Source organism: Grus americana, chromosome 5 (genome assembly GCF_028858705.1).
Source record: "Grus americana isolate bGruAme1 chromosome 5, bGruAme1.mat, whole genome shotgun sequence".
Classification (NCBI taxonomy): Eukaryota; Metazoa; Chordata; class Aves; order Gruiformes; family Gruidae; genus Grus; species Grus americana.
Genome location: NC_072856.1, coordinates 56,969,299 through 57,084,876, shown reverse-complemented (window position 1 = coordinate 57,084,876; position 115,578 = coordinate 56,969,299). Strand labels below are relative to the sequence as shown.

General features: G+C 46.8%; 3 protein-coding genes across 4 annotated transcripts; all 3 read right to left on the bottom strand.

Annotated features, from left to right (window-relative positions):
- Positions 1 to 35,489: 35,489 nt before the first annotated feature.
- On the bottom strand, positions 35,490 to 44,005 carry LOC129207044 (extracellular tyrosine-protein kinase PKDCC-like). Of its 2 annotated transcripts, XM_054827348.1 has the most exons (7): positions 43,426 to 44,005; positions 43,089 to 43,211; positions 40,742 to 41,013; positions 39,546 to 39,625; positions 39,347 to 39,451; positions 37,671 to 37,847; positions 35,490 to 36,294 (listed from the first exon to the last, which is right to left on the bottom strand). In XM_054827348.1, exons 1-7 carry the CDS (start codon positions 43,942 to 43,944, stop codon positions 36,191 to 36,193), a joined length of 1,380 nt encoding a protein of 459 aa, XP_054683323.1. In that variant the 5' UTR covers positions 43,945 to 44,005; the 3' UTR covers positions 35,490 to 36,190. The 2 variants fall into 2 exon arrangements, with proteins under 2 accessions (XP_054683323.1, XP_054683325.1); XM_054827350.1 differs by lacking the exon at positions 43,089 to 43,211.
- Positions 44,006 to 50,282: 6,277 nt separating this feature from the next.
- Positions 50,283 to 66,301, bottom strand: LOC129207271 (cholesterol 24-hydroxylase). The gene is made up of 15 exons (XM_054827955.1): positions 66,149 to 66,301; positions 62,536 to 62,613; positions 62,149 to 62,230; positions 61,527 to 61,600; positions 60,761 to 60,847; positions 59,934 to 60,072; positions 59,219 to 59,329; positions 58,272 to 58,422; positions 57,681 to 57,743; positions 56,491 to 56,563; positions 55,960 to 56,044; positions 53,978 to 54,088; positions 53,628 to 53,716; positions 52,671 to 52,737; positions 50,283 to 51,785 (listed from the first exon to the last, which is right to left on the bottom strand). Exons 1-15 carry the CDS (start codon positions 66,274 to 66,276, stop codon positions 51,624 to 51,626), a joined length of 1,500 nt encoding a protein of 499 aa, XP_054683930.1. The 5' UTR covers positions 66,277 to 66,301; the 3' UTR covers positions 50,283 to 51,623.
- An 11,980-nt stretch (positions 66,302 to 78,281) lies between these two features.
- Positions 78,282 to 99,718, bottom strand: HHIPL1 (HHIP like 1). Its single transcript, XM_054828781.1, has 9 exons — positions 99,237 to 99,718; positions 93,824 to 94,470; positions 91,386 to 91,529; positions 90,776 to 91,104; positions 88,739 to 88,865; positions 87,601 to 87,746; positions 84,426 to 84,507; positions 82,529 to 82,611; positions 78,282 to 79,909 (listed from the first exon to the last, which is right to left on the bottom strand). Exons 1-9 carry the CDS (start codon positions 99,606 to 99,608, stop codon positions 79,314 to 79,316), a joined length of 2,526 nt encoding a protein of 841 aa, XP_054684756.1. The 5' UTR covers positions 99,609 to 99,718; the 3' UTR covers positions 78,282 to 79,313.
- Between the last annotated feature and the right edge of the window lie 15,860 nt (positions 99,719 to 115,578).

The following is a 115,578-nucleotide window of genomic DNA, read 5'->3' as shown; positions in this document are numbered from 1 at the left end:
TGCAGGTTAAACAAGGGTCCGAGCAGAAATACTCGTAGGTGAAGAGGGGGCAGGAGCCAGGGTGTATCTGTTTAAGGGAGCAGGGACAAAAAAATGTAGTAGTTTTTGTGACACTGTTATTAAAGGCTGTTTCATGGTATATAATATTATGAGTGCAAATTTCTTTGTAACTCCATGACTTTTGCTTGCTTAAAATATGCTGCTTTAATGCTGCCCTAGTGAAGCATTTTGTGGCTACACCTACAACTTTTAATCTTTGGAAGTGTTTACAAGGGATTTGCTTGGCATGAGATTTCCAGACAGGGTTGAGTCAGTAGAGAGTACCCCTGCACACTGGAGTGTTCATTAGGCACCTTAATGAAGTGCAAGCAAAGGCTCTGGCGGCGTTCAAGCCATGGCAGGCTTGGCAGAGAGATGTGCGGGACCTGGTGGGTGCCCACAACACCCCAGGGGGAGATGGTTTGCTGCCATTTTTTTCTCCCAGGAACAGTCAGGGACAGTCTGAGCTTTACCTGACACAGACCTTTAGTGTCTGAGCCCTTCACAAATGTCAGGGTTTCGAAGCCAGAGCCAGTGTGAGATCTGGGAGGAGGGGGAGGCAAGGGGGGCTCTATGGGGGGGCTCTGGGAAGCGCTTCCAGACCCTGTGGCCAGACACAGCCCCTCAGGGAAATGAGCCATTGGGGCCCCAGGGGACACCTTTCTTCAAAATGCCTTGATGAAAGAAAGGCTTAATTTACATGAAATATACTGAGAGCTCAGTGTGCTCAGCACCACTGAAAAATTTGGGCTGGTTTTACTTAGATGCTTCAGTCTAAGCACCCAAAGGCTGACGCTGCTGGCTCTACCTGCTTTCTCTCTGAAGAAAGGCCTTTTCATACCCAGCTGGTTACTCAGCAGCACAGCTAGCCACGGGTTCAATTCAGGATGTCAGGCCAGTGACTAAGAACCTGAAATAGCTGCAAATGTAGATAGCTACATGTTCCCAAAACCATCCCTCAGGTTGCCGGCATGGGGGTCGGGCAAGCAGGGCTGGGGATGTCCCATGGCCACTGGGGTTTGCCAGCATGAAGATCTGTTGGTATCACTCTGTCAGGGACAGCCATTTTCGGTGGCTGCTTCTGGGTCTGCTCATGCAGCAGCACGGGGATGTTCACTGGTGTGGGGCTCACCTGGATGGCGGCTCTAGGGAGAAAGAGAGCCTCAGGCTGTGCTCTTTGCCAGGGAGGCTGTACATGGAGATGAAGTGCAGGGCATCGTGCTTAGCGTCTCCATCCTGCTGCCACCCACAGACTCAAGGAGTGGCCTGGATGACAGGGAGACGTGGAGATGTCTGGTCTTAATCTCAGTAGGCATGTGGGAAGGGAAGAAGGCCTAAACTGTACCGGAGGACTTTTCTTCCAGTACAGTTTCACTGCAGAAACATATTGCTCCAACGTGTGTGAATTGAAGCTTTCTTAGCTCGACCCTGTGCAAACGCAGGCTTCCAGTTCTGCAAGCATTTACGTGCCAATTTAACTTCAAGCCCCACTGAAGTTCCTGGAACTACTCACAGTTATGAAGTTAAACACATGCATAAGTATTTGCAGGATCAAGGGCTCACCATTCTGACTTGTGTTCACGAAGCAAACAGCTGCAGCTGATTTTGAAGGTACCTCTCACAGCTGTGTGCTGGTGCTCCTCCGCTGAAGGTTAGAGCCCTCCAGCAAAGCTGGACAAATGCCTGCAGTGAAGGCACGCCAAATCACAGACTGGTGTCTTAGCTCTAACTCATCTTCAAGAGCAGTTTAAGAAAGGCCTCAGTCACCTCTGTCGTCCTTGGCCAAGTCTGCTACGGGAGGTCAACATTCTCTGGAAGATGGGCAGAGAAGCTAGAAGAGAAGATTGAGGGGGGAGGACAAATACATCTTAAACTATTACAGCAAAGTTGGCAAGAGCTTGTCTGCCAGAGCCATTATTAGGATTTGGCCTTTGGAGAGCTCTTCAGTGAAACACTACAGCATGAAGTTATCCACGGGCCAAAAGTTGAACAAATCAGACCTCATTCTTACAATGATACTCACAAACACCTTCCTTTGATGAGGACCACTCCAATTAAAAAATTAGCTTTGATCCTTGGATACTTTAGTTATAATGTTTTTTTGAGAGGTTATAAGACCTTTTTTTTTTTTAGTAGAACTGTACATTTCTTTTAACTTCCACTGTTTCTCAGCCTGAAAAGAGCCATGCTTGCTCCTGGAGAAAGGCCAAGCCTGGAAAATTTAAGTCTGAAAGGAGAAAGTTTTGGGAATTTATGAATAAGCCTGGTGTCTGTCATGGAAAAAAATGCAAAAGCCAAAAATTGAACTAAACAATAAAAGGTGAGAAGTAAAGCACATATTATTTTAGGAGGTATTAAACTAATCTGGGAAATGTGCTAAATATCTGTCAATAACTGCTCTCACTTGGGCTTTCCAAGGAACCTGAAGGATGCATATCCCTCAACACACAGTGGGAACCGGTCATGAATCTGTCTGCTTCATACTACTACCCAACCGATAGTCCTCTGCATGAAATCTGTGACAAATACCATGAGTGGGATGGTAAATATAATATATGGAAAGAAGTCACTAGAGTATTTCCTAAAGAAGGTTTGCGTGGACTCATTTGGTCTTCTGTGGAAGACATGTGCATCGCCCTGATGCATTTTGAAATACTTAAGCACTTGCTAGATGGCCATACGCCTCTCTGGAGCTTTCCAGGGAGAAATATAAATGTCTTGTTTGCTGTTTATGCCACAAATCCTGCAAAGAACCCACAGTCTGGACTGTGCAAAGGGCTTTTGAGGTACCGAGAACCTGGAGCTGAGCTGATATGCCTGGGGAAAGAGGACGCATGTGGGGAAACCTGGGTGCAGGGCACCTACAGCAGTACAAGTACACAGTCACCTCAGTGCCCAAATACTACCTGTCACCTACATGAGCAAGACACGTAGTGGGACTTAGTTTCTAACCTAGATGTTTACACATCACATTATGCTCCTGATCTAAGTGCCTAAATGCATTGCAAAATCTGGTCTTTAAGATTTTAAATCCCGTAGGAGGTCATAATTTTACCCACAACCTGCTGGGCTCAGCCATCTCACCATGCAAAGAAACAGATCCACCCGAAAGCTCCCAGCTGGACCAGGGCTTTTGCTGTTGCTGGCTCACCTCTCAGCCACGGATGGAGCCAGTCTCATCCAAACCTCTTAGGGAAAGCAGGGAGCCGTGCGCCTCACTGTGGGATCTCAGGCCCTGCCAGATGCTGACTGCCTGCTAACACCACTGGTGGAAGGGCTTTGCTAAGCTCATCACTGCTGTAGGAGCACGGGCAAATTGTTCTCCTTCCCTCTGCCTTTCTCTCTCCTGACAGAGGGAAATCATGAGAAGTGAGAATGATTTCTTTAGCTAACCAAGTCAGATCTGATTATTAAATCTGCAATTTTCCATGAGATTGAAGCAAGCGCCTTACTGCCCGCTTCGGCAGGCATTTATATCTCCCATCAGCTTGATTTCCACGCAGTTTAAATAGAGAATGGCTGAAATGCGCTTCTCCCTTCTAATTTATGCAAATTCCCTTGGTTTTTTTCCTGCCGTGTGAAGAGATTTCTGCCTGTTGGGTACGGGAGGATTCACAGCCTGGGCAGGGGGAGGGGAGGGATAGGGCTAGAAAAGAAACTGCAGGCTGATATAAGCAGGTTGGCATCAGGGCGTGGGTGACCTTCTCTCAGAGCACTGAAGAGCCCAAAACACAGTCCTGCAGGCGGGGACGGTCTCTGGGCACTGGGATGATTCTGGAGCAAGACCCACACTCAGACAAGCTAAACATTCCTGCCAGCACAGATGAGCTGAATAAATTCAGCACATGCTTTGAGTCTTCTGCTCCTAATGCTGTTTTCCTTGGGAGCTGTGGTTAGGAATTTCTTAGCAAAGACTGGTTTCCCCCCCTTAAAAAGCCCTTCAGCTGGTGAGGAGAGCACAGGCCTTTCTGTCCTCTAGTGTAAGAGGCAAAATTAACCACAGCTTTTGAATTGTACCCAGATCAAGTGCAGAGAAGCAAGAGGGACCATGCTGGCCGGCCACCACCCATCCCACTGCCAGCCCTGCATCTCCTGAGTCACTGGTGGGGCCTTGGTGAGGTCCCAGCTGTACCTATGGGACCAGTGGCCAAATCCAAGGTTCATGGGATGTTGTGCCATGTGCACATGCGGCAGAGAAATGATTCCAGAGCTGCCGGTCAGATGGACCTGAACCTCTGCACAGCAATCAGCAGATGCCTGCCCTGAGGAAAGCAACCAGGCATAGACCAGAAGTCAAGTGCCCAGCAAATCCCAATAATTGGGATTTTATTTCATTATTGTTTTCTGACACATTCTGTTCACATTTCAACTTGATGGACGGGGAGTGTAATAACGCAGTCACAAGAGAAGCTGATGCACTGACAGGATCTCATGTGAGTGCATCCAGTGAAGGGAAAGCAAGTGAAAAAAGGCAAGATACAGCTGACAGCTAAAATAGTCCTCTAGGAAACAACAAATACAAAAGTAACAGCAGTGCCCCAAAATAACTAGGTATATCATGATTTTGCATTAATTTGTATTTTTTTAATTTTTATTAACAAATTTTCACTAGTCACAGTTGAATCTGAGCTTTGTATTCAAGAAAGGAAACGTCTCCATCATCTCCTCTGATGTCACCCCAGAGAGAAGATTAGAAGATTAACTATGTCAGGTGACGCCAATCCAATGGCTGGGAAAATAATTTTGCACATTAAAAGAGAAAATGGGGGAGAAATTCCAGCTATCTCCAAGAAATGTGAACCTTACTGGTGATAATTGCTGGCTCACAGAGAAAACATTTTACGCAAACGTGCAGATATACGGTAAATAAAATAAGAAGATCAAAGACTTGGAAGAGGATTTGTCTTAAAGAAGAAATGAGTGGATAGTCTGAATCTCAGTGGCATTTTAGTCTCATCTTATTTATAAGCAGTTGCATTCTCTAGGGAGGAGTTATGAAAGGCCATTGAAATTATGTGAGGAAATAGAAAAACTACATCCAAAAGACAAAACTGGCTTCTTGAGCTGTTGCCGTTGTTGCTGGCAATGTCTCCTGACACACCGGGTACCAAAACGAGCCTGCCCAAGCGCTCAAGTGAAATGCATTTACACAAGGATGGAGAGAAGGTGAGCAGGACAGCGTGAGCCCAGCTTTCGGCATCTGCTGATCAATGCAAGCGGCTCTTTGCTGGTGGGCTCTGCAGGAGTCACCCGCACAGGGCGACCAAGGCTGAAGCTCTTTTCCCATCCGTACATGGTAGATTTTCATGCACAGCTGCAAAGTGTTCCAGGTGTTACTGAATAGTGTCCTGGTGAACATAAAAAGCCAAGAAAAATTATACGATTCAATCTGGTTTTAAAGGCATTATTGCTGTTTATTTCAGTGGGATTGAATCTTGCACAGGTGAGTGTAACTACATTTGCTCTGCACAAATCTGGTGAAAAAAAAAGAGTGTCGAGCCCTGAATGTAAATATTACAGTATCAGGTGGTGGGTTTGAGAAGAAGGTGAGAGGCTTGCAAACCTGATTTGGCAGCTGCAAAAATAACGCTCAGGCAAACAGATGGTCTCTGCAATGAGGGAAGCCTTTAAAAGATTCAGAAATTAATGACCTCTGCCAGATTTTTAGTGGGTCCTACCAAAATTCCTATAAATCAGCCTAACTGGGCAGGGAGGTGGGAGACGAGAGGAATCAATAACTTCCCTAGACAGCTTGTATATCCAAGGTTAGCTGACAAAGGCTTCAGAGCTGGAAAATCCCAAGAGGAATTATGGAGGTGCAGTATCATCCTTTCAGAAGGCAAAAGCCACAGTGTTCATCATGTACTATCAGTACTCTGGGGACTAATTGCAGCCATCCGTGATCAAGGATACCGGTTTGGTGATGAAGGAAGGTGAGCTGTCAGACACTCTGAATTATTGGCTTATCCTGGAAACACTGAAATGTGTTTTAAGGGAGTGAAAGTCTCTTCTTTCCACCGCAGGTCAGAGAGAGACCACACCTTCACCCACCTTCAGGCTTTATTAAAACCAGGCCCAGACAGCACATTACCAATGCAGAATATTTACAATAGCCAAACATAATCCCACCTTCAAATAAATGACACCTCATTTCCATTCTCATCTCCAAGACTTTCTCCCTGCTCAGTGCTATGTCAAGCATAGCAAGATGCTTTCACTGAGCTGAAAATATGTCATTAAAATTGTCACTGGCCAAGGTTAGCCACAACAGGTAACCAAAAGATTGGGGTTTCATGCCAAACTTGGAAGAGGAGCAAACTATTCTTTTGGGAATGACCAGCAGCAGAAAGAGAGCACTAGAGAGATCCGACAATCTTTCAGCTGATCATCTGTCCAGCTGATCTTCTCTACCAAAGCAACTGCTGTCTCCACAACACTGAGCAAAGGTCTGCCATGCTAGGAGACAGAATTAATTAAGGAATTGCTAATGGAATCAGAGTTGAACAGCAGCGGAAATTATTCATTAGGGTATCTATGAAGTTTGTAACGTGGTGCACTTTACAACCCACTTTCATTTGCTTCTTTGCAAGCGTTCGTCACCAGTCTTTGACAGCGGGAATGATCTGGGAGGAGTTTTCATTCTTAGTCACTTGGAGCCGCCTCTGTCTTACAATAAACACAGTCACAATTAACGGAAGCAGTGACCTCGTTGGCAATTTCTGCAAAGAGGACAAGACTCCTTGGGAATAGTGAACAAAGCAGATTATTACCATGTAAGTGACTTCTGTAAGTCACGTTGGGGTGAGGCATGTTGCTGGGGCAAAAGGCAAGCTCTCTTGTGACTGCTTTAATAGCACTTAAGTAGTATTTTCAAGCAGTTTTCATTGAAAACAGGATTGGATTTGTTTCAGGTTCTCAGATATTGATGTTTTTCACTACACGCACCTCCAGCTGCCTCAAGGAGAAATTCAAGACCACCTCGGTGTGGTTAGCCTCTCGGCTGCAGGGGTGGGAAGCTCGGTGCTGAGCCAGGCAGTGCAGGGTGACAGGCACTCAGATCCCTGGGGGGGATAGAAGTATCCCCCCGCCAGCACAGAGAAGAGGAAATCCTGGAAGGGGGTGAAGAGACTTTCCTAGGGTCACCCGTGAGGCCGTGGCACAGTGGAATTGGAGCCTGGTCCTGGCTCCGCAGTGGGCAAGGAGCAAACGGGAGAGTTGACTAAATCAGGCTGTCAAATTGGAGTGCTGCTTGTGAACAGGGAAGTCTCAATAAAGCTAATTTGCTTATTATTAAAAAAGGGGAAGAGAAAAAAAGTCTGTGTTTCCATTCAATGCGCTTGAAAAATGTGAGAATCTTTATTTTTCTTTCTTATTGAAAGTGTCCATGAATGGAAAAACATTTTTGCATGGCAGGCTGACGGTGTGCCTGGCACTGATATCTTGGGAGTGTGGTTAGGAATAGCTGCTGCAGAACCGCTGGAAAAGGGACTTTAAGTATGTGACATCCTTTCACTCAACAGAAACCCGTGCCTCAGCGTACTGAAGTGATGCAGCTGGTCCAGGAGACCCCTTTGCAGACTCACCAGCCTGGCTGCAGCTGGCTGCATTGCCACAGAACTGGGGCACCTTTGTGACTTCCTTGGTGTCCACCTGCCTGGGGTCACTCTCTGGTATGCTGCAGTCACTTCCGCAACTGAAAGATCTTACAGCCATTCCTGAGATACTCAAGAGCCCGGCAGCAAGTGCTTCTTTCAATATGTGAGCAAATGTCCCAGCCTCCCCTCAGTGCTGGAGGCGTTCAGGAAGGGTCAAACGTTTTATGCTTTAAAATTATAGGGACAAGTTTTCTTGCAATTTCCTAATTTGATGCATGAAGCTGCTGCTTCTTTCTCACTCTCCAGTTCTCAGCCAGGGCTAATCTGGGGACTGAATTTCTCCCGCTGCCATTTCCACACACAGGCATTGTACCCTCCCTGAAGTGGAGCACTCAGGGGAAGCCCCGCATTCTCCCATGCAGTTAAACAAACCCGAGAGCTCCCGTCTCAGGGCAGAGCCAGGGCTGCTGCTGCCTCTCGACATCCCCCGGGGCTGCCTCTTGCAGGTCTCAGTGCTGCCTTGTCCACACTGTGCCTTTCCTCCCCTTCGCCACAAACCCGGGTCAGTATTCCTGCTGTATCCTGGATCCATTCCTCACCTACCACTTTATTAATACACAGTAATGACATGAATTAGTAGTAGCAGGTGAACACTTGTCTCTGAAGCCCTGGGATACAGGGGGGTGCACATAAAATCATCGTTATGTTGTGCAGAGCAGAGTCAGACGTGTCAAAGTGCCATCCTCAGGCCACCGCTGCAGCAGCTAACGTGGACTGATCAGGGATCCTGGCATTCTTGAAGTTCAGTATCAGTGTAGAGTTAGTTATATTTTACCACAAAATGATACTTAAAAGTTACAAAACCTTATTAATGATGAGATGTTAAACTTGCGTGGAATAGACCGGAGAAGCCCAAAGGCTGCAGAGCTGATAATTAAACCACCGTTGATATTTTTTTTCTTTTAATTTAGAAAGGAGCAGAAGCCTAAGAGAAATCTGCCTTACAGCAGAGCCCACATCTGAGGAAATTCCACGTATGGTCAAATGTCAAGTTGTTTCTTTTGCAAAGGGCAATGTGGCAATTGTATTTCCATTTGGAGAGGGCTTTTTTCCTTTGAGACGAGTTTTTCAGTGGGGGAAGAGGAGGGAGAGAAAGCAAAGTACTTTCGTTTCAGCACACATGTATTCAGAAAACCAGCTGCTCATTTTTAAAAGGTTACAGCTCCCTTCCCTGCTCCTCCCCGCGGGCACAGCCTGGCCAGCCACACCTTCACCGCCGGTCCTCCCTCCCTAAAGTCTCCCTCCTTCTTCTGGGAGGCTCCCTGGATTAAAGCGAGCCCTTGGAAAGGCACACGCTGCTGGCACTGAAATTACGGAGGCTCCCATCCACCCATCTACAGGCAGAATTTGGCCCGCTGCTTTCTTGCCAATTTAATGTTCCTTTTCATCACTGTTTCCTCAAGAAAATTTGCACAATCCCTTTGGTAATAAATCCTCAAGCCTCCAGCTAGTACCAAGCAAGGACAAGGTCCGAAAGGCGTTGAAGTTCCTGCAGTTTCCAGAAAACGTCTGGGACTCTGTTAAAGGGGAGAGACTGGCCTAGTTCAAGGCTGCCCGACTAGAGAGGCTGGCACTGTGACCCACAGTCAGAGCGTGCGGCCAGGCCAGCCATGCACACACGCACTGCCCCAAAGCTGGCCCGCGTGTGCCACCTCCATCCCTGCCAGTGGCACGAGCAGGAGTGTGGAGACACAGGAGGAAGGTGGGGATCCGAAAGGGGAGGCTGGGTATCAGCAGTGGGGGCTGCTGGAGAGGTGGGGGGAGACTGCAGTGATGTGGTGGAGATGCTACAGACAACCCAGGGGGAAAACAGGTGTCGCTGCAGCTAGAAAAATAGGAATGACAAAATAACTCATAGCAAGCCAGCGTTCATTAGCGCTGCAGGGGTGCAGGGGCTGTTCCCGTCCCAGCAGGCAGCCTGCCCAGGGCCCGCTGCCCACAGACTCCCTGCACCCAGCAGGGCCGTGCTTGGCCTCAAACCCGTCCCCCCGCTCTGCCCTTTTGGGGGGAAGCTGCAAACACGTCTCTTTGTTTCTGGAAATCACTTTCATCACCTTCACCTTCCTCCCTGACCTTCCTGCCTCCACTGCCCACTCCCCCTCGCCACTCAGAGGCGGGAGGCGCAGCTGTTCCAGCTGCAAACCCTCCTCCCTGGCCATTTCACTGCTTTACCAGGTCACCACCAACCTCAGTGGAGAGCCCCCAGCTCCCCGCTTTCCTTTCCGTTTCCCCCCGCTCGCTGCTATTTATTGCTCGGCAGTATTCAGGGGAGGAATGCAGCCTGTCCCAGGGAAAGGGCCGCTGCCACCGGGACTCGGCAGGCTAAGTTTAGTTCCTGGCTCAGCCAGAGATCGCCTCTGTGACACTAATCAAAGATTAAATTTCTCCCTGCCTCAGTTTCCCCCTGTAGATAGCAAAGTTTCCCCCTGTAATCTGTCTGGGGCAGGAGCTGGTTTATACTGCTTGTTTACACCCGTGCCTATCACTGGAGCTCCCGCCCTGGATGAGATCTCGGTGTACTTCTATAATTAGTACATTCGTGTTATGTTTTCATTAAAGGTCTTGTTATGCTTTTGAGATGAAATACAGAAATACTAACTAGAGCTGAATTAAAATTCTTCATATTATGCTTTTTTAATTTTTTATGGGGTTCCGTTTAAATTGTAATTCCCTAACAAATAAAATGACTCAGGGATTGCTCTCACAATTCTAGATACCGATGCGAGACCTGATGTGGCCACAGACAATCTGTCACTGTTAGACCCCTTCCTGTAGGTTCCCCAGGAAGAAGTCAGCCTTTGGAGATGTAGCTGGAGCTACTGTCTGTGGTTTGGGAATGAAATTACAAGAGTCTGTGAGCAACAAGAAAAGAAAACCCACTATGTATGAGCTGCAGACTGGGCTTGTTGCTGTCTCTTTAAAAAATCACTCGAACAATACATTAAAAAGCAAACCTCTTCTATCACATACATATTTCATCTGCACCTTGGAACTGTAATTAATGGCTCAGGAGGCTTCATTTGACAAGCTGTCCTCAGGGCAGACTTTTACTTCTATCTACATCGACAGTGCTTGCTGCTGCTGTTTCCCTTGGCAAAACTCCTCCTCAGCTTCGCCCCGCTCCTTAGCAGAGAGGCGAGCAGATGTGGCGCTAATCCACATTTCTCTCTCCATTGATGAATACTTCCCTTAGATACAATAGGACTAAAGAGAATAATTTTTCAAAGATGGAAGAAGATGCACTGGGACACACACAGCAGGAGGTGAAGAGAAAACTCCTGTTTGTAAAGCCTGCCTGCTGTGTAAAATAACCAATGATAATTCAAACTGAATACGAGCGAAATTAAACACCATGGGCCAAATTAGTCCCTGGTGCAGCACCAGTAACCCAAAGGCAGATGATTTGATTTCACTGAACGTACGCCAGGAGTGAATTTGACCCACAGTGTTACGTGGCATCTAACAGTACGGCCAGGAAACCTGAAATACATCACACACGTCCAAACACGGGTGTTCTGGTTGTGGCTGGTGCTCTAATGCATGTGGCTAGTTGTTAGCTCTTGAGCCCTTGTCACCCCCTATACATATTTTTGGTGGTCATTTACCTCCATCCTTTTCATGACAGTGATCATTTACCTTCATCTTTATGAAAAGGTTACAGAGGCTCTCTGAAAATATGAGGAACAATAAAGCAATTTGGTTTATGAACCTACTAAATATTCAATGAGCTGTATTTTTTCTAACCAGTTCAAATGGGAAAAAAAAAAAGGGAAAAAAGAAGTGGTAACCTTTATGTAAGATCTGCCTGATGTAACACATGCCTGTACAATGTGTACTGAATCCATCACAAAGCAAATCAGCTTGCAGCAGGATGGAGATGTACAGACATTAGCTCCAGGAAGAACTGAGGTGGTATGAACCATGGATCCCAAAGGCTTTCAGACATCGAGTTACGGATCTTAGGCTATGACCAGGAACACTTTTAGGTTTTGCTCCTTCCTTGGGCTTTGTAGCATGTAAAAGCTGAGGCTGCTGAGCCCGGTTTCTCTGTTTGAGGGGAGAAGCAGCACTGCGGTGTTACCCAGCAGCTCTCCGCAGGGACACGTGCCATCGTGGCAGGGACCATTTCCAGGCTTGGCGCAGACTGTTTGCACAGACTCCGCCGCTGCTCGTCCAGGGGCCGGGCAGCCGCACAGCGCCTGCTTCGGCAGCACTGAAGTCAGCGGGAGCTTTGCCATCAGCTCGCAGGGTACCGGGCCAATACCCAATAGTATGTAATACTTACAGCTTGGTTAGAGACCTTGTACATTCCCCTAAGCGCTTTTAATACCCAAAAGTAGAATTTTGTGTTTGGTGTTCTGGCTCTAAGATTTTTCCTGCTGATCATCTGCATTTGCTCTATATTGAATTATTTCATCTGGAATCTGGCAATAGCTAACACTGCTAGCTCTTCTTATCAGTGATCCAAATATATAAAATCTCAGAGATGGGATGGCTCTGCAAACTCAATCTATTGGATGAGGTTTTACAAAACCACAGCCAAAACTTGGCTTTTTGTCTGGCTCTGTTTCTGAATTGCATCTGGGTTTAATTTGGCTTTTGGATCTTCCAAACAAGGATTTCATTCTTTTGGGTAATTTATTTACAGCTTGTTATCCATTACCTACATCCCTCTTGCTATATAATATAATACTGCAACATACTGCTTCGTGCTTATATCTACAGCCCTAGAAATAGTCCTTTTATGAGCAGCATCATTGAATTTATCAGTATTAAATGTTGCAAGATTGGCAATACACAAGAATGGAGGAAACTATCAAATCTTGAAATTCTGAGACTCATGTAGATACCTGATGTTTCCAAAATGACTCCCAAAATGGGCACTAATACAACGCGATGGTGAGGTGGCGCAGGTTATTAAATCAGTGACGAAGAACACATAAAGGAGACTGACATGCCAATATTGGACATGAGGGTCTTAGAGGACAGAGAAGCAAAACAACAGAATCCCATGATTTCAAGATAGAAAAGGCCATTTGGGCCTGGTACTCAAAAGCTGCAAGAACTAACAGAGTTGTCATTCTCCCAGTTAACCACCTTGTGCTGGCGAGAAAGGAAGATGTAGGAAAATAATGAACTGGAGGCAGTTGCAAGTTAAAAATATTTTCTTAAGAATTCAAAGTCTCACATTTTTATAGATAAGTGGATGCTGGTTCTGGTCAGCCCAGGGATGCTGGCCTGGCAGCTGGAGAGGCAAGGAGGTTCCTTGCATGGTGTGCAGAGGGAAAGAGGCCCCTTGGGCTGGCTGGAGCCTCAAGAGAGCCCCAGCACTGCCATCACCTTCCCAGGGTTGGCACCATCGAGTGATTTAGGCACTGGGTGGCAGACTGGAGGTGCTCATACCCTGAGGAATGCTGCACACTGCAGGTCTGGAGGGAGCTGGAAAGGAGACCCAGCCAAAACAGGTCCTTTTGCCTTGATTGGCCCTTAGGAAGGCAAGTTATCAGTTCACAACCATGCATTAGGATCTGAGCATCTCTGGGATTGCAGCATCACGCATAAAGTCACCAAAGTCTTGCGAGGATGAAGTGGGAGAGGGAGGGCCAGGACCCACCTTCCTGGTGGCAGCATGGCCCCACACAACCTTCTGGAGCATGTTCACCGTTCAGCCCAACACCACTGCAGCACAGGCTGCTGAAACAGCAGGACAACAGCTGGATCTCCTTTTTGGTGGGTGCCAGTGATGGCGCCTGTGGATCTGGTGACAGGGCTCAGCTGTCTCCACATGGGCACAGACAGGGTTTCTCTCCCCTCTCACCATCTCCTTTCTGTGCTCACCCCACCTGCAACATATGCAGCCATGCACTCCTGCTACGTCCCTCTCTCACAGGCTCTGGAAAAGAACGGCAATGCCGATGTGATTAAAGATAATGAGCTGCTGATTAGCACTGGAGAACACAACTGAAAACATTTCATTTCAATTGCCTTTCTTGTTGAGTTAATTAAAATAAACCACAAAGCTTCTCAGCTGTATTACCGTGCCTGCTTGGCTCAAAGCACTTCGACTGAACAGGTTTGCAATTAATACTTGTGTTGACTTCCACCTGGCATTAGCATAACAAAAGAGACTAATAGCACCTTTCAGATGATTCCCAGTGATGTAGCTGCTGCTTCGACTATCACTGATTTGCTGCTGAGATGCTTGGGTTGCAGGGAAGGTGCAACGCAGTCCTTCCACAAGCAAAAGACTTCCCAAAGCAGCAATGCCAAGGGGAAATGTCCACTGACTACCAGCTCTACGGTATTTATATTGAGCTTTATACAGGGCTTTAATATCTGTCAGCTGCTTAATGAGACTGTTCAGGATGTCTGTGAAAACTTTGGCTGTAACATTATGAAAGTATGTTTGACCCCAGACTGATGGTTTGGAAAGTTCAGGGTCATGTCTTAGTCTGAGAGCAGCACTGCAGAGACTAAGGTCAAGAAAGCAGAAATAGATGTTCGTATTTTTTAGATAGAGAAACGGGTTATGTGTGCTCTGAGTTTATAAACCGCTTGTAAACCTTGTGGACATATATGACTGCCCTCTCCTGGAAGATGATGGAGTTGCTAGTGCATTCTTCCAACCAGCTGAACACTAGACCTATGGAAATCATACTTCTTGCTATTTTGGAGTTATATCATGTATATCATATGTACATAGCATGCATATATAATCTATATAGTATGTATATAACACATATATAATATATATGCTATTTCTCATAGGTATAACATAAAAAGGCACATATACCTGAATTTTCAGCAGTTCTAAGTGCATGGTTATAGTTGATTTACTTCTTCATGCAGTAGTTTATAAATAGACCTACTTTTTTTTTGGCTACTGATATTATCATCTTACTAGATTTACTGAAAAGCATTTCAGTAACTGGTGTAGGTACACACCTCTCTAAACTACATTCCCTCTCTCACCTATACAATAATCATAGCAATGACTGTACTGAGTTTAAATGATAGATTTCTTGTACTTATGCAAACTGCCACCTATTTTTTTAGCAGTTTCATCACAAAGCATAAATAGAATTTGACTGTCTCTAAAGAATTAAGTAATTAATACAAGGGGGTTTAACTAAACACAAATTTAATATTTTTATAAATGTTAACTGAGTGGAGAAAATGGTATTAGTTTCTTTTTAAATTCACTTTTAAAGAGTTCCTTATAGCCAGGTGGTAAGAAATCACCAAGATCAGCAAAATAATATGGTTATTACTAAGCATTTTGTGCAGATATGAGGGGGTTGGGTTTTTTTTTTCTGAGCAACTCAGAAAGCTCCCATCTGAAAATTTCTATTTACCAACGCGTATTTCAAAAGCAACCCATAGCACAAAGCTCCATCCTCGCTGAAGCGGCTGCCTGGGCTGCATGAACCTGACCCAGCGGAGAGCCCGTGGGGGCTGCCGCAGCTGGGACAGGCTGGCTGCAGGCTCAACCTCCCGCTCGCCGGTGACCGATGCTGCACTGACTGATGCTGCTGCTGGGCTGTGCATTACAGTGTCAAGGAACAGGCAGAACAGCTACCCACTTTAAAACAGGACTGGTATCGTCTGATGGAGGAGCAAGGTAAAAACCGGGGTGTAACATCTTACGGCAGCACAGTTCACTTACCCACAGCCGCGGAGCAGAAAGGTTGGGTTTATGCCTCAGATCAAAATGGCTGGCCTAGTTTTGACGACCCTATGAAAATGTCTGCCGTCGCTAATTAGTCTCCAGTGTGGGAAAGAGGATGTGTAGCTAATCATTTAGGAAGCTCATTAGGTTTGCCCCATATTCGGTATTACATTTGCTGACGTCTTTATGCATCTGAAAGTGTCTTGCAACATCTCTTACAAACAGGTTGGCATCTCTCAGTAGCACTGGGGGAAGTAATAAAACTAATCAAATTCATTACCTCTCCTTTACGTTGGTATTACTCCATTAATTTTAACAGCCTCCCTTGACACATACAGGTATAAAGGAATTCCAGGCACCTGCTTTGCTAATCTTGGAAGCTGACTTCAATCCAGAAAGGTCAAAAAAGCATCTGTGGGTTTATTCAAACATTCTTTTTTTTTTATACTTCCAAAATTATTTTGCAATAACTCATTTTAAGGCGTTTTACAGAAGAAAGAACCTAAAGCAGATTTGCTTTAATGGAAAAGTATCAAATTTTTAAATTCATACTAGAAAGCACTGAATTCAATGAAAATTAGAAGTCTGGCTGTGTCTTAGGTTTATGCATGGTTTTAAAAAATTGGCTTTGATTCTACAGGGACTACCACAAGGACAAATTCACTAGAAGAAGCAGGGATGAGCTGCAATCATTCATTCCCCGTTAATAGAGACAGGGATGCTGCAACCCATGGGATGGGAGAGCAGATGCAGCCCTTTCCCTGCTTCCCCCCGCACCGTGGCTGTGCTGGGAAAGCCCCCCTGGTGTCGGCTGATGGTGTGAACATCGGTGAGTTGGGAAGGGGCAGGTCACCGTGGTCATGCTCTGAGAACCTGATGGATGTGTTACACAGGACTTCTCCCCATTTTAGTCATCCTCACAGAAAAAAACCCAACTCCCAACTGTGTGGAAATGTTGTAAGCAGAATATTTTAAGCAAAGGAGCCTGTGTAACAGTGTCAGCTCGTGGGGTCACATCAGGGATGGTTGGTCAAGGTAACAGGGCACCATTTGCCATAGTCACCCATGCTGATGTCCAGCTTTTCCCTCTGCAGGCCCAGAAAGACTGAAAAACATCCCATGCTCTACCAAACTATGCTGAGTGATAAACATGCCAACTCATTCAAGACTTGCCAAATCAGGCTAATCTTTCATGTAGATGCAGATGGTCATCAAAAACCAGCATTCTTCCGTGGATGTGAGGAGCTACTCTGCAAAGAGACCCTGGAATGAGATGGGCAGTTGCCTCTTCTGGGCAATATCACTGGAATCAGTGGGGAAGAGAGTGAACAACAGGTAGTAATGCACTGCAAGAGCAAAACGGGAGAGCAGACATATGTAAGCTCCATTAGCTCATTAAGGGTGGAGATGTTGGCCTGCTGGGAAATTATTGTCCACTTTATGTCTTGATATTGGAAAGAAATTAACTAAAAGAGCCAAGACAGTTTTAGCACTTGAGCTACTTAATTATGCCTTTTAAAGTTGTCTTTGAAGCCACAGAGTGAAGGATGAATGAAACACTCTCTGAAGGTCCTTATTAGTCATTCCCTTCTCTGATGGCAATAATAATTACATCGTCCTACATCGGAAGGAGTGTTCCTAGTGAATCCCCATACTCCTTGATAACATTTCCAGCAGGGCAGGCTGAGATAATGATGTGGGTAATTAGAGCTCTGGCTGCAGGGTACAAGAGCCATGGAGGTCAGCCGTGAACATACCTCCTGGGCAGAGTATCCCAACCTCATCTCCAGAGGCCTAGGCCAGATGTGAAAATCCTGAGATTGAGGGAAAGTCCAGCTCAAATTATTTGACTCCTGCTCCTCTGTGTGTGGACTTCAAGAGAATTTCCTTCCTTATTGCTGGCTGCAGACAGAATGGTAGATGAGACCTTTGCTAGATTTTAACCACCAGAAAATATCATCATCCTTCAGTCTATCCTCCTGTGTAACGTGCTGCATGACCTACAGCTCAAGCTGATAATGCTGAATATCCTGACTCTATTAAACCTTGAAACCTATTCACTAATGGCCCATGGCAAAAAAGACCCATAAAAAGGCAGTGGTGTCTCAGCAGCACTTTTGTGCCACTGATGTTTTATCTGGCATTTGGCAAAGGAAAACTGCACAGAAATCGCATCCCGTGAGCACCTGCGCGTGTGGCAGCAGCAGCTCTGGCGAGGCAGTGCGCAGGCAATGGCAGATAGCAATGGGACTTTCCCTGGCAGCACCTGACACAGGCATGAATAATGAAGGGACTCATTAATCATTTACAGAATTGCTGTTCCTGTGGATTCGTCAGTATTAGAGACTCATGCTGAAATTTTTCTCTTTTGATCCCAGTGAGCACTTGATTTTTATGCTCGGCAAGGTCACACTGTCCCTAGGATGGGGAAAGTCTCATCGGGGAGAGGGAGGAGGTTTGGCAGCCCACAGCTCAGCCACTTTGGCATCCCTGCCTTAGCTCAAAAACCACAGCATTGGTCTGAGAATAGACTGGCTGTGAACCCAAAGGGACATGCACTCTTCAAATAACAGAATGAAATGTGAAAAGAACTAAAAAAAATATAAAACTCATGTTTAAAAATGTAACTGTCCCTCCATCCATCACCTCTCAGTGCTCTGTCTCCTCAGCACACCCCTCTCTACTGCCCTCCCAGCACCTCTTCTCCCTTTGATTCTCCATCCCCAGGGCAGGACCCCCCAGCTCCGCCTCAGCCCTCCCTCACGTACAGCCCCCTGTACTGCCCTGGGGCCCTGCGCTACCCCCAGCTCCCCTGCCTGCTCTGCCTCTGCTCCCTGCTTGTACTGCCCCGCCTGCGCTGCTCGGAGCAGCTCTGCCTGCCTGCCCTGCTTGCGGGTCCTACCCAGAGCTGCGCTTCCCCCGGCAGCAGGCAGGGCCCCTGTGCAGGCAGCTCTGCCTGCACCGGCCGATCCCGGCCACAGGAGGGGAACGCTGCAGCACGCAGGAGGCAGCTTCCCCAGCCGCTCCTTACGGACGGCACAGGCGGTGCCCCCGAGCCCTCCACCGCGGTGGGGGCACGGCAGGAGGCTGCGGCTGTACCCCCCGGCCCCGGGGCCGCCCCCGGGAAGGGCGCTGCAGGGCAGGAGGGGGTGCCCGGGGCCGCCCCGCATCGGAGGGCACCGGCCGGCCCGAGCTGGCCGGGTGCGGACTCCCCAGATGCGTAATAGCACACCGGTACGGATCCTAATAGCTTAATCATGTGTAAATGATTTGAATAAATGCAGGCAACCCGCCACTATTATTTCGAGCAAGAGAAGTGTGTGTAATCAGATCAGCGGTGTGTGTCATACATAGCATGAGACTGTTAGCGAGTTAAATGTTTCAGATGCCCAAACATGCAGCAAAGTCAATCTCGGCGTCTAGATCTTGCTGTGTTCGTGATAACGCATGCAGGACCGGGAAAGGGAAAATGTGCTGTGATATCATTCTCCTGGAGCATTTATCCAGCTAAGACTCTTCTCTGCAGTATCAAAAAAAAAAAAAAAAGTTTCCTCATTAATGTAAATAAAGATGTCTTTTTTTTTTTTTTGTAGGTATTTCTAGATGTGTGGTTTCCATCTACAGTTTTCCATCCATAGCTCAAGCACTGGCATAGTGTGTCTGCTCTGATTGCTGCCTGGCTGTAGGCACATATCTTTTGGTAGCCTAAACAAAGGTTGGGAAGCACTGCTTCAAGGCAAATATTGGGCTGGATCCGAAGCTTGCTGAAGTCAACAGGACTCCCACTGGGGTTTTTAGTCAGGCCTATCATTAATTCCCTAATGAAGTTAGCCATTTATCTTTATTAGATGGACTCTTCAATGAATTGATTTAATCTAGAAGACTTCTCCTCCATGACAGATTTTCAGACCCCCATGCACTCCTGCCTCTGCAAGGAGCCCAGTCTGCCCTGTGCCAAGCGTGCGCCGCTTCCCAAGGAGCTAATCAGCCGGCCCATCTCCTCTCAATCAATAAGCATTTATTCTAACTGAAACCAACATCGACTGGAATCCAACCAGGAATGTGAAATGCTCTATAAATAATGTGCATGAGCTGGAGCCCGAGAGCAGGCGGTGGCAGGACTGTCAATGGGAGCGCTAACGGGGGGAACATGCCACCCAGCACTCTGTCACTCTCCCAGTGCCCTATTTACAGCTCTCACCAGGGAGCTCCCTGTCTCACTTTGATGATGAATTAATTTCCTCTGATGGATCAACCTCCCAGTCTCCCATTGCAACACCTTGCAGAATGCATTGCCTAACGAGAATTGCTCATTAACATATAAATCATGATGTATTTCTTTTTGGCACTCCAGGCAAAACAATGGGCTGAGTGCTCGCCCCCCCCATCTAACTTTTCCCTGGAGGGAGAACTTTCATTGATTGCTAAATGGAAGGTGGAATGAATGAAATCATTTAATTGTACGACTCCTCTGATGTGCTGCTGCTTAGACTTTAAGTAAGCATATGACTTCCCCAGCGTGTATGCTGTCTTCCTATTTTATTGCAGGATAAGGTATGATGTTTCTCTATCATAACCAGTTACAATAGTACATGTTCAAGTGTTAGCTTACCAGCAATATCAGGGTCTTCTGAATACCTCATCTGCAATGGGGATAAAGCCTAAATTAACAGAGAAGGAGCAAGACCAGAAGTCTGTCATATCTGTCCAATCTTTTGTAGATGGATCTGTTTTCTCCATGCACGGGGGATATACCCAAGCTGTGTGGATACATGGTGGCTCCAAATCAGGAGCTGAGCAGCCACCACTAGTTAATAAACCCTTTTTATCATCAGCCTGGGAAACACCAGCAAAAATACCTTCAGGCATTTAGTATTTTATATCTGGCTCTGCTACAAACTCGGTGGGTGATGGTTGGTGGCTGCCTCAGTTTTTCTGCCTGGATAGACAAGGTAGGATCATCTGAACTAGTAAATTTTCAGCTCCTAGTATTTCATTCGCTGTAGCAATTAAATAAAGTGCTCCAAACTCTCCCTTTTCTCCTTGGTTGGACTACGCAGCAACTCATTTCTGATTCTGGATTTTCATATGGGTATGTCATGGGCTGATAGCAATACAGCAGCTGCATCTGCCAAATCTGACTGGAAAATAAGGATAGAAAGCACCACTTTGTCCACTGAATCAGCTGAGGCTTATCTTGGTGAGAGATACACATTGTAGCTCCACCTCAGGCCTTAATAAGGTGGCCAGGCAATGGACCATGATGGTGCCGCCCTCAGCAGCAGAAGGAAGGAGCTGTCAGGCACTGGGAGCCTGCAGAGCAGCCCTCTTGGAGCATCCCCTTCCTCCTCCGGAGCTGCACCAGACAGATGGCATGCAGGAGCTGGCAAGCCCAACATCAGCATAGCTTCAGTACCTGAAGAAGTAATGAGGACTATGAGTTAGTTCATTTTGATGAATGGCAAGGAAATCTGTTGACCAAACAGACTCAACCCATGCTGCCTGCTCCTCCAACTTCCACACCAATAGCACAGCCTGCATAGTCTGTCCCTCCCAGCCTGTCCTGCAGCCTCTCCCATTCCCCAGCACGTCTGGTTGATGAATCAAACTTCCATATGGTGCATTTGGCATGAGTAGCCTGTCTGGAGAGCACAGCAGATGGTCTTTGAGGAACAAGATGTGGTTGCTTCCCACAATGCCTCATCCCAGACAGTGCAGCAGAAAGTCTGTGAGTGTCCACTTTCCATTTCTGCATGCAGACTCTCCATGGTTTCAGGGAAGCTGCAGAGAGGCACCTCACATACCTGAAATATTCACCTAGCCCAGCACCTGTGGCCAAGATGAGAAGCATTTCCAAGAGTCTGACCAGCCTGGGGTGGATCTACAACAGCAATTCCCACCACATCCTTCCAGCCAGCAATACGCCATCCCCTGAGCTTAGGCAGCCCAGCCTCTCCCCAACGCATTGCCAGTGCTGCTGCCCCATCCCTGCCTCTCCTGCCTCCTCCCAGCCCCAGCTCCTGCTCCACAGCAGCTCTTCATCCGCGGGCTTCCTCCTACACCACCCTACCTGTGCTCCTCAGATTGAGGATAAATGCAGTTAAATCAGCACAGGTACTATCTTCTTTTCTTCTGCCACCTTTTCCAGGTAACTTTCTAATTTCATGCTAAAATCCATTAAGAATTTATTTCTTTGCCAATTTTAACAGGAATAATAAGAACAGTTTCACTATTGTAAATTTGCCTTTTTCCTGTCCTACTTTCTGTCAACACTAGGCAGCACCTTACTTTGCTTGCCTTTAAATTACACACTAAACGCAGCCTCTGAAGTTAAACATGCACCAGCCCGCTAACCCACCCTTCAACCTTCTGTTTACCATCCATTTGCAACCTTACGCAGGATTTAAAGCAGGGATACATTTTTTTCTTGTTTTGTGTTTACATTAGTGAGATTGGTATCAGTTTAATTAAATCGTCTTAAAATCAGTTCATAGCAGGCACTGTTTTCCTTGTGTAGACAACAGCAGAGTACGGAGCAAGCATAGCTCCATCCAGCTCCGCCACGGTGGGGCTGAGCCAACCAGGCAAGGAGGGGACCCCACAGCGATGCAGCTCGGGGTGATCACCTCCGCCAGCGGTGCCAGAAGGAGAGCTTGGAAATTCCAGCAAGTCTTCTTGGAAGTTGTCCTAAAAGGTGTCCTTTGTTAATATGAGGGACATTAAAATTTTTTGTCACCACTGAAAGCAAACCTGGTGCTGTTACTGCAAGGTGGGCTATAAAATAGGAATAGTTTGTTTCCTGAGGCACACAAGGCAAGTTCTTCCTAAACCCTGCTGCTTTTTTGCAATATTTGCATCACCAACACCTATTTCTCTCATTTGCATGGAGCGCTATTTTCAGTTTTACAGCTTTTTTGAGGTGCCGTTCACTTACCAGCCAAGTCTTAGCTGGTGCACCAGTATTAGTCTACAGCTGTCCTGGCACCACCCGATGAACTAGTCCTTTTTTTTTTTTCTTTTGTTTTTCAGAAAATACTAGAAGAACCTGGAGCTCTGCCTGTTTAAACTCCTGAATATTTCCTTCACATTTTTTAGCTATGGGCTTGAGTCATGACTGCAGATTCTCTTCTACTGACTCAGATGAGGGGAAGAATTCATCTCTGTTAGAAAGCTGGGTGATCAAAATGATTTACGCCCGTCATGCATTTATCCCTTTAAAATTTACTGTGCGTCACACAGACCCGAATTGTAACTGCCTTGCGAGGAAATTAAACCCACTGTGAGTGACTTTGAACACACCGGTTCTCTGGGGACCCTTACCCATCCTCAGCTGTGGGACCAGCTTTCTGAAGAAACCTCACAGTGACAAAGCTGCCCAACAGCCACCACCAGCAGAGGTGACCAAGGGGTGGAAAAAGTCCAAAGGAGGCCTGTGATCAGAGAAGCTGGATGCCTGGCTCTTTCCACCAAGCACAAGGATTGTGGAGAACCGTTGTAGTGTCACCCCACCAGGTAACTGACCACGACGCAGCTGCTGCCTCATGCCTCCTCCCTCAAAGGGATGGGGAGGAGAATGGAAAAAAAACCTCCAGGGTTGAGATAAAGACAGTTTAATAGGATAACAAAGGAAAATAATGATAATAATAATAATAATATAAACCCAAGTGATGCACAAATGCAATTGCTCATCATATGCAGAAGGAAAAAAACCCAACCTGATGCCCAGTCTGTTTCCGAGCAGCGATCCCACCTCCCGGCCAGCTTCCCCAGTTATATCCGGAGCATGATGTTCTATGGCAGGGAATATCCCTTTGGCCAGTCTGGGCCAGCTGTCCTGGCTGTGCTCTCCCAGCTTCTTGTGCACCTGGCAGGGTGTGGGAAGCTGGAAAGCCCTTGACTTAGTGTAGGCACTACAACTACCTAGCAACAACTAAAACAGCAGTGTGTTCTCAACATTATTCTCATCCTAAATCCAAAACAGAGCACCATACTGGCTACTAGAAAAAAATTTAACTCTATCTCAACCAAAACCAGGACAAGAATGTTAGCTCTTGCTCAGAAGAAAGCTCTTGGCAGCGCATAACAATGCAATAACTGGTGCATGAAGCATCCAAGGACACATGGGATCTCCTCCAGGGCCTCACCAAGGACAGTGCTCCTTCCCCAACAGCCATCACCTCTGTGCTTGGCAGAGCCCCTGCACAGCTGGGGGAGCTGAAGAAGAGCATCTCTGCCTCTGCCGCTGTTGTGAGAGACTGTTGTCATCATAACCAGGCCATGAGTTAATACAGAAAAGATGCATGCAACCTCTTGTAGCTGGGGCCATGCAAAATATTTAGCACTTCCATTATCTTGACCTTCCTCACCATGCTTTCAAAATACAAGTTAATGAGTCTAAGGAATCCCTTTGTGCAGTATTATATCTAGTGATTTGGGGTTTTCTGAGGCTGAGCGCTTTACTAGTAGTCACTTGAACAGCACAAGCTGTGGTTACACAATAGTTAAGCATCCCTAACTGGGTGTTTCATCTGGTGTGCTTTCCCAGTCCCTCCTGCATGCCTGGTTGCTGGCACTGATGCTTATCTGACCATGGGGTAAGTCAGCCCAGGAAACTGAACTGGCAGAAAACTGACCTGGCAAAAAAAGAGAATTGCTTTCTGCCAGGTAAGCTCCTGCGTTGGCTCATGGCAGGGTCAGGGAGATGGGAGTGCCCCTCAGGGCATGGAGGAGGTATCTTCATCTGGGGAGAGGGTGACCGTGCCAGCGCTGACTGAAGTAGTTTTAAAATGATGTGGCAGAGCAGGCTCTGTTGCCTCACCATATAAAGGGACAACCAGACACAGGAGTCCAGGCATCGTGATGAAATGGAGTATGCCACATGTTAAAATTTGAGGTCTTCCTTGAAATCCCTTGTAGAAGAGAGCTTGCATGTGCACTTGTGTTGTTCACGTTGTGTTTGCAAATAGGTTGTCTGGGGAGGTTGTGGAGTCTCCTTGGAGATATTAAAAAAACATCTGGACACAGTGCTTTGCAACTGGCTGTTGGTGGCCCTGTTGAGCATGGAGGTTGGACAAGATGACCTCCAGAGGTCCCTTCCAACCTCAACTGTTCTGTGATTCTGTGATTCTTTGTTAAAGTCCCATGAAATATAGTTCAGAAGCAGCTGTAAGCACAGGAGCCTCAGGAAGAAGGCTCCAGCCGCCGAGGTGGAGAGCCAGAGTGCAGTTTCTTAATTAACATGAGTCAGCCTCAGTCTGCACTGGTGACTGATGGAAAAGCGGGTTTTGTGGAGCTCTCTGGTTCTCAGCCATGTTCTCACTGCCTCCCTGGCCTCCTGACCACACTCATGCAACCACATGCTCCACATCAGGGATCTCCCCTGACTTAAAACTAATGTATTTTTCAGGTTAGTGTCTGGCTCTCTAAAGCCTTTTGATCTGGCTGGCTGTGGAGCAGCCCCATTGTAGGTGATGGTGGAAGGGAAGTGGTGGGAAAGCTTTTCCAGAAACACGGATTTGCATTTGCTTAAGTAGAGCATGAAACCATGCAGGCAATGGTGCTGTACCATGGTGCCCTGAGCCATCTGTGCCGCAGCTCTGCCCTTCTTCCTGTCCTTTCCATGTCCTCCTGCCCCTTCTCCAGCCTTTCTTTGCTAATAAATGCTAACTCCTCAGCAACCTCCCCACTCCTCTGGCACTTGTCCAACCAGCTTTTTCTCACTAACCTCGCATACTTATTTTCCTTTCTTTGCTTGGAAAGTTTGCTGCCATTTTAGTGGGTGAAATTGGTTTTCCAGGTAGCAGGAGCTCAAGGTACCTGGCAGAAGCACAGAGGAAGGGGCAGGGAAGGAGATTGTGAGACCCTTTGGCAGTGGTGAGATGCTGCTTTGGCTAGGCAGAGCCAGACTCAGATACTCCTATTTGTTCTCACTCTTTGATTTAATTTTTAATTTAATTTTCATTCTTTCCTGCACTTTACTGATAAAAATGGAGGTTCTAAATGTAGTAATTTATTTTTTTCCCAGCCGCTGAACCAATCCACTTAACAGCTCACTAGCCCCAAAGGAATGCTATTATATGGCCTGAGTGTGGATAAATAGTGAGTTGATAGCAGGGTTGAGATGCAAATCTACAGATAACATTTGACTTCAGGGGAGCTGGTTGCAGGGAAGAGGCTCTCAGAAGTTCTAACACCCTGCTGTACGGTTCCTCAGGAGCAACCCTGGAGGAGCAGAGAGAAGAGCCAGCAGGCTGACAGGCAGCCCCTTCCCATCCCTGTCCTCATGTTTAAATGCAAACAAATGCTGAGAACAAAAACCAGAGAATTATTAAAATAGATATATATATATTCCCACCGTTCCCTGCATGTGATTAATCCTCTTTTCCTCTACCGGAGAATATATTAGTGAGAGTGCACTTATAATACAGAGGCATCTGGCTGAGACTAGAAAGAGCAGCATGCTTATGCATTATTAATGCTTTAGAAAAAACAGACTTCCGTGGCCTGACTGTATATATTGGATCAGTATGGAATAGCCTTTATAGGATAATTAGCACTGATAACTGGCCCATTTTGCTTATCTTTTGCAATAGAATAATCTCCAGGATTAGGCATGTTTATTTTGTCGAACAGTGAGAGAGATTATGTTTTGAAATAGCTTTTAATGAGCAGCTAGTGCGCAACACTATTCTTAAAAGAGAAAACGTGATCTGGGAAGCAGTGCACGGGGACCGTAATAGGGAAAATGCAAATCTCCACCTTAGCAAACCTGTAATCATAAAACGGGTCTTTAGGGATCCTTGGTTATCTGGGAACAACAGCGGTGCTGCAGTCTTGCCAGCGAAACAGGAAATATTTGAGGGGAACAAAAAATTATAGTGGGGCTTCCTAAGGCATAACTTTGGCACAGAGGAGTTGCATTTCTTTAAATGGTTTATGTCTTGACAAATATAATATGACATAAGAAGGCTAAAAACCCAAAGCCAGCGCAGTAGGGCAGGGGGCTATGGGGGCTGCCCGGATATGAGACATAATAGGTTTATCTTCCAGCTTTGTCTCCCATCAATTTATCTGTTGGAAGATGGTTAAATCAGTAAGAAACTGGAGGAGGCCCTAATCTTGGGAAAATAGAGCTACATTCATTTGTGCACTGCTCCTTTTCAAAGGATGAAGTGACTCTGTGAGTATCTAGCTCATAAATCAGGGTGGCAAGGAGACGGCCCGGCTCCCCTCTCCCTAGCCTCTGACATGAAGACCTCGGCTTAGCAGAAGGATAGAGTCACATTTCCAGCAGAACACGGAGTGCACCAGCCGTACCTCTTAGCTTACACAGCTGAATATTGGCACCAGGCTCCTTGAGTAGGATCCATTTCACATGTCTGTGTCTGAGCTGGTCACCCTGGGCTGCTTTTATAATCGATAGGTGCCCTGAGGATGTAATTCATCCCATGCAGGAGTAGATATCTAACAGAGGTCAAATGCATTGCCCCAGAAAGGGCCTGTTTCTCTCTGTTGATTACAAAGAGAGCCGAGACTGCTGTCTCTGTTGTCTCTGCCGTAGCCATCCACAAAACGCTGGACAAGACCTCAGCCCTGTGGCAGAGGTGGCTGGGCACGGCATCCTGCGTGCCGGCGGCTTGGCACTGCTGCAGCACGGGGCCACGGCCACGTGGCTGTGGACAACCGCAGCTCTGTGGCAGAGGTGGCAGCTCCCCAGGGCATGGTGTGGTGGCATGCCAGCAAATATCCCTTGCCAAGTAGGCTTGTGGGAGCACCACGGTGGGCTGCTCCGGAGCCAGGGCACACGTGGTGCCTTGGGGCAGGGTGTTTCTTCAGGGAACCTGCTGTCTGGGTGCACAGGTAGTCAATGCATATCCGAGGTATCCTGAAATCCCAGGTGAAACCAGGGCCCTACTGAAACAATAGGAGAATACCCGTGAAATCGGATTTCTTGACTAGGCTGCAGCAAGATGCACCCTTCCAGCGCAAATTGCACCGATCTGCCATGCAGAGCCCCGGCATGTCGAGGCAGTGCGGAGGTGCTGTGCTTACCCAAGGGATGCACGGGCGTGCAGTGACTCCAGCTGGGCTGGGGACAGGCTGGGGTGGTTGTGCAGGCACCGACTCACTCCCAGGACCATATGTGGTAGCTGTGCCACAGCTCTGTCGTGGAGCTAAAAAACAGCCAAATCTTGGTCTTTTGGAAAGATATGCTGTTCTGGAAAGCCATGAAACCACAGTAAAACAAGTCATTCAGAAGCCTGCCACTTTTCAAGCCCCCGGACAAGGTGCAGCCTGACAGTAGCTCCCAGAGCCAAGCAGTTGCATCCACCGTGCTGAGCCCTGGGACAGGGGAGAGGCTTGGGGAAAGCACAAGACCTTGCTGAAGCTGCGGGAAGCACTGAGGCAAAAACCCACGGTGTGAGATTCACACCCAACGTGTGAGACTTGACGGGTCTGTCACTTCGCAGAGCCAGGCTCTGTCTGCTGGTGAATACAGATGACAAAAGGATAGATGCTGCCAGACTGTTTGGCCTTGCTCTTACTGCAACGGCAATGACACTTGGCTCAAAACCCGGCAGCTCTGGAAGAGGAGTCCCAGCTCTTTGTCCTGCCCGCAGGACTGCAGCTCTCCCCCAAACGCATGAGACCAGCTGGGTTTCTCAGTGATATTTCCTGTCCCAAGGGAAAGGAGAAGCCCCAAAAATCCTGTTTTCACAACGTGTTTGAGACAAGTTAGCACCTCTCTGATTGGAAGAGTTCGAATATTCATGTCACGCTTGTGAAGTGTTTTGACCCCCCTCTCAGCTACTGTGGTCCTACCTGCCTCCTCTCCCCCCCCCTTCAGAGACCTCTTTTTCTCAGAGAGGGGAGTTTGCCTTGGCAAGTAGTTTGCTATGAAGATGATGAATTCAAGAGCACGTGGAGCTTGTGGTTGAAAAGAAACCGTCTGATCAGCAGAACTCTTCTCCCTCAGCTTGTAAGGGCAGATTCAGTCTCAAGGCCAAGCTGCCATGTGGCTATAGAATAGAAGCAGGCCTTGTAAGAACCGATCTAACTTTCTTCAATTGTCTGTGCATCTTTAATCATGTTCACCACTTAAAAAGCAGTGGAGCTGGCAGCTGATAATTAGGCCGAGCCTGCAGCAGCATGGCCAGTGGCCAGATCACATGGCTCCTTTCATCTGCATATTTATGCATTTAGAGGAAAGGAAAACTTTCATAATATTTTAATAACTACGTTCTTCTGAATCCATAAATCCAGTCCTCCGGGCTTAGCCTACACTCTCTTTCTGATCTTACATTAAGTGGAAGAGGGTGGGGTGCTTTGTTTGTTCTCCCTATTCTTTTCCTGTGCATGAACGTGCAAAGCCCATCCTCTCAAGTTCATGGTCCTCTGGAGGATGGGAGGGTCAAGCAAGGTAAAACTGCACTTCTAAGGATGAAGGTACAACTTTGATTTGGTTCCTGGCATGGGAACAATTTCCCTTTCCCAAGATAGCTCATCTACAGACTGGCAGGACTGAAGCTCCTTTGCTAAACAATGGCTCCAAACAAAGAATCCGTGATATCTGTGTTTAAAAGAGAAGCTAGAGTACACATTGGCCATTGCACTTCTTAGGAAATCACCGTCAGATCCAGCCCTAGGACAGGCAATGACGGGCTGAAAAACATCAAAATGCAAGGAGCTGGTCCCGGTGTGGGTCTGTGGGTGCTGGAGCTCTGCCTTCATGCACGCTGCCGGAGACAGCGATGGGTGGACAACCTCCCTCTGCATGGTGCCTCCAACCTCCTCCCACGGGCAGATGCAGCCTGGCAGTGCCCAGCCATGGCCAGCCCGTTGCACAGCTCTCCACCAGCCACCAGCCACTGCCCCAGCCACCACCTTACCTCCTGGTGGGGCAGTGTCAGGGGGATGCGGGCAAGGGGGTCCCAATGTCCATCTCCCCCACCTGTCGGTGGCAGCTCCCTTGGCAGCCTTGGTGACATCCTGCAGGGTCCTTCGCAGTGAGGCCTTGCAGACCGTCCTCGCTCTCCCTGGCAGCATCACCCAGCATGTGCACATGGGCTTTTCCATTAGCACTGAATGGCAGCCGCTATCAGCAGGAAAACAGAGAAGGTGAGGAGGAGAGACTAATTATCATGCTCCCGTGTTATCCTAGTAAGATGGAGGAAGCACTGTTAAAAATAACATGTCACTGATTTCTTTCAAAGATGAAGCACTCAGTTAAAATAAAATAAAAACTATTTAATGAAATGTGTTTCTTAAACACTATTACTTTTTTTTTAAAGGAAAACTTAGCTATAAGTTAGCCATTCTGTGCTGGAAGCAGCTTCTACCTAAGATTGCCTGTGTGGAGCGAAGAATATCTTGCTGATTTGTAAGGGTCTTGGCAGAGGCTTTAATTGTTGTTACCATACAGGAAGTGAACAAACAGGCCAATGGCAATGATTCGGCAATTTCCAGAGTACGTCTTGAACTGGGCTTTAGTTGGGGTTTAACACTGCTCTAGAGTACGAGTGAATTTAGGCTAGTGCAACTGCTTTGTTTCAGAGGCAATGTCAAGTAACAATAGTTTTGCTAGACAAAGTGAAATAGTCAAGCCCTGAAAAATGCAAACTATGGCATTAACTTCACTGGGAGGGACAGTGAATTGTTTCTTGTGTATTTAAAGAATCAGAAGAAACAAACAAGGGTGAGATTAATTAGGAGTGGGAGTTCACGACTCCCTCTCCAAGCAAATGAGGAACAGTTCTGAACGAGACACAGCAGCGAGTTTGCCGAAATGTTCCTCGGCATTTTCCATCTGAGGTCTAAGAAAATTTCCTTTGCACCCCAGTGTCCCCAAGACATTCATAAACCACCTCTCTGGCTACCCAATGTGATGATTAACTTGTGTCCCCAGGTTTCATTATCAAGCTTTTAATCTAAGCCTGAACTCTCTGATCTGTCATCTGAAGCAGTGAGGGAATTTGCAGCAGGGTTTTTTCCCAGCAGAGTAAAACAGTTCACTTACTAAAGACATTATGTGGGAGATATAACTTACAGATATAAGAATTTGGAAATTTGGGCGTTTATTTTGTAGCTTTGGGGTGGCTGATGTTTTACTTCGAGGCTGGATCTTACATTTCCAGTACTGTAAGTAGGGCAACAGATTTCAGTCCAAAAGTCCATGAGAGACTCCCATTGATTTTGATGGGATTTGGGGATAAATACTGATAAATGTAACATGATGTAGGAATTTGCATTTTCTTAAGCCTTGTCTAGACTTGGATTTGGAAGGTGTGTTGCACCATGTGAATAACACAATGTAGTTAAGGCCCCGTGGTTTTAATGCACAGCTTTACCTCTGGTCCTTTGCAGGAGGCTATTACTACATTGTATTTAGCACTTGCTCATCCAGGAATCATCAATGGTAAATTAAAAGAGAGGATAAAAATCAAAGGCAGGCTAATCTTGTGGTTACACCTTTCAGATGTGGCGTTCTGCTGTGCGTAGGACTATTGGACCTCTGACAGTACAGAAACAAGGGCTCCCCAGCCGTACTACCACATAGGTGTTGAGAGTAAGAGGCTGTGGGGCCGTGCATCAATGGTGAGGGGGGGTCTGCACGGGGATATGGAGTAGGCAGCCTGGGATGGCACATGGGGAGTTGGGGGGCTGAGTAAATGACAGGAGGGAGAGACCTGAGGGTGCAGCTGTCCGGTACAGATTTGGAGGTGGGGAAGGATAATGGTTGTGGTGGTTGGGAGTGGGTGAGGATAGGGCTGTAGTGATAGCGGGTGCAGTGCAGGACACCTTTCTGGTGCCCAGAAAGGCCAAGCGTATATTTCTTAAGAAGCCATCACCACCTCAGTCTTCTCCACAGCTACATTGAGAAGTCTCCCCTACCAGTAAACCCGGCACAGTTGCCATCTGGGTTGGCCAGCCAGGAGTGCTGAGGGTCCAAAAGCTCCAAATCACAAGCTGTTGCCCGGAGCTCTCACACAGAGCTAGGAGCTGAATTTGAAGCAGAGGAGTTTGGCAGCCATTCCCTCCAGCTATCACTCCTCCTTGGTGCACCCAGACCTGTTTGATGTGATCTGATACATTTTCCCATTAGCCAAGAACTATCACTCAGGGCAAATCCATCATCGTGGATGACGCACGTGCTACATACAGAGGAGGCAGAGCGGCTCATGGTTGCCTCATATAAAATTACCTTCTTTGAATTTTCCTTCACCACCACCATCTTCACACTGCTGTTGGTGGCATTTTGGTACACTGGGACAATGGAACCAAGGAGAAAGATTGCTGCATGTGCTATAGTTAGGGGGTGAATAAAAGAATCATAGAGTCATTTAGGTTGGAAAAGACCTTTAAGATCATCAAGTCCAACTGTAAACCTAGCACTGCCTAGTCCACCAATGTCCCTAAGTGCCACGTCTACACATCTTTTAAATACCTGCAGGGATGGTGACTCAACTGCTTCCCTGGGCAGCCTGTTCCAGTGATTGACAACCCTTTTGGTGAAGAAATTTTTCCTAATATCCAGTCAAACCCCCCCTGGCACAACTTGAGGTCACTTCCTCTTGTCCTATTGCTTGTTACTTGGGAGAACAGACCAACCCCCACCTGGCTACAACCTCCTTCCAGGTAGTTGTGTAGAGAGCGATCAGGTCTCCTCCCCTCAGCCTCCTCTTCTCCAGGCTGAACAACCCCAGTTCCCTCAGCCTCTCCTCATAAGACTTGTGCCCCAGACCCTTCACCAGCATCGTTGCCCTTCTCTGGACACACTCCAGCACCTCAATGTCTTTCTTGTACCGAGGGGCCCAAAACTGAACACAGTTCTACCAAGCTATTGTGATGGGCTATGTACTGGAGTTAGTTACACTTCACTAATTTCTCAAACCGGACCCCAAACCAGCTCTTTCAACCCAGTAGGACCAAAGTGCTCTGACTTCTAGCGATGAAGATCAGTGCTTTGTACGTGAATTTACAGGACAACTTACAGAAATTAATGTTAACCCAGATGTGTGATTTTGGCCTACAGCTGCCTGTGATGAATTCCTGGTTTTATCAAGTGCTCCAAAACAACTTGAAAGTTCATCTATTTGAGCATTCCTTAGAGCATCATTGAAGTTTGCAAAATATGTCATATAAGAACACAGGTATGACTTTCATTGTTATTTGAACCTTGTCTGATGCACCAGGAGTTGCTTCTTCTTTATTGGGTTCTGTCCCCCTTGCTCCGCTCCTCAATCCATCATGAAGTCACCAGTCATGTAAACGCCTACGCAAACATTCTGAACATGAGTCATGCGGCATCTGTTACTATTCATTAAACTGTGGTTTCTATCTTTGGAGTACACGGTATTAACCTTCATGGATGTGGCTTTATCTCTGTTACTACAATATGGAATTAATTAGGAATATTAAAGTTTGTGTTTAAAAAAATTATATTCCTAACTTTTATCTATGGAGGCAACATTTTCATATCCATTCTCCCCTCATGGCAGCATCCTGTGGGAAGATGTGATAGACCCATTTAGGTAAATATTATTCCCCCAGCACACATGGTTTCCATTGCAATCTATCCCCTGCTGTTTCCTTCCAAGCACTTTCCTCTGTTACATATTCTACAATGGTGGCTGAAATACTGATCAGCGATAGCAGAGACAAATTGACTCCAGCAACTGGGAGTTTTAAGGGCAACAAATGTTTATATCTTGGTTTGCATGTACCGTAGTTACAGTTTTTAGGCGTGCACTGAAATTTTCACTGGCATTGAAAGTCTAAAGCTGCTTGAGGCAGTTACAATTCAATAAAAGGACAGAATGAATAAAGGGCTGACTGAGAGAGATGGGACATACAGATAGTGAACTACAAAACAGCCACACGGGCCCAAAAGCTGTAGAGAAGATGCTTGCTCCTGTAGCCTCCCCTTCAGACTGTGAGTAGCCTGGGTGCTCCACACAGACCTGGTGCAGAAGCTGCACCTGAGCTGCTCCTGAGCTGCCTGGAGCTTAGGGGTGACAAGCTGCCCACTGCAGGCTAGCAGAGAATTAATTTCATGTTTTTAAATTGGCATGGCCACTGGAAAAGGTTTCTTAGCAGATGATAACAGCAAGAAGCTGGGAAAAAGCAGGGTGGGAACAGCTCTTTCCAGTGACTGTATTTCCTCAAATGCATGTCAAGCTACAGCTCTAGATGCAGTGAGTCAGTAAAACATTTTCCCTCCCTGTGCCTCACCCAGCATTCGCTGGGCACCGCTGAACTGCAGTGGGATGTCACTCCAAATCATGCCCACCAGGTCAGGAGCTGCACGGAGGTATGAGGAGAATCCATGCGCACACTTTTACCAGCCTATTTGCAGCACCTTCTAAGTCTCTAGTGCATGAACAAAATTGAACACAAATGCGTGCCTGTGCCCTAGCTATTTGGCTGTGCTAGTGTCATGAATGTGCTCACGGGGGCCCAAGCTCTAAGCACGCACCTACTCGTTTGCAGGGGATGGTCCGAATGTCCTACAAAACCATTCACCGTGGCAACAGCATATTGAGCATTGGGATTCTTTGAAGCCTGGCTGCCATTATAATTATTTATCATCATCATCATTATTATTATTAATGTTATTAATATTAATATTGTTGTTATTATTATTTGTTAAGTATCATGTGCTCAAAACTTTCAAGGCAGGATGATATGGTCTCTGCTCCCAGGGTCTAACCGCAGGTTTGATACTGGAACCTACATTTAGAGAAGCGACACTGCCATACCCTGTACTATCTGCTGAGGGGCTGGACCTGCTACCTGGCAAGCAATCACACAATGAAAGCTTCATGGAAAAATCTGCAACATGAAAGGAGCATCGTATGACTAAACCAATTTTTTTTACCTGGAGAGACTTTTAGGATGGGAAGATCTTTCTAACACAAACTGGAACCACTTCAACTTTTACATTCTCTCTCTGAAATGACCCCAGGCTGGCCCTTGCCCTTGCTTTGGGGAATGTACTTCTGATTTGTATCTCAGGAGGCTGAGAGATATGGAATAAACTCTCATTACTTCTTGCTAATGTAAAGCACCACACAGCAGATGCCTGAAGCCCTGCTCAGTGGGGTCGATGTAAAACAATAGCGGACCCCTGGCAGGACCTTTCCTTCAACTTCCACAGGACCCACTGTAATGGAGAGAGCGGTCTGTGGCTGTCCATTTAAAAAGCCTTGCCTTCACAAAGCCTGCAGCAATGTGGCCATCGCTAAGAAGAGCCTTCTTGTTGTGCTAACTAGGAATCCTCATTAATTGATATCACTATCAGAGTCCCCGAGCCCCACTGTAAGCAGCAGGGGTTATAGCGCATGAGAAAGCCCCCATGCGATGACATTGCTGTGGGTTAATAGAGTACTAATGGGTTGAAAGGCAAGAACCTGCATTAGGGAAGACAGGACCAGATCATGAAAAACACAGCACAACCCCAGGCAAGAGCACAGGCATCTTTAGTCAGGGAGGGTGGGGGGTGGTACCCCAGCTGCTACAGGGGCCCACATAGAAATGGCCACACCGTCAATGGCAATGTCCTGAGAGCCGCTGTGTCCACCCAGCAGCGTGGGCCAAGTGGAAAACTCGATGCAGCACCACACAGAGGCTGCAGTGTGGCTCTCCTGCACAAGGCCAGGGACCTCCCCTTGCAGGGCATGAGGTCAGCGATGATTTGGGCTTTCCCCAAGCGTGCTACGGAAGAGGCACTGTATGGTCACTGCTTCCAGGAGCTCCCAGGAGTGGCACATCATGTTGCCATCTTTTACAGCCTGAAATTATGCTAACCCCCCACCTATTTTTCAGAGGTCACATCTACATTTTTAGTAAAGGGCAGATGCAGGAGGTTCTTGAGACCAGATTGTCTGTTTTATGCCTGTGAGCCTCCAAGATCTAAGTGTCCAAGGGGCTTTGGCGCATTCGTACACTGCTGAGCACACTCACAGGCTGTCCTCAGGAACAGGTGATGACACTCGGTGAGCTGAAGATGGGGAACACTTGCATTTGTTCATTTGGTTGCAGTAAAGTTGGACAATTAAAGAGAAAAACTTCACAGCATGCTTAGAATAAACATAGTCATTCTTTATCATACAGAGTAACGCCTTATACATAAATAATTTGAATGTCTCGTTCTTTCACGGAAAGTAACAGAGAAAAACCTTCAAGGTTGATACATGGGAGCTGGCATTACAAATCACATAGGGTCAAACCCAAATCCTGTGTTCAAACAAGAGTTGACCTATACACCACGTCACTCCCCTGCCCTGGAAAGAACTGAATCAGGTCACTCCTTGGAAGACCATCCCCATCATCAACCTCTGGTTACGGATCCCAACCCTGCAATCTCAACCCATTGCTGAAATCCAGTCCTTTACATTTGCAGTGGTATGAAATCCTAGTCAGCAGCTGCAGAAGGAGCCGTTGCCTTCTCCAAGGTACATTATCCATAGGTTTTTGGAGGTAACTGAACTAAGCCTACCCAAGCCAGATCCCTTGCAGCTATTTCTATTTCTTGGCTGACAAGCTGGTTACTGAAGCAGCAAGGCTAGGCATTGCACAGTCTAGCAACATTTGACTAAAATTGGGAGGGCTCATGCAGAACAGCAGTGTGGGAACAGAAAAAGAAGCTAGTGGGGCTGCAATGAGAAATCTGAGCTTTGATCAAAGAGACAGCAGCATTTGACTCTATCTGAGCTGGCAAGGAGATCCCATCCCAAAAGCAAAATAAAATATGTCATTCTTTTCAGCAGATGAAATTCTCCCCAGTGGTTTGTTCCTCCCAGGATCATTTTACGTGATCTCCTTTTCTTTAAAGTCTTTCCCCCGAGGAAGCCGATCGTTTAATATAGACTACAGAGTTAGCATCCGGTATTAAATCAGTCAGGCTACTCTGAAATGAGGCGAGCGGGCGTCCTGGAAAGGAAATAAAAATGCAAGTTTAATAGAGGAGATAGGTTCACCCTGACCCATGCTATTTATTGCAGAAGACACAGGAACACGCTGCTCATTCAACGGAAGGTCACTCCACCCTGCCATAGATGTGGTTTACACTCCCAGTAAACTCCAGATGCTCACTGTGTGTGCACAAGGAATGCACAATCGGGCCCCAGCGGCTTTTACGTCTTGCTTCGCTTTACCGAGCTGCCCTAAGAGGGACTAGCATGTTCCCACAGCTCTCATTAATCCGACTGGCAAAGTTAGGCGCTCGGCATTTCAGCCACACACTTTTGGCATCTTTGGCTGCAAAGATGAGCTGTAAAAATGCGGGGAAGAAACATGTCAGGAGCGTTAACAGACCACAGGCACAGTGCAGGATGGCACGGATCAGCATCTGAGCCAGGCGCTGCAGAAAGGCTCTTCTGTCCCACGTGCTGCTTCTTCTGCACCCCCACCGCTGTTTTAAGCGGGGTTCCTTCCAGCCAGGCACCGAACACAGCAACTAACAGCCGCCCCGTGAGGAAGCCAGATGCGATGCGTTAGGCACAACTCACACAATCCACTGCTGGTGTGAAACCCGCTCAGAGAGATTTACGTTGCATCGCTGTAAGCGCTTTTATGTCACTACTTAGCCACATGCCAATTGCACACGAACCCTCGGAAAAGCTGCGGGTTTGGTAGTTTTGGGTTGGTTTTTTTAAATATCATGTGAGCCGACAAGACGTGATTCTTCAGCACCGTTGTGAATGAAAACACTCATTTACCTCATTTAGCATTTCACTTTATAAGTAACAATTTACCCCATGATTGAAATGTCAGCTAAATGAGTTAATTTATAATAATTCTGAAAGCATGCTAACTGTAGGAGGCTATAATCAGGGCTAATTACAGGGACATTTTGGAAGTCCATTGGTTTGGGGCTTTAGTTTTGATAAAGGGGATAACAACTTGTAAGCTATGATTCTTTTAATTATAACAATAGTAACCACCTTCTTTCACATAGCTTCTTTCATCTCTACAAACCTCACAGCTTTTTGCAAACTATACATACCACAGGAATTATTTAGCCTAATACCAAAGTGAAGCCATCTCTGCGTGAAATAAGTAACTGTTCAACAATACCTAGCAGTCCTGTGCAAAATTTGTAGAGGAAAGAAAGTGCAGAAAGAGAATATAATCTCTCTTGTGTCTCCTTACAAATACTCAGGATCCTTGGATGCCCACCGCAGTAGCTATCTGATCTTGAGAGTAAGGAAGGCACTACAGAGGAGGGCAGCAGCAGCATCCCCACTCGCGACTGAGGAAGCAGGGGCACCACGCGGCAGCAGCCTGTCACATCTGGCCAAGCTCACCTGTCCACGTCCTCTGCTGGGTAACGATAAAGCTTTGACACTGCGATTGGGAGTTACAAATTGCGGCAGCTTCCTCAGCGCTGTGAACGGAGAGCAGGCACCCCAGGTGGCTGTAGGAGGGCCAGCACTTGTAGTCTTCTCCTTCCACCGTTCGGAAGCCCTTTAGGGAGATGTAGTCTGGGAACAGAAAGAGGGTGCTTAGGGAAATTCTTTAAGGGCACTTTCAGAGACTAGTTACACTAGACAGTATGCTGCACTTCAGTGAAACTCTTCAAGGAAATGTGACGGTGATAGATTGAACTGACCTGCTTAGATGGAGTGGGTGCAGCTGCAAAGATAAAAGAAACCCAAATCCTAACTTTTAGTTCTGCTATGGAGCACAGGACAGCAATTCCCCCACGGATGTAAGAGAGGGGGCAGAGCTGTCAAGGGTGAAGGGACAGGGGAGCAACCATGGCAGGGGGGAAAGGGGGGTAGAGGCTCCTCTTCTTCTCCAGAGAAGCCACCCTCACCATGGCCTCTCCTACACCTCAGCCCCAACAGCAGAACCAGCTCATTACAGATCCAGCATCGAGCTACGTGGGGGACGCTCTGACCCACCCATCATGGTGCCACCCACAGGTACAGGAGATTTAGGGACCCCAGTGGGGGAAAGGGAGCCCAGATCCTGCCCCAGTGGGATACAAAAGACCTGACAAGCCTGAGCATGCGACATTCAGCCTATTGTTCATCGACTGCTAAGAGTCTCTTCCCACCCTCCCACACCTCTAGGATGGTGATCATTTTGGCACATTGCTACTGAGCCAGTTGCAAAGCCAACAAGTAGGTGTTGTTGGAAAATACTAGTAATTCCTGCTAAAGCTGCTGGTCCTTCAGTGCAAATGACCGGGTAGATTTGTTCGTAATGGTGCAAACTCCAGTTCTTTCACACGTAAAGAGATTTCCTTCCGCAAGCCACCATCATCACCCCACCATCTCAAGTGAACACTCAGGAAAATGTAAGCCTCGGTAACCACAGGACTTTTGAAGCCTACCTTTTGATTAGCCTCATCTCTACCACCAAACGGGTCGTTTTCAGAGGAATGCACCTCATAAAGGCTCATTTATCCATCCAGAGGTCCAATAGGATGGTCTTCAGAAAAAAGAAATTTAGAGGGCACCAAGGTCCCAGCTACCCTGCCACACTCATCTCGGTGTTGTCACCTCCCCACTGTAAATTCCAAAAATAATCTGTGCTCAGCAGTCAGAAGCCACCAAGTGAAACGGGAAGTTTCAATATCAGCCTGGAAAACTGACCCACTGGTCTACAGGATAAGATGACCCCGAAGAGAGACAGGAGACACTCAGTTTGCTACTCTGGTCTAATTGCTTAAGCTAGCCCAAATATATTCACTTGAAACACCGATGCACATTATGAGAAGAGTATTTAGAAGCAGTGCAAACATATGTCCATGTGTAGGCCAGATTGTCTGCATTGCATTTATTTTGTGAAACAATGCAATCATGCATAGCTCCCATGAAAAAACAACAAAAGGCTGCTCAAAGAAAAGATACTGTTGGTGCTTTTCCCAGTGACTGTACACTGCCTGAACGTATGGAAGATCAGAATTTGACCAGTTACCAAGTTCCTCGCTCTCTCAGTAGTTATGTTACGTAAAGCATTCAAAATGATGTACCTTTTAAAAGAAGAGGTCTTTTCTGCAGATAGAGCCCAGACTTGTACAGATGTAAAACCTTTTCAAAAGCTTTCAGGGTTTCATTTATTCCATATCGTAAATCACCTACATTTAAAGAAAAAGATGACAAAGATGAGTAATTCCATCAAATACCATTTAGAGACTTCTAATAAAGAAGTTTACAATTATTAGCTGGTACCTGTTGCATTCAGAATATCGGTCAAAAAGGGCCGCAGAGCCGGTGGTGCAGAGTGCGGCAAAAGGTAGGTGAAAAAATACCTGCAAAAAATCCCACAGACTGATTAGAATACAGTTGCTTAATTTCCCTAGTGATGACGTTGTCTACATTTTCCCGTGACTCGATTATCCAAATGCAACTAGTAAGCCTGCTTTGGTTATTAAGTTATGTTTGAGCACTTCATTGGCATGTCACAGACCATTCCTGTGAGTTGGGCTGAAAGCTTGGTCCTTGCAGCACAGCACGTAGCCAAGCACTGCGTGAAATCTACCTTGCCAAAGCTCACACAACGGAGCTTTCCCTCATTCCCCGGGGCTGTATTTTTGCACTAAGCAATGCATTTCCCATCAAAAAAAAGACCTGTATAAAAGAAGACTCACACAAGACCTTTCCCTTGCCCTCAGAAGGTTTGACCTTCTTACCACTGGAAAGGCAGGACTCATTCCCTGAACCTCCTAGAAAACTCCTGTTCTGCAAGACTGCAATAATCTGTGCAGGGATTTGCCCTTTAACACCAAGTCCTGCAAATTCAGGCTCCCTTACCAAGTCCTTCTGTGTAAGTGTCCAGCTGCCAAGACTTCCACCAGTAGAAGACTTCCACCTGCCAAGCATCAACGGTGAGTGGAAGTCACCGTGCTTTCAGCTGGCGGACTACACGAGGTGCTGCAGCAGTCTCAGCCCCTTGCCTGTTACCTGTTTCGTCGATCTTCCCTAGGTGCCCATAGTCTCCATGGGGAGGCTCGGAGTTCAAGGGAAGAGTTAGCCACCCTGATCCCAACAACGCGGGCTCAAAGCTGGTGGGCTTTGGCAGGTAGCCCACGCTGCCGCTGCTTTCAGCAAACACAGCCCGTGGATGTCAAGCGCCAGGGCTTGTTTGGCAAACACTACGTTCACAGGTGCAACCTTTGGGGCAAGCTTCTAGAAGGCGTTGGGGAAAGGGAGCAGCAGCAGAAAGATGCCTGCATTCTCACCAGACAACAACTACACTGTTTTCCTGCCTTATAAGGAAAATAAAATGGCTTCAAAGCAAGCCTTAACTACCCTTTGACAGAGGTGAGGGGCAATCACTGCACGGAAGAAACGCAAGATGCTAGAGGCTACATGGCACTATGTGAGCTCAGCCACCCCAGATCTTTCCCCCATTCCACTGGACATACCGATATGCATTAAAAAGATTCTTCTTTTCATTTATTCCTTCGCATTTCCCAACCGCGGAGCATTTGAGATGAAAGCTTTTTGTAGGGAAGTCAAGTGTGCAGTCATTATCTTCCTTGCATGACAGTTCCTCAGTGCTGGCATCATCCATGTCTGTCACTTTTAGGTTTCCATCCACCATAACAAACTGCCTCGGCTGGAAATCCAAGAGGACTATTGAACCCAGGGGCGAATGTGCCAAGTAAAACAGCAGTTTCACAAGACTCAGGCAAATCTGAGAAAGAGAAAATGAATATGCATGGGAAAAACAGATGAAAAACAGCTATTAAATTGGAAGTAGAACAAAGGGGAGGGCATTCAATGAAATTAAAGGGGAAAAAAAAGCATATAATACTTAAAAGGTAATTATATGTATGCTACAAAATTTATTATCAACATTGCCACAGGATTTGACTGGTAAGTAGTTTAGCAACATTTTTTAAAAACGTGTGTATACAAAAAGAGACATTTGCAGTTAGAAGAACCAGAGGAGAAAGCTGTGAGGAAAACAATAGCAGCCTTCATGTTTCAGGGGCTATATTGATTTGCTAGCTGAAATCAGAAGGGTTTTTTCCCACTCTGGCATAGAATTAATACATTCCCCTCCCTTCCCCCATGCTGTTCCATACAGACTGAGGCTCCATGGTCATTAATACCAGATTCATGCCTTGCTGCATCACTCAGCGGTATGAATTTGGGCACACAATCGTGCTTCTGAAGAATTAGCCAAAGCATGCAATGTATTTATTGCCAAATTTTTTGCTTTTATGTCAACTTTCTGGCAGCAGGGGAAGGCCAGACAATACCTGATCCAGCAGAAACCTCAGTAAACTATTTCTGAACAAACTAGAGCTAGAAGAGTGCATTTATACTGCACCGTCACTTTGTTCAAGTAGCTTTTTGCAGCAGTTTTCATTCAGTCTCGGCAGCCCTGGCGTCAGACGAACTGTATCATCAGCTAGGTGTGCCAGGCAGACCCGCGCCACCCCTCGCTGCCTCCGATAGCGATCTGTGCAGGCGCGAGACTTTGTTCACTTGGAACAGCTCACAGAATCGCTTGTATCTGATGTGGCTCATCAGAGGGGAATCCCATCCGTTTAGACACCCTAATTAGGAAACAGGACTAGACAGTGCCAGCATAAGTTCTGAATTAGTGTCTCCATCAGTCAAAAGATTATGAAAATCTTAATGCCACCACACCAGACTTCACCACCAGCTAATCCAGCATCATGGGTTTCTAGCTCTACAGAGACTTTGGCACATTTGAGAAGATGAGGTGCTGGGAAAGCTATGTAGAAGCCAGCATGAAATAGTTTGTAAGCAAAAGTGGAACTCCACAGGCTAAGAGAAATTACTCTGGAAGCTCTGACGCTATTTTAACTTGATTAGCGAAGCAATCATAAGAATCCCAGCTTCACATCCGGCTTGGATGGCTAGGCTCCTTTTCAACATTGCGGACCACATGCAGGCAGGGATTTTATTTTGGGACTTTCGTTGTGTTTCTATTTTGCCCAAAGCATTTCTTATTGACATTAAGGTACCCGCACTTCTACCTGATGCTCTCTTTCCTCCTGGGAACCAAACAAGTAGTAGTGAACCCCCAACTGAGATCTTGAGGGAAACTGTAATACAAGCTATAACCAAAATAATTGCCGTGTCGTAAGTCATTTATGTTCCTGAGGAGCTGAAGAGTCCCTATGTGGGATGCTTATGAGACAAGGCAGTTCTCACTACCAGGCATGCGATCCTAGCACCTACAGCAGGAGGAAAGCGATTTAGTAGTGTTTGTAGTACAGTAATACCTAAAGGGCTAAGATCAGAAACATCATACAAACACATGGTGAGAGGCAGGCTGCTCAGCTTGCTGCCTGAAGTAGATAATCCACAGAAAACACCAGACTCATAGCGTGGCGAGGAGGTTTTCCCAAGGCAGACCCAGCTTGCTGAGGGGCCTCGCAAGGAAAGCCCCTCTGTGGAGTGGAACAATATAGAGGGAAAACTAGCAACATAGTGTAATACTGAGTGTTAAACACCACCCCAGCCCTGCGCAAGATTTCGTGGCCGTTTCCTCCCAGATGTAGCTCTTCTAACATCGCTTAGAGAGAAGGAATATAGCTGTGAGACTGCAGGCGAGGGCTATTTTAATGTGATTTAAAAGGAGTGAAAACAAAACGATTTAAGGACAATTTGCGGGAGCAAACAGAGTGTCAGCATGACAGTCCCTTTTGCCCCAGCAGTCACCACGGGCTCTTCGCATTTACCCAGTTTGCGGTCTAAAAACGACTGATAAAACTCCCTTTGTTTTCTTACTTTAAATCTCTCCTCCCAGGGGGTCTGCAGAAGCTGAATCATCTCCAGGGGGGATCCCAGCTCCAGCATAGCTGTGACCCGTATTTCAGGATCTCCGCTATTATCATAGCATTGACCGTGCAGCTGCCGGGGAGGGAAGGAACGATTGTCAGAGCGATGCCGCTGCCAGTGCCAGCGGGTCCGGGACGCCCGGGGACGGGGAGCGGGGGAGGAGGTGGGGGCAACACACGGATCGATGCTGCACCGAGCCGGACACCCCTCCTCCCTCCCAAAAATTCCCGTACCGAGGCAGCGCATCCCGCAGCCCACCCTCCCGCCTCGGCGCGCCCCGCCGTACCTGGACGATGCCGGGATGCTGCAGGCGCTGCAGCAGCGTCACCTCCTTCAGCAGCTTGTAGGCGGCCAGGCGGCGGCAGCCCGCCGGCGCCCCGTAGCGCTGCACGCACTGCCGCACCTCCCGGCCCGCCCCGTGCACCGACTTGAGGGCGACGGCGCCGCCGCCCGCCAGCGCCGCCCGCGCCACCACCTTGGTGAAGCCCCAGCCCAGCACGCTGACGCCCGTCGCCAGGCTCAGGTCGCCGCAGCCCAGCCCGCCCGTCGCCGCCTCCCCGCCGCCACCCGCCGCCAGGCGCCGCAGGTCGCGCCGCCTCTGCCGCAGCTCCTCCCGCAAGCCCGGCGGCAGCGGGAGCGGCGGCGGCGGCGGGGAGCCCGGCTGCCTCTCACCGCCGCCGCCGCCGCCGCCACCGCCGCCGCGGCCGGCCGGCAGTGCCAGCAGCGCCAGGGCCAGCAGCGCCAGCAGCGCCGCCGCGCTCAGCCGGGCGCCCCGCCGCGCCACCGCCGCCACCGCCGCCGCCATGGGGAGCGGGGCTGCACCGCAGCGGGCTCCGGCCGCTCTGCCGCCCGCGCTCCGCGGCGCTGGGGAAGGCGAGCGCCGCCGAGGGGGCGGGGCGGGCGGGCGGCCTCCCCCGGCGCCGGGCTCCCCCACCCCCGCCGGCCCGGCCCGGCCCGGCCCTGCGGGGCAGCCGCTGCCCGAAGGGGTCCGCGGGCGCCCGGGACAGCGGCGGCACCGGCCGCCCGGAGAGGGTGCCGCCGCAGCGGTTCTGGGAGAGGTGGCCCGGGGTGGATATCGGAGCTGCCGGCAATGAGCGGTACGTCCCCCCGTTCCAACGGAGGCTGTGTATAGTAAAACACGCCGATTTGACGGGCGTGAATTCCGTCAGTCCCGCTAAAGTACCGCAGAACGCAGCCGAGGGATGTAAACCGAATTAAAATTAGTTTGAACTGCAATATCACGTTCCCGTGCCTTTGAAAAGTGTCAGGTTAGGTTTCTAAGAAAAGCAAACACTGGCGGTCTCTCTTACTAGAAGGATAAGCCCTGTTAGGTTGAAACAGCAATACACTGGCTAAAGCACAGAACTCTTAAGTGTTTCCAGGAAAAAACCCACCACAACCCTCCTCCATTAAAACCAGCCAATCCAGGCAGAAAACGCAACTTTATTTGTGAGCAAACCGATCAGCCTGGTGACACACAGCCAGCTCAGGGCTGCCTCCTCTCACACGTGTACCTGCTCGGAAGAGGAGAGCCCAGCGGGACGGCCTGCCGTGCTCTGTCCCTGGTGTCACACTCGTGTGTGCACCGGGCGCTGCTCTGCAGAAAGCCAGTCGCGTTAGCTTAGGGCAAAGGCAGATGCGGTTTATCTGCTTCTGATTTAGGTGACATGCAGTTAACTCTCCTCACTGAGTGGCCTGAAACACCAGCCCAGTGGGCTGATTCACTTTTCTATTTACCATTATGCTGCTGGGTTACAAATTAAAATAACACTCTGCCTCTACCCGCTTTGCTTCAGTTTCTGCTGTAATTTCTTCAGTGGCATCACTTGCCCGGGAGACCCTCCCCAGAAAGGGAGCAGGGTGATGCACAGCCCAGTGTGGTAACCTCCTCCGCGGTGCGGTAACCGCACACCTGGGTTTGGAGGATGCATGTCTTGCTTTTGCTCTGCTAGCCGGGGTGGCTGCTGTTTCCCAACCACTGTCCTGTCCCTGAGGGACCCAGCTCTGCTGAGAGTCTACAGCTTCTGCCTGCACCAGGAGGAGATTGGTGGGACATGGTGGGTGAGATTTCACGGGGTTTGTCCTGGCCGTGAGAAAGCAGTGGGACCACTCGCTCCTGCAGTGCTGCTGCTGTCCTTGGACATGTCTGTGCCTCCTTGCCTCCCTCCGTGTGCAGCAGTGCCACTGCCTCTCCAGACACAGAACACGCACTGCTCAGGTCGCTTTCTCAAGCCACTCCTGCAAAGGAACCTTTGTGAAACCTGAGAAACTCGACTTTAATATCACGGCCTGTGGGATGGAGATTTTCAGAGATTACAGCAGAGCAGCTACCATGACTGGTGATTCCCAAGACTATTTTAATGGAAATAATTAATATATGTCATTGATTATAAATAGCTTCCTTCCCAAAAGCCTACAGAAATTTTCCCTTCCACTTCTCGTCAGTTCAGCGTCACCAGAGCAGTGTGTGAGATAGGGTACAAGTGGCAGCACTGCAGCGGAGCAGCAGGAAAAATGAACTCAGAATTCATCAGGACATTTCCAGATGACAAAATTTGGGGAGGGAAGGCAGAGCCCTCAGTCTGTCGATATGTAAAATAATGTAGAAAATCTCAGGCCGCCTGTGCTTATCCATGCACGTATAGGTTAGGGGCTGATCCCAGAACAGCTCTTTCAGTAGCTGAATTTCCTTTGTTGCTTTTTAACCTTAATAGCTCTTTAATTACTGTCCTTATTTTCAAATCAAATATACATCTGTGTCATATTAATGAATATTCATTGTCACTGGAGAGCTATTAAATGTATTTTTACCTGTGTTTCCAAGGGAATAGATGCCAGCTGAGTGTAGTATTATCTAATTTCAGCCTGTCCTCAGCACCGTAATAATATCAAGACCTATTAGAGAAGACTCACAGATATATAAAAATAATAATGATTGATTATTTATTTGCTTTATAGTAGCACTTAAGGATTCCTGCCAAGATCATGGCTCTGCTGTGCAAGGCTTCTTGCAGACAACGGCACAAGAGGTGGCCTCGCTTGATGGAGCTGACACCTTAAATGGGAAACACAGCAAAGTGCTGCAGCAAGGATGTAGCAGAGGAGTACCTGGTCATTTGGGTGTCTTAGCTCTTTGGAGGATTTGTGCAAACAAAAGGGGGGAGGAGGTAATGAGGGAAGAGATGGTGAGGGTGGGTGAGACAAGGATCAACCTTTATCAGAACAGCTGAAAAGACCCCATGGAACTGGACTCTACCCCGGTGCTCAACACCAGTATCCCCTGCTAGGATCCTCGGGGTGGATCCAGTGTAATCTCTTACTGGATGCTGCTGGTGCCTCAGGCACTGGAGATGCTCCAGCGTCTGCTTGTAGCTTACAGTGCTGTGATCTTCTGAGGAAATGGAGTGAGAGTGAAGCTAATTGAGTAAAATCCATTTGAAAAGAAGGAAGCAGTTCTTTAATATCTTTACAATGAGTCTGTACTGGAGGAACAACTTCTCCTGCACCAGTCCAGTGAAGATGCTGGCATGGGGTAAAGAGTCCAAGACCCTCAGCTGGCCCTCAGTGTGGGGGCACTATAGATAGGAAGCAAATCCTATAGATGGACCAAAGAGAAGGACAGCTGGAGCCTGTGTGATGATCAGCGCGGTGATGTTTCCAGAGCAAAAGAGAGATGTGTGGAAAGCAGCATTGCTGAGAGAAGGAGGGCATGGAGCTAAAGGGGAAGAATGAGAGGGGAGAAGTTCAGTATTAGCAGGGTTAGCCTACCAGTACAGACTGGGTCTAAAGATGAACGGTCTTCAGACTAGTACAGACTGGAAAAGTTAAAGTGCCAGGTACATTGCTAAGTCACTGGCACTCGATCTTCCCTGTAGCCACATTGTTAGAGCAGCCCCTGGCCACTAGCACTCTCCTGCCAATTCCTGTTATGATCTGGGAGTCAAGGAGTGCCAGAGACCATTCCTGATACACAGGTTGCACATAACCACCATATTTTGAAGGATAAGAGAGCTCGATTGACACGGCTGTTCTGTGCCAGTCTGCCTCAGTGCCAGGGAAAGGTCCAGGGCATATTTCCTTCATTAATATAGATATCACCTAATTGTTTTAAAGAGAGGAGGGAAACAGTACTGATCCTTGAGAAGGGGTGGAGGTCCTGCTCCTGAGCACTGTCTCACTTCCAGGAGCTCTGGGGACCTTTGCTGGCTGAACCAGGAGGATCAGAAGATGGTTTGTTCTGAGGGTGCAAAACCATTGGAGAAGTTCAGAGCAGAGCTTGTGTGTGTTGCAGGCTCTGGGAGGGAGGAAAGAAGTGCACATTGCTGGGTTGTGTTGAGCTTCTCATTAACCAACACCACCAAGTCGTACTGGGATGCTGGCAGGACTGCAGTGTCCCATTGTGGGCAGGCCCCCCACTCTGCTGCTGCCTCCATTGTCCCCAGTATCACTGAAGGAGTGAAGAAGAGCATGCCCACTGCCTCAGCAAGGAAATGTTATTCCTCCTCTAAAAGTGTTTCTTTTGTCTCTAAATCCAGGAGAACACAGGATGTTGCAATTTGTGGGAACACTGAGAGGTGGTGCAACAGCCCTGCCCATCCCGTCCCGTCCCTCTCCTGTAATACAGCAGAAGGAAGTTTCTGACTTTATTGCCTTTACCAGCGTGTGAGCCCTGTGTGGAGCAGATGGGTTGGGTACGTGTTATGGACACCTGCTTTGTGATTGTCTTGTCTCAATAGCAGATGTTGCTTAGATCCAGGAAAGGCCTCCCGTTGCAGCTCTCATCATATAACCACACCAAGTGCAAATGCATGTATGGTTTTCTTGTGTGCTTGCACTGGGTCCATCATGTCCTAGGAGCACCAGTTTTTCTGAAGATATGGTAATTAAATGTGCTGCACACCCCTAGCGCAGCGCTTTAAAGCTGCTATGGTAAAGAAAACAACTAGGAGCCATGGCTGGATAAATGGATAAATGATCCTGACAGGGAATAAAATATCCTGATTCCTGCTCTGCATACCTGGCTCCACCAGTGAAGGACAGTATCTTATGCTTTCTTATCTACATCTGTTGCCCCAGAGGCTAGATGGAGCAGAAGGCCGTCCACTGTTCAGAAAACGTGCTATAATTGCAATGACTGCAATTGAATCCTGTGCTTCTGAGCTTTTCCTGGCTTCCTGCAAGGGCTAGGGCGATATTCCTCTCATGCAACCTTGTGATGATTCTTCCCACTCCCATCCTGGGCTCCTCCCAGGAAACATAGCTGAGTCTGTACACGAGGTGTACTCCAGACTAGCTGGGGTGAGAAGGGGTCCCCATCTCCCACGCTAGCGATGAAAGGGTTTGCCTTCCTCTGAAAGACAGAGGCTTCTCTGGGTGTATGTCCCCTAACTGGTTCCCTCCTCTCCCAAGAAGTCCAGGCAGCAGCATTTTCCCTGTTTCTTGTCTATGACACCGATAGCAAAGGGATAAGATCAAGCTCTCAGGTTAGCACAAAAAAACTGGGGAGAAATCCTGGGGGGGAAGTCCTTGCTCTGAGCACATACCTGAAAGTCCTGGGCATCGATCCAGAAGAGGGAGGCAAAGAGGTTATAGGTGTGGGAGGGGGATCAAAGAAACCTGCAGCAGCCTTCCATCAGAACAGGAGGAAGACAGACACCTCTGATAAAGACTCTTAGGCGCGAGTGTCACCACTAGTGCCCTCAGCTTTGGGGGCAGCTGCTTACCTTGACTCCTGCCAGCTGAGCTTCTGGCTGCCTCCAGAGTTCTTGTCCATCTGCAGGTGTGGACATCTGGGGAGGGTGAAAGCAAGAGGAGCTGCTGGAGGGCAGGCTCCTACCTGCAGGGTGCAGGGACAGGAGCTGTCCTGAGCAGCCTGGCTTTGCAGTTCATGTCAACTGAGAAACCCTTTTGAATCCAGGCACGCCACACAGGGCTGCACCGGGCCCCACCTGGGTGGAATCCAGAGAAAAAATCACCCCACCAGCCATCTCCAGATTTTTCTTTGTTTTGCCCAACAGCCAGTAAAAGGATAATAAGAAAAGGAACTGCTCCTACAAGCAGCTGGGGAGACAGACCTTGCTCTGCTTTTTTTCCTTCCTGGCCATGATCCCAAGCAGAGGGCTTGGTGCAGATAATGATTGCTTGCCCCAGAAGCAAAATAATGTTTGTCTTCCCCAGAATAAGGAAAAACTGTCCTTCTGTGTGCTTTCCATGAAAGCTGCAGCCCCCAGCTTCTTCATACCTATGGCTGTCACAGCTGGGTCTGCCTGAAGCTTCCTAACAGGGTTTGGCAGAGCCTGTGCCAGCGCCCAGCTGGCGTGCAGGGCCCCAAAGAGCAGCTTTCCTGATCCTGCCCCCTTTTTTTTTTTTTTTTTGGCAGACAGGGTATCACCTCCCCGCTGGGAGTGCAGGACAAAACACTGCAGGGTGTTTGCACAACATCACAGGACATCATCTGCTCCTGCCTTATGATGCCCTGGAGGAGCCCAGGACAGGTGATCTTCCAAGAGAAGGAGCTGTCAAAGCTGAGGAGCACTGATCCCGTTGGGTGCATCGACAAGGAGAGCTTGCCATCTGCTGGAAAGCGATCAGCATTGCCAGGCAACAGTCTGATAAGAGCTCTTGGGTGTAAGAGGAGAAAGGCCTGTGTCAGCAGTCCCTGGGGAGCTGGATGGCATTCGGGCTTGCAGAGAGAGCAGGAAGAGCATCATCTGAGGGGGGAAGCACAGAGCAGGAAGCACTGGTCTTGGGCAGATGAGGTCAGACCAAACTCACTGCGGGGTTTTAACATGCTACCACTCCCCTCGAGCCCTCCTTGGAGGTACCTGTCCCCACTGCAGAGGTAGCAGAAGAGAGCGTTTGTGAGACTAATGCATCTTGACTCATTCATTAGTAGGGCAGAGTGGAGAGCTGGCATGGTGGCGTCTTGCATCTCCACAGCAAGATTTGCCAGCATGTCTGTCAAGCTGTCTGTGTGATGTTCACAGCTTTCCCTACCACTCCCTACACCCCTGAGATACTTCCCTCCCTCTGACATATTCTCAGGCTTCAACCTTTCATTACACCACTAGCACATCTAGCAGGACTGGCATCAAGCATCCCACTCCCAACCGCCTCGGGAACACACATCCAGCTGGAGAGCCCTCAGTTTTCCAATGAGATTTTATTGATGTCGAGGAGGATATAAGCAGATCTCCAGCACAAGGGACTGGAGAGCTTACCTACTGATAGCTGGACTAAACTCTCCCTAGCAGTACAGGTATTGGTACCTCTATGTATGTTAGTACATACAGAGTTAGTATGACATTGCTTATGATATCAAAAACCACATCAACCTTATCGGCCTGCTGTCCCACTGCTGCACTGAATGAGACTCTGCACAACAGGGGCAGAGCCAGGGAAAGCTCCTGGTATGGAAACCACCATGGGAACTTGACGGCGTACAGACTGGGTTCTTGCCCCTTTAATTCAAAAAGGTAAGAAATAACAGTGGCAGCACCAATTGTCTTGAATTCCCTGTGTTTCATGACAGAGAAGGCCCAAACTCATGTTAGGTATCCATGTATTTCCAGAAGGTGGCATTTTCACACGATGGTTGTTTTTTTTTTTTCCCTAGCAGAGCCAGGCTGCAAGCCTGCATGCAGTGAGCAATTCTGGTCCATCTGTGGAAGAAGGGGGTACAGGATCTCCTCCTGCCGCTGCCTCAAGTTGCAGATGCATTTCTTCAGCGGCAGTATCATTTTAAGCAGCATTTGGTTGCAGGCGCTTACTTCCAACCCTGCTGTACCTACTAGACCATCTAGCCCAAGTGTTGGTATAGCTTTGTGGTAAACCAGATGGGGAAAATGATCCAAGTTAAAATAAACCCAGCAAGATACCCTCCCCCTCAAAAGAAGAGCATCTCAGGAAAAGGCACGGGCTGTGGAGAGGGGTAGCAGGAAGCAGGAGAGCCCCTTTCAACAGCATGGACTGGGCATCTGTGCTCTGAATAATACTGTAAGAAAAGTAGGAGAAACTGAATAAAAATGAGGCAGAAGAAACCGGGAAAAGTAGTGGCCTCAGTCTCTGATTTTTGTGTCATTGTGTAAACAGGAAACTCCCCGAACAAGGGCTTACTTAGACCATGTTGTGTTGGAAGTAAACTTAGTAGAAACTATCAGCTGGGATTTGAGTGTAGGTTCGTGTGGAGCTCCAGGGATACTCCAGTGAAAGGACATTCTTTTCCAAGTCTGGTCAGAACCAAACAGTCCCCCAGGAAAATACAGGCTTTGCAATTCCAGGTACGCTTCCACATCAGAGATGCTCAAACATATCTAGAGTGACTCTCCTAAGGTTTTCTTCAGTGAATGATGAGGAAGGCTAGGAAAAAATTCAGTCTAGTAACACTCTAAAGGGGCCTGCAAAATCTAATCTTTGATTAGTGTGAAGATCTTCAAAATCAGAAGAAACGCTACCACTACCGTGTCACGCTCCTTTCCTGAGCAGTCACTCCTGGCAGCCTCTTGCAGTGCTCCTTGGCTTTAATTTACACATTACTCCATCTAGCGGCCTAACGGTTCCAGCATCCAAGAGTTTAAAACTCTGCCCTGGTACCAGCTGGAATTCAAACCTCTGCAGCAGTTTTGCCATCACCACTTTCGCCTCCATCTGTTAAGAAAAAAAACCCCAAACTTATCAGTGACAGCAAATACAGCTTGGACTGCACCTGCTTAAAGCCCGTGTATTACACCATGCTGCTTTGTCAATAGAGAGATTTAAGATTCCAATGTTACTCTTAACGTAGCTGAGTTTGGGCAGAAAGAAGAGTCGCCTGGGGCTTCCTGGATTTGAAGACAACCGACAGGCACAAAGATCTGTCCCTGTGTTCATGTGTTAACCCCATTTTGGAAATCAGAGGTAAAACCAAGCACTTTAACTTGAAGATTTTCAGCACTGATGCTTAGATGAACTCAACAGCACAGACCCAAAGAGCAGGTCTCCTACTGTCCTTCCAAAATGCTCTTTGCCACACTCAAGTAATCACAGACTTCACTAAATTGTTCCTCCCATCCATGCAGCCCCCTCTCCACCTTCTCAGTGCCAGTCCTGGCTTGTGCCCTTCTGCCAGCTGATGTTTTTCCTGCCTTGTCTCTGCCAGCTGCAACCACAGGATGGTCCCCAAGAGCCCCTGCACACCCCCCACCACGTGTCTGACCTCAGCTGGCAAAGGGATGTTGACTGCAATTCCCATCAAGGGGGTTGGATTCAAGCAGGGTGACCCAGGACAGTTCAGAGGGAGAGCAGCCTGCACCCCTCCCCTGCAGGCACCTTGGCTGCATGTGGGCACAGGTGATGCAGGACCAGTTTGGTACACGTATGTCTGCTCACATGACAGCACTTTAGAGACATGCCCTGTCATGAGTACGGTGGGGATCTTTGCTCTGGAGAGAGGAGGGTCAGTGCACCATCAGTGTGGCCTTTGGTCCCCCCACCAGCCACGGCCAGCACACCCCAAGTGCTCACTACGAAGCATTGTTCCAGGCCTCCGCTTACCTGTGCAAACGCCTGCCCGATGCAGGATCGGGGGCCCAGAGAGAATGGAAAATAGCAGTAATACGGCCTGCAAAGAAGAACGTTCAAATCTGTCATTCTGACGGCTTGGTTGTAAAGAAACAAGCACACATTTCATCACAGCAGCAAGGAAATGGTCTAAATACCACCTCACCTAGCTGACTTGTTAAGACAATCTCCAAATTAACATTATTTTTTTTTTGCTTCAGAGCAGCAATACAGCTCTGCAGCAAGTTTCCTTGTCATCTCCACTTACTGTACTGCTCAGCTCACAGAGGTGTTTTGATGTGTGCAAAGCTGAATGTCAAGCATACTCTAAATGCTCTCTAGCCCTTCACAGGGACGTAATGATCCACCCAATTATTGCTCCTTTGGACAGCTCTGAACCGTGCGAGTGAGGGGGCATTTGGTTGAGGACCCCAGACTAACTCTAGGCTGAAGTAAAACCCCCTGACTCATGAAGTAGTGAGATGCAGGGATCAGCACCACCTGTTTAGGTCACTGGTCCCTCCTATTGCACTCCCGCCTACTGGTTAGGCTTAGGCTGCCTGCCCACGTGGCTGAACAGCATCTTCTGTCCCTTGTCCCCTTCCTAATATAGAGACACTTCACAGCATCCTTGGGCCAGGGCTGCCACACGTTAAATGTCTGTGTTGCATTAAGGCAAATATTCAACCTAGTTTGGGCCCAAACCTTGTTTATTTACCTCAATGTAAACATTAAGTAACATTGGTATTGATTTTTTTTGTAAGGTATCATGTGGTATAAAGAACTTCTGAACAGAAGCTGCACATTATTGCTCTCTATTTGCATTTGGATAAGGCTTTAGCATTACTTATACTGGAATGGAAAAATAGCTGTATTCTACTTTCTTCAAAACTCTTCCTGTAATGGTTCCTTATTACATATTTAATAACCTGAGAGCAAAAAGAAACTCACTTAGGTGCATCTTTGCTAAATCGGTCTGGATCGAAAGTGAGTGGATCCTTGAAATACTTTTCCATCCTCCCCATTACATAAGTGCTGAACTGTCAAGAAAGAGTTTATTTGCATTAGTCAGGAGCAGACTGAAAATGCCTCTCTGCTTTCACAGGTACAAAACCATAACTGCCTTCCACTCCCCAGGCAAAACCGATCCAGAGGCCCAATTCATACCTCAGTTTTGGCCAAAGTTTCAGAGAGGGCAGTAGAAATATGCCCAGGGAGGATTTTGGCCCTCTGATACACAGATCCATTACATTTGGATTGACTGCAGCAGGTAAAAGGTGCTGCTGGTGGATGGGACTCACAACGAGCGATGTGTTTGCAGGAATTCTGACACCGTTGATGACACACTCCTTCTCCATCCGGCGTACCGTCCCTGGGACGGGTGGGTACAGGCGCAGCGATTCCTTCAAAACCTGAATCAGCAAAAAGCACAAAAGGTCAGTTAGTTAATACAGTGTAGGAAGCAGAAATACCATTAATTATCTCCCTATGGCCTTTCGCTTTGGCTAAATGGGAGCTTCTGACTTGTGGAACAGATGCTGGTGTATCTGCCTTGGACTCCTGTGGGCAAAATATATGGCTAAGTCAGCTCCTTCAGGCCTGGTACTTTCTTATGACTGGTTAAAATACAGAGAAAAAGCAGCCAAATCCCACAGGACATACCACGCATTGAACAGATCTAACACCTCAAGGCAGGTCAACAACTAAGCGAAAAATTACTGGGAGGCAAATTCAAAGGGAAAAATTCTAAAAGTGGAGTCTCGTGGCCCCAGTGAGCCGTTCTCAGCGCCAGCTGCCATGAGGACAGGTGGTTGCTCCCACCTCCTTCCCACTCTCAGCACTATGCTCCCCCCTCCTGCCTTTGTCCTGCTTCTGCTGCTCGGGGAGCTGAGCCAGGTCAGAGCACCAAAATGACAAAAACACAGCCTGGCAAAGGAAAATGTACAGGGAACAGTGAGAAAAAAATGGAACGAGATCATTTCTTTTGGTGGTAGTGAACTGTAAGAATGGCTTATTTCATCAAAGTGAAACCTAATTAACAGTGCACATTAGCATCGCACTGCAAATGCAATTAACAGTGTGTATGCACGAGTGGATTAATGAAAAAGAAGCATGGACAAAAGGATTCAGAACTGCCTGAGCAATAGGAGAGGAATCCCATGGTCTCTGATACTCCAGTGATGGACTGGCTCTGACCAAGGGTGACTGTGATTTTGGCTGTACAGATCCAAGTTTGTTCTGTTAAATTAACGGTTGTCTTTGAGAGGCTCTCATGTGATCTGTCTTAAAACTGAAAGGATTAGATACCTCATCCTAATTGGAGTGGTAATTGTGATGGTGTTTGAAGAAGCCTAAAGAAATCTGATGATTTCTGTAATGACACAGAGATGTGTTTTCCTTATGAGAAATGCACCTCTGAAATCCATCCGTTGTCGAAGCACAGTGATTTGTGGGATGGGATATAGTAAATGGTAAAACACCATCACACACCTCGACAGGGCAGTTTAACAGAAGAGCCATCATGGCAGATTACTAAAATCACATGGAATTTAAGCAGGGAGAATAGGTGCCAGGACTGTGATTCAGCCTCTCCTGAGGGCTACTGGTGTCCCTCATCTTGTAAAAAAGGATATGCAACACAAAGGCTGGCGAGTAACCAAGCCCTGGCTTTGCAGTTCATTACCAAGCAGTATTTCTACACACAGGACCTTTTTTAGGACCAAACTTCCCTCCCCCCGCCCCGAGTGACTGAAGAGAGTTTCAAGACTGCATAATAAAAAATTGGAATCACAAAAAGATAGCCATTATTTTTTGATGTCCTCAAATCCTGCTGAGTTTATGGCACATGGTGAGATCATAGCTGAAAACGCTTTAACAATAATCAAGCAAGAGTTGTGAGTTTGGAAAGGGCCTGGGACTCATGCACAGGTTGGGCTTGAAGTTGCAAGCCCTTCTTAAAATACAGCTATGGTTTCAGCTTACACAGGTAGGGATCAAGCAACTCTGGTCTAGCTCCCAGATTGGTAATAATTAAAGCAAGCAGTGAAAGAATCATGTGGGATTTTGGAAAGAAATTCTAGGAGCATCCTTCCCAACAAGGCTGGGCTGCTGCAAATGGCACATGGCACCTGCTCGCTGACTCTCTGGGAGGGTCAGCTATCAGGATTAAATATTGGCATTGCTCTTAAAATTTTACGTGTGTGGCTCCTCTTGGCAGTCCCATGAGATGGCAGGAGTGCTAACCAACAGCTCTGACTGGTATTTTATCTCACTCCTACTGTACCTGCGATAAGTACGTGAGTTTGCTAAGATCCTCGTGGTTAATGTCTCTCTTGGCACAAAGAACTTCATCCACTTCAGCATAAAGCCTACAGTTAAATTAAAAAAAAAAAAAAAAGTTAGTTGCAGACACCTATTTCTTGCTAGGCAAGGTGACAAATTACATTTTTTACTTTCCAGACACTGAGCTGGACTTCGATTCCCATCCTCAGGCACAATGCCTACTGATTCCCAGCCAGCCTACCTGAACTTGCGCCTCCTATCAGGCTGGAGCAATGTGCGTATGGCGCAGCCAAATCAGGCAGGATTCAGGACCAGCTTTGTGTAAAGGCTTTGAAAAAAATCTTAGATGGAACTGAAGTAATTAATCATAACTTTCTTCAAAATTTTGAATATATTGGGACCATGAAACTGTTTATTTTGGAAGGGAGGCTAGAATTTATTGGGAATTAATCCTAGCTTTTTAATAATCCTTATAATTAAGTTCACCTTGAAATTAACAGCAAGCTGGGTTTGCAAATTGGAGCACACGTACCTTTCCAGGATTTCAGGATGCTGACCCAGTGCCATTACTGTAAATGACAACTGATTGGCAAGGGTTTCATGACCTAACGACACAAAAAATTGGTTTAAAGGTTAGTATGAAATAACATGATACAAAGATGGTCTACTAGTGTGACTGTGAACAGGAAACTTTAAACATCGGGCCTTGGATGTTTAATTTCAAGTATGCTAGAAATTAAAGGACACACTAAAAGGGATGTAAATTCTACGTAAGGAGCTTTCAAGAATGACAAGAACAAGACCTAGCTGGTAAAGGTATAAGTCATCTTGCTCAACGCAAAGCTGCAACGGCTGCATACGGCACCTACTGGTTATGAGCTCCCTAACAGGAGTGCCAGCGAGGTTCGGTATTTGCCTTGTCATATTATGGGACACATGGGCCTGCGAGAAGCAAGGATTTACTGGTTTTGAGGGGAAACAGAGCTTCTAAACAGCTTTCTTTGAAAGACTGGCTTTATGTGGATAGTTTTCATTTTTCCATGGGTAGGCATATGTATTATTGTGAAGCATCACAGAAAACAAGACTTCTGCAAAGATGTATTTGTTGCAATAACATCTTTCTTGTTAAAGAACAGTGTTTTGACCTCACCTTCTTAGGAACCTAAATCCTACTGACTTGCAAGACTGTTTTTTCTACGTTATTCACCTCACATATCATCTCGGACCCTGATTTTTCTGATAGTCAGCAGTTGATGGGAGAGGGCACTGTCAAGCCTAACACTCTTAACGCAAGAATGGCATTTAGTCTGGTGGGTAAGGTGATGCAAAGACATGTGGAATATATTAAAGATGCTTTCAGTGGGGTTCAGCAGGATCTGGGAGGAAGGGTCAGAACCCCGTGAGGAACAGCCTTGCACCCCAGTGAGCAGCGCTGCCCTCTGCACTGCAGGTTGGAAGCCATCGGCCTGGCATTATTTGCTGTGTTGATATGCCCAAAGGAGGATAACGCATCATTTGCCTATGAGAAAACCAGGAGTTCTCTTCAGACCTCACCCAGCTGGTCCTACACCAGTGTAATACTGCTGTCTTCCAGCCAAGTGACTCCTGGTTACAGCAGCATCACACAGAGTGAACAAGGACATTAGTCGTGACCCTACAGATGGCCCAAAAATGAGTACAGCTTCCCACGTGACATAGCTAAACATTACAACAGCTACCAACCCGCAACAAAGAAAGTGATAAAGTTATCCAGAATGTTTTCGTCATCTCTAGTTTCCTCCAGAGCTGTCAAGAAAGAAAAGCAAACAGATTAGAAAACATTCTTGTGCCCCGGTTGGAACAGCCAGAATGCTCTGCCCCATTTTGCACATTTTGTCTGAGGTGGCATCAGGAGGGGATGATGAGTGGGCAACTCAGTGGTGACTTGCAACCAATATTTGACACAACACAAAGAAATGGGGAATTTTCAAAGCAACTCTCACTATCTTCAGTGTGAAAAAAATCCTTCTGAAGACATTAGAGGATCGAAGTTCAGATCCCCAAAATAAGCATCCCCAATTCTTCCCCAGGAGGGTGGTGAGGCACTGGAACAGGTTGCCCAGAGAAGCTGTGGATGCCCCATCCCTGGAAGTGTTCAAGGCCAGGTTGGATGGGGCTTTGGGCAACCTGGTCTGGTGGAGGGTGTCCCTGCCCATGGCAGGGGGGTTGGAACTAGGTGATCTTTAAGGTCCCTTCCAACCCAAATCACGCTATGAAATCTCATGGCAAAACAGGCCACAGATTAATTAACTGCAACAGCAACGCGTCCCTTACCATCTCCTTTCAGTATCTGCGTAAGAATATCCAGCGTGACTTCCTTCCCGTTCTGGATGGCCTCTCTCCTCTGGTCGATGCACTCCTTCCCCACACGCCGCAGCAGCCTCACGCTCTCCCTGACCTCCAGCTTCTCTTTCCCTGACATGTACTGAATACAGAATTTCTTTAGTCATTTTATTGCTTTTGCTAGCGAAAAATAATGCTTGACAATATTTTTTAAGTGAGCACATCATTTTCTGCTAAATGACATTTGTCACAAAAACATCTGCTCTTCACAGAACAAAGTGAACATGCCCAAGGTGAAGGGTTTAGGCTGAAATGAGAAATATTCCAATCTGGGCATGGTGATGTCCTGCCTTGTCAGAAACGATGTTTTGAGCACCATCAGCAAAATTCCTCAGCCCTCTACGGAGAGAAACTGCAGCATGAGATACAGAATCTCACCTCTGGGCCCAAAAAGGAAAATGGGAGCTCAAAGAGCCTGAAGTACAGCTTTCATGAGAAACTGTGGAATGATTTTTAACTTTAAAATTTCAGATTACATCCCTAATTTCCTAGTATATGAATTTTGGTCAAAAATATAATTTTTAATGGTAAGAAAGTTCAAATTTCTTCCACCTTGACCAAAGGCTGCATCCTTCTTAGACAAACAAGAAAAGTCTCAATTCTTGCGGAGATGAGTGTGAAAGTGTAAAACCACATGAGAAGACAACACATGAACGGGGAAGAGAAGGCAGAAAGTCAGAAAGGAAGCATTAAATGTTAATTTTGCAAGCGTTTTATAGCACTAATGAATCTTATCTCAATGTATGTCAGAGGGAAAGAGCTACTGATGACCCGTTCTCCATCGTACACGGATCTTGCACAGCTCCAGCCCACTGGTGCAGGAGCAGGGCTTCCAGCTGCACACGAGGAGAGAGGACTGAAGCAAGGTGTGTACAGACCTGCAGGAAGGGGATGCGCGTCTTGGTCATTCCCTCCAAAATCATGGTCACAGCATGCGGGAAAGGCGTCTGGTCATCACTCAGTGCGTTTAATTCCAAGCCAAAGGCTACCTGAGGAGCAGGAGAGAAAAAGGCAACAATTTGCTAAATCCTCCTGGCTCGCTGGGGTGAAAGAGCAGGACAGCCTCACACCGCCGCCTCTTCCCCTAAAAATGCCTCAGGATACATCCTGCCTTGCAGGAGGCTGCGAGGGAAGGGTAGTATCTACATTGTGCTTCCTCCTTGTTGGGGGGATTGATGATTTACTATTACCCTCCATTCATCCCAAACTGTTTTGCATCAAGAAGGGAAAAGCTAGCACAAAGCAGACTTCATGCTGACATATAATGGTAATAATACAACATCCCCACGTGAACAAGCACTGGTGTGCCCCTTTGGGCACAGAGGGGTGGGAGGTATGAGGCTGTAAGGGCTTTTGCAAAGGGTCCCCATCCTGCAGGCCACACCTAGGCTGTGCAGACCCTTCCCTAGCTGCCTCTCGCTACGGCTCAGCCCGAATGGAAGTGGCACAATTAGTTCTTCAGCTCTTCTGGCACTGCTAGGTAAAGGTCTTGTTCCCTGGCTCCGACTCCCGATCCCGTCCTGCTGCTGGTACCCGTTACTTCCATTCCTTCCTGCCAGCCACAGAGGAAACAAGAAAGTTGACAGCTGGTACCTTTGCAATGATATCCAAAGTCACCCGGCTCATCATCGTCAGCATGCTAAACTCTTTTTTTCCATCTGCCTTTTCCTCTAGCTTCTTCATCAGCTCCTCTGCTTTTTCATTAAAAGTTTCCATCAGACCAATAAGGTAGCTGAACAATCAATAAAAATGAGGGATGGGGGCTCTGGAGAGGATGCCATTGCGCAGGCAAAATTACCTTCATTATTTTCCATAGAGAACTGTAAAGATTTTTTTCTTATTTATAATAAATAATTTTTAATTTTTTTTTTTTAATACTTGAAAAAGCAAACAGATAAAATGAGCTAAATTCTTCTCATAGCAGCCCTGCTCCATCCTGCCATATAAACAATGGCTACCACGGCAAAGGGCTTTGGCCTGCGCGTGCCAAAGTAAACGGACTTTATCTTCAGACCCTAAAGGCAACGCATAAAGGCACACACAAGCAAACAAGACCAACCTCCTGCTTATCAATCACACGATATCTCCCAGAGCAAATCCCTCAGGTGAATTATGAGGCTTGCCCACATCAAATCCCCTGAGGTCTGTTCTCCAATAGGATAAGGCAGTCATCACCACACCCCTGGATACGCAACCCCTTCTGTGGTCGCTGAGCTCATATGGGTGTCACTGCCCCATGGAAGTCTGGTCAAATTATACTTGTGACGGCAACGGCGTGTTGGACTCTGAAGTAAAACATGATTTTGGCACTAATTTTTTTTTCCCTCTTTGTAAATATCAAATAATAGATCAATGATGGGGAGAATCATGAAAATACAACAGAAACAACAGCTAGATCATCCCAGAGATATTTGCCTTACGTTCGGCTGAAAGCTGGATCCATCACCTTCCGCTGCTTGTGCCAATGCTCATGGTTGCAAACAGTTACCAAGCCATTCCCGAGACACCTAGCATTTGGGAAAACAAGGAAAGGAACAGTTTTCAGCAAGGGAGCCAGCCAAACCCTGTGTAGTCACAAAGATAGCTCTTCCACATCTACCTTCTTGTATTTTTTCCCACATGTAGGGACCACCATGCTGCTTTGAGTACAGAGCTGTTGCATCACTGTGGACAACGACTGAACTGCAGATATGTTTTGCCTGGTATGGACTGCTGAGTCCAATAAGCTGCTGGTTCATTACAGTTGTTATTCAAATAATTAATGTAACAACTGGATTATTATATTTTTTAAAGCTTCAGGCTAACAGAGAAAAATCCCCTTTTTTGTTATTGAACTTAGGAGCTAGAAACTCCCATGCATTAAGGAATAATTCAGTGCTCTAAAATCTAAGTGAGTTTGATGATGGTCTTGAGCAAACTATTCTGAGACTAACTGAACATCCACAGGGGAAAAAAATAATATGTGATCAAGGTAAAAAAAATTCAACATAACCTCCTCCCTGACTGGGAAGACATTTGACCTGACACATAATTTAATAGGTACATGCTGCTTACACATGTCTGGAATCAGTCATTAATCCCCCCACGAAGGTAAACAGTGTGAGTCAAAGTAAGTGTCATGCCTGTGATGTTATTAATCTTTCACTTATTTTCAGATCGCAATGGTTTCAGATGTGTTTCACCTACCTCTCACCAAGTGTGTTGAACATACGACCGTACACCATCCGATCCTTTGGGTACTGTGGTGACATCAAGAACTCCTAAAAATCAAATCGCAGGTCAGCGACTACTGAGCGCAACCCGTTTCCCAGACAAAACATAAAAAGCCACTCATACATTTGCTCTTTTCCTCCTGTAGCAATAGTCTGAAGACTAGATGAATTATTTGGTGTGCCCTGATTCCCCAGTTCCCATGCTGCTAGCTTGTTTGGCGTGCCTTTAGCACTTTTTGCCCAATGACCCAAAATCTCACTCTGTAGTTACTGCAAAGATTTAGAAGAAGAAATTCAGTCACTTGTGCCTCGCTCATTTGAGATATTAAGCTCTTGCAGAGAGTCTGCTTTTCAGAAATAGGGGATGCTTGCTCTATCTGCTGTTTAAATAAAGGCAACAACGTAAATCAACTGATCAAGGAAAAATCAGGACAGCCCAGAGAGCAGAGTATCTCATCCTCCTAACCCAGCCAGAGCTGCTGTCTCCACAGGCACAGACTGGCTGCACCGTGCTGTCCTGAACACCAGGCACCACTGCTCTCTTTCTGGAGGGACAGGCCAATCCCCACTCTCAATTTGGCTTTATTTTGCAGTACCTTCACTCCTTCGGGACTCAGAACCATTACCGAGACTCTGTGAAAGGCATTAAATCGTACAAGAGGTCCATATTTCTCTGCCCTACAAAAAGAGAAGAGAAAAAGAAAAAAAAAAAAAAAAAGAGAATTATGGCACACAAACCACCAACATATAACAGTTCAGACCGAATAACCTCAAAGGACCAAAGCAGAGAACTGCTTGTACTGGGAACTACTGCAGGCTGCAGCGAATAAAGCCATTAAGAGAAAGATCAATGCTCTCTCTCTAGCTCCTCTACCAACCTTCAGAACGATGCTACACATATAATTCAGGGCCTCTGTGCCTTGATTTCCCAATTTGTGTTACAGGGCTACCCCATCGTATGTTACTGATGTGTCTCCACTTACCACTGCAGTAAGAGATCATGCATAAACTCCCGCTTCCTCAGCGTTCTCCACAAGATCAGCAGATGGCCAAATAAAAAGCTGCAGAAAATGAAGGTTGAGAAGGTTGAGAGCGTTGGTTGAGGATGTCAACACAGGGTTTTGTATAGATTGTAATCTTTGTTGCTCAGTGATGCAATACAAGTCCTGTTCATGCTTTCCTCCTTGTAAGGAAAGATTAAAAATAACACCTAGCTGTGCCAAAGCCCAGCCCTCATGTGGGTAAACTGGGGACCAGGGACAGGCTGGTGTACTCCTGCAGCCAGGAAGACCGGTGCAGAGACACAGGACAAGGTCTTTTTTGTTGTATTATAGGAGATGTTTGGGTCTGGGTGGGAGCTCCCAGCAAACTGCTTTGCTCATTGCCTAGCTGAGTGAATTTCCGCTGCAACTATTACATTTCTGTACATGCAACAGATATTTGCATCAAATATTCTTTAATACATACTCAGCCCTGATAAGCGTAACTTTGGTTCTGTCAATGGAGTTAAACTGAGTAAAATTAGGAATGGTCTCCTTCTGTCTAAAGCCATGTCAACTCAAATGCTGGGGGGGGGGGGGGGAAGACAACCTAGAAGGATAATCACTGCTTAATATAGAAATTGCAGAAATTAATAAAAAGGGTTAACTCTTCAAGCACAATAGCTGTATTAAAAAGTTAGAGATCAATTCCTTCCTTCAGCTGCAAGTGGCAAATTCCCACCAGCTTTGCATACATCTGAAGGAAGTTTTGGCCAAGTTCCTCTCTAAATGAAGCAAGCTGCACTCGAGATCTGTTGTCCATGTGAGAGACAGACAGCCATGCTATCATCCTTTTCAGTATAAACAAGCTATAGAGGAAAAACAGGCTCTTATTTTATTTCTCTTGGAACCAGGAGGTGCTTAAATTAACAACCGAAGTTACCCAACATCTACAGAAACTTTTAATCCTTCACTTGTTTGACTCCTCCATTGTAATTGGACTCCAAAAAGATGTGAAAGCCCCAAACTCGACAGATGAGTCCTTCGCTAACTAAAGCTCCGGAAACTGCTCTATCTGCAGTGCATGAAGCAAGGTCCCACTCATGGCTCCTCTTGTGTGAGGCATGAATCCTCAGAGATATTTTTCATCCCCTGCCCCATCACTATACAATTAAGTCAGGTGTTACAACAGGCCTAAAACATTCATCCACTAATAAGAAGTCCCAATTACTTACTGCCTGACAGCAAAAAAAACCTAAGCAAAGGATTGGCTTGAGTCACATTCAGATGATGTGCCACTATTATCTGAAAACATGTATTTGCAAAGAAATCCCTTTTGCCCATTTCTTGCTATTAAATCTTTAATATGAAGCAAATCTTTGAAGAGATGACCTCCTTTCTTCACAGGAGAGCCATTCATGTGGTAAAACAATGCAAAGCAACTAGGACTCACTTTTCCAGTCTGTCCTGCACAAGCCTCCTTTAAGAATATGCTGTGTTAGTTCTGCTAAAATAAATCAGCCCAAGAAATCAAGGGCATTAATGAAATCTTGTCATCATACAGCCATAAGACCTTAGACAAGGTCTGAGGTTTTGATAAGATCCTGTTGTAGTTCATCATAAAACACGGCTTTCTTAAGCTTTTCTCAAAGGGAAAGAGCCAAGGGCAGAGGGAAAGGCATGCGTCTGGGACAGAATAATACCATGAAACTATATAGGCTGTGGGCTGGGGAGCAGATCTGCTGACTACAACCTGCGGGCCAGTCCTGGTGGGCAGCAAGCTGGACACAAGCCAGCCTTTGCTTCTGGTGCTGCTCCTCTCCAGTTTGCCAGATGCAGTCTCAGCTGAGAAGTGTTTAGATTTAGATGAATCCTATTTCAGAGCAATTTGGGTTGGCAAGGAGCTCTGAAGGCCACCAGGCCACTTCCCTGCTCCAGGCCAGTCAACATTAGAACTATGTTCCATGGCTCAGAGCCTCACCTGGTCACTTGTGCCAGGGTTTGAGCGCCCTCATGGTGAAAGGTGTTTTACCTTACACCTAACTGGGATTTCCCTTGAGACAACTTGTGCCCTTTGTCCTTCATTTTGCAACTCCAAGGAGAGTCTGGCTCCATCTTCTCATAGCCGCTCACTAGGTAGCTGAAAATAGCCAGTAGATCCCCTCCACCCTTTAGTGGCCGCTTCTCCATCCAAAGCGAGCCCAGCTCTCTGCCTCCAGGGCATCCTGGCTGCCCTCCACTGGACTCATCCCAGTTTGTCAATGTCTTTCCTCTACCGGGGAGACCTCCACCACACACAGCACCCAGCTTCTGGCTTTACTTTTTTTTTTCTTTAATAAATTACTTTTAAGAGCTGGAGGTATTTGATTTTCCTTACCTTGGACATTTAGGAGCGGAAGTCTTTGTGCAACAGGTACTGAAATTGGGGTTTTTAAACTGTCCCTAGCAAATTATACTTTTGAAAAAAAGCTATCAAGCACTGCGGGCTCACATGACATACAAGATTCCACCTAGACATACCAGTACTAGAAACCTTCCTGGGAAGGATCCTAGGTTGATCACCAACATCAAGCCTCAAACCCTCAAGAAGGAACAGAAAAGGCAACTAGGGAACCCTGTGGCTGCATTACTCTAGGGTGTTACTTCACACCTCAGAATGAGCCTAAGGACAAGCAGGTTCAAGTAAGACAAAATCCATCCTCTCTCTAATCTTAGTATCTGACCCTGACTACAAAAGTAGGCTGAAACTTGGGAGTTAGGCAGCCACATCTGGTGTCCCTGTAGGGCTCTGTGTAAGAGCATGCTGGTGTGGTGTCTCTTCCTGTGGCAAGTTACGGAGGACACGTGCACCCAAAGGTGAGGCTGAATGGGAAGCCCACACACTCCGGCAGAAACTGTGTCTCCTTGTGACAGCACTGCCACTGACTTGCTGGCAGCCATCTCACTGCCCTTTACCACATATGAATTACTTCTTTTTGGCAGAAACCCAACACCTAGCTCACGAGGGGGAGCAGGGAAGGTGCCTGGTGGAGTTAGTGCCAATGTGCCTCGTGGAGCTGTGAGGGAGGGCAGGCTGCACTGGTCCAGCGCAGAAAACCCCTCCTGCCCGGCTGGTGCTGCTGGTCAGGTCCCTTTGGCGTCCCAAGCAAACGCACAGCTCAGATGGGCGACCCTAAACCCCTCGCTTCGTGCTGCTGTGGCCACCTGGAGCGACCAGCTGGGCAGATGTAGGCCAGCACATCCCACCCCGCCAGCCCGCGCCGGGCAGGCAGTGCCGCGGGATGCCGCCAGCGCTCCCCGGGAAGCAGGCGCGTACGTGCGCTGCTCCCAGCCAGCCTGGCCGCCTCCACATGACCCCTGCCCACACCAGCAAGGCCCTGGCCCGTCCCGGCAGGCCGCCCTGCAGAGATACGCGGTGTTTGTTTTCTGCTCTGACATCCCCTCCTGGCTCCAGCCTAGCAGCGAGACCAGCCGCGGTGCAAGGTCCACCGCTCCGGCCAGCCACGGGAACGGGCGCGGGGCTCACGGGAACGGCGGAAAGCCCACTGCACACACCTGAAAAACCCACCCCGAGCCCCCGCCTCCTCACCCCGACCCTGCCTTGCCTGCCCCTTACCTCTCCCGCGGGGCGCCGGGGATGTGGTCGTACTTGGCGTGGATATATTTCACGTAACAGCAGTACAGGCCGACGGCCAGGAGGCAGAGCCCCAGCAGGAGCCCCGCCGCCGCCTCCAGCGCCTCCATCGCTCCTCCCCGGGCAGCCGGGAGCCCCCGGCCGTGGAGGGAGGAAGGAGGGCGGGGCGGCCCCGCTTAAAGAGCCCGGCGGCACCGAGGCGGGCGGGTGCCGGGGGGGGGAGGCGGGAGGGTCGCTGGGTGTGCAAATACATCCACGCGGGGTAACTGCCTGGCAAGTGTGTATCTGTATATACATATGTGTGTATGTATGTATGTATGTATGTATGCATGCTTTCCTGGGTGGCGGTGGTGCTTTGCACAAGTGCGTGAGGAGGTCAGGAAGGGTGCTGCACCTTCATATGTTTGTCCTCGCAAGTGTTTTAAATAAGGGTCATTGCTGAAGGCTCTTATGCAAACTAAACCATCACGGGACAAGGAAGGTGGAGGCTCTTTGTTGACTTTTAACTGTTTAAAATACAAGAGGCAAAGGGAATATACTGTTGCTGCCTGTAGGAATCAATAGATGAGGATGTTCAGAGCAGTCTGCTTGGGGCCTGTGTTATACAACAGACTCATTCAACATCCAGCAGGGGAATGAGAAATGATACAGTTTTATTTAAAATAGGTGATCTAAAGCTGACTGCCACAAATTGCATAAGGATCACAGGACATAAGGGACCAAGCCATAAAATTGTGGAAATTCATTTCTGGTGAATGAAAAGTAATGCATGAGGAAAGACAAACTGTATACATCCAACCTAGTGATTATATATATATATATATTCAGTGGTGGCACCTGTTCAGGAAACGTCAGCTTAATGCTCAGTGCAGACCAAAGAAGCAAGCAGAGCATTGGCAGTGATTAGAAATAGGAGTGTGAGCAAAGCAAGATACCTGACTGTGCTAATATAGGGGACTAATCTAGAACACACCCACTGTGTACGAAAACTCTCTTTTCCCCAGCTCAACAGAGGTGTAGAAACAGATGCAGAAGAGATTAGGGCTCCAGACTGGAAAAAGGATGACTGAGGGAGATTATGACAGGGGTCTGGAAAACCATCAGTGGTTTGGAGATGAATAGAAACAAACTAATCATTACTTGGTATAATTCAAGAGCAAGGAGGCACCCACTGAAATGACCCAGCAGCATGTCTAAAAGAGGAAGAGATTTTTCACAACAAGTTGTTAAATGAGGGAACTCATTGCAACAGGCTGTTGTGGAGGCTAATGAATAAGTTAGCTAACAAGGAGCCAGGGAAAGTGATGGGGGGTGGATCCAGGGGCCGTCACTGGTCTCAGCAGGAGCTCTGCACTCTGAGGATTCCTGTAAGGAATGGCAAGGCTCCAAATGCTCCAAGAAGACCCCCTGAATGGTCCAAACTCTGAGGATACGCAAACCTCCCACTGCATCCTCCTGTCTTCACATCCTGCCCTTGGCCCAGCAGCCTTTTTATCCCTGCAGCATCTCCAGAGTCTCCTATAAACCCTCCCCCCCCGCCACCTTCTTTCCTCCTCTGAGACCTGCTGCCTGCACCCGAGGCCCCTTCCCCGTGCTGCAGCCCCTGCTTGCTGTGCCCACTCCATCCCTTCGAAGGTTGCCCACCTTGTATGCAGAGTAGCAGACACTCCTCTCTGCTGTCCCCACGGCTGTGACTGCAGCAGGAGAGGGAGAAGCAGAACACCCTGCTGCCCTTTAAAGAAAGCACCACACCACTTGCCTGTCGGGCTTTCACAGGACAACCCAATTCACACACTATTCCTCCATACAAACTTTACTCAACCGGCTGGAGACAGGACACTAAACTACCTGGATTATTATCAAGTCTGTTTTGCTGCCTGTGGGTCTCTGACATTTCTGAGCACCATATGAGGCTGCTGCAGGAGTTGTCAACCCTGCTGTTTCCAATGGGGTGCCTTTCCCCTGCTCCCCTCCCACAGCAGCTCCCATATGGCCATGCCTCTCCGCAGCAGGAGGGAGAGGATGTAACTCATGGCACCCCCTGTTTCTGTCCATCTGATGCAGCAATCATCTGCCAGGCACCTCCAAGAGTCAGCTCGCTTTGGTTTCCAAACAGAAGCAATAACTGTGCTAAAAGACCACAATCTGCAGGTTTTCCTTGGTTTTCTTGTGTCATTTCTGCTTGCATTTGAGACTAGCAGATGAGAGAGAGCAGATATAGGCTATCAAAGCAACAACAGCACATGCTGGTATAAGGTGAGAGATTTTTACCTCTATTACATTTTTATTTCAAACTGTAAATAATTTTGAATGGGCTGTTAATGACAGAGAGGCAGCAGGGAGTCAGTGGTGAAGCAGAATTTAAGGAGCACCTGTAGCAGCCGTGACTCTGTGTCTTATTTATGCTGCTTTCCTGTGTGGATGCGTGTCCACGTATCCCTCACCGGCAAGTTAGTGGCTAACACCTACTGGCCAACTTCAACTGCACTTGCCATGGAAACACAGATCACAAAATGCTCGAAAACCAGGCAGATGAAAGAAATTGCACTGGCTTTGTAGAGTGAGCTAGGCTAAAGAAAGATCTGGTATTGAAGACCTCAGAGGATGACAGGGATTTTCTTTTGAAGTCCCCAGGAACCGGCACCTCTCCCGGCAGGCATGGCCAAACCTGCCCACGTTTGGGTTTGTCCTGCGCAGGGCAGGAGTCGGGTGCCTTCAGCCCAGTGAGTCCCTGGGGAGGCAGGAGGACCAGAGACCTGTCATCGAACTGTGAAAGCTGTGAAAGCCTGTTAGGAGCTCCTGGGCTTTTACTTTTGGGTGGCCACCGTGCTCAGCAGAGGGGAGGAAGGACACCTGATGCACCCTGTGAGGACATATACACCTGATCACTTCATCCATGGACTTCCCACCTGCAGGTGGGCAGGGCTGCTCCGCTGGGCACGCTTGGTCCAGCATCGCTTTTCTGGCTTCACATGGCATAGCACAAGAGTTTGGTGGTAATGCCACAACCTCAGAGAAACACTGACTCATGATAAAGGTCAAATGGTACAAAGTGTTAGAGACCATTTGTCAGTACAGAATGGAGCAAAAGCTGGTTGCATATTTTAAAATATGGATTTCTGTTACATTGAATCTTAACACTGATTTTTCTTGAACCGGTAGTTCCTTCTTTGCTTTGAAATAATTGCAACAACCCTGGAATGATTTTCCCTTCTGTTTTGGGTACACATGCTTTCACAGAGATTTTTTTTTTTTTAATCTGGAAATTACATTGTTGTTATATTCTCAAAGACCAACAATATTATCTAACTACTGTTTCTGTTTATCTTAATTGATTTTTTTTTTCCTGTTAAAGCTAGGGGTTTATAACCTCTTGTTTTCAGAAAAAAAAAAAAAAAAAGGTAACATTCCTTCCCATTTGGTCAGGCAACATATACCATGATCTAATGATACAAATACCCATCACTAGGAAACATACAGCTAATCACAAGAATAGCATCACCGGAGAAAGTGCTTGGAAACTGAAGTTAGCTAATGAAACCACATCTTTAAAGCCACTCAATGAACTTCCTGATGAAATATTGATTTTCTGAGTTTCATCAATGTTTTTTTTCAGCATACTTCAAGAATAGATCATAACTATCTGTAAGGTGTTCTTTCATTTGAAATCACTCTCGGCATAATTCCTGCGGAAAATTCCTGCTTGTACCTTGTTGGTGGGCAGCTCACAGGGAGGTGATAAAATTTGCCTTTTTATACATTTTTATGGGATAGCAAGGCCATGTAATATAGTTCTGATCCCTGTCTAGAACAGGCAAGCTCTCAGAATAAAGCTTCTCATGCAGATGTAATTATCAGCTGATGACTCCCCATCCCTAAGTATTCAGCCTGGGTAGATTGCAGAAATTACCTTGTATTTCAAGCTTTAAAGATAAGCTTTTACAAAACTTTTTGTTTGTATCCTAACAAGCTTTAATAACAACTTCTGTTTGTATTCTAACGTGTTTCTATGCCCTTGAGTGAAGGACATGATACCGAGGGGCCGCACTGCCATGTTTATTACCTGCTGGGAGCCACGGGCTGCACGGAGAAGGAAGGAGCACAGGCTTGGGCACGCTGAACTTCCCCGTCTGTCAACTTTCTGCTGGGGACCGAACTGCCATCGCGTGGACATTTTGCCAAGTTGCACATTCCCATAAACATGAAGAGCAAGAGAGACTTGGGAACCGAAGGGAAGAGCAGAGAGCTGGGAACCATTAACTGGTGTGACGTTACAAGGTGAATTTGAAAAATTGATGGGACATAGGGTTAGTCTAAACTCTCTTTTGCTTGTCTTTTCATAGCTTTTTAGATTTGAAAACATTTACTGCTCTCTCTCAAGGTCCAGCATCGTATAGGCTGTAAGTGAGGACAGCAAGGAGAAGGCCCAGCACAGGCACCTCTTCTCCTGGGAAACGCCGTCTGCAGCACGCAGTTAGCCAGACGGCTGGGTATCCCCGGGCAGTCTGAATCTACCAATAAAATACATTTCTAAATAAAGAGCTTTTAATTTTATTGTTAAATGTCTCCATCTGTTGTGTGCTACTGGTTAAGTGCAGATGGTGATTAAATTAATACCTCTCCTGGACAATTTACAGTCTAAGACCTCACCCCCTGCCTAAAGGTCCATATGGAGCTAGCGGGGGGTCTGGGGCTAGCATGAGCACTGCACTTCATCCATCTCCAGCAGAAATGCAAACTTCAGGGCTGGTTTTACTAGGCATCTCCTCCTTTCCTAGGCAGAAACACTGCCCAGGTGGAATCCAAGGACCGAACGCTGTTCAGGGATTTCAGTCCTTCTGCCCAGCTCTAGCGGCTCTGCCACACGTGGGCAATCCCACAGGAAGCACTGTGTCCCACGCGTTCATTGTGTCTGTACACAGCATCCCTTCATCTTCCTCTGTTTGGTCATCTCATGTAGTTGCTATTATCATGGCAAATAATAATTTTCTTTTAATAATGCAAAAGATAAAGTTCTCTGCTCCAAGGATTGGAAAATTCAGGACAGAAAATGTATATTCTCAAGCTTTCTTGCTGCATGACTGCAGCTCAACTTACCATTAAATCTACCGTAGCCCAAGAGTTCAGACGGATTCATATTTTGCATTTCTTTGAACCTGGGATACGAACGCCACGATGCCAGCAGACATTTATCTGGCTCAGAGCAACACCAGGAGAGGAATATAACCAGATTTCAAAATATTCATTGAAGTACACCTCCAAACCCCACCTTGTGCTTCTGAGGGCCAAGTAAGAATATCTGAGCTCCCTGGTTTTTTATTATTATTATTACAGCCAACGTGAAAAGTAGTGAGGCAGATGAAGTTGTTTTGAGTAAGACCATACAGATTTTTTTACCAAATATAGGGACACATTTACCTTAACCTCCCTCCACTTAAACAGTCAGTGATTGCTTCTGTGTTACTAGTCATTTGCAATGTATGGGGAGGTATTTGCTGCTCTGTGCTTATGGTTACATTCATTCATACACCAGCTCAAAGAAAAAAATAAAATGTATACTTCAGTATAAACATTTGGTTCATTTTATTATATAAACAAAATTGCAATATTATGACTAATACTACAAAATATGGACTTCAGTTGTGTTACCAGGACAATTCAATACACGACCCTATTTTAAATCCAGTTAGTAATAAAAGAAAAATGTCACTTCTGTTCAAAAGTAAGTACCTAACTTTCCTCAGCATATGTACACATATATATGGGTATAAAACGTAAAGCAGTAGGCCAGTTCTGCTGTTATTTCTATCAGTGTGAAGCATTATCACATCCATCCAAGCCAAAGCTAGCGAGGGTAGTTACAATGTTTTTGGAAACAGAAAATGACCCGTTATTTTAACTTAATTATTGAAGAACAGGAAATGGAAATGTGGCGTCAAGTTAATAACAAAAACTTGACCTTCTGTCTGATGCTGGGAAAATCAACCTGCTGGGGAAGACCAGAGCATCTTCACCCCTGACCCAGCAGCTGCTGGGAGCAAGGGCTGCGGGGAGGACACCTCCAGCCAACAGGACTGTGTGAGATGAGACTGCACGATGGCATGCTGTGTAATGCCACAAGCTGTGGCATGCAGGGAGAGGCAGATGTAAAACTGAAGTGAGATCTTTCTGCTGTGATAAAATTTGAAGGATAGTTTCCTTTCACACTGCGCTTCCAAAGTAAAAACTCAGGTGATGCAAGAGCTTTTCAACCTGCAATGCAGAACTGCAGATGCCTTGGAAGACCGTCGCAGTTCAGGACTTTCCCCATCGCCCTGTGCATGGCACAAGCCTCTGGGACCACAACTCCCAAAACAGCTTAGATGTTACTTACTCAACAGTGCCAAATACAGATCTTTTCAGTGATTTTCACTCTGAGTCGGTTGTCACCCAGCTCATATATACTGAGGTCCATAAGGACTGGAAGAAAGCTGATCCTTCTCAGTCAATAAAATTTTCCAGCATGGAGTGGGCAAGTAATTGGCAAGATAGTTAATAATAATGAAAACCATCCAAGGGTTTAGTTGTTGCTGACAGCAAATGCCCTGAGGAACAAGCTGCTTGATGTCAGTGCTTACAGCTGGCTGAACACTGGAGACTTTTTTTTTCCCCTAAAAATAGCATCCCTATTTACCGCAGTAGTGTTAAGGAATGAATGCCGTTTCCACTGTAGCTGCTGTTCTGACTACATTAAACATTGCTCAAGGCAGCTCTATAGCTGCACCCGTGCCCCAGAGTAAAGTCTAGACGTGAAAAACCCCGGGAAAGTCATGTACAAGGCAGCGAGGTATTGACACGTCAAATGGGTTTGGAGTCTTATTTGTTTAACAGAGGAAAAACTATGAATTCTTAAAACTTACATTTGGGATGCAGTTATTAGTTATCAAACGATGCTTACACCTCTCTTCATAATGAAAAATATGTGCTTATGTCTGAAAGTATCAAAAAAGGGGGCCAATGTATCTCACATGCCAAGCTGACCTTTTAAAGAGGTCTACTGGCATCTTTCAGAGAGGAAAAGCAGGTTTGGATATCGGTATGTTGTCACTAGTTTTCTCCTCCGCACTTCTGAATTTCTGTGTCGATAATAGCCAAGCAGTGCTGGGCTGAGCTCATGCACCGCGGGACGGATTTGTACTGAGGACCCCCCCCATACCACCACATCGATGCTAACAGGCTAAACAAGAGGCAGGCTCTGCTCAGTGCATTCCTGAAGCGTTTTGCTGGGTTTGGGCCACGGGCCAGCGGTGCACGAGCTGCTCCCTTGGCCATGCTGAGTCCCAACACGAAGGTGCTGACGGGTGAGAGGTGGGGGAGAGGCTGGTAGGGGAAATGAAGGCAGGAGAAACACCACGGCAGCATGAGAAGTTGGGCCCCCAGGCTCACCTCTGCACCAGGTGCCAATGTTGCCCACAGTGCCACCGCTGAGCTTTCTGAACTTGAGTCACGTATTTAATTACAGCCCACTGTGCTCAGTAATGTGATATATGTGCCTCGTGCTATTCGTACCCTGCAACCTGACACAGAGAAGCTGGGCAGAGCCCAAGCTCCCCCCACATGAGGGATGCTCACAGTGTGCTCCATCCAGGGCTCAGCACCAGGAGGGTTTTGACAGCATTTGAGCGAGCATCCCTGCTGTGACACCCTAACTATTTCACTATCTCTCCATTGCTTTGGCAGCAAGCTCTGAAGTTTTTTCCCAGTTACTTGTTGGAGACTTTGTCTACCAGATGCCTTGGAAAGAACAATGTAAGTTCAAATGATTTTGGCCTGAAGATAATGTCTACACCACAGACTGCAACACAGCGTGGTGGTGCTTGGGCTGGCTGCTGGGTACCAGAAACAATGTAAGTGAAAAAACCCCTGAGTTCTGCACAGAGCTACTCTGCCTTGGAGGTAGAGAAAAAGAGGCAGCAAGGCTGGGTCTAGGCTGTTCCCTTAGCAATGTGCTGGGCCCTCCATGTAATACAGCTGTGCTAACATGAGAAAAGAAAAATGCATAAGGAAAAGTGCAGATGCTCCAGTCTCAGTGAGGTGAATCAGGAGAGAAGGCAATAAACCATGTTGCTACTAGACAAATGTGTCGATGACAACTTTCTCCTCTAAGTGATTGAGGAGCCCACGTGGAGAGGTGCCATGCTGGACCTTATTCTCATCAATAAGGAGGGCCTGGTAGGGGATGTCAAGCTCAAGGGCAGCCTTGGCTGCAGTGACCACGAAATGGTGGAATTCAGGATCCTCAGGGCAGCGAGGAGGGTGCGCAGCAAGCTCACTACCCTGGACTTCAGGAGAGCAGACTTTGGCCTCTTTGGAGATCTGCTTGGTAGAATACCATGGGACAAAGCCCTGGAAGGAAGAGGGGCCCAAGACAGCTGGCTAATAGTCAAGGGTCACCTCCTCCAAGCTCAGGAGTGATGCATCCCAACAAAAAAGAAGTCAAGCAAAACCACCAAGAGGCCCCTGTGGATGAACAAGGAGCTCCTGGGCAAAGTCAAACAAAAAAAGGAAGAAGCCTACAGAGGGTGGAAGCAAGGGCAGGTAGCCTGGGAAGAATACAGAGAAATTGTCTGAGCAGCCAGGGATCAGGTTAGGAAAGCCAAAGCCCTGATAGAAATTAGTCTGGCCAGGGATGTCAAGGACAACAAGAAAAGCTTCTATAGGTATGTTAGTGATAAAAGGAGGACGAGGGAAAATGTGGGTCCCCTCTGGAATGAAATGGGTGAACTGGTTACCCAGGATATGGAGAAGGCTGAGGTGCTCAATGACTTCTTTGTCTCAGTCTTCACTGGCAAATGCTTGAGCCACACTGCCCAGGTCGCAGAAGGCAGGGACTGGGAGAATGCAGAACCACCCACTGTAGGAGAAGATCAGGTTCGAGAATATCTAAGGAACCTGAAGGTGCACAAGTCCATGGGACCTGATGAGTTGCATCCGCGGGTCTTGAGGGATCTGGCGGATGAAGTGGCCAGGCCACTTTCCATCATATTTGAGAAGTCCTGGCAGCCCAGCGAAGTTCCCACCGACTGGAAGAGGGGGAACATAACCCCCATTTTTAAGAAGGGTAAAAAGGAAGACCCAGGGAACTACAGGCCAGTCAGTCTCACCTCCGTGCCTGGCAAGATTATGGAGCAGACCCTCCTGGACACTATGCTCAGGCATGTGGAAGAGAAGGAGGTGATTGGTGACAGCCAACACGGCTTCACTAAGGGCAAATCGTGCCTGACAAACTTGGTGGCCTTCTATGATGGGGTTTCAGCATCGGTGGATAAGGGAATGGCAGCTGACGTCATCTACCTGGACTTGTGCAAAGCGTTTGACACTGTCCCGCACAACATCCTGGTCTCTAAATTGGAGAGACATGGATTCGATGGATGGACCATTCGGTGGATAAGGAATTGGCTGGATGGTCGCACTCAAAGAGTTGCGGTCAACGGCTCAATGTCCGAGTGGAAAATGGTGACGAGTGGTGTTCCTCAGGGGTCGGTACTGGGACCGGCACTGTTCAACATCTTTGTCAGCGACATGGACAATGGGATCGAGTGCACCCTCAGCAAGTTTGCCCATGACACCAAGCTGTGTGGTGTGGTCAACACGCTGGAGGGAAGGGATGCCATCCAGAGGGTCCTTGACAGGCTGGAGAAGTGGGCCCGTGCGAACCTCATGAAGTTCAGCAAGGCCAAGTGCAAGGTCCTGCACGTGGGTTGGCGCAATCCCAAGCACGATTATAGGCTGGGCGAGGAATGGATTGATAGCAGCCCTGAGGAGAAGGACTTGGGGGTATTGATTGATGAGAACCTCAACATGAGCCGGCAGTGTGCGCTTGCAGCCCAGAAAGCCAACCGTGTCCTGGGCTGCATCACAAGAGGCGTGACCAGCAGGTCGAGGGAGGGGATCCTGCCCCTCTACGCTCTTGTGAGACCCCATCTGCAGTACTGCGTCCAGCTCTGGGGTCCCCAGTACAGGAGAGACATGGAGCTGTTGGAGCGAGTCCAGAGGAGGCCACGAAGCTGATCAGAGGGCTGGAGCACCTCTCCTATGAGGGCAGGCTGAGAGAGTTGGGATTGTTCAGTGTGGAGAAAAGGCAGCTCCGGGGAGACCTAATTGCAGCCTTCCAGTACCTGAAGGGGCCTACAGGAAAGATGGTGAGGGACTGTTTATCAGGGAGTGTAGTGACAGGACAAGGGGTAATGGCTTCAAGCTGAAGGAGGGTCGATTTAGATTAGATGTTAGAAAGAAATTCTTTACTGTGGGTGGTGAGGCACTGGAACAGGTTGCCCAGAGAGGTTGTGGATGCCCCATCCCTGGAAGTGTTCAAGGCCAGGTTGGATGGGGCTTTGGGCAACGTGGTCTGGTGGAGGGTGTCCCTGCCCATAGCAGGGGGGTTGGAACTAGATGATCTTTAAGGTCCCTTCCAACCCAAACCATTCTATGATTCTATGAAAAGTCTAACACTGCCACATAACACATGCAGAAAAGCAGCAGCACTGTGGTAAGCAGCATTATTCCCGGCTACTTTAAGATCTTTATCCTGAATCAGCATCCAGGCGGTATAGTGGCATGTTCTAACGTAGCAGCATGGTTTATCAGTTTATCTAAAGCTCAATTTGTGTGACATCCTGGTATGTAAGTGCATTTCGAAATGAAGAAAAAAGCTATCAATAAAAACCCTATTAAACAGCAGATGATATATCCGGTATTTAAATGCACAGGTACTTCTGTGCTTTGAATAATACAGGCTCATTATTTAAATACCAGGGAACTAGACTAGTAGACATGTTTTAAGCTTGGAAGGGACCATGATGGTCAGAAATATCTTCCCAGCATCGTAACAGCATACTGAGCTGGCAGGCACAGACATGCACACACATCCCCGCGTACTGAGCTGGCACGCACCTATTTGAATGCTTTCCCCACTCGGTGTGGGCTGGGAGAAAGGGTAAGAGGGAAAAAAGCTTATTTGCAAGTCTCGTCTCTTCCTCTGCCAATAAATATTTCCCCTGTGAAGCTGGCGGCACCCACGTCACGCCGGCAGCAAACACCAGGGGTGTACGGCTCTGTGTTTGCCATCAGCCGAGCCACGGCACAGCTCGCTCTTACCCACGGCTGCTCCTCGTGGGCTGGTTGCCATATGCCTTTAGCTGTCACCAGAGACTGCCTGCCACCGAGTGACTGTCAGCCGGGGCTTGGTGGCAGTCACCACTGGCAATATGCAAGAAGCAGGTGTCTTCAGGAGGCTCAAATGGGCTACAGCAGGCATAGGGTAACTAATAGTTAAATCACAAAAAGCATACTTGCATACCTGGAAAATGATGGCAAAATTCCTGTCTAATTGGTCTATGGCAGACAGCCTTGGATCATCTCAATTAAAAGCAACTTTTGTTGTTCAGGCCTTTTTTTCTCCCCAGAAATTTGAAGTATAACTATGACCAAGATTCTCCTTAAAATCTCACAGCTAGAGCTAGCTGAAATTTGGCTAAGGAGCCAAAAGAAGCAGAAGAGGAATTTGGAAGAAGAAAGCTTCTATCTCCACTTTCTGTTTTCTTCCAGCCCTCTAGTCCCATCAGCTCAAGAGGTGCCAGCTCTTTCAACAGAAGAATTTACAAAGGGCTCTCTTGTTCCCTGAATGTTTTGATGTGCCTGAAGTGAATTTCTGCACTTTAAACAGATGCATTTGCACCTTCACTGCAACAGGAAAAGCCTAATACTCTGGTGTCTGATGGCATTTGCAGGTTTTTCAATGAAGTAAGAGTAATATTTTCCTCTCTCCTTTATCCTTCATAAGAAGTAGGGAGACAGTGCTATTTTTCTGATCACCTGCTTTTGTATAGTGAAGGTATTCTTTAATATAAAACAGTATTTAATGGATATATCAGAAAGTTCAGGAAAACACAAAACCAAATCCATTTACCATATACATCGATAATTTAGGCTTAAGAGAACACTGTCAATACTAATTGGGGAATTAAAATAAACATCCACAGTAAGAGCTTTAGATACAAGGTTTTGCTTGCGAACTTCTCTGGATGCACTCGTCATTTCACATTTGTTTCGTTTTGTCTTTCTCATGTTCTTGTGTAAGCAGCAAGACAAAACCTATCCTGATCACGTCAGGAAAAACTTCACCAGGCAAAATGGTATCAAGTGCAGAGAGACCACAATAGAGGAGAACATGTGTCTCCAGTCACCACTCAGGTGAAAAACACATTTCAAACAAAATGAGTTTTGGGGTTTTTTAATATCTTTTCAAAAGGGGTAAATATTACAGGATTCTTACCCCAGTACATTACCTTTTGTCTAGTCATTCCCACCTGTGAAAACTGAATGTAAAACCCACGTGGCTTCACAATGTTTGAGGAAGTGGAGAAACTTGTATGAAGCATCTTCAGGATTAAACTAGATAATGATCCTGTTATGTAAAAAAGGCCAGATTTTCTTTTCACTTAGGCTAGTGTAAACTGAAGAAATAGTATCCAGGCAATATGCTCTGACATTTTCTAATTTATCTGATTTTGCTTAGATGCAGTTATCTTTGATAACCAATAGGCTTATACGAATATAAAGCATTACAGAAGAATCATTTTCCTTTAATTCTGTGACTCTGTAAACTAGTCATGGAAAGTTAACCAAAAATTCTACTTTTGTATTCTGAAAGAAAGGCACAGTTTTACGCATACTTAGAAACCACCACTCAGAGCTGCAGGTGGCAAAGCAAGCCCAACAATGCAAACACTTCCACAAACAAGAGCAAAGCGTGGTCATTTGGGAATTTATTTATTGGCAAAACACTGTGAAGCACGGCTGTGGAATGTTGTATTTTGAAAGGTGCAAGGGCAACAGGATGCATCTTTTTTCTAACCTATAATGGCTGGTTTTGGGGTTTTCTTCTTATAAAAAACCCCATACAAACGCAGTCCCTGCCCATGACATACTCAAGTCACTGCTGCATTTTACTTTTTCTTTCCCTCCAAGGCAGATGGATGGGGATGAACACAAAGAAAACAGCAAGATCCTTTTGAACAGACGCAGCATCCTCAAGGCACAGCGCACCCTCCTCGGTACTGACGCCGGTTTAGAGGGTCAGGCAAGAAGGGCCCATGCTCCTCTGTCATCAGTCTGCCACCTCTTCCCGGCTGCACACCACACCGGCGTCCTCCTCGTGGGAGCAGTTGTGCGTGCCAACTTCGGCGTGGGCACACTCCAGCAGCGTCTTCTCCTGCCCGGAGCACTGGACATCATCCAGGAGAATGCGAAGGGAGGTCCCTTCCCCAAATTCTGCCTTCTTGCTGGCCCGCACCACATAGGGGAAGCCCAGCTGGCGGCACACCACGGCGGCAGCGAGCGAGCTCCAGCCATCGTCGCACACCGTACCCCACTCGCCGTCGATGTAAACCTCCACCCGGCCCCGGCTCCGTCCACGGCCCCGCTGCTCCATCAGCCGCACAGCGCCGTTTCGCAGCGGTGGGGCCGTGCCGGGGGGTTTCTTCTTCCTGCGCTGCCCCCTCCTCTCTCCTCCCTTCCTGGGCTTGGGGGTCCTGCCGCTCGGCGCTGGCGTGGTGGGTGTCCTGCTTCGGTTCCCCGGCGGCGGCGGGGCTTGGTCCACCCAGTCCACAGCCGGCGTGCGGGGGGTTTCGGGTCTGCCTCCCCGTGGTGCCTCAGCTGTGGCCTTCAGCCGGGGACGTGGCGTTGGTGTTTTCACAATAAGCTCTGTTGTGGGAAAAACCCAGGAAACCATGAGCCTGCAGTCTATGGACATTACTTAAAGACAACTAAATGAAACCAGCGCTGATTTTTTACTTAACTCATTTCTTGGAATTTGCTTACTAAATCCTGTTGAGAAGCGACAAGGCTCCCAGTGAGCCAGTATTTCCTCAGCGAAAAATGTCGGCTGCTTTTAGTTAGCAGAGAGGACTGCGGGGCTTAATGCCAACTAGTAATCCTCTCCCAAGAAGGAAACTCTATGGAGTTTATCGGCAAAACCTCAGCCTGGCCATTAAAGGGTGGGAGCTGGAGTTTCACGGTCAGAAGAGGAGTTCCCCACCATACCCTTCTCCCCTGCTGAAAGCATTTTAAAGACAGGCACTATTCCTGCTCCTCTCGTCATTACTAATGATTGGATCATTACCAGACCGAGAGCGCCGGCCTCCCCACTGGGCCAGATGCTTTATTCAGAGGAGCTGAAATCAGGAACATTCAAAATCAATTCTCTCTGGCAACTGGAATGTGCAAAAGGAACGGAGTTGCCAGGACAACACATAAAACAGGATTTGGGGTTGGTTTTTTCTTCCTTGTGAAAAAAAAAAGAGCCTTGAACTCTGAAGAGCTGAAAAGTCTTTGCTGTCACAGTTTCCAGGCGTTACTGGACTTGCTTATTCACATGCGCTCTATTTTTAGCTTAAAAATAAGTTTTAGCTTGTCAGAAGGAAGCAATTCAGAATTGCTCAGAATAACAATCAACTGAGCTGGGACAGTGTCACAGACATTTGCAAAGACATCACAACTTATTGAATCATATCCTAGATTTAGCCATTTTCTCATTCATCATTTGCTTTGTAGCACAGAGATGGGGAAAAATATGACTGCCTTATTCTCCCTTAGTATTTATTGTCCCCAAAAGACAAATCCTTGCACTGGTCCAGTTTTTCCAAATAACCCTATTTGGAGCAGAACTGTACTTGTGGCATGAAAAGATTTCCTTTCTCTGGAAGCTGAGGTTCTGAAGGCAAGAAATAGATGTGAAAGCCTTACCCGTGCACACCTCAGTTGCTGGAGCCCAATCTGGCAAAGCACTTAAAAATCCTGGAACTCATATAATGATATGTAGGACTGCGTGAAAGCCAATGGCCACCTGAGAGTGCTTCTCACCTCCCTGAATCAAGTTGTTATTATATATTACTCTTCATCAAGCTATTTATTACATATGCTTCCAACAAATGCACTCATCCAGCTAATGCAAGCCGCATGCCTTGGCGATTCTGTTACATTCACACTAACCAAAAAAGCAATATATTTACAGCTACACATTCTGTTTGCATGCTTCTGAATCAAAATCTTCATGCTTGGTTTTCACCTACACATGAATTTAGTTCTTGAGACACTTAGCAGAATCTCTCCCACTGTTTCTAAGTTTTATTTTGTGATGAAAACTACCTTGTAAACAAACCCAAAAGATTTAGTTATATGTGTAGCTTAAAAATCTGAACTTTGGACTTGCATAGAGAATGATGCATAAGCAGAAACAGAGACAAAGCTGGTAGAACATGAACCAAGTTACCAATGTTTGGAAACTGCATGCACAGCTTGCAAAGGAGACCGTTTCTGAAGATGTGCTGAGTGCTCAGGCATGTCAACAGTTAATAATTAGCTTTAGATCTTGTTCCACTTTAAAGACTCAATCTTGCAAGGTGCTGAGTGCCCTCATTCCTCCCTGAAGTCAAAGCTGTAGGAACTGTCAATGACTCAAATGCAGTGTAACATGATTAATGTAATTAAAAATTAAATAAAAGTATTCTGACGTTAGAGTTCCTACAGTAATACTAACTTCACGACAAAGTTGTTAGAGTACTGCCTAGGTTCTTACATGTCTAAACAAAATGCACAGGGGAAAAGAAAGGTGATGCTGCCTAATCTAATTTTGAGATCCTAATAGTGTATTTAGGTTTCTGCACTTAACATAAATAGTACTTGGCTTGCTGCAGATCCACCCACATCGTTGACTACTCCAGCTTTAGCAGTACAATACTTCATTCAGTATGAAGCAATCAAAAAGCCCTGGAGGGTTTGGATAAGCCAAAAGTTCACCTGAATGGCTGATCACATCAGTTCTTTTGGGAGCATTTTCTCATCCCCATATTCCCTCACTCACAACTAACAATGACTCAGCCCTCATCTCGCTCAATGAGCTACTTCCCAACCCTTTAGCCATCATATCCTTCAGCTCCTGAAGTTCTCCTCGCTACCTGAATGCACTGCAAAAAATCACTCAGAACGGAAAAACACCATCGAGCGCAGGATCTCAGTACAGAAACAGTTCTGGGGAAACCAAACTAGTGGTAATGAAACCCTTACGATGTAGCATGGAAAAGGGAAACTGTACAGGGGCAGAAACTACAGAGAAGATTTCACATGGCCAGGAGAGGGGAAATACCTTATGCCTTATTTGAAACAACTCTTCAGATCCAAAACAGCTCGTAAGAATTAATTTTGAGGCTACTCTGAAGACTGAAGTTCTGGGTGGTCTCCACGCATAGAGATAGTGTGAGCCTGGAGTTTGTATTTACTGCCAGCTCACGTGCACCAATAACAACCAGCAACAGTGACACTTACTCTCCTTTGGCACAAACTGGATGAGTTTGCTTTTTACTTTCACTGGCGACGGCTCAACTCGGCATTTTCCTGGTGGCGCTCTCCTGAGAAAAAAGGGACACATACAGCCCACAATTAATTCCTTTCCCCTGGCATCATGAGCCTTTGCTTCCCATTGTTCTTCAGTGAATGTAATGCTCATTGCAAAAAAAATAAATGTCTGTTTAAATGATCCAAGTAATCTCTTACAGCAGAAAACATAATTAAACAATCACATATCTCCGTTGATCAAAGTCCAAATATTCACAAGGCAGTGGAGTCCTCTGGCTGTGTTTTCACTTGCCATTGCTCAATCCATTAAGGAAATAAAACACTGGCAGGTTCAAGCATTACAGAAAGAGATTAATCAAACTGAAAATAAAAATCACAAAACACAGTGTATGTTGAACATCTGACAGTTTTCAGGCGGTCTTCAGAGAAGCAAAATAACACACTATTATTCGTAACTAAAGCCAAACAAAAGACTAACCACTACAAAAATAGTACCAAAAATGCATTAGTTTTAAACAAGAGCTTTAAGTGTCTCCTGCAGAGGCTTCCTCTTAGTCTGACGCATTATTTTGACACAACTTTATTTGTCATGGAGGTAAATCTCACTTCTGAGAAGTTACATCCAGTTCATCATTACTTTTTCCTACCCCGGCTGGCTCGCTGATCTGCAGCCTTCTTCAGAGGTTTTCAACTGGTTCAAAGATGCATGATGTTTGCATTTGGAGGGTATAACTCCTTTGTAATTAGATTGTTTGCATTTGCATTTCTGTGGAAGGCAAAGAGCTCCCCTCAACTACTGCCACAGGGACATTCCCTACTTTTATGAATTTTCCTATGAGTTCTTTCTTATTCGTATTGCTGAACTCAACACACTAAAGGAACTTCTTTTTAAACTTAAACTTATGACTTTCTTTTGACTTCTGCTTGCTTTATTTTTGCAAAGGTTGCGTAATACCAGCCTCTTAATACACAGTTTACAGGAACTCTTCCACTGTGTGAGATAATGGAAAACGCTCCTGACAAGGAGAGTCGGAGGAAAACACGCTGCAGCTCTGGGGGCTGTTTAACTTTGGGGTCTGGTTCCAACATAAAACCAAAAAAGAGGTTTGGTTCAAAATGCTCAGATAGCTAAAGCTGTAAATTTAATCCGTTTTAAAAAAAATAAAAGCTACAAAAGTCTCACTCTACATGTCTGGCTGAAATTAGTTTGGTGTTTCGCCAATAATAGTAATGCTTAAAAAACAGGAAGATGGAAAAAACAGCTATAAGTCTTCTCATAAAACATAACTATTCCCTGCCTTGCCCAGTCTGAAGATATGTGCACATGGGATCCAGAAGGTGTAACAATGGTCTTATTTCCTTGTCCAAACCATTTTCCACTTTGAAACACAAAAAATAATGTACTTTTTGACATTCATTTTTGTTTTGCCTGCGAAAGCACTGCAGGTCACGCTGGGTCAGCTTCGGCTGCAGCTGCCTGGGCATGGGGCTCTTACAGGAGATGCAGCTGGCTACAAGGGACGGAGAAGAGCCGAGACTACACACCTTGAGAAAACTGCCTCCTTCTGGGCAGGAATCTAGAGGAACTTTGCCTGGGAAAGACAAGCCACCCATAAAATAGTCCTTGAGCTTTCAGGAACAAATCTCCCAACCTACCTAACACCAACAGGCCCCATAACAAGTTGGTGATCACCATGACTGCGGGAGCAAAGCAGACCCACAACGGGTTGCTCCAGCCATTCCTTGATCAAGCTCCAGAGGGGCCCAGCACGCGAGAAGAGCTAGTTACTCGATCAGCATCATTCATCAGATCCACACCTGGACACACCGCACCACACTTAGGCTTTGCAACAAGAACATCTCATACCTAGACGTGTCCACCACTTTGTATACCACTCCATGGGGTGCTGTGGCACTCGGTACGCCGGTAGACATGAAGTAAAGTTCTCCTGGGAAAAAAAAAACAAGCACAGCCATGAAAACTCTCCTTGGAGTTTCTGTCCTATACAGCACAAAGGCATGAACTCTGCATCACACGTCAGAGAGCATCAGGAAACCTGGGGCCGACATGGAGATCGGGCTACTGGAGGAAACAAGGCAGGTTTGTACTGGGGTTTGTAGTGACAGTTCATCTCCAGTCCAATGGCATAAAATACTCTTAGTGAGCCGGAGCTTTTACATGTTGTTATGAAATATTATTTGGACAAATTTCCACTGCAGGTTCAGCTGCCCAGACTTCAGCTGTCATCTCAGTCTGATCTGTGTTCTTTAACTTCACTAATGCAAACCAGTGAAAGCCTGAATTCCTATTGTCAAAATGAAAGGAAAGGAAATTAAGAATGTTCACAGTGTCTTCTGCTCTCTTGGATAAAGCACTCCTTTGGCGTGAATTACAAGACAACAAGATTTTGCTTTTGCTTTCTCTCGCACACTCACAAAATGAGATGTATCTCACATGAAAGGCATTTGGTTTGTCACAGCTCTGTCAGGTCACATGGATAGGGCTCGACCTTCGGCCTAACAACTTCCATCACCATTTATTTGATGTATTTTCTCTTAACTGCATTTCCATCCTTCTCCTCCTGTTGTGCATGGGAAACCGGGATAAGAATTTCCTCTGGCACTCCCCCTTTTCCCAGCTCAAGTGCTTGAGCAGTGCAATGAAAAGGATCAGAGAGCAAAAATAAATCTGCAATATTTCCAAAAAAAAGGCAGTGGAGACCTGTTTAGTGCGTAAGGCAGATTTATTTGGGCCTCCTATGGGTACCCCAAAGGGAAGAGGGGAAGGAGCGGAGAGGTCAGAGCGAGCAAAGGGAGATGTGGGCAGTCGGTGGCAGCCGCTGCTGGCTGCTGAGCCTCCCTTCTCCTCCCTGCTCTTCTCTGCTGCCGCACACCAAGCTCCTCCGGATGCTGCCAGGGCAGAAACCAGCCACCCCTGGCCACCCCTGGCTGCTTTCTTCCTTTTTCTGGTGGGCTCCATTAACCACAGGCCAGAGGCAGCCTTGATCCAAACAGGGATGGGAAACACCTGGCACTGCGTTTTGCAGCGCAGTGACGTGTGCTTCACATCCCACTCCTTTCCCAGAAATTATCAGGCAGAAATACGGATGCTCAGGCCATGAAGCACACAGGCTGTATCACATGTGTGCCCCACAGACACAGCACGGTGCCTGGGGCGTCCCCGACCTGCTCAGCTGCCAGGGGACAGGGCTGGTGGCTTTATAACGGCTGTGCGATGAACCAAAAATACAGGTGTCCCCACCGCATAAACTCATCCACTGCACCAGCCGGATTAACATTCAGCACAGCAACAACCCCAAAAAACCCAAATGCTTCCGCGAAGAAAAGCTTGTTAAAACAAACTGTGGGATAAACTTGTAAAAAACCAGATCCCCAGCACACCGAAGAGGTGCAAGAGAAGACTGTTCACTGCAGATAAAGAAAACTCACTACACTCTTATCAACAGCTTGCTTTCCATTATAATAAAGCAAACACAAGGCAAATAATAGTACCTCTGAGAACAGCCTTCAGCCCAAATTTTCACCCAGCTCTATTTTACTTATGCAAAGTATGCGTGAAAAGCGCAGGGCAGAAGGGGAGCAGCGTTTCACCCCCACTTTGCACAGACTCTGCTCACAGGTACAGGACGAGGGAGACGCCGCTCCCCAAGCGCATGAGCAAGGGCTGCAATTAATAGCTTGATACTGCACTTGGCAGCCCTCTGAATTGGCATAAAGCTGATTTAAACTAAGTTACTCTGATTTTAGGGTAAGATGTCCTTCTCGCCACAGCACTGCAAAACAGCCTTACCTTCCATAAACATTAACTATTAAAGAAAATGTTTTTTAACTCCAAAAAAGATAAAATTCCAAAGTCAAACTTTTGAGCTAATACTTAGCTTGGATGATTTACATTTACATAATAAAATTTGCATTTATATGATATGCAATGCACATATGCAACATCCACACCTGACATAATCTGCAGGAAAAACAGATGTTTAAAACTGGGGCATTCTGGAAGTGGGTGCTCGTGACCATGAGCCAGGACCTCCCCACAACGGGGCCGAACACAAACTCCTGCGTCGCTGAGCCGCGCACGAGGCTGCTTAGCAATGGAGCTAAACATCGCGTGGGTCATCCTCTCCCCATCCTCAGTCAGGAGCTGCACGCTCTGCCTGCCCACTGCAGTGCTGGGCAATTAACCATACCCTTGTACAAACAAAGGCAGCAACCACCAGCTTTCACCCCAGGACTCTTTATTTCCTCCTTTTCGAAATGCAGCGGCACCCTCCTAGAAAGCAAAATGTCTCCAGTCTTAAAAACACAGCTATGCAAAGCTCCACTGAGACTGATCCTTCAGTCTTACGCGAGGGAAAATCCCAGGTGGCACTAATAAAATATGGACTTAACCAGCCTTTTGCTGATGCCTCACTCGAGACATAACATAGGGCTTTCATTCTGCTTCACCTCGAGACGTACAGATATTCCAGGCCAGGGTGAGCAGGTTCGTAATTACTGTTCATTACATCTGCCTTCCTGTATTCATTAATAACATCAACAGCCTTCTTGACTAGCCAAGAGCGTAGATTTGTTCTCGCTTGGGTATCAGCTTCTCAGCCTCTCAGGGCCTGCATTCCCCACAGCATGGCACTGTGAAGAAGAAGGTTTCTTTTCTAAGCTGTGCTTTATTGTACTTGCCCCCCCCCCCCGTTCCCCGTCCCTCCAGAGGGTAGGCGTGCGGGCAGCAGCGCACCCAGCACACCCAGCCTCAGTCCCGAGGGAACTGCCTCTCCAATTCCCCCTGCAGTCACTGCGTGGCACGCTGGCCTCAAAATCAGGATTGTAACTTTGGTTTGATATTTGGGAGATGCTGGGAGTCTCACCCCCTGGCGTTTTAATGACTGACAGACTCATGCTCTGCCTCCCGACCGCCCACGGCCTCCCAGGAGCCCTCTCTGACCCGTTCTCAGGTGTTGTACTCTGAAGAGAAAAGAAACCAAAAGCATGTCATTCAGTGCGATATACAGTTAAAAGATTACCTGCTTCATCTTCAGCAAAGGAGATGATGTATTGGTAATAGTTATTGATGAGCCCAGGGAACATGCACGTTTGTCCCGTCCCCATGCAGATTTCACTGTACTGCCATTCTCTGGTAGCACGATCCTCCTTCAAAGACATCAGGCGTCTGCAAGGCAAAAAAGCACTTGTACCAAGCAACAAAGATGACGGTTTATGAACATTAATCAGGACACCTGAAAGGATGTTTAATGCTTCCTATCTGCATTGGCTACTATAGGAGCTGTAGCTCCTCCAAGAAACAAAAGATTGTTAATATTAAAACACATATTATACAACCCTGCAACACCTTGTCTTTCAGGGACTACACAAGCCTAAGAAAAAAATATACGGGAGGGTTTAAGGGATGTCAGACTGGGGGGACCTTGCCAGAGATGCATAGCACTTGGCTTCACCGCAGCTCTGCAGCCCCTCTCCTGCACCCAGGACCAGGGCATCAGGACTGCGTGCGAGAGGCCTGGGAGATGCAGAAACAGCAAGGGCAGAGGAGGTGGGGGAAAACCAAGGCAGGCTCATGCCTGCTTCAACACAGACTCACTGCTGGACAATTCTTTCTTTCTTTCAATATCTTTGGCGTCTGAAAACAGAGCGCATCAGAGTGGTGGGGGTTTTTAGGATGCATTCAAATGCTTTTTACACCGCTTCTAGGACTTTAAATGAACATCATATCATTGCCTCTTTATTTGTACTGGAACTATGTAAATCAGCAACATGGATGGCTGCTGGAATGCAAAGATTGCATTCCTGCACAGCACCATGGACTAAAGGTTATATAAAACATGCCGCGTGAGCCCTCTGCAATGAGCAGTCAGGCTTTGCCCAGTGCTCGCAGGCAGCCAGTAGCAGCATATCCTCAGTGGTTAGACTGCACCAGCACTCGCAGGCAGTAGTACTGCTGGAAGGCTTTCGCTGGGGTTACAGCTTAGTGAGCGTCTGAAGTATTTCGTAGGATCATATCATAGAATGGTTTGGGTTGGAAGGGACCTCAAAGTCCATCTAGTTCCAACCCCCCTGCCATGGGCAGGGACACCACTAGACCAGGCTGCCCAAAGCCCCATCCAACCTGGCCTTGAACACTTCCAGGGATGGGGCCTTACTTACCCACTCATAAAATCACCAAATATGTACAGGCCATTCAAGTTTGGAGACTCGCAACCCCGATAAACATAGCCTCCCGTAACGGATTTCCCCATTTTGTGTGGATAGGCGTAAATTGGAAGCACATCATCTGTAAAGGAGAAAAGATCTGTGACTTGCTTTGCTTTACATGTGATGCAGAATAGCCATTTATCTAGATAGTTCTGAGACTGGACGATACAATCAGGTTCATTTGAGCATTTTCTAATTAAATGAACTGCCGATAGAGTCATGTTTAGTTTGATTTTCACCTTTTCAGAACCACGTTCGATAGCCCTGCCCAGCTGGCTGTGCGAACCAAGGACAAGCTAGCTCTGAGAGGCTGCTCCGTGTTCCGCTTGCAGTATAAGCTGAATCCCTGATGAGCCCGAGGGCTCTTTATCACCCAGACACCTCACTGTTCTCCTGAGCCCTTCTTGTCCCACTGCCACCCAGCTCTGTTAGTGCTGCTTCTCACCCATTTCTACACAGCCTGGCTGGTTTTGCTGTGAATTTGCAGGTTACTCTTAAGACTCACTGCATCCATGGAAAAAAGAGATGGGTAACTCCAGACTGCAGGCACTGATGAAAAGATATGTCAGATGTCAGTGCAAATAGCTTCTGTTTCTCTGAGACAGGAGAGCTTAACCTGAAAGGGCCATCAAATATTTACGGAATGGCACAGGCAAGATGTAGTGCTGGCACATTCATTGTCAAATGCAAGTTAAAACACAAGACAGAAGCAAAACAGAGGGAAATGTGCTGATTTTGAGGGTCTCCATTGAATGCTTCCTCCCTTTTCTTTTAAAACTCTTGGGTTACAGGTATTTCTTCATGGTACCCCCCCTTCCTCTTCCTCACAGCCTTTCTCCCTGCCCACATAGCAGATGCCTCAAGTAGCAAAGCCAGCAGCTCTGCGAGCGAGGGACTTGCACCAAGGGCATTTTATCTAAAGTGTTTTCTACACTTCAGCTGCGCTAATCGTTTTAAAGGGGCTGTGACATTTCACTGTTCTATCAAAAGGGTCTCTAAAGGCATCAGAAATTGTTCCAAATCCCTGGAGATCTCAGTAAAGTGCTTGCCATGAATGCTCACACAGGTGCTGTCACACAGGAGAGCACTAAATGGGCTCTCTGACAACTGCTTCAGCAGAGGGAGTGCAAAAAATCTGCTCCCTGCTCTCAAAATTGTTGTAAAAAACACTTAATCACTACCACCGTACTTGTAGTTAAGTTAATAAAAGGAAGGAAGTTAAACAAAGTTAATAAAAGGAAGGAAGTTAAACACCACCACATAGCATATAGAAGAGAAAAAAAATCAGAAGCTCAACTAGTGCAAACCAGTGCCAGCCCACTCCAGCCTTGGATCTCTGGGGAGATGCTCCAGCAGAAGATGTGGTTCGCATCAGACCTTGCAACACAAAACACTCTGACTTCACACGTGCACTGGAATTTAGCCAGCCAGCAAATACCCTGAATCCAGGTTTGAAAAGGTTTGTGGGTTTTTTTAAAAAAAAGCTTTTCCTTTTTGGCATAGCTAAAAGAAACAAAAATACACTGTACATTCAATTACCTGCAAATCATGCAGTCTGCATACTGGTTGGCCAGCTTAAATACTATGTTTTGTTCTTTTTTTAAAATAAGGGCACTACTTCTGAGTTATGGAGAAAAATACAATTGCTGTAAATTTTTCTCGCTTCTCCAGGAAAGCTTAATTTGTGGAAAAGATGAAATTGTCACCCTAAATCACAGAATCACCAGGCAATTTGACTAACAACACAGATCGCCTAGAAAAAGGACAGCCAGCACATTTCATTTTCCTCCTAACTCAAAAATGGCAACATTTGGACTTTCAATATTTATCCCCAAGTCAGTTCCCTTCTAGACTGGGACTCCATAGATTTACATCTCAGAAATGTGTGTTTTCCACCAAGCAGCCAGGCTTTGAAGGCAGGAATTAAAAATGACGGTGTAGAAAACTGCATGGTGTGAGACAGGTAATTTAGAGAGAACATCTATCTACCCATTGAAGAATTGGTGCAAAGTTTTTTGTCGTAGCAGCTGAATCCTTCCCTTGCCCTCCAGCCGTAATTTTTCCCTTTCTCGACAATATCGATTTCTTCGTATTTATTCTGTCCCACGTCTCCGCAGAAGAGCCGCCCTTTCCCTTCCTTGGTTTGAGGTTCGCCCCTATCGAAAGAGCAGCGCCACATATTCCTCACTCCGTACGCATAGATTTCGGGGCGAGCCTTAGGGTCGTTAAGGAAAGGGTTGTCGGGAGGGATTCGGTACAGAGGCCCACGGTTGTTGTTGTTCACATCGATCCGCAGCACTTTGCCCAGCAGGGTTGATCTGTGTGGGGAGAAGAAAGGAAAGAAGAAAAAAAAAAAAGGAATAAAACTAGGCCTTGGTTAAACATCAGAGATGGGGTTTTTGGAAAGTCTAGAGTTTAATTCTTTCTGTTTTGGCTAAGACAAATCTTTCAATATTTCTGAAAAAACAACCATTTCATGATGATTTCATTTGCCTTGGGCCACCAAACAGCCTTCAGGTGGCACCGACTTCCCACACCCGCTGCCCCATGGGTGCACACTGGTGGCTTGGAGCTGCCGTAGGGACGGCTCCGCTCTTACTTGTTCTGGGCGTTTCCAAAGGTCCCAAAAGGATCCCCAGCCATGCCTCCATCTCCAGTAAATATATAGAGATACCCATCATCTCCGAAGAGCAGCTCTCCTCCGTTATGGTTGGAAGCAGGTTCATCTATTTCCAAGATTATCCTAAGCGAAAACAGGGAGGAGGCATTAGCGACTGCACAAGCCCGAAGCAAAGGGCAGAGCAACGTCACACCAGTGTTGCCTTTGACACATGGAAATGGCAACAGATCAGGTTTGATGCAAATTCCTCCATATTCACGTTACTGAATTTTACTTGGGCATAGCTGATTTTCTAACCTTAAATAATTCTGACATATTTTCTGGATTACAGAAACACCAAATTGTGCAATAAGGAAAATCTGGGAAACCACATGACAGAATATACTTTCAATTAATTGTACTTTTCCTTTGACTATTCCTTCCTCCCTGTTAAACTTTTTTCTATTTTTTTTTAAATTTTTTAAAAAAGGCAGCTCAGCTTAAATCCGATTGTAAGCTGCAAGAGAAAGGTCTCCAGTCCGTCTGTGCATCTGTACAGCATTTGGCACAATCCTGACAGGCGCTTTCAAGGTGAACCTAAAACTTTTCAAACATTAAGTAATAGTTAAATTCTTAGAGAGAAGAATCCTTAAATGATAATTACATACACAGAACTTTACAAGCTTAAAGAGTGGTTAAAAGCAGCCAATAAACTAACATTTTAACAAAAGTTATTCAAAGCAGTATTGGCAACCCTTACCTTAAGTTTAAAACCTCTCTCTTACTTTTATCTGTTTATTTTATGCAGCTGGCATCCCTTTCATAGTTAGAAAAAGCTGAAATATATAAAAGGATAACTTTATAGAAAGGCAAAGCCACAAATACATGCAATGGAGCTTCCCAGGTACAATAACTGAAGTTTATTTTCCTGCAGTTTCTAAAAAAGTCCAGATTTCATGCTGACAGTGCCTCTTAATAGCTGCAAAACCAAATAATAATCACTCACACCACCTCATTTTTAGCAAATTTTTTTTCCCTTCTGAAAGTACTGGTAGTTTGTGATCAGACTGTAAATTGTGGGAAGGAACCCAGCTATGTAATTATTCTGTCACCTGCTGCTAAACGCCACCACCTCTGAGATAAGGTAACCGTGCACGAGCGCACAGACTCCGGCTGGCAGCAGGAGCGAAGGAGCATCCTGTGCGGACACAAAGGCGAATCCTCCTCCACCTCCCAAAGAAGATGGAAGAAAACAAAACACACTGAGCACAAATCTGCGGACAAACAGACATACGCCTTCCTGCTAAGGCAACGCGCACCACGTGCCGGCTGAAGCTGCCTCTTGGGCAGCATCTCAGGATGAAGTCAGTGGGAGCCGTGCCTACCCAAGCACAACAGGACCACAATTTTGTTTTCTTAAGCTTTTGCAGTACTAACCGTCAGCAAAATAAGCACAGAAAATGTTACAAACGTTGAGCCTGAGGATTTTTAAACAAGAGAGCTCGTGGGCCCTGACATCCGCAGGTTTAACCTCTTTCCTGAGGACCACGTTTCAGTTCCCCTTACCTGTCATCTACCGTGCTGCTCACGCTGAGTTGTTGTCATTGCTTTATAAACCAGTGTCCCCTTTCTGTCATTAAGCTACAATTAGTGCATTTCTGAGCTAGAATCATCCACTGCTGAGTATTTGGAAAGCCTCCAATATAACCCATGTAACAAAGCAAAAACTTAACATTAATGATATTCAAGGGTCTCTTAAAACCGTGGTTCTATTATGTGGGTCTGCAGCAGGTTATAAATCTACAGACTGACTCCACAAACAAACCTCTCACTACCTGCGCATATCAATATGGATCAAGTGCAGGATCAGACTCAAACAAATGAAATTTCCACTCAAAATGTGCTCAACAGTAGCCCAGAGGTTTGCATTTTATGTAATTACAGTTGTAATACCACAGGGTTGAGCTGTCATTCACATAAAGAAATGTGGGGCCAAATCCATCTTTGGCCTGGTACCACTGAGTTTGTTTATACTGATTTTGGAAACCTTTGGCTTTGGAATAAATTTCACTCACGCTTTGTAGAAGTCTTTTTTAAAGGGTAATCATTACAATACCAAAAAAACCCCAACCAAAACCCAAACCCCAAAATACTAACTGTAAATAGTGTTTAATCAACTGCTCAGTTAAATCTTCTGACATGCCAGAACTGAGAAATGCCAGAAGATTTATCCCTGAGCACCTGCAGTTTATTCACGGAGGACAGGCCTATTCTCTGTCTCAGTAAGCTGCCCATGGACTTGGACTAACTTGCTACCACACTGGAATGCAAGAACAGTATTAAGCTAAATAAGTCTCATTCATTAATAGCCTTTAAAAATGCACAAGCTGCCCTCTGAGATCTTAAATACATTTGCTAGAGAAACGTGTATACAATACCTTTCAGAACCATGGTCCAAAGCATTCATGTCAGCAGCAGAAATTCTGAACTCACTGATTCGGATTCTCTCTTCATAACGAACTTCAACTGAATAGTAGACATACACTTTACCATTAAATTTGAATTTAGGATGGAAGACAATACCTAGAAAACCTCTCTCGTCTCCTTCCCAAGGTGAGGTAAGTACGGCCTCGCTGATGTTCAGAAATGGCTTTTCGAGCCTGGATCGATCGGGGAGGTAGGTCCACACCAGGCCAACCTGCTCCGCAATGAAGAACCTGTGGGTACCATCGTTGGCGTGCACCATCGCTACGGGATTGCGCAGCCCGTTGGCGACCTCGACGAGGCAGAGCTGGAGACAGCCCTCCGCGTCGGCGGTCACTAACCCCAGGTTTTGGTTAAGGTTCTGGTTAGCTAGCAGGTGTGGAAAACAGTAGTCTGTGTCCTCCAAGGACAGGTAACGGCAGAATTTTGCCATGTTGTTCTCCAGTGCAATTAACTCTTGATCTGCAGAGAGATAGCGAAAAATGGAGCGGCATTTTTGCCACACTTGCAGGCAATAGTCTTGGCAAAGTCCTGGTATCGTCCGCACGGGGGTGGAGGGATCCTCGGCGTCGTACAAGTGAGCTGCATATGGAGAACATTCCTAGAGGGAGAGAGAAAAATTTCTTGGACCAGATTTGAAACAGCTGAGCAGCAATACTAATTGGAGAAATTTCACCTTAATGACAACATATGTTGTGGTTTATTCTGAAGATATATTAACAGAGGAAAAGATCTTAGAAAGGGGGTTTATCTCAGCATTCACAGAAATGATCTTCAATATTCCTGGTGAAAGCTGGCTTCCTCATGCTGTTATTCATTTATTGCAACCATAGCACTAACACAAGAAAACCAGTGATGACATATATCTTGCTACAACACCCCATTAGACTGTACTGGGGAAAAAGAGACTTTTCTATCTTGGATGCTCTGCCTTTATCTATGAAATACCGAGCAGATTCACCACAGCACAGCAGTGAAACCAAGGAGTTAGCTAAGAAGACTCAGGTCTTGCATCTCCAGGCTGAGGAGGGAACGGGAAAGGCCAGTGGGGCAAAAGCCTGTGATTTCCATACCTCGTCATTCGACAATCCAGACACGCACCTCAAACACAGATGTGATGTACAGGTTGGAAGGAGCGGGATGAGCAAGCGTAGGAGGAGAGGAGAAGGACGCTCATCCTTTTTACTGTGCAGTGCACCCAGCCCTGGGATGCCATCACTGCATACACCAGACTTGCTCGGGTGCAGCTGCCTTTGCCGGTGGATATTTGCCTACAGACACTTTATATACCTGATTAGAAGTGGTGTAATGAATCTCATGATCATGACACCGGTCACCAAGTTCTGTGGGCGATGCTCGGGCTACAGGATTTCAGGCAGTGAGCACCAAATGGCCATAAGCCAGGCACGGTCCACTGGCAGTGGCTGCAGCACAACCCCAGTTTATGGAGGGCGCAGCCTTGGAAATCTGTCTAAGGACTGAATCAAGTTCACATAGTTCGTTGTATACTCCACTACGAGAACTCCGACAGGCATGTTTTTCCTTATGTAAAAAGCCACTGCCATCCAGTAACACTGTCTGTAAATTACAAACTAACCAAAGTGACTCAGTTTTGCTTTGCAAGGACTTTTCCTTGTAATAAACACACACTATTTTCCAGCTGTAATGCATCTTCCTGACAAGCATCTCAAAAGTCCTCTCCAAATAACATAACATGATGCAGTGGAGGCTCAGTTATTTTCACAGGGCAGATAAATAACTGAGGGAAGAAAGGTAGGAAGGGAAGAGAAACTATCCTTCTTGAATAAATTCTGTATTTTTTAATTCCTAGATGGCATTTCTTCCAAACAAAACCAGCTTAGTTTAAATAAAAAAAAAAGGGAGTGGTTTCTAAATCTATAGGGAGCTACTTCTTAATGCAGATTATAGCACTATTCAGTAGCTGAAAAGATATAACATCCAAGATACTGAAGTATTTAAATTAGCTGATAAGTACACATAATATTTAATTTTCATTTTATTTTCCATTACACACCATAATAAACTGAGAGGCCATATAACAGATCATTAGTGTACAATAAGCTTTCCTCCTGGAATGTCAAGCCACTCATTGCAAAATTAAGGTTATTATGCCTTCAAATGAGCAGAAATTAATGTGGTAAAAAGGAGATTGCACGTGACACAAAACACTGAAATTACACGGGCAGATTGGGTAATGGCACTCGGCTCGGTTGCACGAGGTGCGCCAGCGACAGAAAGAGCTGGAGCATTTGCCGATGCAGTTGTTATGACTGAAAATTTGGCCTTAGAAAACAAATTGAAACGAAACAGAAAAGGAATGTGAAGGCAGGGCTGGACGGGAGCTCAGCCTGTTGCTGCCGACGGAGGTTTCACATTCAGAGAGAGGAAGACCACCGCTTGAGTACCGGGGTGTACCTGGTTCTCTGAAAGCCTCCTTGAAAGCAAGCAGGGATCTTAGGCATCATAAGGCCATGTCCTGGCTTCAGCATCAGAATTAAAAATAGCGCAGAGGTATGGTTTCCCTGCCCCTTCACCGCTGCGGGCTGTTCACCCCAGCCTCAGGTGTGTTTGAATAGCTGTTGTGGATGACTTCTTCACTCCTTACCACGTTCGTGGTGGCATACGGCTATTTACAGTGGCATTACGCTGGCGGTGATGTACAGAGATCCAGGCAGTACCCAAGCATGTGTCTAGGGTATTTTCCAGATACATTCAGAATATCTTCCAACTTTTATTCCACGAGAGACAGAGCCTGACGCCTGATCCTGAATTCCCCCGCTTCTGGATCAAATGTTGTGGTCCTTCACCCTTTGCATCGTCTTGTCATGTTCACTGACTCAAAACACCAAGAAACTCTACACTCGGTCACAGCCCAGCATCACTAACAGATCTAAATCCTCGTTTCCAAATGACATGGTCTGTTCGCTCCTTTTAAACTTAAGATGTGGTCCAAAGACCAGGGAAACTAATGGGCTGCTGATCAGTAACTGGAACAAGCTCACAGTATGAAAATAACTCATCAGAAAATAAAACAAGTGATATTAAGACAAGTTAGCTAAATCCATCTTACTTGTTCCAGGAATTCAGAGGCAGCTATTTATCTGAGGAATTGCAACAGTCTGAATTTGGCTGAACACCCACATCAAACAATGGCTTTTTTACTGCTGCTATCAGCCCGGGGGAAGCAATGAGACTCCTCAGGAAAGTGTCTAACGTTCACGTAATTCCTGACATTCCCTGTCCACCTCCATCTGGAAACTCAAGCCTTTAAGCAAGCTGTTTCCCGAGAAGCAGAACGAGGCATCTGCTGTCCTGCAGTTTGGTGTCCTGTATCCCACCACATAAAAATCCACGTCCACACATGTCCCTGAGACCCACTGCCCCCCTCAAAATACCTCCGGGTGTTGAGGCTGTGGGGCAGGCAGGGGGGTGTCCCACCGCAGCCCTCCTCTCCCCCAAGGCCAAAGGCAACCTCTCAGCCTGCTTCTGGGTGGGGGGAGACCCTCTTTTGGGGCTGCGGGATCATGGGCAGCATGGAGGGAAGGATGTTGCTGCTCCTCCATTTGCCCTTCCACGAGGAACAGAAACAGCACCACGTAGCAAATCACAGTTTAAGAGAAGGTAGGAATCCTCACCACAAGTACAAGCTGAGACACTTGTCAAAATAATTTGATCACATTTGAGAGAAATCATGAATTGTGAGCAGAAAGAGACAGAAGCATGCTGAGTAAGTCACAGAAACCCACTTATTAATTCAGGTTTAGGATATAAATTGTATATATAACCAATGAATGGAAGCAGAGTGTTCTGGAGCGTTTGCAATGCCTGAACTCCCATTTTGTGCTTGCGCAGCCAGAGGTGGTGGTTTGTAGCCACATCTGGGCTGGTGATGCACTGAGCTCATCAGAACATTTCAGTGAATCATTTCAGTGAATCATTTTTCCCACAATGAAATATTTCACTGCTTCTGAACAATTTTTCAACGGTCAGGTTTCTGATGTACGCAGGAGACTTACTTATCGCTTCCAGAGGCAGAAGGAGTGCTTAGCAGGCACTGCTAACTGGTTTCCTATTTGCAAATGGACTTTTGGACACCGCTTGTTTCAGGAATATATTCAAAGGTTTTTTGCTTCCAGTACAATGTGAGATGAAATAAAAGTCAAATCTCTAGAAGCTGTTGTGGAAAAGGGTTAGTTTTCTCTTCATGCTTTCAGGAACACAAGAGGTAGCCTGCAAAATGCTAAGAGCAGGATTTCTGAAAAGCCACTTTGATCCCATCTGAGCACAGCAGACAAGACTCCACTGTCTGAATTAATTTAAGATTTACACTTGCACAGCACAGAGCTGCCACTGCTCTGTCTCATGGGCATTTTCATACATACGAGACCACTGCTGATGACAGAGTCAGACGCTTTGCTCTGCGCAAACTGTGATCATCCTGTTATCCTATCTGGCCACAGAACATCAACCCCGAGTGGAAATTTCCCCCGTGCGGGATGGCCGCCACAGAGGTTTCTAGGCCACATCCTCAGGCATTACTCTGCACCCGTTGTCAGGTCTGTTAGCACCTGGCACACGCTAAAAGCCTCTCAGGATGCCGTAACCCAGTACAAAACCACTTGATCCCATGAGTTGGGCGTAACAAGGAGCATGTCTCGTGCAGGCTGGTCCCCTCCTGGGTGTCTTCACCAAGTCCAAGAGCATTGCTGCTCATAAGTTAAAGCAGAAGAACAGTCCTATTCCTCTTTCAAACACCTGCCAAAGGTGGAAAAGTCCACTGGGAAACCTAATGATGGACAGTTGCTCCTGACAGTGCCTGGGAGCACATGTCTAGGCTGCTGCACTAATCCCTGAGGCACCCGTACATGGGCCAATGCACCCGTGCGTGGGTCTGGGCACTAGTGCCACAGCTGATAGACCTGTGGGGGGTCCGTGGCTCACACACCCCTGTGCTGCCCTAAGCCCCCTGTGCCTGTGCTGATGCAGCCCTGCACGGGTGGATGCAGTCATTCCTGGGCTGATGTGCCCATGTCATGGCTCATGCACCCCTGCGAGGTCCAAAATGCCTGTGCCTGGACCAGTGCACCCCCCACGGACCAATACACCCATGCGTGGGCTGAAACATCCATACCTGGGCTTGATGCAGCCCTGCACAGGTGGATGCACCCACACCCGGGCTAAAGCACCCACACCTGGGCCAAAGCACCGTGCCGGGGCTGAATCCCCCCGTGCGGCTGATGCCCCCTGTGCGGCCGAATTCCCCCGGGCGGCTGATGCCCCGCCGTGCAGCAGAAGCTCCCCGGAGCCCCGTGCGGCGGGCGGGCGCGGCGTGCCGGGACGCCTCACCTGGCAGAGCAGGTCCTGCAGGTGCCCGGCGCAGGCGGCGTAGGTGGGCCCGTCGAGGCGGGCGCTGAGGCGGTAGAAGCGCTGGAGCAGGGCGCGGTCGCGGCGCGGGTCGCAGCAGCCGAAGTCGGCGTAGCGCCGGCAGAAGGCGAGGCCCCGCGGCGGCCGGAACGGCGGCTTGAAGTCCAGGCACTGCGGATGCGGCCGCGCCGGCCCCGGGGCCAGCGCCGCCGCCAGCAGCAGCGCCAGCGCCGCCCGCGCCCCGCGCAGCCCCCGCATGGCCGCCCCGCGGGCGCGGAGGGAAGCGGCACCGCGCAGCGCTGCTCCCCGCGGCGAGCCGGCGGCGGCGGGGCGGGGGACGGGACGGGGACACATACACCGCCGCCCGGCCCGGCTGCGCGGAGGGAGGCTCGGCCGCCCCGCTCCCCCAGCGGCAGAAGGGGCGCGGAGAGCGGCCGCCCCGCAGCTGCCGCCGCCGAGGTCAGCGCCGGGGACGGGCGGCCAGGGGCTCTGGGCGCCGGCTCGGCAGCGCTGGGCTCGTAGGGACGCGGCTTCGTTCACAACACGCTTACGTTTTGGTGATGGTTTTAGAAAGGCTTTTTTAGTTTGATTCCACCCAGATCACAACCTGGCAGGTACTTGGCTGCATAATCAGCCCAGGGTGTCATACTGGAGTATGTAACACCAGAAATGTCACACTGGAAACAAGTTCCTTAGACTGACTCCTCAAGTGTTTGTTGACTGCTGGGCTCGGTTCTGTCACTGAATCTTTCGTATGACCAAAATATTACAGATAACAGCACTCTGAGTTTTACAGCTGATGGACATATTTTAAAAAAAGAAAACAGGTTCAGTACAGCTAGTGCTTCTATGTCCTTTGGCATCCTTCAGCAGTCTCATCCTGGGATGAGATTCTGATTAGATTCATCTTTGAGGCTGGAAAGAAGAGGTCTGGTGTAGCCTTTACAGCGTGTGGCCCTAGCTAGCCCAGGAGACATGTTCCCCTTTCTGAAGATACTCCTCCCATTCAGAATGGTGCTCCCTCCGTGCTGTCCGTGTACTCCCAGCCCAGACAAAATGACATTGCTGATGATACTTCCCTTACCTTAAAGCGCTTGATGGCATACCCCGGGAAAATATTTATTCCAAATGCTGGTTTTTTGCATACAGTATCTCATATCATATGTGGCATTATCAGCTATTAAGATCAAGTCCCAGGTAGATGGCATTTTTCTGATATTAAACGCAGCTAGCCACAGTGTATTATGTATTTCAATAGTAACACGCAGACTGCCCATAAAAGACAAAGAATGTGAAGTTCATGCTGATATGCTATTTTTGACTCCTGCTTTGAGACCAAAAAACTGCTGTACAGTGCATATGGACTGTAAAATCACTGCATGGCTTGGAACATCCTGTCAGGAGACCATATGTGTTACAGCATTTAATACGAGTTTGTTTTTCTCTCCATATGCTTATGTAACTGCTGCTAAGGTCACTAAAAACTTTGCATATGTGCAGGCAACCAGAATACCTGATGATCTCACTTGAAAATTCTCTGCCCTTGTATTTTTGGCCATTTAAAACCACTTTTTCATGGATGGCCTTGATAAGCACATTGGAAAGGAGACAATCTAGCCGCTGCCCCTGAAAACTTTGCATGCCATGCAAAAAAATGAGTATGCAGTTATGCAATTCCATATTTGTGTAAAAACAACTGATGTAAAGGCATCTCCCTCTTCATCCCAGTTAATCTTTTGTTCCTGTGGTTAACACTGGCTGTTGTCTCACTGTTTGTAATGATTTTTAGCCATTGTTAACATCGCAACAATGCCTAATATACAAAGAATGGATCACAATAACCAAACGTAGCCTGTGATAATGAGATTTAGCCTATAGCCTCTTGATTTGCTATTACAGCTCTTGATTAGTTTGGCATCCATGCAACATTTCAGAAATGAAAGGAAAATTAAATGCTGCGCATATTTAGCAGTGAGTTGTAGAACAGGAACTATGGATTTAATCTGCTCATCACGGCTAAATGGCACAAAATACCTTTGGGAAGTCCCCTGTGTGCATTTACAACACGTGCCCCCATGCCAGAACTCACAGTGTTTCGTTCATTCAGGCAGGGCAATTTGTTGGTTACCTCTCAGGCTGGGGACCGCACACCAATTCACGTGCAAGGCACTCCCGAAACGGAGTTTGTAGCTGCCTCCGTCTCGATAATGAGCTAGTTCTGTCAAGGATGGCTTATTTTACATGTTGTTGTGAGCCGTATTTTGAGGCTTCCCAGGCCACAGGTAGGAGCTCATGGGCTGTGTTTGAGGGACCTGTGCTGCGGTGGATAGGAGCACACAGCTCCAGCTTTTCTCTCCAGCCCCGGCCTGAGACTTAACTGACTATTCCCAAGTTACTGTCTTTCTGCCTGGATTCTCCCATTCATAAAATGAGGACAGTCAATGCTCACCCACCCCATGGCAATCTTTCAAGGTGTAGTTTATTGATATTTTTAATCACTGTTTTGATATTCTTTATGAGTTCTCTGCCGAGCCAATGCTAGAGACTAAGCTCTGGAGGGGAACCGTTGCCCTTGACCTGAGGTGCTAAATTTGAGGTTGCCCTTGTTACTACCTGAGGGCAATAACACGCATCTGTGGAGAAATTACAGAATGGGGATGAGGTTTGATTAGGCGTATTCGCCAGGATCACATGGTAGTTTGAGAACTTACCACTCAGGAAGTTTCGTATTAAAATGACTCATTTTTAATTTGAATAATTTGAGCATTCATCCTTGTGCTTAATGACCTAAATCAATCAATTGAATATTTTGTGCTGTATATCGGCTATTGAAAACATGTATTTTTGGTTTGGTTTTGCTTTTTTTTTTTTTTTGTTAAAATATTGGATTGCTCCTATTCCCACTGAAGTCCACAGGAGTTTTACTAGTTGACTTCAATTAATTCTCAAATTCAGCATTTGTATTGATTGAAATTGAAGAAGCCAGGTGTGAAAATGCAGTATTTACTTGCAAACAACACAACATTAAGGCACAAAAAGCTTACATTTAAAAAATGTCAGTCATTTTGGGGTATCAAACCTGAAATCCTCACAGGCAATTAAAGCAACTGATAGTTGTACATACTCTGCAGCTGAAAATGATAGTCTTATGTCCCTCAAGCTGAGCTCCTTGAATGTGCAACATCCAGATTTTTTTCACTCTTTCTGCATACGTTAGAATTTGTTAGTGTTCATGGGACAGAGGGAATGTGGGCACATTGCTTAGAAATGTCATCAAATCACATTTGATCAAATGACCAGTGTTTGACCCAGTGTCTGGAACTCCTTCCTTCAGGGGAGTTTAATGCTCTAAGCTTTAATAGCCAAAGAACACATTGCTCATACCCAAGCCAACTGTGAACACCATCCCTAAAAACCTAACAGTCAGGAATTAGATACAAGGCTATAATTCTTTGTAGAGGAAATTAGGCTTTGCTTTCTCATTATGCATCTGATCGCAAAACCCTTCTGTTCCTCATTTGTCTTCTAAGTGTTTCATTTTCCTTACTGGTGGAGATACTGAGAACAGATTATGATGATGAGACTAAAAGAACGCATAGCGTGTACACACAAGCCCACCGATGCGAGCGAGGTAACGCCTGCCTTCCAGCGAACAGAATCCACGCTAGGCAGCGTGGAAGCGATCCGCTGGCATGGAGACTGCTCATTCACACAGCTTCTAGTATTCTACACAAATGACAGAAAAAAATGTATTAAGTCTTTGGGAAGACACAATAGTTTTACAGCACAGTGAGATGCAAACGGGCATCTTCTCATGTCAGGTGATTTGTGAAGGAACACAGCTATGCGCTGAGGGGTACCTGAAGTCACGCTGGCTGCCATAGGCCTAGCGACACAGTTTGATATTGTGGTGGGCTGACCCTGGCTGGGGGCCAGGTGCCCACCAGAGCCGCTCTCTCACTCCCCTCGTTCACTAGACAGGGGAGAAAAAGTACAACGAAAAGCTTGTGGGTCGAGATAAGGACAGGGAGAGATCACTCACTAATTATCGTCACGAGCAAAACAGACTGAACTGAGAGAGGGAATTAATCTAATTTATTACTAGGCAAAACAGAGTAGAGGAATGAGAAATAAAATCAAATCTTAAAACACTTCCCCCCACCCCTCCCATCTTCCTGGGCTCAACTTCACTCCTGGCTTCAACTTCCACCCCCCCTCAGCGGCACAGGGGGACGAGGAATGGGGGTTACAGTCAGTTCATCACACGGTGTTTCTGCCGCTTCTTCATCCTCAGGGGGAGGACTCCTCTCATCCTTCCCCTGCTCCAACATGGAGTCCCTCTCACGGGAGACAGTCCTTCATAAACTTCTCCAATGTGAGTCTCTCCCACGGGCTACAGTCCTTCACGAACTGCTCCAGCGTGGTCTCTCCCATGGGGTGCAGACCTTCAGGAGCCAACTGCTCCAGCGTGGGTCCCCCATGAAGTCACAAGTCCTGCCAGCAAACCTGCCCTGGCGTGGGCTCCTCTCTCCATGGGTCCACAGGTCCTGCCAGGAGCTTGCTCCAGCGTGGGCTTCCCACGGGCCACAGCCTCCTTCAGGTGCCTCCACCTGCTCCGGCGTGGGGTCCTCCACAGGCTGCAGGTGGAATCTCTACACCCCGTCATCCTTCCTCCATGGGCTGCAGGGGGACAGCCTGCCTCACCATGGTCTTCACCACGGGCTGCAGGGGGATCTCTGCTCCGGCGCCTGGAGCACCTCCTGCCCCTCCTTCTGCACTGACCTTGGTGTCTGCAGAGTTTCTGACATCTTCTCACTCCTCTCTCTGGCTGCAAAAGCGCTCTCTCAGTGTTTTTTTCCTTCTTAAATATGTTATCACAGAGGCACTGATTGGCTTGGCCTTGGCCAGCGGCGGGTCCGTCTTGGAGCCGGCTGGCATTGGCTCTATCAGACACAGAGGAAGCTTCTAGCAGCTTCTCACAGAAGCCACCCCTGTAGCCCCCCCCGCCCCGCTACCAAAACCTTGCCGCACAAACCCAATACAGATATTAAGGAAGCATTTAATGGCAGAAATCCGAGGAGCCAGCCCAGTGCAGGTGATGTCACATGCTATATCGAGAATACCGTCAGAGGATTCGATAAGCAGAAATCCCGCTGCCTCTAGACATGCTGGGATGACTCAGATATGGAATGAAATGAACCGCCGCAGCATTGAAGACCTATTTTCTCCCGGTAATGGAACCACGCGAGTCCCTTATATCCTTTAATCCTGTTGTGATGAAGCACCTCCTCCTACTTCAGCAATACCCTCTGGTGCGCGTTCCTGGGCTCTGTGTCATATGTCACAGCAAATGTTCGTACAAAACACCAGAGCAGCCCTGAAAACAGTGTAAATCAGCAGAGCTCAACCGTGGCCTTGCATACGATATCGAGGATTCCCATATAGGCAGCATGCTGCTAAATGCTTTTCCTGTCCTTATGCCCAGGCAGGATGTAAACATCACAGTTTTACAGCAAGCGGACAACCCCCTCACTTCTTTTGCTTCACAACTTGCTACCATAGAAATTCTGTCGCAAGGGCCCTAAAGAGACCATATGGGCAGTAAACATTCCGTATGTGTTGCACGTACAGAAAGAACGTATTTTCTTATCGGCTCACACAACAGCAGATCATGCAGAAATGATTTTTTTTAAATTACTACTATTTTCCCTGCAGTAACAGCGATACAACAATAAGTAACAACCCTTGAATGGTTTCTGTCTATTTTACAGCACAAGGAACTTTTCCCCTTTTTGGTCACATGAAAAATAATAAAGGCATTAAAATGTACGTTTCTTTTCAGAAAGTGCTGTATTGATTTTATGTAACATCTGAACGCTTTGTGTTGTAGATTACATATAACCATTTAATTTGTCTGTAACAAGAAATAGACCAAAATACTTGCTCAGTGAATCGTACAAATGAGCCTTTCCTCATCAGTGATCTAAGGCATAATAAAATACTCTGCTTTTTTGGTTCCCTCTGAGAGGTGAAAAAGCTCATTTACAGAAGCAAGTATATTCCACTGAAAGAAAAGGTGATTAATCATAGCTTGAGCCCATACTGAAAAGGAAAAATTCAGTCTGGATCCATGCCTTTGTCCCAGGATCATTCAGTCCCATCTCTAGTTTGGAGTGAATAATGGTATTTTTGATTAACAGCCACAAAAATGTTACTTTTGTGGAACAAAGCTAGCCGCAGCCAATGCTGCCATTACTCCACCCCTGTTGAAGGACAAGGAGCTAATAAACAGGTGGTTCAGATATTTTCTAATAGCTGAAAATACAAGTCATAGCCAATAAAAGCGAGCTGTAACTTGAAAAATTCTTCCCCAAAGTAATCAGGTCTTGTAGCAAAAGAGAATAGATGCTGGTCTCGAAACAGATTGCAAATTTAGTATTTCTGAAACCTTTCTGACGGAAAACCCCCAGAGAATCCTGACCCAAGTTTGCAGCTCATGGGTAGTTATGTCCCTTGCATAACTGCCCCAGTACTAGCAGGCAGCTGGTAACTACACTGCCACTGGTTTCCAGTCACATCCAGTGTCTTCATGAAATATGCAAGGAACGACATTTTCTGCTAAAGGAATATGCAAATTTTCAGTTTATTTAAAGAAGTATGGCATTTAAAGAAGGCCAAGGAGATCACACTTCTCCATCCACTGAATGGGTGCCTTTTCTTTCACATTCTCTGGGCAAAGTCGAGAAGAAACACATGTGATCATTTCCCTCCTCAAAGCTGAGGAGGACTTTGAGCCCAGAACTGCTCTCTGCCATTGTGGGGTATCATCAAGCGTCTCTCCCAGTAACAGCAAGTGCCACAGTGGTCTGTGGACATCGCAGAGCTGGACTGACTGCCTTCAGAGGGGCTCGTAGCCTCACACAAAACCTGCTCGAGGTGCAATAAATGGAAACTCGAGGGAAGTTCTGAACATTGCTTCCCTTTCTGTCAGCTGTTCTGCCCCACAGAAAGGGCTGTAATGGAGCAACAGTATTGTAGACCATTAAATTCTCTCACAGCCTAACTCTGGTGGAAGTTCACGACGAAAAGCCTTTTACAAAGAGTCCCAAGTGAGTTAGGTGCCTGCCTTCCCCACTGGTCTCCACACGGGCTCAGTGTCTGATGCGCTTCGGCATCTTTGGCATTCCCACTGTCTGTACGTGCCTCTGGACCTTTGCAAATCCAGCTCTACATGCTTATTGACTTAAATCATAGTGTTAAACCCTAAGTTTTTTAAAAATGGCATTTCAGACACTTATTTTGCCATAATCAAAAAGTCTTATATTCTGTATATCAGTTATAATTTATGAGTCAGCCTGACAAAGCTCAAAATGCTAAACCAGATGTGGCACTTCCAAAGCGATGCAGCAACATTAACAGTGACAGCCAAAAAGGCACGACTACAACAGTCCAAGGCTCGGGTACAAACTCTAGATATTTTACAGAATTTTTATTTTTGCAGTTTTCTAAGATCTCTTGGAAATAACTACAAATTAAGAACTATATTTATTTGATGTTTAATTCATGAGCGATAGTACCTGTTGCTGTAGGGGTACCTGCTTATAAAGTAGTTTCTACCCTTGGCTCCTCCCTGGCCTCCCCTTTGGCTGCAGCATTTTCACTGGGGGCTTTGTCAGGGGCAGCAGCTTTGGATCTCGCAGGCAGGAAGGAACAAAGCTCAGGATCAAAGGGGTTTTCCCCGGCAGCGACCTGCCACAAGCCCTGAGCAGGTCGTATCAGGGAAGGTGGTCTGATCTCCTCCCGCAGCCCCCATGGCCAAGCCATCACAGCAAGGGGGAGGTGAGGTAAGGAGGTCTTGAACTAACTACAGCTAATATATGTCAAAATTAACAGCCTGAATTACACACAGAGATAACTGGGAGGTCACTGGAGATCAGATAGTATTACTATTTCTGGATGCCCTTGGGGCGTGCTGCAGTAACCCAAGCTAGACTGAGCAGAGCTATGCCAACATCTGGGTCAGGAGCAGAAGGAAATCCCCCTCTGAGCAAGCACCAGCAGTGAAAAAAGCATTGCTGCTCCTGGAGCTTTGGCTTGTCGACTGTGGAGGATCCAGTGCCATTTCTAAACTCTGACCCTGTTTTATGGAAACCAGGCAATGGTCCATGAAATAGCCACCATTTATCCCTTGACTGAAAACAGCTTCTCAGGGGCACTCAGTTCTTTGCTACCCCCAAATGCTCTTGTGTGGGGAGCAGAGAAGGTGGCCTTGCAGGGTCACTGCAAATCCAAGGCAGGCCTCGAGGTGCTCCAGGATGGGTTGTCTCCAGACTGCACTGGAGGAGATGTGACTGGCCTGTTGGGATAGCGCAAATATTGTAGCCACACTGAGCTTTCATGCATGAAGCTCCACCAGGGTGCAACCACTTCTGTCAGCAGAGTCTCAGCCACGTTGTGGAGATGCCCACAACACATAGCCTGCTACCGCATGGATATTTTCTGTATCTGCTATGGCAGAGCTAAAGGGATGGATCTGGGTCTAGTATTTGTGCTTTCCCACCCCCCCCCCCCCCGTTCTTTATGCAACATGTGTACAATGTTTTGGTTTCTGGTGGATCTAAAGCCAGGTTTCACCTTAGAGACTTTACCTGAAATGTGATTCAGTAACACCTAAGAGCTGTTACCGTCCAAATAGATGCCATGTGAGCTGTATCCAATGATATCTTTATTAACCTCTATTCTAGCTTGCTGCAGATGGGAGACTGGCCTGTCCACAGCACCGTCCTCACAAGAGAGTGCCCACAGTTAGTCTTCCTTCTTTCATGCCTCTTCATCAAAGCATACAGCATTGCCAGCTTTCTTCTCCGGAAGCTCTGAGAAAAGATTTCCTGAATATCTCAACTAAATAGCCTGTCTATGAAGCAAAATGTTGTCAGCATCTACACTTCATGTTGCATGACTCCATCTCCTGGCAACCAGGGGTAAATAAAGCCAGATGCTATTTGAGAGTCTCAGGATCACTCTTGGGCTTTTCTTGTTACATGGAGCCTGAGTGTCCCCTGGCTGTGCCAGTGACATGCTGGGGATGTAAACGGGAGCTCACCACAGGGCTTGGATGCCTCCAACATGAGACCCTCCTATGGTCAGGCCAGCCTGACACAGCCAAACCTCTCTCTGTTACAACTGCTGTACACAAATTAGGGGTATTTACCCCATACCTGCATGGATTTCACCTTTGATGCTTTAAGGAAGGTGGAGTCCAGCCAGCGGTGAAGGGGTAGCCTGGACGTTGAAAATTTGGATTCAATTCCCTCGTGATGAGACCACCATGTATTAAAGGTTCTTGTGATATGCAAGGCAGGAACTTGCAGTACGTGGTCTAATTTCATCATTTAGTCTCCTCTTGTGTGGTGGTGCAACACCCTTGCTCTTGAGCCCCTCGGTCCTTGGTGCAATCTCTCCCCCCTTTCCTGGGACACATGCCAGGGCAGCAGACCAGAGCGTTAAGGCACCCCTGACGTGCCTGGCTCTTGCTTTGCTTGGCAACGGTACGTGGTACATCTGTATCTGGATCACAACGCTCTTGGTCCCCTATTGTTTGGGGACAATAATGACAATCGATCACCCCCTGACAGCCTGGTACACCTGTACCTGGGTCATGACCCAAAGGGGGTGATGGCAGAAAAGTCTGTGCAACTGGTGGAAAGTACCAGAATAGGTAGGGAAATTTTAACTATAAGCTGGCTTCCTCCATCCACCTCCCTACCTATCTACGTGTTTCAATATACACATTTGCCTTAACAAATGTGGGTGACAAAAATCACTGGGCCCAAATATTTCTGTCTGTGTGTACCTGTATGTTTTATGTTTTTATATATATATGTATCTATACACTTTAAGATACCTTATATAAGTTAGTGTGAATCTTGTCATCTTTGAATCTGCAATTAAGTCGCTGTTTTGATCATAATATATTTTACTGAATTATTTGTAAATCTTTAAATTAGTCGATCACTGAGAGCTGCTAAAATTCAACCTTTGATTTAACTCATCCTATTAATAAATTTTGAATTGACTAAATTGCAACTGTGTCAAACTCCTTCATCCGTGAGACCTTGCCACTGTTTCCATCAGTAAAATGGGGAGACAGCCCTTCCATACTTTACACTCTAATATTGTACCAACGCAAGCCATAAACCCACCCAGAAGTTCTCTTTTTACCTTCTCAAATAAAGATTTATTCATTTTGGACAAGAACATCTTATAAGACTTTAAAATAGAAGTAATAGCAACAAATATTGATAATCGTGAAAATAGAGGAGCTATGGAGAAGTGGTAACTTATGCAGCAGTTCACTACAATGATGTGAAAGGCTCCTAGAAATGGAAAAATTCCTCCTTCACAGTGATGACTCTTGCCCTTTAAAAACAGCCAGATGAGACTCTTTCTACCCACAGGGCTCTCCTGCAGTGACAGCTACATTAACCTTTGCTGACAAGCACTTCTCTTTGCTTGTAAAATCAGCTTAGTGAGTGCAAAATTCTTCCAGACTTTCAAATGGTTACTATCAAATGGAGATGCGCGCCATGCAAAACAAAACAACCCTGTGCCTTACAATTACTCGTGTGTTGTTAGCGCTGCTCTGAGATCACTGGATGGGCTGATACAGGATGATGTCTGGGCATCTGTCTGCTTTGGCTAATACTGCAGAATAGATGTGAATGTAGGAAAGGACACTGGGGTTTTTTGCTGCATTTCTCTCCCTGGGCATTTTTCCGTGTTTATCACCACATTGTCTGCGCAATGAGCAACACAGCAGAGGAGCAGTAATATATGCTTGGATTATTTGTCTGTTGCTATTAGAGCAATGCTTCAAAATTGCAGATAAAGCCAGCACGCTCCCTCCTGCACGCGGGCACACGCGCACATGAACGCACGCTCCCTTCCTGTCATCTTATTTCCCCCTATTAATTTCACATCCTTCTTGCTTATGCGCCTGAGCTGTCCTTTATATGCGAGGAACTCCTCCAGTGCAAAGGGAATTCTTCTGGGCTTGGGCGAAAGGAGGCTCTGCCAGTCTCCTCCCACCCTGTCGCAGCACCAAGCCTTGGAAACTGGGTCACACGAGCTCTGCCACCTCATCAGAGTCAAGCTTTTATATCACCTAGGGCCATGTCAAAGACTCCGTAGCCCCATGGATTGAATTTAAACCATGTGGCAGATGGAATTTTGATGCTGTCGGTAATTCCATAATATTTCTGTAACATTTATAATTGCTGACCAGGAATCTCCAGGACTAAGACCTTGGCATAAAATGCAAGTCAGGTGCCCAAGCTACTCCACCCCTGTCAAAAATCTGTCGTGTCCAGGAGACTAGATCTCAACAAGGTGCAGGAATCCAGTATATCACTGGAAAGATAAAAAATGCTTAGGATAGAATAGGAAAAAAAAATGCTTAAAATTACCTTTTTGAGTAATCGGCTAATTTTGGAGTGTAAGTACAATACATTGTTATACTGTCTCCTTTAAAGTTCCGCTGCTGATCCATGATATGTATTGCAAAACTCCTACTGAGCACTAAGATGCAAACCTGGCTTTCTAACCTGCCTTTTCACTGAATTTGGTGGGACTAGAATTGCCCGAGTCAAATAAATGACTATTGAAACACTAAAATAAAATATTAAATTGAGTGTGAGAAAGAAGCACCCTTCTGCTGCAAACACAACAGGAAATGACTTAGCTGCAAGCACAGATGCAAATCAACTGAAGTTACTTTTCTAATAGCTTCCAAATTAAATTGTTCTTATTATTTGCATTATTCTAGGATGCTGGACTCGTAGTCATCTTTGTAGAGACGCAAAGTTAACTGGCAAATCAGGCAAAGAATACTGAATTCCTAAGCAGCTCATTGTGTGTACTTAGTATTAACAGGTGAAATTTTTGGGGCTGACCTGATCTTCTTGTACGTGATAAAATTTAATTGTATAGCATAGTTCATTAGGGAAGAGGACTGTGAACTCTTACCGAAACTAAACCAAGTGCCTTGTGAAGTATATTTACGAAAATTTGTTTCATGGCACTTAGAGGGAAAATGATTTTCTGTCTCCTGCATACCCACATGAAGGACTGCCAACATCTTGTTCAACACAGGTATAAAATTCCATTATTTTGACACTGAACAAGAAAAGAAATCCAAAATAAATACAGCTGTGAGAATTCAGACCCATTTTCTGTTGACCATGAGGCACAATCTTCACCCATGTAAGTCAATGGCAGAACAGCCCCCAACTTACTTTGGGCCAGGATTTCAGCCAGGATATTTTGTCCGGCAAGCTTGCACGTGAGAAAGTTTAAAATAACCCACTAAGAAAGGAAAAGACCATGGATAATGCAGCCAGGGTGCATCATTCAGATGGAGTTTACAGCTGTCCACTGCAGACAACTCGTAAGCCAAAGCTGCTGTCTCCAAAACCCAGCACAGTCATTTGGACTGTGAGCTTCTTGGGACTGAAAGCAATTTTTTGGGTGCTTGTTCAGCACTCAGCACAGCTGGCCCCAGTTCCCAGGGACGGCTCCCAGGTGCTGCTGCAATGCCTCCAAATATTAAACCTAACTGTGGTATACAGGCAAGAGGATGAAAGAGAAGATTAAAGACAGTTTAAACTAGGATTTAGGAAGAGTTTTTGCAACATATGTGTGGGGATGAGCAGCATTTAAATGAAACGAATGATAGTGCTGACATACCCCTAGAAAGCATTACAGGAACACCAGCAGTTCACGCAGGTGGGGGGCCCATGGGCTCAGCAGGAAACGCAGTAGGTGCTGCAGGCTGGTGGTGCAAGTGAGCCCCAGCTGCCCCCCTGGCCTGAGCGGCAGCTCGGATGATTAAGCTATCAGCAACAGGAGTCAGAAATCATCTTGCCTGTCCCCAGGTCAGCAGACACTGGGAGAAGTGGGAAATAACCCTTCCCAGAGTGTTCAAGGGTGACTTTGCAGAAGGGAGCACTGAAGAAGATAATGGCTTTTTAAAAGTAATCGGCAGGAACAGAGAAAAAAGCATTAATTCAACAAACAGGGTCGAGACTGCAGGTCCTGCACGACTGCATGGCACGTTGCTCCTCAGCTGCCACCGTGAGTGGCCTCTCCAGCTGCCACCACCCCGTGGGTGACGAGGGGGGCAGAGGCTCGGGCTGCAGCCCCGGGCTCCTCCATGCACTGGTTCTACCAGCTGGGGTGCAGGTGGCCCCTTGCACTTTGATGGGGCCATGGTGCTGGAGACTTTGGGTCTCTCGGTACAAGCCAGCCCAGGTCTGACTAGGTTTGCTAGCTCCAGCTTGCCATTAGCCAGGCCAGAGCCAGGCTTGCTCCAACAGAGACTCAGGGATCTGCGCAGGGCTTGGCAGCGCCGCGTTACCCATCTTTTCCCCTTTTCCATGGTATCCCAGCCCCACACGAGCCCAAATGCTGAAGATGTGACTGCAGAGGACAGGGAGCAAAGCACTGATGTGCTGCTGGTGCCAGCGGACAGCCTGAGCTCTCCTTCATGAATTTGGAGGCCAAAGATGCTGGGAGGGGCTGGCACCCGGGGGAATGTCAGTGACAAGGTTGTAGACCCCCAGTTTGGGACGCTGAGATGCTGCTTTCATTAACAGACTCTTTACAGATGGGAATCCAAATGGCTCCAGTTAATGGAGTTAATGAGACCTTAAACTTGTGTGAGTGTTTTTTTTTTTTTCCTGGCATCCTTGCCCATTTGGCAACCTAGCATTAACAACATGGCGATCAGCTACAGGCTCTAAGACTTTGTCCTAAAAAGTACATCCCGTTACTAGGAAAAGAGATCATTTAAAAGGAATATACCACTCATGTCCCTCCTGGATACCTGTCTGCTACCCTCAACCATAAGATAAACATCAGCTGTTCTGCTGCCAGAGGTTCCCGAGCCTCTTGGCCCCTCTGTGCCCATCTTGCTCAGACTCCAACACCTTCTGGCTGGAGCCTGGTTTTATTTTATACCTCATTAAATTTTGAGCCCTTTTTTTTGTTCAGCACCAACAAATAAATCTGATAATTGACTCAGACAGCAATTACTTTGGGGATATTTTTTATTTGATTTTGGTTGCTTTGCACCTAAATTGCTATGAATAATGAAACACTGGTTCAATTTCTCAGCTTTAACAGACACAACCGGCTGCTGCATTTACTTCACAGTTTCAGCTATGAATAAAACTAATCAAAGCATGTAGAGAAACCATGGTGTCTTTCTGAACAGTTCAGAAAAGGGTCACTAATAATCTTAAACTGTGGTCAGAATGTCTGGATTTTAAAGTCTCAAAGAACCATGTGAGGGGGAAGCTATATTTTTTCTACACTTAAACACTTAAATTCACATGTAGAAATGTTGCCAGTTTAATTTCTGCAACTCTTGTGACTTAGCCTATCCACAGTTTCTGGAAACAAACTGACAAAGCCTCAGATGGGTATTTGGGAAGCAGGGTGATTATTATTCCAATCTGATCCAAGATCTAAAAGAATTTCTAATTTATCATATCAAGGTTCTCTGATGAGTAGTCATGAGGGAGATTTCAAAGGTCAGGAGAAATGAAATGCAGATTTAAATTCAAATTAATCAGAGGCAGACTCTAGACTGGCTTACACTTACATCGGTAAACATTCACCGTGGGCTATATATCACTCCAAAACACGGAAATATAATCTTGAACTGAATTTCAGAGCAGTGAAAAAAAATGTAAGCCATAGGAAAAAATCTGTGATCGTAGGTGAAAACCAGACAGTGGCTACTGGCGAGCAATGGGGCAGGGAAAAGAGGTGGACTGAGCTCTAATCCATAGCACACACCGGAGCAATCTGAAAGCTGCTCTAATTGATGCCATCGTTAGCCTCAGGACAGTTTTCCTCGGTCCGACCCCTGACTCGCTCCTTTCCTGGGATTTGCAGGTCTTGCGGGGTGGGAAGGGATCCCTGAAGACCTGTTGCCACAGCTTGAGGGATGGTTGTGGCGTGGCACAGAGACCATAACGCTGCCCAAGTCTGAGGTTTGGGGATTTTATAGGTGAGCTGTAGAAAGCTCGGCAAGTTTTGGTCAAAAGTTTGTCAGGCTCTGGTATAGAAGCTCTGGTAGATGTGTTTGCTTTATTTAATCCATATGTTTGCCCATTAAATAATTCAGTAGATGTTATATTAAACAGACTTCAGAGAAAAGTGATGGAAGTGCATTTGCTGAAGCAAGAGCTTGTATAATGAGACATTCCATAAAAGAAGCTGGACTTTTAAAGTCAGAATGGATTAAGGGCATGAATTCATGTGTCCCATGAGAACTTATTACTTATAAACTCGAAGGACATTCAGAGACCTTCAGAAAGAAGCAGCTCTCATGCTTGAGTTTAATTTTAATATCATTGCAGTTGTAAATAAATTGGTTTTATAGTTGTTTTGGTGTGAGTAAGAATTTTATCTGATCACCCAATTAGCAGTATGGGGGTTTTGTAAAGAATGAGGAATTTATTAGGGATTGTTTTATGCACTATTGAAGACAAAAAAATATTGTAGCTATAAAAATTGTGCCTTTATTTTAAGACTACAAAAAGGAGGATTTAAATGATACCAAGTAAACCACTTTCTGAAAAAAGCCAAATATCTTTTTCCCTATCTGTGCCATTGTTGTAACATAATCAGCATGGACACTGATAACAACCTCATCAGGTTCATGGCTGATTTCACATTCTCATACAGTAATAATCATATTATGATCACTCTAACTACAGTGTTGCCAAGGCTGCAGAAAAATGATAATTTGCCTTAAAGTAACAAGTTCAGTAGTGTGTAAAGAAATCCAAACTGGAAACTTTGCTGTTAGTACCCAGTTGCGGGTGAGAGTCTTGTTCCCCAAACCTGGCTGCGGGCACAGCTGGGGTGGTGAGGATGAGGACAAAGATGAGGACAAGGATGAGGACGAGGATGAGGATGAGGGGAATGGTGATGTGAGGGCCTCTTGCTGCCAGCACCACATGCTGGTCTGTCCTTTAGGATTATTTTTTTTTCAGAGTCTGTTTTGCAAAGTGAGCTTCAGTGTGCCTCTTCTCCTCAAGCCTTGGGTAACATAGACGCTCTCCTCTCGTCCTGCTCTATTTCCCTTTCCCCGAATTTTCACAGATAATTCAGCTTTCCTTTGGCCATCGCAGTTACACGGAAGTCACCCTCCTTAGCAGTGAGTAAGCACAATCAGCAGCTTAAAAACAAGAGTCCTGCTGTTAGTTCCCACTAACAAGACAAAAAAAAAAAAAAGCTGTATAAGTGATGTATA

Excerpts from the sequence above, each read along its gene's own strand:
- LOC129207271 (XM_054827955.1), bottom strand. The coding sequence starts at position 66,276 with ATGGAGGCGCTGGAGGCGGCGGCGGGGCTCCTGCTGGGGCTCTGCCTC. Across the intron at positions 62,614-66,148 it reads CCCGGCGCCCCGCGGGAGAG|CTTTTTATTTGGCCATCTGC; the intron begins GTAAGGGGCAGG and ends CATTTTCTGCAG. Across the intron at positions 57,744-58,271 it reads GCAGATACTGAAAGGAGATG|CTCTGGAGGAAACTAGAGAT; the intron begins GTAAGGGACGCG and ends CTTTCTTGACAG.
- LOC129207044 (XM_054827348.1), bottom strand. The coding sequence starts at position 43,944 with ATGGCGGCGGCGGTGGCGGCGGTGGCGCGGCGGGGCGCCCGGCTGAGC. Across the intron at positions 43,212-43,425 it reads AGCATCCCGGCATCGTCCAG|CTGCACGGTCAATGCTATGA; the intron begins GTACGGCGGGGC and ends CCTCCCCGGCAG. Across the intron at positions 39,452-39,545 it reads CGATATTCTGAATGCAACAG|GTGATTTACGATATGGAATA; the intron begins GTACCAGCTAAT and ends CTTTAAATGTAG.
- HHIPL1 (XM_054828781.1), bottom strand. The coding sequence starts at position 99,608 with ATGTGTCCCCGTCCCGTCCCCCGCCCCGCCGCCGCCGGCTCGCCGCGG. Across the intron at positions 91,105-91,385 it reads TTTGGAAACGCCCAGAACAA|ATCAACCCTGCTGGGCAAAG; the intron begins GTAAGAGCGGAG and ends CTCCCCACACAG. Across the intron at positions 87,747-88,738 it reads TTTGGTGATTTTATGAGTGG|ACGCCTGATGTCTTTGAAGG; the intron begins GTAAGTAAGGCC and ends TTTGCCTTGCAG.